General features: G+C 45.4%; 3 protein-coding genes and 1 pseudogene across 10 annotated transcripts; 2 read left to right on the top strand and 2 right to left on the bottom strand.

The window, feature by feature from the left end:
- Nucleotides 1-20,060: 20,060 nt before the first annotated feature.
- On the top strand, nucleotides 20,061-64,515 carry DNMT3B (DNA methyltransferase 3 beta). Of its 5 annotated transcripts, XM_055299840.1 has the most exons (23): nucleotides 20,061-20,206; nucleotides 37,578-37,740; nucleotides 38,689-38,750; nucleotides 41,168-41,275; nucleotides 42,418-42,543; nucleotides 43,215-43,424; nucleotides 44,176-44,334; nucleotides 46,855-46,962; nucleotides 47,851-47,995; nucleotides 48,590-48,649; nucleotides 49,753-49,878; nucleotides 49,997-50,041; nucleotides 52,034-52,113; nucleotides 52,404-52,516; nucleotides 53,135-53,318; nucleotides 53,930-54,014; nucleotides 55,027-55,172; nucleotides 55,938-56,028; nucleotides 56,371-56,519; nucleotides 57,657-57,742; nucleotides 60,359-60,428; nucleotides 61,158-61,276; nucleotides 62,907-64,515. In XM_055299840.1, the coding sequence occupies exons 2-23, from the start codon at nucleotides 37,584-37,586 to the stop codon at nucleotides 63,046-63,048; spliced, it is 2,571 nt and encodes an 856-aa protein (XP_055155815.1). In that variant the 5' UTR covers nucleotides 20,061-20,206; nucleotides 37,578-37,583; the 3' UTR covers nucleotides 63,049-64,515. The 5 variants fall into 5 exon arrangements, with proteins under 5 accessions (XP_055155815.1, XP_055155793.1, XP_055155799.1 ...); XM_055299818.1 differs by lacking the exon at nucleotides 48,590-48,649; XM_055299824.1 differs by lacking the exons at nucleotides 42,418-42,543; nucleotides 48,590-48,649.
- A 6,604-nt stretch (nucleotides 64,516-71,119) lies between these two features.
- Nucleotides 71,120-104,907, top strand: MAPRE1 (microtubule associated protein RP/EB family member 1). 4 transcript variants are annotated; one of them, XM_055346371.1, is made up of 7 exons: nucleotides 71,120-71,195; nucleotides 75,730-75,853; nucleotides 88,475-88,620; nucleotides 91,408-91,615; nucleotides 95,239-95,360; nucleotides 101,241-101,393; nucleotides 103,168-104,907. In XM_055346371.1, exons 2-7 carry the CDS (start codon nucleotides 75,733-75,735, stop codon nucleotides 103,222-103,224), a joined length of 807 nt encoding a protein of 268 aa, XP_055202346.1. In that variant the 5' UTR covers nucleotides 71,120-71,195; nucleotides 75,730-75,732; the 3' UTR covers nucleotides 103,225-104,907. The 4 variants fall into 4 exon arrangements, with proteins under 4 accessions (XP_055202346.1, XP_055202336.1, XP_055202355.1 ...); XM_055346361.1 differs by lacking the exon at nucleotides 71,120-71,195 and adding an exon at nucleotides 71,522-71,649; XM_055346380.1 differs by lacking the exon at nucleotides 71,120-71,195 and adding an exon at nucleotides 71,681-71,743.
- LOC129523449 (NEDD8-like) lies at nucleotides 85,011-85,619 on the bottom strand. The gene has a single exon (XM_055346404.1). It carries the CDS (start codon nucleotides 85,523-85,525, stop codon nucleotides 85,280-85,282), a length of 246 nt encoding a protein of 81 aa, XP_055202379.1. The 5' UTR covers nucleotides 85,526-85,619; the 3' UTR covers nucleotides 85,011-85,279.
- Nucleotides 88,168-88,369, bottom strand: LOC129493524 (copper transport protein ATOX1-like; annotated as a pseudogene).
- Nucleotides 104,908-113,650: the final 8,743 nt, after the last annotated feature.

The following is a 113,650-nucleotide window of genomic DNA, read 5'->3' as shown; positions in this document are numbered from 1 at the left end:
ATGGCTGCTTAACTGAGAAGGTAGCCTGACACGCAGGGGGTCCTCAGCCAACCGCCGGCCGCCAGGAACACAGTATGAGGCCCTCAGCACACTTACTGCACACCTACTATGCCAGCCCTGGGGATACAGAAGTGAACATCGCAGGCCAGACGTCCCTAGGAGAGCTTACATTCAGAGCAGAGCAGGAAGGACGCAAACTTGGGCTTGCATTAGCATCTTCTTGGAGATCTTGCTGTCACTCAGATTGCTGGGCCCCACCCCCAGAGTATCTGATCTAGAAGGGTCTAGGGTAGAGCCTGAGAATTTGCATTTTCAACGAGTTCTTAGGGACCACACTCTGAGAACCTCTGACCCAAAGAAGTGTGAGGACTGGGATAGTCAGGGAGGGTGGTGCTCAGATCCATGCAGGGAGATTATCAGGACAGTGATGACCACTTTAACCTGAAACACCCCTGTATTGTCTTTTCCAAGGACCTCTCACAGCCCCCGGGGTAACCATTACCCTGATCCCCACTGAACAGATGAGAAAACAGAGGTACTCCATGGAATCTAGGACATGACCCCCCCCCCCAGCCCGAAAGCTTCACCTACCCCCGCACTTAGCCTTGAGGGTGGGGAGGGGGTGCCTAGAAACCTGGGGTGGGGGATTGTGGAAAGGATTGGTTGGCTTTTCCCTACCAGGCTTTCTTCTCTACCCCTCATTAAAGATCCCTCTGGGGGCAGCTGGGTGCCTCAGTGGTTGAGCATCTGCCTTCAGCTCAGGTCGTGATCCCTGAGTTCTAGAATCCAGTCCCCCATCAGGCTCCCCACAGGGAACCTGCTTCTCTGTCTGCCTAGGTCTCTGCCTCACTCATGAATAAATAAATAAAAATTAAAAAAAAATCCCTCTGGAAGGGTATGAACAAAATGTCTTCTACCTAGAGGCCAAACGCCTCTCCTTTGGTGATTATTTCATTCATGTACTCATTCAACAGATAATATCAAGTGTCTACTGGGGAGTGGATACCATAATAGGTGCTGGGACGGCCACAGGACAACTGGATGCAGTGCCTGGCATCCAGGGGGGAAAGTCAAGTTTAGTAAAGATAGCAGACACACGCATGTGAAATTCACATGCGAGTAAAATTATTAACTGATGTCAAGAAGTACAAAGTGCGGGACACCTGGGTGGTTCAGCGGTTGAGCATCGGCCTTCGGCTCAGGTCAGGGTCCCAGGTCCTGGGAGTCCCTCATTGGGCTCCCCAAGGGGAGACTGTTTCTCTGCCTCTCTCTCTGTGTCTCATGAATAAATAAATAAATATCTTAAAAAAAGAAGAAGAAGAAGAAGAGGTACAAAGTACTTGGAAAATGTATGCAGGGCACTTCGCCAAGTCCAGGGTACCTGGAAGAGAGTAAGTCTTCTGACAGTGACTGAACTCAGACCCCCTGATTCACCATCCAGGAGATTTTTTATTTAAAAAATGTATTTTTAAAGAATTTGGGACAACTGGGTGGCTCAGTGGTTTAGCGCCTGCCTTTGGCCCAGGGCATGATTCCAGAGTCCCTGGATGGAGTCCCACGTCAGACTCTCTGCATGGAATCTGCTTCTCCCACTGTGTCTCTGCCTCTCTCTCTTTCTCTCTCTCTCTCTGTCTCTCATGAATAAATAAATAAAATCTAAAAAAAAGTGTGTTTCTTTAAATTATTTTTAACACTAAAAAAAAAAATCCTAGAGGAAACCACTGGATTTCCTTAATCTCTGCTCCTACAGTGCCTGGTGCTGAAGCACACAATAAATATTTGCGGAAGTGAGTTAGTCCATGTGACAGAAGAGAGAGAAAGAGAAAGAAATTCACTGGAAGCTGCTGTCCAACACTGTAGTAACACAGTAGCTGTCTTGCCTTCTAGTTTTCTTCCAAGTCACAGGTCTTTGGGGGTTGTGTGATTTGTTTTGTTTTTACATATTCAGAACTTCCTCCTTCCCCACCCTGTTTAATCTCTGATAATCAAAGTGTGGTCCTTGAAGGAATCTGGGAATTTGTTAGAAATGCAGATTTGTAGCTCCCTCCCACCCACCCTGACCTGCTGATTCAGGATCTACATTTTAACAGTCTCCAGGTGACTCCTGGGCACTTTCAGGTTTAAAGTATAAATAAAAACAAGCATTTTTAGATGCTTACCATGTGCCAGACTTTATTTGAAGCATCTGAATAGACAATATAGATAATAATACTTTGCACTGTCTATTGTCGCTCATATTATTTCTATTTTAATTTTTTTATTTTTTTTATTTTAATGTTTATCACATTGTGTTATTGCTGTCATTTGCACATCTGTCTCCCTCACTAATAATGTTGTCTTGGGCAAATTACTAAGCTTTTTGTGCCTCCATTTCTTTTTTCATTTGTAAAAATGGAGACAATAATAGAACCTACTTGAAAGGATGAAATGAGACAATGCTCATAAAATACACAGCAACTAGCTCATGGTAAGTGCTCAGTAAATGCTTGTTATTATTATGCCAATTTTTCAATCTTATGTTGAGAATATGGCAATAAGCATCCCAGTACACATTTTTCCCCCACATCTGATTATTTCTTTATGGGAAATTCCTAGAAGGGTCAAGGAATGTCATGTTCAGACTAACTGGGTTCTAAATAGCAAGAATGGCCAACCTTCCTAGGTAGGGACCATGATTGATCACTCTGAGAACAACCAGAAATTAGCATTTCACCCTGCCCTGAATAGGGATCTGGTGGCAGGTTCATTTCCCATGATGACGCTCTTGAAAGCATCTCCCATCTCTTTCCTTTTTTTTTTTTTTTTAAGATTCCATCTATTTATTCATGAGAGACACAGAGAGAGGAAGAAACATAGGTAGAGGGAGAAGCAGGCTCCACTCACGGAGCCCGATGTGGGACCGATCCTGGAACTCCAGGATCACGCCCTGAGCCTGAGCCGAGAAGGCAGACGCTTAACCGCGGAGCCACCCAGGCGTCCCTCCCCCTCTCCTTCCAACCTAGCTCTTCTAAACCTTGAGGACAATCCCAAGTCCTCTAAAGGAAACCTCAAAATCTCAGACAATGCCATTCTTGGCTTCAATTATAAATGCTATGTAAACATGATCATAAGACGCTGTCTACTATTCTACTGGCGAGAATATAATGCTCATAACTAATCCCCATGGTTGCCTATTTAGGTCTTTACAGTTTTTCAGTTTTTATTAAGAACTTGTCAGTTAACGAAAACAATAGGTAAAAAACGGTCTTTCCAATGTTCTCCTTCACAGTCCATTCTAGGATGAAGGGGGGGGGGTGATTATTGTTAATGTGATAACTTTGCCGCAGGAAATGCAGACCTGAGGCCAGGCCGCCTTTCTAGAGAACCCCCCGCCCCCAGCAGCTCCCATTTCAGCCTTAATGAGGGACCTTGCTCCCTTCATTCACTTTAAAATGTCCCTGCTGAGGGCAAAGGAGGCGCCCCTCCCCCCACCCCTGCAAGTGAAAGGAGCTCATTAAGAAGTCCTTTCTCAGGCATGAGGATTCCCGCTGGGAATTTCACCTTGGGGCCAGGTTCTTCCTCAGAGAAAGGTTGACCCTTCTGCTCTGAAATACCAAAAAACATTTTTTTAAGTTAAATTTTTAATTTTGAAGTAATTGTAGGTTCATGTGCAGTTGTAAGAAATAATATAGAGAGATCCCCTGATGTACAGATCTCATCTTGCAAAATGAGATGCTGATATTGATGAGATACTGATATTGATACAAGATGCAGAACGTTTCCATCATCCCAAGTATCTAATGTGTTGCCCAAAGGCATTATAACAGAAGGGATAGATTCTAGATCCTCCTTCTACCAAATACTGGAGGAAAAAATACTACAGACATTTTCCTGTTTCTGTTTATTAAGATCCTCATCATATCTTCAATACTAGCTCCTTTATTATAAAATCACATCGCCAAATGCAAAGTTACAGTTGGCCTACACTTTTCAAAACACCTATGTCATAAAAGTCATCAACAAAGGAAGGCTGGGGAATTGTTCCAGATTAAAAGAAACTAAAACAGACAAGATAACTAAATGCAATGTGTGGTCTTGGATGGAGGTAAACAATTGCCATAAAATATGTTGTTGGCACAACAACGTGAATGTGTTTAACACTACTGAACTGTATGCTTAGAAATGGTTAAGACGGTAAATTTTATGTTATGTGAGTTCTTTTAACCACAATTTTTAAAAAGGATATTATTGGGACAGGGTTTTTTTTTTTAAGATTTTATTTATTTATTTGGAAGAAAGAGTGAATGAGTGAAAGAGAGAGAGAGCATGAGTAGGTAGGAGCAGAGGGAGAGAGAGAAGCAGATTCCCTTGCCAAGCAGGAAGCCCCACTTGGAGCTCCATCCTAGGACCCTGGGATCACAACCTTGAGCTGAAGGCAGTTGCTCAACTGACTGAGCCACCCAGGAGCCCTATTATGGGGACAATTGATGAAATTTGAACATGAGTGTAAACTAAATAATAATATTGTATCGATGTTCAATTTCCTGAATTTGATAGTTGTACTTTTGCTTATGTACGAGAATGTCTTTGTTCTTCAGAATTACATGCTGAAAGTATTTAAGGTAAAAGGGGATGAAATCATTCTAGAAAAAAAAATGAAGAGGAGGTAAATAGCACAAACATGGCAAAGGTTAACAATTATTAACTCAGGGTAGAGTATATGGCTATTCTTGAAACTCTTTCGTAAACTTGAGTTTATTTACAGAATAAAGTGGTGAAAAGAAGTTAAATGATCTTTGTTCCCATCCCGTAACCAGGGAAATAAATTTCTATTTTAATATATCTTTGAGTACTGACTCTAGGAGAGGTGCTGAGCATTTACATGCATTTTCTTCCTTAATCCTCTCAGTAATTCCACCAGGAGGTCTTAACTCTTATCCTTGTTTTTTTGTGGGAGCAGGGGGATGGGTTTGAAAGAGGAACGGTGCTATCCAAGGTCTCACACTGGTTAGGGGCAAAACTGAGATTGGAACTTCCCAAATGTGCTCTCAGGATCATTCTAGAATGGCCTACACATCTTTCTCTGTGTTATTATTTTCCTCCAAACCATGGACTCCTGTATACACTTTTACACTATTTAGCATCTTGCTTTTTCACATACACAGTTATCTGTGTATACATGTATCTTATGAATGGTGTTGTTAGGTCTTAAAATGGAATTGTTCATTGGCACCTTTCATGTGGGTAGGAGTTGCCAAATTGCCCAAGATTTGAAGTCAACCCTGTAGATATATTTGTCCATTCATGCAACATGTCTTTATTGAGCATCATGCTGGGTGCTGGGACAGAGCAGTGAACCAGACAAAAACTCCCCTGTTGGGAGGCTGTTACTGGCTGAAGAAATGAGCCACTTAAAGTAGGAGGATTAAAAAAAAAAAAAGATAAATCAGAACTAGGTAGGGTGCAAACTCACCAACATATGGAGCAGTGGGGAGATTATTGATTTTCAAATAGGCTCTAAGCTTGCTGGAAGCCATGAGGAGTCAATTCCTCTTTTAGTTTTCTACCCTTGTATCTGCACATTAATGTAAACATCTCTCTGTTGCACTCCTAGGACAATTCCAGTTTTCTGATTTTTGTATGGGAGGTGGTGAAAAGAACTGGCTTCCTTGTTCAAAATCTTCCTTAATCTCAAGATTTTTCTTTGACAAAAATTCTAGAAGTGGAATTCCTAGGGGTAAAATCCTTGGCCTAAGCTCCAACAGACTTTTAAACTGCTCCCTCTGAAATTTGTTTTTTAAATGGCCCTTTGGGCAATTCCTAGTTTTGAGGGTGGGGGTGATAATGCCTCCACCTTTGGGGATTCTCACCCCTTATTTCAAATTCAAGGTAGGAATCTCTTTGGCTGAGAAAATGAGGCCTAGGATCTCTATTGTCTGTTTTGTTTTTCTCCTCAGGACAATTATAAAATGAATGCCTGGTCCAGCCCAGTTTTAGGACTGCAATGCAAATTGCCCCAAGGCGCTGAGAAGCGACCTGGGTGTAACCTGGGAGGGGCTGCCAGGGGAACTTTCTCTTCTAGACCACTTTACTTATCTGAAAGATGGAAAAATCCATTCGGTCATTTGGACAGCAGATATTTATTGACCACATTCTATATATGCCAGGCACCGTGCTAGGTGCTGGGGCCATAGACATGAACCAAGACAGATTACTGCTCCGCCCCCGTGCAGGTCGAAATCTGATGAGACACACTGGATTTGTAGAGTCGAGAAAGGACATTGTGAAGCTAGGAAGGAGGGGGAGGTGGTGAGCAGGTTCAGTGCTGGTGAACCGTCTGGTGGGGGTAAGCCAACTGTGGGCAGACGTGAAAGATGAATGGAAGTTAGGTGGACTAAGTCGTCCACCTCTGACTGGCCATGGGCATCAACGTAACAATCAAGGGGAAGCCTTGGGATCTTGGGCTTGTCACCCTGCCTTCTCCCACGATTCCCCTGGTCAGCATGACTCAGGAATCACTTTCCAAAGCCTAGCCTGAGGACCGGGTTATCTGCAGGCTGTGTATAAGGACTTCCTGAAGCTTGGAAGGAGAGGGTCTGCCCAGAGGAGATAAGGACAGGTCTGGACAGGTCTGTTTATCCCAAAACAAAAGAGGAGGCAGAGTCCAGATCCAGAGCAAATCCAGGAAGTAGAATCCTTCTTTCCCAGTCCCTAGCAGCAGTTACTATTACTGTATCAGACACTGTATGAAGCACTTTCCACGTGGCTTTTGTATAACCTTCAGGAAGCTTCTGAAGCAGGTACTAGAAGGGCCAGGGAACCTTGGGGCAGGTCACTCAGGTGTCAGAAGCCGGTGCCCTAAGCCACAGGGCCTCTGTACTCTCAGCCAAGCAGCACCCTATAACATGTGTTTCCTGTACCATTTAACTTTTCACAATAACACGATGAGGAAAACACTGGGAGCCTTTTTTGGGGGGAGGAATCCAAGCTTTAGAAAAGATCATAGCTAGAGGTAAGTCCCAAGCCCATGTTCCCTGACTCACCAAACAAATATTATTCAGCACCTACCGTGAGGTAGGCCCTTTTGCAGGTGCACAGTGAACAAAATACAGCAGCAGTCAAAACACATAGATGAGCTGTCCCTCATGGAGCTTACATTCTAGTTAGATAGGCAGGCAGGAATAAGTAAGTCAATACACAGAAGATTGAGGTGATGGTAAGGAGAGATGGAGAGCGCTAGAGGAAGAAAGTGGAGACTTGCTCTTTAATACTCAGGCAACAGAAGGCATCTTTAATAAAGTATCATCTGAGCAAAGACCTGAAGGAAGTAAAGAAATGAGCCATGAAAAATATCTGGGAGAAAGAATTCCAGGTAGACGGGAAATTAACTACAGAGGACCTGGGGTCAGAGTATGCTTGGCATGTTCAAGGAAAAGCAGAGGTCACTGTGGTGAGAGCTGAAGAAGGTAGAAGGTGGGATTGGGTCATGGGGGCCCTTGTGGACCATAGGAAAGACTTTGGCTTTTGCCCTGAGTGAGATGGGGAGTCATGGGAGGGCTTTGAACAAAGGCCAGTCTGCTCTGGAAGAGGCAGGTGTGGGCAAAGGTGGAAGCTGGGAGTCCAGTAAGTGGGGTTGGTGCAAGATTCCAGTGAAGGAAAGATGGTATCTTGTACCAGGGTAATGAATGGAATGGAATGGTGGTGAGGGTCAGATTTGGGATCAGAGTTGAAGGAAAAACTATCAGCTGTGCTGATAGAAAACTGTGTGGAAGCATGAAGGAAGGAAGTAAAAAATGACACTAAGGTTGTTGGCCCCATATTCCACCCCGTACCCTCTTCCTCATTTGAGAATGTGGGAAGCCAGTGCCCAAACTGGGAAAAATATCTGGACAGGGTCACTCAGTGGTTGATGGAAGAATGAGATTGGGCTGCTGACCTTCTTCCCTTTACCATCCTAGCTCTCTTGGGAGTCAAAACTAAATGTCCAAAAATAAAGGAAGGCCCAACGATAGTTTATGGTTTGTCTAAAAGTGAGAGAAAGAGAGTAAGTCAGGGTTTCAAGGGAACAGATATTTATTGGGCATCTATTGTGGGGATAAATGTGGTCCCTGCATTCAGGTAGCTCAGAGCCAAAATACATGTGTCCCAGGGAATGAAAAGTTAATTGCTTATTGGAACTCAAAGGAGGAATAGAACTTACCTGGCCAGGAAGAAATAAATTCCCTTAGGCATTGGAGAGGAGGTGAGTTTTTTTTTTTTCTCCCATTTTAAAGGTCTAGGGGCACTTAGGTGGCTAAGTGGTTGAATGTCTGCCTTTGGCTCAGGTCATGATTCTGGGATCTAGTCCCATACCGGAGCTCCCCTATGGGGAGCCTGCTTTTCCCTCTGCCTATGTCCCTGCCTCTCTCTGTGTGTCTCTCATGAATAAATATAGTATGTTTTTTTTTAATTTTATTTATTTATGATAGTCACAGAGAGAGAGAGAGAGGCAGAGACACAGGCAGAGGGAGAAGCAGGCTCCATGCACTGGGAGCCCGACGTGGGATTCGATCCCGGGTCTCCAGGATCGCGCCCTGGGCCAAAGGCAGGCGCCAAACCGCTGCGCCACCCAGGGATCCCTCTCATGAATAAATAAATAAAATTCTTTTTTTAAAAAAAATTCTTTTTTTAAAGATTTTATTTAATAAATACAATCTTTAAAAAAAAGAATTAAAAAAATATAAAGGTCTAGAATAGGCAGTCAATGGTGGAAAAAATTAGAACACCAGTTTTCTCTGTAGGAGTTGGGGCAGAGATTACCTGGAAGAGACAAAAGAATGTTCCAGGGTGAGGATGATTTCCTATATCTTTTTTTTTTTGATTTCCTATATCTTGATAGGGGTTTGGGTTACACAAGCACACACATATGTATATGTGCATATGAATGTTCAGCAAATGTACCCTTAAGATACAAATCTTTTATGTAAATTTTACCTTGAAGATAAAAAGTATAAACAAATATTAAATTCTAGTTAATGATATGCATGTTGAAATGTTTGGAGGGAAGTATACTGATGTCTGCAGTTTACCTTGAAAGCTTCAGAAGATAAGATGGATAGATGGACAGATGCACAAAATGTTAACAGCAAAATCTGGGTGGTAAGGGTAAGAGGGTTCCCCATAAATTCTTTCAACTTGGCTGAATGTTAGGATATTTTCCACAATATGGACGCCTGGATAGCTCCATTGAGTGTCTGCCTTTGGCTCAGGGTGTGGTCCCGGGGTCCTGGAATCGAGTCCCGCATCAGGCTTTCCACAGGGAGCCTTCTTCTCCCTCTTCCTGTGTCTCTGCCTCTCTCTGTGTGTCTCTCATGGATTAAAAAAAGAAAAAAAAAGAATAGTAAACTGTAAAAACTAGAAATGTATTACATGTGAGGAGGAATGTAGGACACGTGGGTGGTTCAGTTGGGTGATCATCACAAAAATATGGAGGAGGGGGACCTGGCTGGCTCAGTCAGAAGAGCATGCAACTCTTGTTCTCAGGGTCAAGTTCAAGCCTCATATTGGGTATAGCGATTCCTTAAATAAAATCTTAAAAATAAATAAATAAATAAATAAAATCTTTAAAAAAAAAAGGAGGGATATTCTCTCAAGAATTATGCATGCTGGGGATCCCTGGGTGGCTCAGTGGTTTGGCGCCTGCCTTTGGCCCAGGATGCAATCCTGGAGTCCTGGGATCGAGTCCCGAGTCGGGCTCCCAGCATGGAGCCTGCTTCTTCCTCTGCCTGTGTCTCTGCCTCTCTCTCTGTGTTTCTCGTGAATAAATAAATAAAATCTTAAAAAATAAAAAAAATAAAAATTATGTCCAGGGTGTCTGTCTGGCTCAGTTGGTTAAGCCTATGACTTTTGATTTTCATTTTTTAAATTTTTTTTATTTTTTAATTTAATTTAATTTAATTTTTTGACTCTTGATTTTCAGCTCAGATTATGATCTCAGGGTCGTGAGATAGAGCCTGCATCCAGCTTCCTGCTCAGAGGGGCATCTGTATCTCTGTATCTCCCTCTCCCCTGCCCCTTCCTGTGTCCCTGTGTACATGCACGTGCACACACACACACACACACTCATCTTTCTCTCTCTCTCTCAAATAAATATATCATTAAAAAATTATCTCTCTAAGCAATTCAGGGGAAGCAAATTAGGAGTAATAGTATTATGAATAATAATGATAATAAATAACTTGAGCATTTATTCCCTTAATGTCTGGAGAAATTAGGATAAAACATTATCTATAGATACAGAAACTATTCCAGAATGAAGGGAAGGCTTTTTTTTTTTTGTCTTCTATCAGCTACCATTGTGCTAGACACTATGCAAAATGCTTTATTTACATTTCATCACCTTACTAACCTCTCTGCTGAAAAACCTTCAATGACTTCATTTCTTAAGGTCTTATGACCTGGGCCCTGCCTTCTGCACCAGATTCTTTCTCTCCACCTGCATGCTCCAGCCTCACAGGCTTCCCCCTCAGTTCCTTATGGTCCAGGACCTTAGCAAGTGCTATTCCACTTCCTAGAACACACTTCCCTCCACCCTGTAGCCTGTGTCCCCTTAGAGCTCTGTTGGACCATTACTTTCTCAGGGAAGATTTCTCAGGCCCCATGACCTAAAACACTTCCTCTTATTTACCCTGTCCTTGTCTCCTTAGCACTTAACATAACTGAAACCTCATAATTGCTCATGAAATCAATTTAATTAGTATCTGTTTCCCTACTCAGTTGTAAGCTCCAGGAGGGCAGACCAAGGACTGAGTCCTTTTTTTGCTGTCTGTCTTATCCCCAGTCCTTACCATAGCACCTGGAAGGTGGTTCAATAAATTCAATAGATATCCAGGCCTTACTCCACTAAGGCATCCTCTTCCGGGTCAGTAGCAAGGAAAGAACTGCTTCTTTTTTTTTTTTTAAGATTTTATTTATTTATTCACTAGAGACACATACAGAGAGAGGCACAAACACAGGCAGAGGGAGAAACAGGCTCCATGCAGGGAGCCCGACGTGGGACTAGATCCTGGGTCTCCAGGATCACGCCCTGGGCTGAAGGTGACGCTAAACTGCTGAGCCACCCGGGCTGCCAAGAACTGCTTCTGTAGGGGATGGAGAGAAGCACAGGACCAGGAGAAGGCTAGCCTACTTCCTATCCTAACTTCCATGTCCACCCCAGGGCATTTCTCTATTGTTCCCTACCCCAGGGAGAGAAAGGAGAAGAGGGAAGATGCCAGGAGCAAAGCCTCAGGATAGAGTTTTCCTGACTCAGAGGGTAGGGACATACTCACCTCCCCAGGCAAAGGAAAGTCAGTGGGACTGTGCAGTGACCAAAGGACTCTTAGGGAGATGTAGGATCCATAGAGGGCTTACCAGGGTCACCTCCTAGGAAACATGCTAAACCTTTTACAGGGTAGCAAAGTGGTTAAGACCATAGCTTAGAATTTAATCCTAGCTCTCAGCACACTTGCTGACAGTATGACTTCGAATAATTATTCTGCCTCTGTGAGCCTGTTTCCCCATGTGTAAAATGGAGATAACAGTCCTTTCTACTTCATAAGCTAACGCAAGAATCAGTGCGTAATATGTGTAAAACGCTCAGCAGAGTGTCTGGCACATGGTTATTCTCTCTCTTTTTTTTAACATGGTTATTCTCTTGATGGCTGCTACTAACATGTTTATTTAATAATAACTAATGAATAATACCTGGCCACACTCTGAGTACTTACTTGTCTAGGCAGGTATATTTAAAGCAGATCTTTCAATGGCCCCTTTTTAGGTTTAAAAAGGCATAAAAGAAATAAAAGGCATAAAAGAATTCCTTCTATGGGTGGACTAGGGTTGAGTGGTCTGGGTGTTCCTGTTGAAAATGAAAGGTGAGGAACCCACTTTGCAAATGAACGTGGCCTCCAATGACACTGAATGAAGAAAGAGTACTTTACAATAGGGTTCTTTCACATACACGAGCTCTGCGGATCCCTGCAGTCACTCCCGGAAGTAGGCATTACTATTATTATTATTCCAATCAGACTGGGAGTTGACTGAGGCTCAAACTCCTTAGCATAGCACACGCTGAATGGGGGTGGGGTGGGGGTTGAGCTGGGAGTCTAGTTGCTGCTCTGCCACCAACCTACAGTAATGGCTTTCAGGCAAACCTCCTTACCTTGCACAGCCTCAGTTTCCTTGACTGTAAAATGGGGCTCATCATCCTAGATGCTGCTTGTAAATCCAGAGGTGAACTGGGCTTGCCTTGGCAGCCAGGAGCCCAAGGGCCAGGGTTCTGTGATGCTGAGGGGCAGTGGGGTGCTCCTCTCCACACCCTCCAACAGCTGAGACAGCCAGGGAGGAAAGCAGCATGAATTCATTATTAATAAGAACATATATATATGTATATATATATATTTTAATAATAACGTATCTTTTAAAAAGTTCTTATTTCAGTAATCTCTTTGCCCAACATGGGACCTGAACTCATAACCCTGAGATCAAGAGTCGCAGGTTCTTTCAGCTGAGCCAGCCAGGCACCCAGTAACAATTTTTAAAAATTTAATAAGCACTTTTATAGTTGTCATGGTTCAAAATGCTCTAAATGTATTAACTCATGCGATTCTCACAACAATCCTATGAAGTAAGTACTCTTACTACCTCCATTTTATAGGTGATGAAATCGAGGCATAGATGAAATCACCTGGTCATAAAAATACCTACCACATACGAGGTACTTATTATGCAACAAGCACACAGGTTAGCACTTTGCACATTATTAAAACCTGTAGCTGCTCTGAGAGCTGAAAAAATGGTGGTGGAATTCAACACGAATGTTTAACCAAGACGTGGATAGAAGTCCATTGATGTGTTGATTGGCACAAAGGCATGAAGGATGTATATATTTATAGTTTTTTAATATTTATTTTTTAAAGAATTTATTTATTTATTCATGAGAGACAAAGAGAGAGAGAGGCAGAGACACAGACAGAGGGAGAAGCAGGTTCCATGCAGGGAGCCCAACGTGGGACTCGATCCCGGGACTCAGGGACCACGCTCTGAGCCAAAGGCAGATGCTCAACTGCCTAGTCACACAGGCATCCCTGTTTATGGGTTTTTCTTTCTTTCTTTCTTTTTTTTTAATTTGTTTTATTTTTTTTAAGGATTTTATTTATTTATTCATGAGAGACAGAGAGAGAGAGGCAGAGACACAGGCAGAGGGAGAAGCAGGCTCCATGCAGGGATCCCGATGTGGGACTGGATCCTGGGACTCCAGGATCACGCCCTGGGCCAAAGGCAGGTCTCAACGGCTGAGCCACCCAGGCATCCCTTTAGGTTTTATTTTTAAGTAATTTCTATACCCAGTGGGGGACTTGAATGTACAACTCTAAGATCAAGAGTTGCATGCTCTACTTACTGAGCCAGCCAGGAACCCCTTAATTTTTTTTTTAATTTTTAGTATTTTAATTAACTAGTTAACTAGTTAACTAGTAGGCACCATGCCTGGTGTAGAGCCCAATGCAGGGCTTGACCTCACCACCCTGAGATGAAGACCTGAGCTAAAATCAAAAGTCAGATGCTTAACCAACTGAACCTCCCAGGTGCCCCTAAAACTTTAAGTAGGCTCCATACCCAATGTGGGGCTCAAGTACATGCTCTGCCGACTGAGCCAGCCAGATGCCCCTGTGTGGTTTATTTTTTTAATATTAATTTTGGGGGGGCTTTTTAAATTTGATATTATCCCTTGTTTATAGAAGAGTTGTAAGACTAGTAGGAGGAACTCATGAATGAATGTCTTTTTTTTAAATTTATTTATTTATTTATTTACAATAGTCATACAGAGAGAGAGAGAGGCAGAGACACAGGCAGAGGGAGAAGCAGGCTCCATGCACCGGGAGCCCGACGTGGGATTCGATCCCGGGTCTCCAGGATCGCGCCCTGGGCCAAAGGCAGGCGCCAAACCGCTGCGCCACCCAGGGATCCCCAATGAATGTCTTTTTAACCAGATTTTCTTTTTATTTACATTTTGCGGGCAGTCTGGGTGGCTCAGCGGTTTAGTACTGCCTTCAGCCCACGGCGTGATCCTGAAGACCTGGGATCGAGTCCCATGTCGGGCTCCCTGCATGGAGCCTGCTTCTCCCTCTGCCTGTGTCTTTGCCCCCCTCTCTCTCTCTCTCTCTGTCTGTCTATTATGAATAAATAAATAAAATCTTTAAAAATTTTTTAAAAAAATATTTACATTTTGCTCCATTTGTTTTACACTCTTCTTTTTTAAAATTTTATTTATTCATGAGAGACACAGAGAGAGAGGCGGAGACACAGGCAGAGGGAGAAGCAGGCTCCATTCAGGGAGCCTAATGTGAGACTTGAACCCAGGACTCCGGAATCATGTCCTGAGCCAAAGGCAGATGCTCAACCTCTGAGCCTTCCAGGCATCTCTGCTTTACATTCCCCATCTCATTTAAGTACACTTATTATTGTTTTGGAATCATTTAAGGGCAAATTGGTGGGTGTTTGAGTGGCTCAGTGATTCAGCATCTGCCTTTGGCTTAGGTCATGATCCTGGGGTCCTGGAATCAAGTCCTACATCAGGCTCCCCCATAGGGAGCCTGCTTCTTCCTCTGCTAGTGTCTCTGCCTCTCTCTGTGTGTCGCTCATGAATAAATAAAAACTAAAAAAAACAAATAACCCTTTAAAAAAAAAAGGGCAAATTGGTGACAGTGTGCCCCTTTACCTCTAAATACTTTAGTGTTTATTTCATAAGAGCAAGGACATTCCCTTATCTATGTTTTTTTTTTCAGATGACGAAACAAATGACCTTTAATCACAGAATTTTTGTTGTCTCTTTAATAAACATTGATTATCATCATGAGTAGAATGATCTGTTATAATTTTTTATTTTTACTTATTATTTTTTAATTTTAATTTTTTAATTTTTAATTTTTATTTTTAAAGATTTTTATTTTTTTATTCATGAGAGACAGAGAGAGGCAGAGACATAGGCAGGGGGAAAAGCAGGTTCCTCACAGGGAACCCAATGTGAGACTTGATCCCTGGACTCAGGATCACATCCTGAGCCCAAGGCGGATGCTCAACCACTGAGCCACCTAAGTGTCCCTATTATTTACTTTTAAAGATTTTATTTTGTTGTTGTTGCTGTTATTACTATCTAAGGCTTTATTTTATTTTTTAAGGCTTTATTTTATTTTATTTTTAATTTTTATTTATTTATGATAGTCACAGAGAGAGAGAGAGAGAGAGAGAGAGAGAGAGAGACAGAGAGAGAGAGAGGCAGAGACAGAGGCAGAAGGAGAAGCAGGCTCCATGTACTGGGAGCCCGATGTGGGATTCGATCCCGGGTCTCCAGGATTGCGCCCTGGGCCAAAGGCAGGCGCCAAACCGCTGCGCCACCCAGGGATCCCTTATTTTTTTTAAAGATTTTATTTTATTTATTCATGAGAGACACAGAGTGAGAGAGAGAGGCAGAGACACAGGCAGAGGAGAAGCAGGCTCCATGCAGGGAGCCCGACGTGGGACTCGATCCGAGGTCTCCAGGATCACGCCCTGGGCTGCAGGCAGCACTAAACTGCTGCGCCACCGGGGCTGCCCAAGGCTTTATTTTAAAATAATCTCTATACTCAATGTTTGCCTTGAACTCACAATCCGGAGATCAATAGTCCCACACTCTACTGACTGAGCTAGCTAGGCGCCCCTGTTACAATAAATTTTTAAACAAACACTGTTGCACTTCTGTGCAACCATGGGAAGACTTGAAATCAATCTAGAAACATAGGTTCTCTTTCTAACCTTCCATGTTCTCCACTGCCTTTGTGTGTTTGTGTGTTTAGTAACAGCTATATGGTTTTTCATTTATTTTTTATTTTTATCAAGTAAGCTCTATACCCACCAACATGGGGCTTGAACTCAAGACCTGCAGATCAAGAGTTGTACTATTGACTGAGCTAGACAGGTGCCTGGGCTATATGGTTTTTTAGACATCAAAAAGCAAAATCTTGGGGAGTACAGGGGGGAAAAGCCAAAATCTTTCATAAAAATATTTATTTGGGGGCTGGAGCCTTGTCTGCCCATCTGGGTAATCCAACACCAGTGTTTCCATGGTTCATTCATTGTTCCCAGTGGCAATGAAGTATTCTCTCTGTCTGGTTGAGGAAACTGAGGCTTAGAGACACTAGGTGATTTATCTGATTTACTCAATCTTGGAGGGGGTATTCAAACTTCAGTGTCAGATGAAAAGTCCCTTTCTAGGACATGGGGTCCTTTTCTCTGAGAATGAGTACTGGAGGAGGGAATGAGGTACGGAAGATGTAGATGGCATGCTCTACCACCCAGACAGTGAGAGGAACATTGGACAGAGTCAGGGGACCTAGGTACCAGCCCAGACCACAGTGTGACTCCACATTCATGTGACTAAGGCAGCACCTGCTGAGCTCCTCTCCAAATCCACATTGTGTAAACTTTTCTCATTTAGGTAAATGCACCACCCTTCACCCAGGTGCTCAGGCTAAAATTCTAGGGGCCATCCTTGATGCCATCCCTTCCTTTACCCCTAGAGCCATTGGCACCACAAGGCCCAATCTCCACAATGTATTCCATATTCAGTCACTTTCTTCCTCTCCTGCTCCCACCATGGTCCAGGCTACCATCCTCAATTTTCCAGATCAGATCCTGCCTCCCTGTTTGGATCTGTTTTAACATCTGAGTCAAATCATGGCTTAAATGGTGACATCCGAAATCCCTGCCATGGCTTACTAGGTCCTATAAGACCTAGCCCCCTATTATTTATTTCTCCCCTCCTCAGTTGCTCTGCTCTGGCCACACTAGTGTCGTGGCTGTCCCTACTACATGCCATCCACAAGCTGAATCCTGACCGAGGTCTTTGCCTGGCTGCATCAATCCTGTCTCCATTTTATCTTCTTCCCTGATTGATCCACACCTGATATTCTTTTTTTTTTTAAAGATTTTTATTTATTTATTCATGAGAGAGGGAAGCAGAGACACAGGCAGAGGGAGGAAGCAGGCTCCCTATAGGGAGCCCGATGTGGGACTCGATTCTAGGATTCTAGGATCCTGGGATCACTCCCTGAGCCAAAGGCAGATGTTTCATCCACTAGGCCACCTAGGCGTCCCCACCCGTTATTCTCTTATTTGCTTATTTGACATCACACCATTTTTCTTTCACCCATTCTCCTGGCATTCACCCTCCTTGCCAAATGATAGGACTCAAGAACACTTGTTCATTTTTTTTTAATTTTTATTTATGATAGTCACAGAGAGAGAGAGAGAGAGAGAGAGAGAGAGAGAGAGAGAGAGAGAGGCAGAGACACAGGCAGAGGGAGAAGCAGGCTCCATGCACCAGGAGCCCGACGTGGGATTCGATCCCGGGTCTCCAGGATCACGCCCTGGGCCAAAGGCAGGCGCCAAACCGCTGCGCCACCCAGGGATCCCAAGAACACTTGTTCATTGAGACCCTCTCCTTTTTCTTCCTGAAGTTCAGTGGTCTGTTGTCCCCAGAAACATCTGCCATGTCCAAGGAAACCCAACCTTTTGGCATCTGAACTAGGCCTTCCGGGCATTCCCAGTGATACAGACATCTTTTGCCACGTGGCAGGTCTTGGCTTATGGATCAGAAAACAGGCCCAGCAGCTTACATATTTCTTTCCCCTAAAGGCATATCTCAGATTACGGGGACAAGCCACAGGCCCTCTTGAGAGATCCCCTTCTTCCTACATGGACTGACAGGGACCTAATTTTGGATATTTGTGGCAGAGGCCAAGAAGTTTGCACTGCTCATTCACAGAAGGCTCTCCCTTCTCACTTTCATATTTCCTTAACTTCCATCCAGGTTCCTAGGTAGTGCAAGTTCCAATAGGTTTAGAAATGTTTGCAGTGGGGTTTAGAAATGTTTGCAGTGGTCAGTTGAGTGTCAGCCTCCTGCTCAGGTCATGATTCAGGGGTCTTCAGATCAAGCCCTGCCTCAGGCTCCTTGGTCCATGGGGAGCCTGTTTCTCCCTCTCCCTTCCCCTGCTTCTGCTCTTTCTCTCTCTCACTCTCTCTCAAATAAACAATAATCTTAAAAAAATGTTTGCAACTTCCAGAGAATTTGCCATTTAGTTATTTGCAAATACCTGGTAGGAGATGAAGGGAGAAAGCTATTATTCTGAGTGCTGGAGCCCTGGAGGCAGGAAATCTGTGTTCATTCATTCATTCATTCATTCATTCAGCAAACTTGTATTGAACTCCTATGGGCACTGAAAATACAGCTTGGAACAAGATAGATGTGGTTTCTGCCATTATGGAATATAGTTTATAGTGTATGTGTAACAAGAAAGAAAAAAAACAAGAAAAATAAAGATGTAAACAAGGAAATATCCCAAATAATTTGAAATAGCTCTGCATAGGTTGTTGGTGTGGCTTAGTTGGTTAAGCATTTGCCTTTGGCTCAGGTCATGATCTTGGGGTCCTGGGATGGAGCCCTATATCTGGCTGAGTCTGCTTCTCCCTCTCCCTTTGCCTCTCCTCCAGCCTCATGCTCACTCCCTCTCTCAAATAAAGAAATAAAATCTTTTTTTTTCCTTAAGATTCTATTTACTTATTCATGAGAGACACACAGAGAGAGGCAGAGACACAGGCAGAGGGAGAAGCAGGCTCCATGCAGGGAGCCTGATGCGGGACCCCGTCCTGGGACTCCAGGAGATCAAGCCCTGGGCTGAAGGCAGGCGCTAAACCGCTGAGCCACCCGGGCTGCCCCAAGAATAAAATCTTTTAAAAAATGAGATAGCTCTGCAGGCTACGAAGGGAATGACATCAGGAGGGATGGAGGGGGGAGACTATTAGGTGGGGTGGCCAGGAAAAGCACCTCCAGACAGTGACGTTTTGGGAGAGAACAGAAGGATGAGAGACTGGCCAAGCAGAGTTCTCTGGACGAGGAATGTCAAGGAACATGCTGGATGGGTTTCAGGAACAGCAGAGGGGAGAAGATGGAGTGAAGCGGGGGAGGGAGGAGGATGGGAAATGCCTAGAAGGGTAGACGGGAGCCGAGCCAGCTCCTATAGGGCCTTGTGGGCCATCCCGCCCTCATTCATTTGTTCTTTCATTCATTCCCCCAGCAAGCGTTTGTCGGGCATCTCCTGTGTGCTGGGATACACCGAGGCCCTGCCCTCAGGCTCATGCGTGGAAGACACGCGATAAGCGGACAAAAGGACACGAATATATGTGCCAAGTAGGAGAAATATCAGGCAGCGCGGTTTCAAGTAGTTGAGCGCTGTTGGAGCGCAGAGGCCGCGACGCGAAGAGAGCCCCCGGGCTTGACCCGCTGCGGGACCTGCCGCCGGACCGCGAGCCCGGGCGGCCGAGAACCGCCGCCGCCGCCGCCGCCGCCCCCGCTCCGGGCCGCTCTCCCGGCCCCGCAAGATGGAGGACAAAGGCCCTGCAGGGTGGGGGGAAGGGCCGCTCCAAGGGTCCGCGGGCACCGAGTGGCTGGGCCGCCGCGCCCGGCGCGTGGCTCCGGTGGGGGCGCTTCCCTCTCGGCCGCGCACCCAGAATGTGCGTGCGGGGCCCGCGCGGCGGGGGCGGGGGCGGGGCGGGGCGGGGGCGGGAGGCCGCGGGCTCCCCCCGCGTGCGTGTGCGGAGCAGCCCCCGAGCAGCCCCCGGGGCCGGTTAGCCGCGGGCGCACCTCGGCGGGCGGCGGGGCGCGGGGGCGGCGCCCGCGGAGGAGCGGCGGGGAGGGGCGGGGAGGTCCGGAGCGATTTCAAATTTCCCTCGTCCCCACCCCCCGCCCCCCCGCGCCCGGGGCCCGCGCTGAGTGGCTGCGGCGGGGGCGCCCCCGGCTGGGGGCGGGGCGAGAGCGGGGCCGGGGCTACAAGGGGCCTCGGCGCCGCCCCCTCCCCACCCGCTCGCTGCCCAGGCCGGCCTGCGCTGCCCTCCGCGCGGCAGCCGCCCCCTCCCAGCCCGCGGCCGCCGCCCGCGTGGACGCCCCGAGCGCCCCCCGACGGACGCCACCGGCCCGCTGGCAGGCCGCAGAGCGGGCGGCCGCCGCGCCCGGCCGGCAGCGCGGGGGTTAAGGGGCCCAAGTAAACGTAGCGCGGCGATCGGCGCCGGAGATTCGCGAGCCGAGCGCCCCGCGCGGCCGCCCGCCGGCCCCCCGCCCGCCTGCAGCGGCCCGCGGCCCGACCGCGGAGCGGCGCCCGAGCCAGGCTGTCGGCAGGTGAGCGCCCCGCGGCCCCGGGGAGGCTCGTGCGTGCGGAGTCCGGGGCCTGGTGGGGGAGGGGGGCTGCCGGGGCTGCCGGCGCTGCCGCGGAGGGACCCTCTGCCTGGGACGTCAGGGGGCCGCGGCCCCCCTCCGGCCGGAGAGCGGCTCGCCTGGGGAGGAGCGGCGCCCGGACCCCGGGGCAGGGGGCAGGGGCAGGGAACAGGGGGCAGGGGCAGGGGCAGGGGCAGGGACGGCGGGCAGGGACGGCGGGCACGCGACCTGCGGGGGCACGAGTGGGAGGGAGACCCGCGGTGGCCCCAGCAGCCCGGGGAGAGGGGTGCGTCCCCAGGGAGGAAGACCGGGTGGCCTTCGCGGGGTCCGGGGTCCGGGGTCCGGGGTCCGGGGGAGGACGTGTCCCTCTTGGACGGAAGGGAAGCGGGAAGATGTTTGGCCCGATCGGAGGGGTGTCCTTACCTGGCCTCGCGCTCGGAGGGAGCCTCGGTCCAGGCGGGGGAAGGCGTTCAGCCGGGAAGGTGGTGTCCGTCCTTGGGACTTGGACCCGTGGGTTTCAAGCGAGGGACCATTTACCCCCCGTCTCGGGGCGAGAAGAGGACTGCCGGACGTGCGTGCGGGCGAGCGGGTGGGCCGGGGCGCCCCCAGAGCGGGGTCTCGGGGTCTCCCGTGGAGGAGGTGCCCCAGCGAGGCGCAGCGGGAGCGGCTGGCTTCTCCGGTGCACACCTGGCCCGGGCGGAGCCGGTCGAGGTGGCGCCGCCCTGTCGCGGTCACGCTGCCTGCCCTGGGGGCTCACTTTCCATTCCCCCCCTCTTCCGGGATGAAGCTGGTCCCACTTTCCAAACTCCACAAACTGAGGTCTCGACCTGTAGCGCCACCTCCCAGAAGCACCGCTTCCTTGCCCCTGTGATTGCTGGAGGGTAGATGCTGAGTCCCGCTTGGCAGGACTAAAAGTTGGGAGCCGGGACAGACTCCGGGGCGGACTTAGCGAGTTCGCGGCAAGGAGCGGCTCGTGGGCTCCGGCTTTTCCTGCTGGGTTCACTCACCTGTGGCAGAGCCGGGCGGCCGTCTGCGCCCAGCCCCACGCCCGTGCTTCTACCTCTAGCTTGCCTTTCCCCCCTTATCCCCTGGCCTGAGAGACAGGGCCCTTGTGCTTCCCTGTGAGCCTCCCCCCCCCCCCAAGCTGAGAGGGTGCGTGAAATAGAGAATTAAGGACAGAGGATGAATTTTGAACTGCATCCTGATTTCTGGGTTTTGTGGGTTTGGACTGTGGTAGGTTTCCCGGAGAGGGATATCTATCTCTCCACCTGAGGGATCGGGACACTGAGCCTACCTCTGCTCTCCGCCCCAGCACCTGCTGTGGCTTCTTGAGCCCCCACCATTGGGGTGCCAAGGCTGCCATAATTTTTCCAGGGTGGAAACGTTGGTAACTATTTTATAGGGCTGGTATACAGTATAATCACTCAATAAAGTCGGCCACTGTTGGCATCCTTGGGAGGTAAGGTGGCTGCCCTGTTCCGAGCACCCACAGGTCTTTGCATGTATTTCAATCTGTCCCAGCAAGTCCATTTCTCTCTATGCCTTAAGTTATTACATCTGTGAAATAGGAATGATTTACTAAGAACCCCAGTTGTATAAAAATGCAATCAGTATTATGCGTGATTTAACCTCTAATGTTCCATGTTCCTTAGATGTGTGATGGGTATAAAAAGGCCCCTACCAGACTAGGTTTGGGTAAGGGCTTGATAAGATCATGCCTGGCATAGCAGGTGATGAATGTTGACCTCTGTATTAGTTTACCAATAGCCCCTCTGTTTAGGATAGCCTTTTTTTTTAATTTTTTAAAAATTTTTTTTTATTTATTTATGATAGTCACACAGTGAGAGAGAGAGGCAGAGACACAGGCAGAGGGAGAAGCAGGTTCCATGCACCGGGAGCCTGACGTGGGATTCGATCCCGGGTCTCCAGGATCGCACCCTGGGCCAAAGGCAAGCGCCAAACCGCTGCGCCACCCAGGGATCCCTAGGATAGCCATTAATGAGAACTGGGGATGAAGGGAGGGACTGCTGCTGCCCTGCCTATCCTGCCTTCCTCCTAGGTACTCTATTCCTCTCAGTATGAACGCATTTCCAAATTATTGTCCTCGACTTGGGAGTTGGCAGGAAGGGGAGTGCCTTTGTCCCATTTTGAAAGGATCCAGGGTTATTATTTTATGGGATGGGGCCGTTTTTACCTCCCACACCCCCAGAAGCTTGATGTCTACCTTGGAGGCATGCTTGCAGAGCGAGGTGAGGTCATTACCTTTCTTTGTTGGGGTGGAGGGGGCTCAGACAAAGGCATTGGGGCTGGCTGCATCCTGTTCCTTAAAGCCAGTCATGCCCCCCCCCAAAAAGCTAGGAGGGGAGGAGAGTATCTGAGAGCTGCAGGGGGTGAAAGGGAGGAGCAAGGGAGGTGGGTTTGGGGGAAGCTACTTCCCTTCCAGTCCTTCCTCCAGCCACGTGGGACTTGCAATCCAGTGATGCCTGTCACCCTTCATTTGCAGCCCAGGGACCTGCTTCCTATTTGGGGTTTGAGCAAGTTCTCCTTCCTGGAAAACTTACCTTAGGACTTCTTTGTCTCAGACCAGATCTCATGCCAGCTCTCCTGCCTTCAGGCTCAGAAACCTTTTCCAATTTCATCAGAGCTGGTCCTTATTAAATCTCTTAACTCCTCTTGGGTCCTATATACCATGACAAGTAATCCTATCCTCCAGCCCTTAATAGGTTCAGGGTCACAGCTCTGGAAAAATCCTTGTGTTAGTGAGATTGTTTTATTTTTTATTTTATTTTTTAAAATATTTTATTTATTTATTTATTCATGAGCGACACAGAGAGAGAGAGAGAGAGAGGCAGAGACACAGGCAGAGGGAGAAGCAGGCTCCATGCAGGGAGCCCGAGACAGGAGACTCGATCTTGGGTCTCCAGGATAATGCCCTGGTCTGCCGGGGGGGGGGGGGGGGGCGCCAAACCACTGCGCCACCAGGGCTGTCCAGTGAGGTTTTAAATCATGAATTGAGGTTGATTTCTAAGTTTCTTGGTGGACCAGAGAAGTACTGAATTGCTCATTTCATTTGGAGACCATCCTTTTCTTTGTAAAGTGATGTTCAGATTTGTCTCTCTCCTTGTGGGGGATGATATCTTTTTTAGTTGATGGGACTGAGGTGCTGGGCAAGTTCAGTTGCTTCTGTACCTTGGTGGGTAGGGCTTTTCAGAACACTGGGCATCTGCCACCATCCTAGGACAGTTCTTCCCTCCAGAGGGGAAGAAGAACCCTTCTGCAGGGGTTCTGTGGCTGTGGCTGCTGGAAGTGGCCTGGTGAATCCAGAGGGATCCTGAATGTGGATCACGTTTCCTGGAGATCCTCGTCCCTTCCCATCTGTGAAGTGGGCAAAAGTCCACGCCTACCCAGTGTAGTTGTCATCAGGACTAAATGGAATCCAGATCCTTTTAGTATGGTTGTTCATTCACAAAATAAATAGGTGGGGGCCCTAAAGTTGACTCTTTAACAATGCAGGGTTTAGGGGCATTGATCTACCCCCCACACTTGAAAATCCAGTTTAACAGAACTCCCCCAAAACTTAGTAGTCCACTGTCTCCAAATGAAATGAGTAGCCAGAAACCTTACAGATAACAGGGATGCCTGGGTGACTCAGTTGCTGAGCTTTTGCCTTTGGCCAGGGTGTGATCCCAGGGTCCTGGGATCTAGTCTGACATCACGCTCCCTGCAGGGAGCGTGCTTCTCCCTCTCCTGCCTCTGCCACTCTCTGTGTCTCTCATGAATAAATAAAATATTAAAAAAAGGAAACCTTACAGATAATATAAACAGCCTATGAACATTGTGCATGTTATATGTATTCTAGGATTTATTCTAAGAATAATACCTAACCTTTTTATAATAATACCAATTTATATTATTTTATAATAATACCAATTTATAATAATACCAAATTTTCTTTTGGTATTTCTAGGCTATATAGAACATCTGAGTTTTTTCAAATTGTTGCAAGTCTCCAAAATATTCAATATATTTGTTAAAAAATCAACATCTAGAGGCAGCCCAGGTGGCTCAGCAGTTTAGCACCGCCTTCAGCCCGAGGCCTGATCCTGGAGACCAGGGATCGAGTCCCATGTCAGGCTCCCTGCATGGAGCCTGCTTCTCCCTCTGCCTGTGTCTCTGCCTCTTTCTTTCACTGTGTGTCTCATGAATAAATAAATAAAATCTTTAAGAAAAAAATCAACATCTAAGACACCTGTAGTTAAAATCCCTATTGTTTAGGGTCAACTGGATTGTAAAGAACCTGTTATCCACTGGGTTATATTACCGTCTGAGGCAAAAAAGGGGCTTGGAATCAAGCCTGGATTTACATACTTAATTCACTCCATTTATAAATCACTGGCGTGATCCTCAGTTGCCCCATTTGTACAATAGGCCAATGATGATTGGCCAATTGCAGGGGGTGTTTATGCAGTAGAGTTGGTATAGATTAAAAAATTAAGTAAATGTTGCATGTTATGGGGGCCCCTGCCTAGCTCAATTGGAAGAGCAGGAACTTTTTTTTTTCTTTTTTCAGATCTTATTTATTCATGAGAATACACAGAGGAGAGAGAGGCAGAGACACAGGCAGAGGGAGAAACAGGCTCCATGCAGGGAGCCCGACCTGGGACTCCATCCCAGGTTTCCAGGATCAGGCTCCAGGCTGAAGGCAGGCGTTAAACCGCTGAGCCACCCGGGCTGCCTTGGAGCATGGGACTCTTGATCTCAGGTTGAGTTCAAACCCCATGTTAGGTGTAGAGATTATTTAAAAGACACACACATTAAAAACAAATTTTGCATGTTATAAACTAAACACTCAAATATTGGCAAGTGGTTATTTACTTCCTGAACAAAACACAATCCCAGTTACCATTCCTGAGTTTTTTCCAGGGAATAAGCAAAGAATGAGGATGGCCATTTATTTTTGTGTAGGGAATTGAAATATTTCAAAAATGTCATTCAAAAAAAATTTTTTTTTCAAAGAAATGTTTGATGTAAGTCCAAATCAAATTTACCATCTTCAGATGCCAAGAAGAAACTAGTTATCACCTGCAATTTCACTGTCCCAAGGTAATGTTTTGCTTTCAGTTTGGGGCCTCCATTTCTATGTAGACAGGAGGAGGAGGCCTTTCTAAGAAAAGGGACCGGAACCCAAGGGGAGTAGTGTGGCAAGGAAAGGTGACTCAGTTGGTGAAGTCCTTAGAGAGCATTGTGGTCACCCCTGGGCCTGGCTTCTCAAGCAGCTGTAGAGCAGTGGGAAGAGATCCTCTGGAATCTGCCACCATTGACTTCTGTTATTTTTTTACCAGCTTGCCTGATCAAAGTTGTCTCTCACTTCCCCTTGAAGAGATTTTCATTCATTAAAACCTTACCATCTATGGCTCTGCCTTAGTGCAAACCCCTGCTTGACCTCTACTTTCTCTTTCTCTTAAGCTGTAGTTTGGGGGCAGCCCTGGTGGCTCAGCGGGTTTAGCGCCACCTCCAGCCCAGGGCGTGATCCCGGAGACCTGGGATCGAGTCCCACATCAGGCTCCCTGCATGGAGCCTGCTTCTCCCTCTACCTGTGTCTCTGCCTCTCTCTCTGTGTGTGTCTCTATGAATAAATAAATAAAATGTTTAAAAAAAAAAGCTTTAGTTTGGTCTCAGGGATCAAACTCAAAAATTTTCAGAAAATCATCTTATTTATTTTTTAAAAGATTTTATTTTATTTTTTTTAATTATTTATTTATGATAGTCCTACAGAGAGAGAGAGAGAGAGAGAGAGAGAGAGAGAGAGAGAGAGAGAGAGAGAGGCAGAGACATAGGCAGAGGGAGAAGCAGGCTCCATGCACCGGGAGCCCGATGTGGGATTTGATCCCGGGTCTCCAGGATCGCGTCCTGGGCCAAAGGCAGACGCCAAACCGCTGTGCCACCCAGGGATCCCTAAAAGATTTTATTAATTTGAGCAAGAGCACAAGTGGGGAGAAGGGCAGAGAGAAGGAGAAAAGCATACTCTTGAGTATAGAGCCTGATGCAGAGGTTGATCCCATGACCCTGAGATCATGACCTGCAGTCAGACACTTAGTGACTGAGCCACACAAGCACCCCAAAAATTGTCTTTTTTTAAAAATTGTCTTTGTAGTCTTGGAAATGTATGGGAGACAATGGTAGCCACTGTAAGACTGGAGGAGATTAGAAATGGATTTCCACAATTGAGAATTGATGGGTTAGAGAGTCATCTGTGGGTCAAGGTTTTTTTTTTAATAAAGATTTTTAAAATTAATTTATTCATGAGAAATAGAGAGGCAGAGAAACAGGCAGAGGGAGAAGCAGGCTCCATTCAGGGAGCCCGATGTGGGTGGGACTCTCTGTGTCTCTCATGAATAAATAAATTAAATTAAATTTAAAAAAAAAGAACTCTGGGATCACAGGATCACATCCTGAGCCAAAGGCAGACGCTCAACTGCTGAGCCACCCAGGTGTCCCTTGTTGGTTTTGAAGAGTTCTTGTCCCAGAAATTCTATGTGCAATTGTGTCCTCTTCTTGGTTTTTTTTTGATACATCTACGTGAGGATATTTTTGTTTAGTGCTCAAACCAATATTTCTGAGGGTTTTTTTTTTACTGTTTTCATTTTAAATAGTTTTGAACATGATCTTCATGATTGAGAAGAAGCATCAAAACTCTGGGTATTGGGCAGCCCCAGTGGTGCAGCGGTTTAGCACCGCCTGCAGCCCGGGGTGTGATCCTGAAGATCCGGGATCGAGTCCCACATTGGGCTCTTTACATGGAGCCTGCTTCTCCCTCTGCCTGTGTCTCTACCTCTGTGTGTGTGTTTCTCAGGAATAAATAAATAAATAAATCTAAAAAAAAAAACCCAAAAACTTTGGGTATTGAACTGGAACATTTCTTTGTGGAATAGTGACTCTTACTTTGAGCCTCGCTAAAGCTGAAGGATGTTCTCTACCTTTGGGTCTGTCTTATTCCCTAGAGCAGGGGGATCTTCCAGTGCCCTGCCTGGGAGGTAGAGGCCTGGCTGCAGGGAAAGGGTACTGGAGAGTTTGCAGGGTCAGGCAGGTATCCTCCTCTAGCCAGACTGCAACACAGGAGTGGTGGCCTCTAGAAGAGACTAACCTGTTCTTTCCTGTCTACTCTGTAGCCCCACCTTCTGAGGTTGAGTCTCTTTCGAAGCAGCATTTGTTTGCTGTTGCAAGTGGACCTGCTTGGGCCACAGCTGGGGCTGAAACCCAGGCCTCCAGCTCCTTTAAAGGGATGATGCCCTTTTGTTTGGCTATTTTTCCTGCCAGCACAGTACTGGCTGCTGGCATCCTGGCTCCACGAATGAGTGCTGTATAGCTTGACTAAGGCATTGGTCTGCCTGGGTTCTATAGCTGTGGCTCTACAACCTGGAGGAGACCTTGAAGGGGTGCGTGGCAGAAGGAAGCCTACTTACCTGGGCTGTGATAAGAAATGGAGTTAGGGATGCCTGGGTGGCTCAGCGGTTTAGCACCTGCCTTCAGCCCAGGGCGTGATCCTGGAGTCCCGGGATGGATCAAGTCCCATGTCGGCTGCCTGCATGGAGCCTGCTTCTCCCTCTGCTTATGTCTCTGCCTCTCTTTCTCTGTGTGTGTCTCACAAATAAATAAAATCTTAAAAAAAAAAGAAGAGTTAACCAGGCTAGATGCCTGAAAGGGCAGGTGCTGTGGCAGGGTTTTTCTGGGTCCTGGGTTATGTGGGAGACAGTGTACAACAACTGGATGATAGGGTTCAGAAAATTCTGAACAAATGTGCACAGTAACATGGCAAAATATTGTCCTATTGAACTCTTGGCAAAAGGGTCTCTATAGTGGAAGAGCAATTTTAGGTTTTGGGATGAACTAACCTTGCCGTTGTCTTTCACCTAGCTTTTTCTCTATCACCCTCCTAAACCAGCTGGCAGCTCCATGAGCACAGGCTGTCTGGCCTTTGTCTGCCCGGGATTCTCTGTGCTGAGCATGGCTCCTAAAGAAAGCATAGCGGGAACTCCTTTCTGATGCATGGGTAAGAGTGGCCTTTGCCAGTGTCCTGATGTGCCCTAGGATGTTATATGTTAAGCTATAAGCAGAGTACAGAGTAGTTGCTCAGTATTAGATAGGATTGTTGCCATTATCTAAGGCCATGCATCTAAGCAAGGAGTAGAATGTGGATTGAAATGCTGTTATATTTCTTGGAGACATTTTTTCCCACCTGACTTGGACCCACAGAAGTGGCAGGATGTATAGACCTGTTGGGTTAAGACACTCTAGAGGATCTGTTTGTGCCGACTACTTTGTCTGCAGACTTGCTTCATCATCCTGTTGAGATGGGCAGACTCCAACCCATACCAGGTAATTATAGCTAGTTTTTAAAAAAGTGGTTTATGGGAGATAGTATCTCTTTTAAAAAGCTAATTTCAGGGTGCAATTTCTTTATTTTTATAGATAACACCTAGTTACAATTTATTTCTTGACATTAGAACTTTTAAGATCTGCGGTCTGCAACTTCCAAAATATACAATAGTTCAGTCACCATGTTGTACATTACCTCCTTAGGATTTACCTATCTTATAACCAGGAGTTTGTACCTTTTGACCATTTTTACCCATTTATCCTACTTGCTATTTAAGTGATCTGTACACCCAACGTAGGGCTCACTCAACCCTGAGATCAAGAGTCACATGTTCTTCTGCCTAAGCCAGCCAGGTGCTCCATAAAATTTGTCTTTTTGTTTTACGATTTTATTTGAGAACAAGAGAGCACCAGCCAGTGGAGAGGCAGAAGGAGAAGCAGATTCCCAGCCCAGCAGCCCTCCCAGTAGGGAGCCTGATACAGGTTTCTGTCCCATGACCCTGGAATCATGACCTGAAGCAAAGGCAGACATCCAGCCAACTTAGCCACCCAGGCACTCTCCATTTTTTTCTATTAAAAAATAAGTTTAAAAAAGGAGTTTCTGATTATGGTGGAGGTAACCTGTAAATCCTCTCATCTTGAATCAAATATAAATGCTATCTAAATTTATTTATTTATTTACTTATTTATTTTAAAAAGATTTTATTTATTTATTCATGAGAAATAGAGAGAGGCAGACACAGGCAAAGGGAGAAACAGGCTCCATGTAGGGAGCCCAACGTGGGACTCAAACCCGGGTCTCCAGGATCAGGCCCTGGGCTGAAGGTGGCACTAAACCGCTGGGCCACTGGGCTGCCCTCTAAATTTATTTGAATGCAGAGTTAACTCCCTAGGAAAATCTGGAGGCTAGAAGAGGGAACCAGAAATGAGAAAAGGTGTGAACTAAGGGATGTTCAAGACCTTTAAGAAGAAAATTGATGAAACTTTAAAGTAAGGTTGGAAGGCTTGCCCTAGGATAGATGAACACTTATTCTAGAACAATGATGATTAAAAGTGGTGCTAAGGGATAAATACTAAAAGGAAAAGAGTACCCAGAAGCATTTTACATATATAGGAGAATTTTATAAAACAAGTGGAGTTTGGACATAGTCTTCATTAAGTGTTTGGCTTTCCTTACAGGGAGAAAATGAGATCCGTACCTCTAACCATATACAAGTATCTATTTACAAAATATTTTATTTTTAAATTTTTTTTCTAAAGATTTTTATTTATTTCACGAGAGACAAAAAGAGGCAGAGACCTAGGCAGAGGGAGAAGCAGGCTCCATGCTGACAGAGAGTGGGGGGAGTGGCAGAGAGAGGGAAAAGTAGGCTCCCTATCCAGCAGGGATCCTGGGGTCATGACCTCAGCCAAAGGTAGACCCCTAACCAACTGACCCTACCCAGGTGCCCCCATTTTTTTTTTAAGATTTTGAGGGCGGCCCAGCTGGCTCAGTGGTTTAGCGTCACCTTCGGCCCAGGGCCTGATCCTGGAGATCCGGGATTGAGCCCCACGTCAGGCTCCCTGCATGGATCTTGCTTCTCCCTCTGCCTGTGTGTCTGTGCTTTCTGTCTTTAATTAATAAACAAATAAAATTTAAAAAAAAAAGATTTTGAGGGCAGCCGGGTGGCTCAGTGCTTTAGATCCTGGAGACTGGGGATCGAGTCCCAAGTCGGGCTCCCTGCATGGATCCTGCTTCTCCCTCTGCCTGTGTCTCTGCACTCTCTCTCTCTCTGTGTGTGTGTGTGTGTTTCATGAATAAATAAATAAAATCTTAAAAATAAAAAAAGATTTTGAGACAGAGAGAGAGCAAGCAGAGGGAGGGGCACAGAGAGGAAGAAGAAGAGGGAGATGGAGATGGATAAGAAGAAGCAGACTCCCTGCTAAGCAGGGAGCCTGACAAAGGACTCAACCCCAGGACCCTGGGATCCAAAGGCAGGTGCTTCACCCAGGCGCCTCTGCAAGTAACTTTAGGTTGACAAAACTTGAATGGCTATTTTTTTTTAGAAGATTTTATTTATCTATTCATAGAGATGCAGAAAGAGTAGCAGAGACCCAGGCAGAGAGAGAAGCAGGCTCCATGCAGAGAGCCTGATGTGGGACTCCATCCAGGGTCTCCAGGATCACGCCCTGGGTTGCAGGTGGCACTAAACCGCTGCGCCACCGGGGCTGTCCTTGAATGGCTATTTTCAAAGGAGGAAATGCTTCTTGAACAGCATCTGACTGTAAACGTAGATGGGCTTGTCATAGTTGACTCACAAGCTATGCTCCTGAGAGAACTGACTTTACAGTTTGAAAGAACTGCTGGAGAAACCTGGCTTAATGCCTATTTTAACATATTAACAACTGAGATTGTGTTATTGTACAGACTTTCACTTGAGACAGCTTCATCTCCCTAGTCCATACCGCATTCACCGCCTCTCAACCAGGATCCTGAAGTATGGCTGCATGGGATTTAGCCAGTTTCTTTTGCTGGTCATTTGTTTGCATCTTTTGCCATGATAAGCAGGATAGCAGTGATCATCCTTGCACGTAGGTGTTAAGAGCTTTACCAACTGGGGTCGATTCCTAGCCCTAGAATCCTATGTAACACGATATGGACACTTGGCATTTTCAATCATACTGTAGGTTTGCCATCTTAAAGGATGAATCTGTCTCCACTGCTTCTCTATGTAGAGAGTTGAGGTTTAAGGCACTGGCTGTAAAAAATAAATAAATAAAAAAATAAAAAAAGGCACTGGCTGTAACAACAGGAATCCCCTGCCATGAGGGGCAGCACCAAGACTGTGGCTAAACAGAAAATGGTCTCTCTTCCCTTACCCTCTAGGGGAGAGGGCAGAGGGCTGTTCGACTCCAGCTTTGCTAAGGGACACTGGCCACAGGAGTAAGTATGGCAGCTATTATTATTATTATTATTATTTTATTATTTTATTTATCCATTCATAGAGACACAGAGAGAGAGAGGCAGAGACACAGGCAGAGGGAGAAGCAGGCTCCATGCAGAGCCCGACTTGGGACTCGATCCACAGTCCCCAGGATCACGCCCCGGGCTGCAGGCGGCGCTAAACCACTGCTCCACCGGGGCTGCCCCTTCTGTTTGTTTTAAAGATTTTATTTATTCATGAGAGGAACACACCCAGAGAGGCACAGACACAGGCAGAGGGAGAAGCAGTCTTCCCACAAGGAGCCCGATGCAGGACTCTATCCTGGATCCTGGATACTGGCCTCACACCCTGAGCCAAAGGTAGATGCTCAACCTCTGAGCCACCCAGTCGTCCAGAATCCTCAGCTCCTTGTTCTGCCCCACCCATCATTGTCTGAGTTACCAGTGTCTTCCTCTGCACACCCTTCCAAGAGTTACCCAAATAACTATAGGGGAAGCAGGCTCAGTGCTTGCATTTGTTTATAGGGCAAAAAGCTTTACTCTAAACTTCAGTTTAAATTCCCATGCCTTTGCAGATCTTTCTGTAAATTCCTGGTTTTTCTTTTATTATTTTTTAAGATTTTATTTTTCAGGAGTCTACACCCAAAGTGGGTCTCAGACTCACAACCCTGAGATCAAGAGTCTCACGCTCCACTAACAGAGGCAGCCAGGCGCCCCAGCCTTTTCTTTTTCTATGAATTATCTATAAAGGGTACAATTCCAATACACTAGGAATGTCTAGGTGTTTATTAGTATTTTACTAATAGGAACAATGGTGTATGGAACAAGTTCCTATAGCCATTTTCTTGCACTTACCCAGCTTGGATCAATTGTTTTGAAAATTCTGATCGATATCACAGAACCCAGTTATTCACTGAACAAGGACAGTGGTGCAGGTAGCCATGGCCTAGGGCCACTGAGCAATCCCCCACACACTTTCTGAATCACTTCCCTTTGTGAGGCAGAACTGAGAAGTCTGGCGAGATGGCACATGAAAATGTGGACGCTCCAGGTTCTTAGGGTTTTGTTCTGTACTTTGGGATCCCTAGCACCAACCACCCAGGGAATGAGGTAGGGTCCTTAATTCACAAATGCTATGACTTGGGTTTGAGGAAGACATGGAGAGCTTTTTCTTTTTTTTTTTTTTTCTTTAAGATTTTATTTATTTATTCATGAGAGACTCACAGAGGCAGAGACACAGGCAGAGGGAGAAGCAGGCTCCATGCAGAGAGCCGGATGTGGGTTCCATCCGGGGTCTCCAGGATCACGCCCTGGGCTGAAGGCGGTCCTCAACCGCTGAGCCACCCTGGCTGCCCATGGAGGGATTTTTCATTTCAGTTTTCCTGTGAATCTGGTTGTCTCTGGAATTTAACAAGGATTCCTAAAGATGGGCAAAAGGCCCTGAACTCTGGGACCTGGTGCTCTGCCACCAGCCAGGTAGGCAGCCTCTTTCCAGCCCCCTAACCTTTGTACTTACTGTTTCTGCTATCTGGATACCACCCCTTCTCTTTGCTCATCTGGGTGAGGTGTCCCTCCCCAGCCTTCAGTTTTATAACTGCACTTAGCATATTAGTTTGAAAATGCCTTTAAGATCTGGCTCATGGATTAGGCCTAAATGTACACCACTTAGTTACTGTGCAGGCCTGGACAAGGGATCTGCCCATCGGCTTCCTCTGAGCTTCAGTTTACTCATCTACAAAATGGGGGATCCTAAGAGTAAGCTCTCTTTTGGATGAGATACATAGTAATTACTCCATCTCAACTATTTTCAAATTTTGGACAATAGAACGGCTAAGAAAGTCTTGAGCATAAATTGAACACCATTAAAAAATAAATTTATTATAAAAAAAAGAAAGAAAGACTTGAGCAGTTGAAATGGGGAGGGTTCAGTAGTCTAGATTTCCCTTCCACAAGCTGAAGAAGGGCTTTATTAAGAAGGGGAGGTGGGAAGATCTTTCAATCTCCTTTTGTACTGTACCAAATCTCTAAGGCCTGGGGGGATTCAGGGAAGGTCAGGGATGCCCATGTGCCTTCCACCCACTTCCATCATGTCCTCTATCCCCTTTCTGTATTGTGCATTTAATTAACACAATTACTATTTACAAGGAGCTGTGAAATAGCTCTGCTGCTGGTGCCAGCCTGGAGGAAATGAATGACATCACTTCTCAGCTTTAAAGCTGTGTTTGGGTGAGGAGGGCAAGTTCCTGTGCCTCCTCCCTGAGTCTAATTGGGGGTGCCACCCATCCTTCTGTCTGCCACATTGCATTTGGACACGTCTGACCTGGTTCAGTTGGGACACAGGCACCCTGCACTAATGAGGCAAAGCCTCACAGGGAGAAACTTGTGGCTGAGCCCATCCCACACTGCTGCCTGCCCCTAAATCACATGCTGGACCCCAGCCTCTGGGAAAGGGTCATAGTTCACCTCACATCACAAGGTTAGACCATCACCTCTTGTGAAGGTAAACACTCAGCTGGTGGATCATATCCCTGAGCCATAAAGTTCCTATAGCTCCTGGAATGGGTTATGCATTGTTCTTAACTAGAATCCTCTGGCTGCCTGTCTCAGGCATGGCAGTTAAGGCACGTGCCCTGGATTGCCTAGGCATGAGTCTTGGCACTGCCACCTTGTTGGGTGACTTAATTAACTCATCTGAGTGGGTTGAAAACTGGTTGATAAAAGGACCTGCCTCAGGATCGGGTGGGGGTTAAGAGTGGTTTGTGCTGCCTTTAGCTTAAGGGAGGGACTCAGGAACAGTTAAAACAGTGGAGTGGCAAAGCAACTGCTCTGGAAAAATCCGTCAATAAGGTGCCACCTCTTTCAGGGGAGGTAACCCAGCTAAGTATCTTCCAGTGCTGGAATGATCACAGGCAGTGGTGGGAAGTGAGGCGAGGGTGATTTGTTCCTACTGTTACACACCAATTTCAGGAGCTCATTTCCTCCTGTTGTCAACGGTGTGTAGTTAAGTTAGTGTGTTCTTACTTTTCCTGGACTTGAACAACTTTAATAAGCTATACTGGTCCAGTGTGTATTATGTTCCTTAACCTATTTGTACTTCCGTTTGTCCATGTAAAATAGGGATCATATGTGCTACATACAAAGATTAAATGAATTAACACAGGTAAGGCACAGAGGACTGTTGCATATATAGTAGTAAGCATTGAAAAATAATGTATCATTAGGTGAGAGGATTTGTGTACCTATGTGAGGAGGGCCAGTTTCTTTTTGGAGCAGAAGTGTTTTTGAGAGAAAGAAGCCTTCCTGATTTGAACTAGGTGCTTTTGAGTGACGGGGAGGTATATGGTATGGATGGGGAGGGCTTCCAGGCTGAGGGGGGTGGCAACAGCAGCCATGTCTGGAGGCTGGCTTTATTTATTCACACTGTGTGTAAAGTGTGATCAAGGTAGAATGTGGTCTGGTCCAGGGGAGAGGAACTGCACTGGGTATCTTAAAGTGGGCTCAGGTTCTGTACGCTGGTCTGTGTTGTGGCAGTAAGGCAGCAAGGGAAGTTAATGTCAACACAAACCCAGGGTGATGAGAGAGTTATGTCAACACAAACCATACTACAGAGAATGAACTGTGTATGAAATCCCATAAATTGAATTAGGCAATTAGAAGGGGGGTTTTTAGCTGCCCAGGTAGCCCAGGACGCTTAGATTTCCTTGCCTGAACCTTCCTCCAGTGTCCATGCCTCTAGTTCCTAGAGTTAGGAGATTTTCCCGAGCGTTTCCTTCTGGCTTTGAGAAGGTGCTCTGCTCACGTATCTGTCTGGTAGACGGGTGGCCAGGTTGGCACTGCTGAGGCCTTGGGAGAAGGCCTGGGGTAGTTAATCAGTGTTCACTTGGGCCTGTCTAGGAGGAGGGCTCCTGACTGACGAAGTTACAGGCTCTCTGAGCGAATCCTGGGCCCTACATGATGAGTGGGAAATATGATCATTTCAGCCTCTGGCCTGTTTACTACTAGCTCCTGGCTAGAAGCCCTGGACTTTCTCTCCCAAGCTTCTATGGTGGATATGTAGTGTCTCTCACCCTGGACCCAGTCTCCCACCCTGTTAGTTCACCCAGGTTACTTAATTCACTTATTTGGCCTAAGCCAGACACTGGGAATTAATTATTACTTTGAATCACACTCCAGCAGTTATCCTGGGATTTTGGGCTGCTTGTCCTCCCAGAAACTGGCCATTGGTTAGCCAGCCTGTTCTTCCGGGTCAGGGCTTGGCAGTGAGAGGGGCTGAGAAACAGCAAATTGGTTAGGTCAGGTATTCCTCTTTTCCCTGGAGCTGGTGAGGTGTGTGATCACACAGACCAGCAAGTGTGAACCTGCACACCTGGGCCATATGGGGATAGATGGCACACTATGCTATGGATCAGTATGCATTTAGAACCAGAACAGTGCTGCTTTAGCTTGCATATTATAATCCCCCAGGGATCTTTTGCAAATGTTGGTCTTGATTGAGTAGGCCTATGGACATGTGTGAGATTTTGTAGCTCTTACCAGGTCCCAGGTGATTTGCAAAGATGCTGGTCCCGGGACCTTATGGGGAATGTAGCAGAGGTTTAGCTGTCCCACTCACAGGCCTGGGGGATGGACGGGTGGAAAGGATGGAGTTGGGACCCCAGGTGACCTCATATATCCACCTGGGGGCGCTGCCTTAAATTCAGACTGAGCCTCACATCGCCCCCTGGTGGACATGATGCCACATCACCACGGGAGTTGGCTTCTAGAAGGTACCCCGGGAGGCTAGTGTGGGTCATCTGGTAAGGAGTGGTGAGTTCCCAGAATGGGGTGGAGGGGCTGGGAGTGCTCAGTGGTGATAGGCAACCCTTTGCTCTGAAAGTCTTCCCAAGAGAGGGTTCAGAACCACCAGGGTGTGGCACCACGTAGTTCTGGAGCAGTTTGGGGCACTCTAAGGAATGCGAGTCTGGTGGGCCTCTCCTTGTACCTAGGTTCTATTTTTGCCGTGGCCTCTTACATGTCATTTTTTGACCCTGGAGACTCAAGGCTGTGTCAGTTTTCTTTTTCTATAGAATGAGCCCATAGATCACATTAGGAGGAATAAGGGAGAGAAAGGTGCAGGTTCTTGCAGCCAACATATATTGCAGGCCAGGTCAAAATCCCACAGCCCAAGAGCCCATCAGTGAACACCCAACCTGAGCTGTTCTTAGCTGACTAGCCTGGTGATAATGCAGTTAGCAGGAGTGGAAGCAGTGGGGACACTAAGGCCCAGAGGTGGGCGAGGCTGGAGCAGATTGGGAGCATGCCCCTTGGTAGCTGCCCTGGTCCCTTTCCTGTGCTCCTACATCCTTTCCCTCCTTGGGAACTTGGGACTCTGAGCCCCAGCTGGTGAGAGAGGAGGGGTGTGAGTGACAGGCCAACAGACCAATGGGCCCCTGAGGTTGGGGTGGGGCGGGGCTTGTGCTGCCATGGAGAGGAGAGAAGCTGTTCTGTGGGGGAGGAGGGGGCGGTGGGAAGAGGACCTGGAGATTGAGGGAAGGGAGAGAGCAAACAAAGGGGTCAGGAGGGAAAATAATGCACTGGCTTCCTGAGGCCCTGCAGAGGCTGGGCAGGGAGAGGGGGCCAGGGGCAGAGGGGACCAAGGCTGTCGGGAGGCAGGCAGGGGCAGGCAGGGGCAGGCGGTCCTAAATGGCATTGTTTGAAGTGGCCGGCTAATTGCACAGAACAGCCTAAGCCTCAGACCACAGCCCAACCCCCTCCTCTGTCCTGGGTGCTGGTATCTGAGCCTTCAGGCTGCCTGGCCACATGGAACCAAGCCCTGAGCCTCCGAGTTTGGTGAGGGGGGGGGGTGGGCTCTGTGGGGCAGCCTGGAGGGCGTTCCTGGGGCAGGAGGATCCCCCGGGGCAGGAGGATCCCCCGGAGAATCTGTCAAGGGACCTCTTTGGGCCTGAGGACATAGAGCTATTGGCGGGAGGATTGGGCTGTGCCGCCCCCTTATGCCCCTGCTTCCCGGCTACCCTACCCATTCTGGCCCTCCTGCAGGAAACAATGAAGGGAGACACCAGACAGCTCAACAGAGAGGAGGACGCCAGCGGGAGGGAAGACTCCATCATCACTAACGGGGTCTGCAGCGACCAGTCTTCTGACTCCAAGGATGCGCCCTCACCCCCCATCCTGGAGGCCATCAGCACCCCGGAGATCAGAGGTGGCCGGGCCAGTGGGGAGGCGGGGTGGGGCAGACTCTGCAGACAGCAGCTGGGACTTGAGCCTCCCAGCAGGCTCAAGGCAGGTTGTGGGGAGAGGGGTCTGGTCTCTGACAGGCTCCGCCACACCTCCCAGGGAAGGGAAATGGATGTAGGCAGAGCCCAGCCCCCTTCTCATCCCTGTCCATGGGCCCTGGCCCCCCGACTGCCCACAGAACCTCCACTGGGACTCTTAAGGAGGTAGCCCCAAGGTGATGACCCTAGTCAGACTCCGCCATGATGGGGGTGGTTGCAGCATAGGCTGGGGTCTTTGGCGCTTCTGAGGTGGGACCCCATTTCCCTTACAGCTGGGTTTGTGATTATGTGGGAAGAAGATACTCCACTGGGGAGGGTGGGGGGCATGTTTCCATTCCCATCCTTCCTTTCCCTCCTCTCCCCTGGACAGTTCTGAATCACATCACCTGGGGGACTGCCCACTGAGATTTTTCTTACCCAGCTATTTTGGAAACCCCTGTATTGTCTCCTCCTGTTGTTGAAATCCCCTGGAGCTGTGCTGTCCAATAGAACTTTCAGCAAGGGCGAAAATGTTGTGTTTTCTGCATTGTTTGCTATCATAGCCACTAAGCACATGTGAGAAATTGAAATGTGGCTGATATGGCTGTCACTGGATTGTTCATTAATTGTAGTTTGGTAGCCACAATTCTGGAAGGAATTGTCTAATGATGTGCCTTTTAGCCCTGTCCCTGTGCCTTACGAATACATTGACAGGACCATAGATCCTGAGGGGCTAGGAGTTAACCCCTGAGGATGCCAGTGGGTTTAGAGAGATCCCAGCCCACAGCCTCGAAAGGAGACTCTAGGGGACAGCAGGTCAGCAAGGGAAGGCACACTGCTATCCAGCCTGGAGACTGCCCCTTCCTCAAAACATTAACTTTGGTTCTTTTCTCCAGGCCGCAGATCAAGCTCACGATTGTCCAAGAGGGAGGTCTCCAGTCTGCTAAGTTATACTCAGGTATGTGCTCTACTGCCCCCTTTTCAGGGTTCCAGGGAAATTCACTTGAACTTTATTATTATTATTATTATTATTTCCCTTGAACTTTAAATGGGGAACTTGAGGCTCATCTAAACTGGTACCCAATAAATAATTGTTGAAAGATGAATTTGAACGGTAAGCACATAGGGCTCTGAACAAATTCATGTATGATGGCATTTTCTGTTACAGGCCAAGTCTTTCAAATCATAAATACTCATTTTATTAAATTATGAAGTTTTTTACTCAATGCTTCCCAGCATATATATTTTTTAAGATTTTATCTATTTATTCATGAGAGATACAGAGAGAGAGAGAGGCAGAGACACAGGCAGAGGGAGAAGCAGGCTCCGTGTAGGGAGCCCGATGTGGGACTCAATCCCGGGTCTCCAGGATCCCGCTCTGGGCCGAAGGCAGGCGCTAAACTGCTGGGCCATCCAGGGATCCCCCAGCATATTTTTTGAAATTCTCTTTTTCTCAGTGGGTGATCAGTTATACTAATGAATTTCTAATGTACTAAACTGTCCTTTTTATTCCTAGAATGAGCCCAACTTGGTTGTGGTATGTTTCAAATTTGATTTACTTTAAGCATCTATTGATGAATAAAATGGGTATATGATTTTATTTCTTGTAATATATTACTAATATATTTGTGTTCGGTTTTGGTACCATGGTTACGTGGCCTCTTTTCAATATGGAAAATACTTGCCTGGTTTGTTTTAGGGGATTTTAAACCATCTTTGCAATATCTTTTCCTGCATGTGTTAAGGTTTCTACTTGGTCAGTAGAAACCTTTTTTTTTTTTTTCCAAGTTAAAGGTTTCCATGATTTTGTTTTTTTATTCCTGACATCATTTATGCCCACTGTGTCCTTTTTTTTTTTTAAGATTTTATTTATTCATGAGAGACGGGGAAAGAGAGAGAGAGACACATACACAGGGAGAGGGAGAAGCAGACTCCTAGGGAACCCGATGTGGGACTCGACCTTGGATTCCAGCATCACGCCCGGAACTGAAGGCAGATGCTTAACCACTGAGCCACCCAGGCATCCCCCACTGTATCCTTATTAATCAGAGTAGAGCTTTTTCAGTTTCTTTTCAAAATTTTTTTTTTCAGATTTTATTTATTTATTCATAGAGACACACACAGAGAGAGAGAGAGAGGCAGAGACACAGGCAGAGGGAGAAGCAGGCTCCACACAGGGAGCCCGACATGGGACTGGATCCTGGGTCTCATCACATCCCGGATCACATCCCAGGCTGCAGGTGGCAGCGAACCACTGTGCCACGGGGGCTGCCCATGGTTACTTTTTTCAAAGAACCAGTGTTAGGCACCAGTTACAGACAAATGAAAACTCACATCCACATAGCTTCTGTTCTGCTGGAGAGCAAGCAGTGGGCACCCAGATGATGAGAGAAAAAGCTGTGTGGCTATTTGAGACCATGTGTTGAGGACAGCTCTTTAAGTTCTGGTGGACCATTACCAGTAATGGGAATGGAAACTCCTTTCTGAACATTTCCCTCTGAGCTTGGCCTTGTTCAAGGCATGCATTAGTCTATTCTCATTATCACCCTGTTGTGCTACAAGGAAAGTACTGTTATGGTTTTAAATAGAAGCGTGGACTCCCTCAAGGCCACAAGATTGGCAAGGGAAAAATCCAAGTTTATTAACAGTACAGCTGGGCCACAGGCTGCTCACCACTGCTAGTTTTTATCCCCAGCTTTTTGGATTTTGCTGTGTGGCCTAGGATATGCACTAGGGTTTCTTCATGACTTGACACAGAATTGATGCAATTTCTTCCTGGTCATCATATCAAGAAGCATCTCCCTTGAGCCTTACTTAGATTTCTCCCAGACACTTAATTGGCCAAATTGACCAGCTCTCCCTGCTGTGCATAGCCAAACCCATCTGATGTGGTGTAGATACAGGAGTCTTTTTTTTCAGTTTGAAGTTTATTTACTCATGAGAGACACAGAGAGACAGAGACATAGGCAGATGGAGAAGTAGGCTCCATGAGGGGAGCCCAATGTGGGACTCAATCCCAGGACCCGAAGATCACACCCTGAGCCTAAGGCTAATTGCTCAACCACTGAGCCACCCAGGCGTCCCTGGATACAGGTGTCTGGACAATGCATATTGCACCCAGACCATATTGTAGAATTTTTGATTCCACTTGGGTTTTATTTTTCAATCGTGTCTTGAATCTGTGTTCCTCATGGTAAGCTGCTGTAAAGTAGTTTTGGAACAAAATGTGGTGGTTGAAAAAATATTTTCAGGTCACTTGGGCCAATGTGAATGATTGTTTTCAATATGATTGACTCTACATTCATTTTTTTTTTTACTTCATTCTTGATCTTTTAATGACATTCTTTTAACATTCATATTGCTTCATTTGTAAAGGATCTGACGGGTGATGGAGATGGTGACGGGGAAGATGGGGATGGCTCTGACACCCCAGTGATGCCCAAACTCTTCCGTGAAACCAGGACTCGGTCTGAAAGCCCAGCAGTAAGTCCCCCATCCCTGGGATAGGGCATTTCCAAGCATTCGTAGGCCTGCATGGAAAAATCTCTTTTGGAGCATCCTTTCTCCTTGGAACTTTGGAGAGTGAGGTTACCAAAACATTTTGAAAGTGGAAAATGACATCAAAGTTCATGAACTACCATTATGAAGGCTTTCTTTCACAAGGCAGGGTTTCAGCTCTTTTTTGGGCACCCCTGTCTTTTAAGTGCCCAAGAGCGATCATTTTAGGTGAATGATTCCATTGTCAATCACCTTTGGGAGTTGGTTCTTCTGTAAGTAGATTCTGTGACTTAACAGAGAAGGAAATGAAAAGGCAGTCTTTGCTAGTGGTTACCCCGTCTATGAGCAGCCAGACACTTGACCAGTGCTGGTCTAGTTTTATAATCTCACCTAGCATTATATGATCTATAGGTGCCCTTTTTACAGATTAGTGAAGATTCCAGGATTAAACAGGAAGTCTTCTAAAATCTTTTTTTTTTCCTAAGATTGAATTATTTTAGGTGCTAGTAAGCTAATAGGGGCAGAGGGAGAGAGAATCCTGAAGCAAATTCCCAGTTGAGCACGGAGCCCTACCTACCTGGGGATTGATCCCAGGACCCTGAGGTCATGACCTGAGCAGAAAAATCAAGTCAGCCGCTCAACCGATTGAGCCACCCAGATGCCCCATAAACAGTAATTCTTGTGTGCAGGAGTTGAATACAGATGCACAACTCCCAAGTTCATGTAATTTTGAGAAAGGAGCATAAGGGCTTCTCCTCTATCTTAATAATCCAGTACCTTCCAGAAGAAGGCAACACACTAATGCTTTTGGGGGAAAAATGTTTGGTTTGGGCTAACTTGGATTTTAGTTTTCCCTTCAATCTGCAGGTGCCAGCTGCCACTGACAGGTAGCATGGGATCTGCTGCCGACTGTTGGCAGCCCTGCTGACACCCTACCTCTTTCTCCCATTACCTGGGGAGATTCTGGGGGGAGCCATTGCTGATCCAGAGCTCTTCCCTAGCTTAACCACCTCATTCACTTCTGTTGATGGGAGGTGATCTCTCAAGTCTACTTCTCTTGGCCCTTGGTCTGAAACCCTATGCCTCTTGTCACCAAAGGCCATGTGCTTATCCTCTCTTGCTTCCAGGTCCGAACCCGAAATAACACCAGTGCCTCCAGCCGGGAGAGGCACAGGCTCTCCCTACGTGCCACCCGAGGCCGGCAGGGCCGCAATCACGTGGATGAGTCCCCCGTGGAGTTATCAGCTACCAGGGTTGGTTCCTCAGATAACCCCCAGTCTCTTAAGTGGAAGATCTACCTCTCTCTCACTGTGCCACCAAGAGTAGCTGGTGTATAACCTCCATCCGATCTTCACTCTTATCACCTTTTTAGGATCTTGCCTTTCCTTTCTTTCCTGGGTGCCTGGTAAGCCTCTCTTAAGTCTGATGACCTCTCTCCTGGCCTGATCCTGGATGGAATTCGGGTGGGAATCGGCAAATTCCTTGCTGACTGGGTTCCTGCTCCTCGGGAATGAGCTGGAAACTACCAACTACTCAACTGTTTTGTCTCCCTGGTATCTTCTTTGAACTGTCTTGAGGCAACCCCAGTGGTTACTGCAATTCTCCACTCCTGTGGCAAGTCTGGGAACACAGTAAGCATATAAGGAAACCAGCGGCCTTCTCTGAGCTCGGAGCTTCTTGGCATCCCTCATCGTTATTCTGCCTTTGTCCCTGATTCTGTCTCTGTTCTGATGAAAGTTGCTTTTTCCCACCACTTGAGGGATACTCTTCGTTCCTGGAAAACCATCCTTGCTGGTCTCCTTTCTATTCAACTTAACATCGCTACTGTTTCTGCTTGCCTGGGAAGCAACTAGGGGGGTTCCACTAGTCTCTGGTCACCTAGGTGGTTTGCTGTGGCTTACGTTCTGTGTCCTTCTGTTCACAGTCCCTGAGGCGGCGTACAGTATCCTTGGCAGGCACACCGTGGCCATCCCCAGGCAGCCCCTACCTCACCATTGACCTCACAGATGACGACGTGGTGCCCCAGAGCAGCAGCACTCCCTACACCCGCCTAGCCCAGGACAGCCAGCAGGAGGGCTTGGAGTCCCCGCAGGTGGATGCAGAGGGTAGAGATGCTGACAGCGTGGAGTATCAGGTACCACTGTAGGAACAGCTACATAATAAGGAAGAAGTGGGTATTCCTCCTTTTGGGGGAGGGTCACTATTATAAAAGATTGTGTTCATCATATGTTACATACAGTTGTAGACTAGTTATTTTTATTAGGAACTAGAGTTGCTTCACTTATGTCTATAATCCACTGTATTACATAATCCATATTGTGTATTGTTCATGATTAGCCAATTGGGTGTGCTTGCTTTACTCCAGCTTTCCTGCATATGTATGTATAATGTATGTATGTATGTACGTATGTAAGTATGTATCACCTAGAAATCTTCCTACTTACTGTAGTTCTATGTTAACAACTTGTTTTTTCATGGGCATCTCCTATATTATGGCAAGCTTTTTGTGTTCAAATGTCCAAAATTTCTTTTTTGCTTTTAAATGGTTTTGGAATGTCCTGTTTGGCCTGTGGTGGGAGTACCCAGGTGATTGTCATTATGTTATTTGATCTTATTTCCTGTGAGTTTTTTGTTTATATTGTTCACTCTCAGATACTAAGTTAAATGTTACAAGTGAAATGTTACAAATCCCATAAAATCCCATATTTCTATCAAAAAAACCAAACTGATCCCTTATATTCAAGGTGTCCTTACTCATGGTTTTTATCATGTTAAAGTAATGCCCCAAGTTTAACCCTGAGGCATTGGGGTATGGAGGATTTTTTTTCTTGCTTGGTTCAGGCCATCGATCTCATTGGGATTCCTTCATGTGGTTTTTCTTCCAGGATGGGAAGGAGTTTGGAATAGGGGACCTCGTATGGGGAAAGATCAAGGGCTTCTCCTGGTGGCCTGCCATGGTCGTGTCATGGAAGGCTACCTCCAAGCGCCAGGCCATGTCTGGCATGCGGTGGGTCCAGTGGTTTGGTGATGGCAAGTTCTCTGAGGTGAGTCCAGGGCAAGACACATGAGTCTCATGGGGCACAGACCCACAGTGTTTTGTACCCTTCCTTTTACACTTCACTCTTTAAGATGAACAGCCTGTGTCTGCTTTCTCTAGATGTTTGAGGCTGTTTGAATCCTATCTATAGAGGACAAAAATTTGTTAACTGGCTTAAACTGATACATAGTCTCAGGCCCAGATATCAATCTATCCTTATAGGAGACAAAGGGCTGGAAAGTTCTCTGAAGCCACTTGTGGCCACTTGTGCTCTGTTGGTTTTTCCTTCTCTGGGGCAGAGTCCCCAGAAGGAATTCCTGAGCAGTCAGGAACAGTCATGAGGACTCAAAAAAAAAAACAAAAAAAACAAAAAAAAACAAAAAACAAACAAACAAACAGACTCAAAGGTCCTCCTTGGAGACAGATAGGATGGTATCTGCCTCTGAGAGATGTGGGGAGGGGGTCATGCCTGGTGGGCCTATGGCCACTTGGTGATAGTTAAGAAAAAAAAAAGTGGGATCCTTGGGTGGCGCAGCGGTTTGGCGCCTGCCTTTGGCCCAGGGCGCGATCCTGGAGACCCGGGATCGAATCCCACATCGGGCTCCCGGTGCATGGAGCCTGCTTCTCCCTCTGCCTGTGTCTCTGCCTCTCTCTCTCTCTCTGTGACTATCATAAATAAATTAAAAAAAAAAAAAAAGAAAAAGAAAAAAAAAAGTTCAGTGGAGTACTGATTTCAAAGTCTGTTGATTATTTGTATTAACCTTTCTATTTATTAAGATGTATTTATGCGGGGGCAGGCCAGAGGAAGAGAGAGCCTACGCAGATTTTGTGCAGAAAGCCTGACACAGGGCTCAATCTCATGACCCTGAGATAACCTGAGCCAAAACAGTGTCAGATGAGTAACCAATTAGGCTACCCAGGTTTTACAACCTTTTCTTTTGATATTAACCATTTTGATTTCTTTCTTGAGTGTATGGAGTAGGAGTTCTGTTTGTTGGGCATGAATCTGGCGGTTTGATTCTTACACCCTGTCCAAGGAACATTCTGAGATATCAGCTTGTGCTAAGAACATATGCAGGCAATACTTTGCCTGTGATGGTTTCTTTTCGAAATGCTAGTCCAACCTTCCACAGGCCCTGAGGTTTGACGAAGAACAGCAGCAAGATGGTTTGGGATATAGGCCTACCCAGTACATCTGTGGGATTTGGCCTTTAAATCAAGGTTCATTCTTTTCCATGATTTGAGCTTCCTCAGTGTCATTTGCTGTAAACATGCTGAAATTCCCAAAGGGTGAGTGAGATAAATGGAAGGAACTTGGAGTCAGCATGGTAGGTGAATCAGATGGATATACTCTTCTTTTTGGCCAGCAGAGGGAGTAGGATGAAAAATGTCCTGGGCCTTTGCTCTCTCTGCAGCATCTAACTGCAGGGATGTAGGCCCTGAGTTCTGTGAAATGAAGGAACATGAATTGTTTGTAATTGCTTTGGCCCAGTGAGACCTAAAATGAACTGGGTCTGATGAAGTGTGTGGCTGTTACCGTAAGAGGATGGGATTGCATTGCAGGTCCTGGTGCTTGGCTACAACACTGCATTAGAGCAGTTTAGTGCTGGGAATGGAACTTGCATTTCAGTGTACAACCATGCTGATCCCCAGTTTCTTATAAACGGTGGCAACAGCCCCTTGAGGTGCAAAACACCTTGGCATGAGAATAAGCATGCAGTGTTGAGAAGACATCATATGTCTTTTCAGAGTTAATCAGCACCCTCCAACACTAGTTTCATCTACTGGCAGGCTGATTTGTTAATATATGGCCAAGGGACATGGGGCCTGAGACTTGTGGAAGATGGGTACTGAGCTCCAATGGAAGGCACATACCAACAAATCCTAATAACTAAAAATTGATTACTCTGGGCCAAGCATTATTCTCTAAACATATTCATTAAATCAATTCTGTTAATGGCACCTGGGTGTCTCAGTGATTGAGTGTTGAGTGTCTGCCTTTGGCTCAGATCATGATCCTGGAATCCTGGGAGCAAGTTCTGCATCAGGCTCCTCCAGGAAGCCTGCTTCTTCCTCTATGTCTCTGCCTTTCTCTGTGTATTTCTCGTGAATAAATAAATAAAATCTTAAAAAAAATAATTCTGTTCATAGAAGGTTAAATCACAGTCCTACTCATGAGGGAGGAAAGAACATGTGCAAAAGCATCCATGTCAGGGCGTCTACTCTGAATTTTAAGACGGGCCCATACCAGGGACCATGTGGGTCATTTGTACTTTTAGAAAATAACACAAATACAGGGTGTAGTTGATTGCATCTTTTTGGAGTATTCTATTTTCTCACATATGGACTATCATATTCACCATACGTCTGGTATAAGGTTTGTCAGGTGGGGCACTATTTCTGTTTTCTACTTATTCTTCCTATCTTTTTAGTCTGTGAACTTGAACTCCAGGAATAAACCTGGGAGAGACCCTAGGTGTTCAGACACCAGCTGTAAATGGATGCTGATGATGGCTGTCTCTTTTAGGTGTCTGCAGATAAGCTGGTGGCCCTGGGGCTGTTCAGCCAGCACTTTAACCTGGCAACCTTCAATAAGCTGGTGTCTTACAGGAAAGCCATGTACCATGCATTGGAGGTAACACTGTAGTAGGTGGGGAGGGCTTTGCCACAAGAACAGAATTGGAGCAGAAGCCAGCTCAGGCTACAGTGTGGGCAATGATAGCACAGGGGAGCTTCCAGGGAGGAAGTGTATGCAAACATGACAAGAACCCATGGACTAGGAAATGAAAGGAAGGTGTTTGAGACTTTCCTGGAGGAATTTCCATGTCTACTGAAAGGGAAGAGGAGCATTGGAAGGCAGGAGTCAATATATTCAGATTTGTAAATGAGCTTCTTCAGAGCCTCATAGTCTTTTCCTTTTCGAGTGGTGTGATTTGAGGTCGAGTGGAGAGGGCAGAGGCCAACTGCCTCCTCATTGTCTGGGGTTCCATCAGGCTCCATCACTCCCTCTACGTTGATTTGGAGATGAAATGATCCGTGGCCTTGTTGCGGTATTTATGAGCCATCCTTGGTGTTCAGTTAGACTCGTGAAACTTCCTGGTCCTCTGTAATCATGCCCCCCCCCCGGGCCTGCCCCACTATCATTGGGTAAATAAAACCAGAAATCTGAAGCTTCTCTTGGCAGTGATGGTGGCTTTGGTGCTGGCTGATGGTTTCTCCAAATCTAAAAGTGACAGAGCTAATGCTGATCCTCTGCCCTTTGAGAGGGGGCTGAGCCCTCAAGTCCCTACAGGAAAGAGATTTGGTATCTCCGTGGGGAGATGTAATTCCCCCTCCATGGCTGCCTGCCTATGTCTCTAGACTCAGGCCCCTCCTCCTGTCACATACCAGAGCTCAGGACAGCTGCTGGGCTCTGAAAGGGACCAGTGTAAGGAAGAATGCAGGCCCCAGCTGCGGGAAGCCCTAGGTGTGGTCTGGCAAGCACCCGTCCCTCCTATTCATCATAGCCTGTCTATCTCCACAGAAAGCCAGGGTACGGGCTGGCAAAACCTTCCCCAGCAACCCTGGAGACTCGTTGGAGGACCAGCTGAAGCCCATGTTAGAGTGGGCCCACGGGGGTTTTAAGCCCACTGGGATCGAGGGCCTCAAGCCCAACAACAAGCAACCAGGTGGGACTGGGACCCTGGGCAGCAACCACAGTCCACTGCTGGTGGGGGGACCTCTTGGTAGATGCAGCTGGCCCCTGCTGATGCCCACCCTACCCCAGCATTCCAGCAATCTGTCAGCTCTGGAGCTCTTCCACCCACTGAACCCTCAAGGATGCTGGAAAAGCAAACAGCCCAGCCTTTTCCAGGTCCCCCGGTCACTTTTCCTGCTAAAGGTCAAGTACATGTCATTGGGATTCAATCTGTTGTGAAAACTTAAGTAAACACAAGGCCCAGATGGAATCTTGACTAGTGCCCCACCCCACCCCCCTTTTTAAAGGAAAAGGTAATTAAGCTATGCTCACTGGAGAAAACCTGGAAAGTATTAGACCCTTTCCAAACCCCAGAAACCATTTCCATTGGGAAGGAGGCATCATCCATTCTAATGGGTTTTACCAGGACTATATTTTCTCTATTATAAAGAGAAGTGTAGTTTCTTCACATTGTCCCTGTGGAAATCCCAGGTGCCTGAAATCCAGGATTTGTCTTAACGATTCACACATTTAACATAGTATTTTTCTGTTTTTGTTTTGTTTCCCTCCTTCACCCACAAATAAGTGGTTAATAAGTCGAAGGTGCGTCGTACAGGCAGTGGGAACTTAGAATCAAGGAAATACGGTATTCCCTTCCCATATTTTGACTCTGCACTATTTTCTCTGCACTTTTCTTTCGATTTCTTGCATAGACAGTGGTCACTGGGAAAGAATCCAATCTGTTAAAAAGTGAACTTGAGCCCTCACCCACCCCTTCACTCCCAACCCTCACAATGACCTCTCAAGTTAACATTGCTGGTGTGCACATCCTTCCAGTATTTTCTCTACACTAGTTGGATTCTTGCTTTCCCTTTCTCAATTCTAATACCGTATGCGCTGTCAAATGTAATATGTCACTAAGGGGTCCTTATGATTTCTAATGTTTGTAATTTTCTTTAACCATGTTTCTATGACATTTACAGAATGGTTAAAAATATAGTGGGAAGTTATAGAAATAGATAAACAGTGATCACGTAATGTTTTAACTTTTTTTCTGGTAACATTAAAAAGTACTGAAAAATAGGTGAAATTAGTATAAGTTATATATTTAACTTCATCCAATATTTCCATCCTTTTAGCATTTCTAACAGCCTGTATGCAAATTATGAGATTTTTACATTTTCTCTTTATTTATTTATTTATTTTTATTTTTATTTTTTTTTTACATTTTCTCTTTAGAGGAGTTTTCAGAATCTGTCTTTCGACATGTCTTAGGATGTCTAAATTTTGATGCTAAATTTTCATTAGAAATATTGGATATCTATTTTTATAGATGTCCCAAGTTCCAAATGAGCCAGTGGATTGGCTCCATTTGCAGTTTTTGAGTTTAGATCTAGGTTAAATGTAAAATGCAGTCATCTGGTTACACAAGTCACATTTCAAGTGCTCAGTCACAACACATGGCTCTCAGCTTGCGTGCTGGGCATCATAGACCAAGCTTATTCTAATTTTCCTTGTGCTGAGTCTATGACGATGTATTCTTTTGCACCCATCACTGTTTAAAACCCCTAGTGTGGGATTGTGAAATCAGTCACCATCAGAGTTGTCCCCAAAGAGGCTGTAGGACAACGAGTGTGGACTTATGTTAGGGTACAGGTGCAGCTGGCCCCTGGTCATGGCCTTGTCCTCTCCTAGGCTCCTGTTTTCCCCGTACCCCTTCCCCCGCTGCCATCTCCTTACCTTCCACAGAGAACAAGACTCGAAGACGCACAGCTGACGACTCAACTGCCTCAGACTATTGCCCCCCACCCAAGCGCCTGAAGACAAATTGCTATAATAACGGCAAAGACCGAGGAGAGGAAGACCAGAGTCGAGGTGATCATTGGGGCAATGAGGAGGCTGGAGGAATGATGCCACCAGCTATCGGGCAGGGTGTGTGGCATTCCTGACGAGTATGTCTAACCCCCTGTCACACCTTCTCTTTTCTCAACAGAACAAATGGTTTTGGATGTTAGCAACAACAAGAGTAACCTGGAAGGTAACATGGTCTCCCTTGTATTTGGTCTCTGCTGCTTATATATATTTTTTAAGATTTTTATTTTATTTATTCATGAAAGACATGGTGGGGGGGTCAGACACAGGCAGAGGGAGAAGCAGGCTCCCCAATGCGGGTCCCGAGACTCCAGGATCACGCCCTGGGCCAAAGGCAGGCGCTAAACTGCTGAGCCACCCAGGGATCCCTCTGCTACTTATTTGAGGGTTGCTCAAACTTTGCCTTGGCCTGCTTGACTGCCCCGTGGGAGTTTAACCCACAGCTCTGTGCCATGGCCTTGGGCTAGGCTGTGGATATCTTAGTTGTTACATTTAGTAGAATGGGTTGTCTGGTTTTCACTGAGGCTGATCCTTCCCCTGTGAATGAGCAAGTGGGGTTGGGGAGGCTTGGCCCCAGAATACCCCAAACCTGAAACCACGATCTGTTACAACCTGAGCCTTCCTCAGACAAGAAGTGGAACAGGCTTTGAGGTGCAAGGTAGACACACTTCACCACTGTTACTCTGTTAAGTGAACCCTGGTATGTTTGTACTGGGTGGGAATTAGCCACTGGAATGGAGATTCTGCCCGGAACGTGTATCATGGAATTCAGAATGTGTAAGGACAGATGGACTCTCCCTTGCTTCCTCAGCCTGATGTCCTTTAGTTAACAAATATTTATCAAGAGGTTATCTCAGTGCTGGGTAGGAAAACAGCATAGCTCCTAGCACAGGGAACTCTGGAGAAAGCTCATGTTTAGAGAAGTCCTTGTTGGACCTGAAAACCTTGACCCATATCCTCCCATTCCCCAAGACTCCTCCATCTCTTTTCCCTGGCTTGGGAGAATTGGTCTCAGACATTTTTAAAAATTAGTTAATTTTTAAAGATTTTACTTATTTAAAACAGTGAGAGAGAGCATGCCAGAATGTGGGCAAAGGGAGAGGGAGAAGCAGATTCTCTGCTGAGCAGGGAGCCTCAGATGGGTGCTCGATCCCAGTGAGGTCCTTGGAATCACAGCCTGAGCCACAGGCAGACACCCAACTGACCAAGCCACTCAGGTGCCCCTTAGGTATTTTTTTAAAAAAGATTTTGTTTATTTATTCATGAGAGACAGAGAGAGGGGCAGAGACACAGGCAGAGGGAGAAGCAGGCTCCGTGCAGGGAGCCCGATGTGGAACTCCATCCCAGGTCTCCAGGATCAGGCTCTGGGCTGAAGGTGGGCGCTAAAGTGCTGAGCCATCCGGGCTGCCCCCCTTAGGCATTTTTAAAATAAGATTTATTGATGTGTTTTGGAGAGAGCCAGAGAGGGGAAGCGAGGGTCCCAGTGAGAGAGCAAGAGGGAGAGTGAATCTCCAGCAGACTCTGCTGAGAGCAGAGCCCAACAAAGGCCTCTATTCCACAACCCGGAGATCACATGACCTGAGCCAAAACCAAGAGTTGAGCTTAACCTACTGCCACCCAGGGACCTGGATCTCAGGTTTCTCAATGGCCCTACCCACATGATCAGTGCTGTGGCTCAGTCCTGACCTGCTAGTGTGAGGTCGAGACAATATCCTAATAGGAAGGGACCTGTGTTCTCAAATTGCATTCAACTGCTATGAGTAAGGTTGGTGCAGGCAACTCTTAATCACGAGGACACCAGCAAATTGGCATCACCAGAAATTTTCCACGTCTATCTCAAAGATTTTCATACCAGGTCCTCTGGAGCTTATCCCTGGGCTAGGTGGCACTTGCTCAGTGTCCTGCCCCGTGTCTTCCTAGTTGGCCATGCCTTCTTATTAGACAGTGCGTTTGCATATCTTGCGAGACCTCCTGCCCTGGGCTCTCTTTTGGCCTTTCTATCTATCTGAATGAAGCATTGCTGAAAGGAACAAAGTGTGAGGAATCCTTGTTATTTTGCCAGCTTACAATAACTATTCAAAAGCAGTTAGACTCAAAAGTTTCAGCCCTAGTGTTGTGGTCATAATTGTTGCAAGCTGTATCCCTATCTTTCTTACAGATAGCTGTTTGTCCTGTGGTAGGAAAAACCCCGTGTCCTTCCACCCTCTCTTTGAGGGTGGCCTCTGCCAGACATGCCGGGTAAGTGGTAATCCCGCCCTGGGCTTTCCTGCCCTTTCCCTGTACTCCTCTGTACTTTTCCCCAGAAAAAGGCACCCATGTGTATGTCATTTGTCCGTGCCCGGGCAGGCTCAAGTGGAGTGCTGAGGCTCGGGAGCTGGACTGGGGAGGCCATCCTACAGTGGGAAGCAGAGCCCAGCTGGGGGCCCTGGAAAGTGTCAGTGGCTGCATCCTTGGGCCATAGCCAGTGAGGTGCTGGTCCCTGCAGGTCCCTGTCTCTGATTTCACGGGTGTTTCTCTTGGGCTGCCAGGACCGGTTCCTCGAGCTGTTCTACATGTATGATGATGATGGTTATCAGTCCTATTGCACCGTGTGCTGTGAAGGTCGTGAGCTGCTCCTCTGCAGCAACACTAGCTGCTGCCGGTGAGCATGGGTGTGGGCCCCATGGGCCAGATCTGCTGCCGAGAGGGATCCCAGGCATGGAGCTGGGTCCAAGCCAGTATTCCCCAGGGCTGAGGTCCTCGAGTACTTTTTTTTAAAAATATTTTATTTATTCATTCATGAGAGACAGAGAGAGAGAGAGAAGCAGAGACACAGGCAGAGGGAGAAGCAGGCTCCATGCAGGGAGCCCAACGTGGGACTCGATCCAGGTCTCCAGGATCAGGCCCCAGGCTGCAGGCGGCGCTAAACCGCTGCGCCACCTGGGCTGCCCGGTCCTCGAGTACTTAAAGTGGAACTGGGATGTAGGGATGGACTTAAAAAACTTAGATCCCTGAGGGCAGGGAAGGACCCCTAGAGATGGTCAGATTCTGGGGATGCTTTGGGAAACTTGTCTGTGCCACAGCATGGGCTGAGGGCCCTTTGGTATCCAAGCAAAAGATTAGTGTCCCCCAGATCCCGACACAGGGCCTTTCCAGCCCATGGTGAGGAGCAACTGGGACCTGAAGGTTTGTCAACAGTCTGTTGACATCTCTGTCATTGGTGGTGGTGGCAGGGGAGCTGCTTGACTGAGGTGACCCTCTTTCTTGCTCCCGAGCACAGGTGCTTCTGTGTGGAGTGCCTGGAGGTCCTGGTGGGCACGGGCACGGCAGCAGATGCCAAGCTGCAGGAGCCCTGGAGCTGCTACATGTGCCTCCCGCAGCGCTGTCATGGTGTCCTGCGGCGCCGGAAGGACTGGAACGTGCGCTTGCAGGCCTTCTTCACCAGCGACGTGGGGCTCGAATACGTAAGCCACAGGCTTCTTTCTCCCAGCACCACCTACCCCCAGAACTTCCGGGGTCTGGAGCATGCTGGATGTGTTGGAAAGAGTTAATGGAAAAGATCCATTTTACAAATGAGCATCTGAGAGCCTCAGACCACATCCTCTGTATGGTGTCAGGCGTCTCCAGTATTCTTCCTCCCCTTTGTGGCCTCTCATTATATTGGATTTTCAAGGGCCTTTTTGAGACAATGGTTATAGAACTAAACTAAGCCTTAGCCTTAGGGGAACCGAAGAGGAAAAGGAAGCCTGTGGCTTATTCTTAAATCTTGGTGGGAGTGGATTTTCCTGAGCTCCTGCCTGCAGTTGGTGGAGGGAGGCTCCAGGTCATTCCTGAGTAGGGTATTGTGTTTTTGTGTGTGTGTGCGCGCATCTGTATCAAAGTTGCATCTGTGTTCACGTCTAAGGGTAGAATGGCCATTCTGTGCCGGAGCTCTCCAGGGGATCCTAGCTAGGAAGTTGCAGAGCACAGGGTTTGTGACCCTCAGGAAGATCAGCCCACCCCACCTCCCCTCCTCCAGGGGTTGAATCTACCCCCTGCACCTTGACCTCCGTGACCTCCTTCTTTAACCTGGCAGGAAGCCCCCAAGTTATACCCTGCGATTCCCGCAGCCCGAAGGCGGCCCATTCGAGTCTTATCCCTGTTTGATGGAATTGCAACAGGTGAGTTTGGAGTTCACCTAGGGATGCTCGCTCACCTGCTCCAGGTGTCCTGTCATCAAAGCCAGGAAAGACCCCTGGGATGACCTCTTGGTCACTTGTTCTGAGAACACCACTGCCTCCTTGTTTCTTTCCTGAATCCTCTCCACCATTTCACCTACCTGGCCCTCTTTTGGGGCTTTTTAAAAGACAGGTATATTTTAGCTGTGTTATACTTTTTATTAGGTGCAAGTATCTTAGGAAATGATTTTCCTGTTCTATAAGCCTAGATCCATTGGAGCTGAATTAGGCAGCTCTAATCTGGTTTCCTCCCATTTCCCTCAGGTCCCCAGGTAGTGAATAAGCATAGTCAACATGCATGCTGCCTCTGGGGGATTTGTCTGATATAACTCATTTACCCCTCAAAACTACTCTGTAATGTATCGTTAGGAACATCTCTATATTACCAGAGCAGGAAGCAGTAGAATGAGGTGCTCTGCACTTCGCAGCATTTGTACTTAATGTGTATACTTTGGTGTCTCAATTCCTAAATCCCTGACAGCCTTAATGGCTCCTCCATGTCATTACTGATAGCTTGTTTTCCCCCACTCTGTTGGGTCTTAAAGACCTACTTGTGTTGGTGCAGATCACACATAGTAGGACTGAGCCTTGTCCATGCCACCAGGCTTTGAGGTTGTTTTCTAAACATGTTTTTGGTGAAGATTCCTGTCTGTGTGTCTGTGTTTGACTGTGCTGGGTGGTAGGTGCTGGGGCCTTGGCTCTGTGCCTGTCCGTTTTACTAGATCCTGGTAGTCAGTTTTACTGGTTATCCGTATATTTTCTTGATGAAACTCTGCAATCCTGGGGCCTAGTGTACTCAGCAAATGATTTCTGTGCTATCTGCATGGGTTCCCTTGAGGATGACCATGTCCTTGGTGGGTCTGCTTTGAGCTCTGGAGATGGCTTAGAATCAATGGAAGTAGGGTGCCCAGGGAGGACAATCCTGATGCACTTTCTGTCCCCTGACCCCCTATAGGGTACTTGGTCCTCAAAGAATTGGGCATCAAAGTGGAGAAATACGTTGCTTCGGAAGTGTGTGAAGAATCCATCGCGGTTGGAACTGTGAAGCATGAGGGCAACATCAAATATGTGAATGACGTCAGGAATATCACGAAGAGAAATGTGAGGCAGCCTGCACTCCCGCTCACTCTTCCCTCATGCATGCCCTCACCCCACCCCCACACATCCCCATAGCCATGTGGTCCCCTTCCCCATGCCCAGGGCTGTGGTAGAAGAGCAACCTGGGTTTCATCCAGCTGTAGTGCCACAATCCACAATTAGGTAAATTATTCAGAATGATTTAGATCTTTTAGAATCTGGAGCATTGGGTTGTCTTGGGTCAGCAGTGGAATTGGGGAGACTTGAGTGACCAATTTAGATTTTATAAGAGCATCTTCTTCGAGCCTGCTTCTCCCTCTGCCTGTGTCTCTGCATCTCTCTCTCTCTCTCTCTCTCTCTCTCTCTCTCTCATGAATAAATAAAATCTTTAAAAAAAAAAACAAACTTTTTTTTTCTCCTTTAAAGTAGGCTTCACACCCAACCTGGGGCACGTACTCACCATCTTGAGGCTGAGTTTTATATTCCACCACCTGAGCTCTAGAAGTGGGTTTTCTTTTTCTTAAAAAAATTTTATTTATTCATGAAGGACACCAAGAGGCAGAGACGTAGGCAGAGGAAGGAGCAGATTTTCTGCAGGGACCCTGCTATGGGACTCCATCCTAGGGCTTTCAGATCATTCCCTGAGCTTAAAGCAGGAATTCAACCACTAAGCTAAGCAGGTGTCCCGAAGTGGGTTTTCTTGATAGGTATCTGTGACCTAGGCTGTATTCCTTTATTGTCACCCCACTAAGAGTGCCTTCCCTAAGAGTGATTGTTTTTCTCTCACAGATTGAAGAATGGGGCCCCTTTGACTTGGTGATTGGTGGAAGCCCATGCAATGATCTCTCAAATGTGAACCCTGCCAGGAAAGGCCTGTATGGTGAGCATCCCTTCTTTCTGGTGGCCCTAAGAGCTCCTATGTCACCTGAGTCCAGAGGAGACCTGATCTGAGAAGGAACTATTTGTTTCTGACAATGTTACCTGATGGTTCTACCCTTGTCCGTTTTAAATTCTGTCCCCAGAGATATTAATAAATTCTGCACTGCTGATGCCTATGTCCTTGGTCAATCCAGAGGACTACAAGAAGGACTATAGGATGTCAGCTTAGTAGAGTGTCAGCTGTAGTCAGGTGATCACTGGGAACCCATTGGTCTCAATACGGAGGGGTGGACTGAATGAAGGGTCTTAACTTGTCTCTGCCAATCTTCTTTTGTGTGCTCAGAGGGTACAGGCCGGCTCTTCTTTGAGTTCTACCACCTGCTGAATTACACACGCCCCAAGGAGGGTGATGACCGGCCCTTTTTCTGGATGTTTGAGAATGTGGTAGCCATGAAGGTGGGCGACAAGAGGGACATCTCTCGCTTCCTGGAGGTGAGGGGACCTAGGGTCCTGTTTGTAATGGATGGGAAGGCCCTGTTGGCACTGGGGCATGATTGGGTGTTTCATCCTTTGGGTGTGATTTCTGAGGTCTTAATGGAGGTTACGGCTAAACTCCAAACACATGCAGTCATGTGGGTTGATTGTTTTTATTTTATTTTATTTTATTTTATTAATTTATTGATTGATTGATTGATTGATTGTTTCTAGTGTATGGAAAATATTTGATATCTAACCTCACCCTGAACCCACTGAAGTCAGATGATGAAATCCTCATCTACTTTTGGGGCTTTAGGAGATTTGTCCAAACTTTTACTCTAGGGAGGTTTTTTTTTTTTTTTTTTTTTTTTTTTTTTTCCACATTCCTGTGATGAGAACCTCTGCTTAGGGGCTGCAGTCGATTCATTATGAAGCATTATCATCAAGCTTTATAGTAAATACTTTTTCTACATTTCACTCATTTTCTTCGAAACTTAAATACCTAAGTTCTGCTAGAGAGGTTATGGAACAGGCTGTGTGAACCTGGCAGATGGCTGTCAGAAGCCACATTTTGTCAACACTACATTTCTGCAGCCAGAATTCCCAACTTGACAGATTTCAATTCTGAATTGCTTTTTACTACCTGTATATATCACATTGTAATTATCTGTCAGGTCTGAGGATATATCTTCTCTCAGAACCTGCAGGTCCAATCTTATCTCTAACACACCATTAATATCAGGGTACTAGCGGTGTCTTATAGCCAGATTCCTTTTTTTTTAAAAAGGATTTTATTTATTCATGACAGACACACAGAGAGAGAGAGAGAGAGAGAGAGAGAGAGGCAGAGACACAGGCAGAAGGAGAAGCAGGCTTCATGCAGGGAGTCTGACCTGGGACTTGATCCTGGGTCTACCAGGATCATACCCCAGGCCAAAGGCGACGGCCAAACCTCTGGGCCATCGGGGCTGCCCTATAGCCAGATTCCTGATGAGGATTGGTCTGGTCTGTCTTCTTACTGGCAGAAACCTTACCTCTTCTATTGCCAGGGGGTCGCTCTGTCACCTATATACCCAGGTCAAGCCCCACTGTTACTGGCTTCCGTGTGAATTTTGATGTGTGCTCCCAGCAGGTGTCCTTCTTTCTCTGCAGTGTAACCCGGTGATGATCGATGCCATCAAAGTGTCTGCTGCTCACAGGGCCCGCTACTTCTGGGGCAACCTGCCGGGAATGAACAGGTAACAAGGGGCACAACGTGGGACAAGTAATAGCCAAGTATAATGATGTGAGCCCTAACTGAACTCTTGTGGGCCTCTTGTGACTCAGAGGCCCACTGGCTTTTCTGGGAAATGGCCCCACCAGGGATTCAGACCAATTCCTGGTGTCATGGTTGAAGCCTTTTGAGAAGTACAGCACCAACCTGATGGTCAGAGTCCAGCATTCCTTATTCTTCTCTGACTTGTTCCCGTTCTGCCCATGGGCCAGGTTCTCAAAAGTGCTTCTAGCATCTTCTCCCCTCTGTTCACACTTTGCTAAATTTTAGAACAGAGTATACAGAGTACTGATGCTTCTGTACTCCACCTCTTTTCCCTACTGCTGTCCATTGGGAAATACAAGTGATTTTTAGATGAAGTAATCCCTGGCCGAGGCCTGTGGTGATGACCAGTCCAGTAACAGCTGAGATACCCTTCCCCCATTGGATTTTCTTTAGCCAAGAACTTTTCCCACCTTTTTTCTTTCCATGTTCAAAGCCACAAAGTAAGTGGCTTAGCAAAGGATTCATTGTCTCCTCCATGTGGTTTCTGGGGGATACAAACTGCTAATTAAGATACAGAATATGATGGTAATGTGACATTCTAGACTTACAAATGAGTTAAACTTAAAAAAAATTCCTCCTTTAGAAGGAAGTGCTGGAAGCATAATAACTTTCAGGCATTTAGCAAAGTGTGAACAGAGGGGAGAAGATGCTAGAATATCTTAAAGCATTTCTTTTGGGTGTGTTGCAGTTTTATTTGGCTAATCAGCCAGCGAAATGGAAAATGTCTATGTCTGAATGAAGTGGACTCTTAACTCAACACTTGAGCACTCACACTGTGCCAGGCATTGCTGTCCATGTTGCCAGTTTAGTGGGGAACAATTAGATGTTAGCCTTGGCTCTCTCATGGAGTTGACATGCTAATGGGGGATGGGCAGAGAAGACCCTAAATTATTTCATAATCATGGCTGGAGGTTTGGGGCATTGGAGGAATTGATGGAGAGGCTTCTCATTCCTTAAATAAAGGAAATGAGTTGCTCAGTTATTTGAGGGAGGAATGAACCTTCCAGGCAGAAGGAATAGGGGAAATGGTGATGTGAACAGTGAATTGGAAGACCCAGCTCAGAGAACAGCGTTCCAGGGACTACAATGGCTAGGAGGGTAAGACAGGACTCAGAAGTATGGGCCAAGTTGTACTGCACATGTGGGTCATCGCATGGGAACTCCTGAGCCATTGTAAGGGGTGAGGGTTGTATCTCAGGTTCATGGTCTTTGCTCACAGAAAGATAGACAAGGGCAAGATGAGGGCAGCAATGAGGAGGCCCGGGAGGGTGCCTATTCAGAGTGCCCCAGGAGGCACCATTCATACATATTCAACACAATACAAGTGTGGCTCTGGGGGTTTGGCTGCTTAGGAGTTCTACTGAATCAGATGGTAGGTAATGTGAGGGTGGGACTAACAGGATTTGCTGATGCCTTGGATGTAGGGTATCAGATGAACGGAGGAGTATTCAGAACCTTCAGAGTTCTCTGCCTGAATTGTGAGAATAACTGGGTGGCTACAACTTGGCCCTGCAGGGTTCTAGGATGGTTGACCCCATCATCACCTGATCTGAAATCCTGTCGTTAGATCAGATATCTGGGTTGTGTAGATCTCAGTCCTGCAATTATCACCGGGTAGGGCTCCACTGTGTCTCCCAGCTCCCTTGGGTTCATGGAAGATTCAAGATTGGGGATAGGCAGGCATTGGAAGCCCAGAAGGTGAGGTCACGGAAATCCTTGACAGAATCTAGGGGAATGTTTTGTGTGATTCAGTGGCCTCTCTTGTAGGTCATCACATTCATTCTTCAATCTGATTTCCTTTTACCCTTGGTGTTAAACAGGAGTTGCTGTGGTGTTCATCAACTCTGTGCATTCAGACCTTTTGATGGTTTTCTGCTCTGGAATGCTTAACCACTTGGTTCCTTGAGTTCTAGCCCTTTCCCTTCTCAGGCATCTGTCTGCCTCTGCGTTTGCAGGTTTCAATGGTGAAAGTTATAAGGGTAATTGTAGTATTGTCAACCATCTCCTGTCCTTCTTGCCTGTACCTCCTGAAACCCTCTGGAGGCCACATCCCCACGTCCCCAGCTGTAAGCCACCGAATCATGGGTTTGATGTGCTAGTTGCAGCAGATAAATCCACAAAGACCTAATTAATCCAAGCTCTTGAGGCCAAGAGAGGTGGCCTGACTTGCTCAAGGTCACTCAGTCAGTGAGTGGTGGGGTTGGACTAAAGGGGTCTCCTGACTCCTGTCAGTGTGCTTTTTCCCCTTCATTCTGATCTCTCAGTAGGAGAGCTCTTACTAAAATTAAAATTTGGGAAGGGAGAGCATTCACTCCAGGACTTTGGGCTTGCCCCTTTAAGGGGCAAGTCTGTCTTTGTCTTTGGCACATAGTATGATGTTCCTGCGAGGCTCACTTTTTTTTTTAATCAGGTAATTGTAACAAGTTCACTGCCAGAGCACATTTTGCAGTCTTCGGCCCTCATTCCCACGTTGGGAAGTGCCTAGCCGAGGCCCCTTTATAGTTGGTAGAAAGTAATGGGTTTTGGATGTTCCCAGGCCCGTGATAGCATCAAAGAATGATAAACTCGAGCTGCAGGACTGCCTGGAGTTCAATAGGACAGCAAAGGTAAGACGTGCTAACAAATGGTCTCTGGAAATGCACTTGGTGACCTCCAAGCGAGGACTTGACCTTGGTGTCCAGTTTTTTCTGCCCCTTCCCTGCCACATGACTCCCTGGTGTTGGCCCTCTTTCCCCACTTTATTATTCTGTCCCATCTTAGAGCAGAGCAGGAGAGGTTCTTGATACACAAATACTCACTGTGAGAAAAGGTGACTAGTTTTTCCAATTGTGAATGCAAACTCTGTAGACACAGATAATTTCAGCTCATCTTCCAGTAACAAAGGAGTAATTTTACTTGTGCCACAAAAATTGTCATAGATAATTAAGACTTCCGTGACCTTAATGTTTACTTCAGGCTAGGTTTCATTCATTCACAACCCCAGTGGGCCATCCTCAAAATCCGGGTGGGTTTTTACTTTTGCTTAATCCTGCTTGATCAGTAACTCTGGTGTTTTCTTGGCCCCTCCACGTGATCTTATTCATGGTCACTTTTTTTATCTGTTGTTCTCTGTGAGGCTGGTCCTTCCTGTTCATTAACTTCTTGGTGTTTGTGGGAAGCACAAAATGTTCTCGCCATCCAGTTCTCCTATTCTCATTCCCTCTGTGAGCCCAACCCTGCCTCCCCCTCTTCCCCACCTGCCCTCCCTTCTCTATCCTCCCTAGGTGCTTATGAGCTTTGACTTGACCCAGACCCTTCATCCTGTGCTCACTCCATGATGTCGTTTTGTTCTCCAGTTAAAGAAAGTACAGACAATAACCACCAAGTCGAACTCGATCAGACAGGGGAAAAACCAACTTTTCCCTGTTGTCATGAATGGCAAAGAAGATGTTTTGTGGTGCACTGAGCTAGAAAGGTGAGCAGGGCTGCACGTGAAGAGGGAAATCACGCAGGCAGAGAGAAAGGGGAAGGACGTGTGGTTAAAGGCAGGCAGTACAAGTGGGCAGCTGCCTGCCTCAATTCTGTGTGGTCTTAAATGACCAATGTTAGCAGAGCTGGGAGTAATGCCTTTTCAGAGTCAGTGCTCATTTTCCTGATATAAATGATAGAAGGGTGGTGGCAGTGAGGAATCTGAAACGTGAGGTCGTTGGACCCACTGCACCATCTCCCCGTTTCTGCTCTGCTGCCCTTGCATTGACGTGCCCCAGCATACTGGGCCTCCAGGGCATATGAGGAACCAGCAAAAGACCATCCTACTGACTTTGCCATTGGTCTTTCTCAGAAGATTCCCTCCAAGCCAATTCCCTCCAATCCCAGCCAAGTTGCGGGTCCAAAGCTGGTTCCTACTTAGCCACAGTCTGTCTTCTTCTATTTATTTGGCTAAGTTGGTAGTTTAACTGTTTTGTTTCAAAGAACCAGCTCTTGGATTTTAAGGTTCCTTTTCTGGTTTCATTTTTTATTTTACATTTTTCTTGTTTATTTTGTTCTCATTAAAAATTAAGGCAGGGCTATGAATATTCCTCTTTACATTTTTGGCTGCATCTCAATGGATTTGATAAGAGCATTTTCATTCCAGATATTTCAGTCCCTACAACTGGTTTTATTTCTCTGATTTGACAGTACTTTTCTTAGTCTAAACGGAAGTTCTGATTCATAGAAACTGGCAGGAAACCTTGCCTGTTCATCTTGTGGATTATTCTGTATTTTGAAACCTAAGCCTAATATGCTGGGCTGGCCCTGTGACACTAGGTGGGTGCAGATGGCTGTCAATATATATAGGCAAAACAAGACACTGGCCTATGGTGTTACATCTTTGGCATGTTTCTTAATACTCATTTTTAGTCATTGGCCTATTGGTGTGCTTTTTAGTATTAGATTACAAACCCAGGAAAGCCTGAGGTTTAGTGTATCTGTAGCCTCTTACCAGGCCTGGTGAAATCCCATGGAGGAAGCTCTTGGTATATTTGGTTGCCATCTGCGATTAAGTCCAGCTTGGCCCTTGATCTAACAACTGGCTTTTAAGATTGATAGAAAATGCAGGCTACATCAGTGTACTTAGAGTTAATTATCTGAGCATCTAATGATCCATTTCTGCAAATGTCCTTATTTCTTATTTAGAAAATTGCCTAACTTTTCTCCTCTTGTGGTTTGAAAGCAGATACATGTCTGTTTGCTTGCTGTCTGGGTTTCTTGGCCTTCATTTCATTCGTTCATTCACTCACTCACATGGCAATATCCACTGAGCTCTAGCTATGTGCCAGGAGCACAGTGCTAGTGCTTGGGGATGCACAAAACAGGCATCCTCATAGAGGAACAATGCCCTCTTGACTGTCACTTGTGTTCTGAAGAACCTGTTCATCTGACCTCTGGGGGTCAAGAGAGGGCTCATGTGAAGGCCCGGTTGGCATGATGGAAAGGATGGGACAAAGGTCAGAAAGAGCAGTGCCATGCTGTTTATCTGAGGATCTCCCAGAGGCCCTAAGTATGCTGGAAGGGGCACTTCTGACTCCCTGTCTTTTTTATTCTGGTGCCCTCCAACCCACCAGGATCTTCGGCTTTCCTGTACACTACACGGATGTGTCCAACATGGGCCGTGGTGCCCGCCAGAAGCTGCTTGGGAGGTCCTGGAGTGTGCCTGTCATCCGACACCTCTTCGCCCCCCTGAAGGACTACTTTGCCTGTGAATAACCCCCCAGGCACCCAGAGCCCAGTAGCACTGGGGTATGTGGGGCAGAGCCAGGACCCAATAGGTACAGCCCAAACTCTGCCCTTCCTCTGCTCAGCATTGTGGGGTCACGCCTGATAACTTTGGCGGGCAGTGCCGCGTGACCCCCCTCCTGGCAGGGGCAGCCTGAGGTGCCACCTCCTTGTGCACAATTCAGACCCGGCTGCTAGGAGCGGCCAAACACGGTGCTCATTTTGTCTAATCCGAAAACTTTTAAAACTTGAAGTAGGTAGTAAGATGGCTTTTTTTTTTTCCCTCCTGGGTTTACGGCTCAGAGAAACAATGGCTAAGATACCAAAACCACAGTGCCGACAGCTCTCCAATACTCAGGTTAATGCTGAAAAATCATCTAAGACAGTTACTGCAAGACTTTTTAAAAAAAAAAATGCAGCTCCTCTTTTCCAGGAGCATGCAGTGGTAGACATGTAGCTAAGGGACATTTTAAGAGCCCTGGGTGTTTTTTTCCTCTCAGGCTAGCAGAAGAGGAAAGGATGCCTATGTCTTGAATTTTTATCTAGCAAGCACATTCCTCTGGCCTCAGCATAAAGGGCTGGGACCCACTACCTGGGTCCAGGTAGAGTATTTTCCATAACGATGATGATTTCAGCAGGGATGACCTCATCATCACATTCAGGGCTATTCCCACCCCCACCCCACCCCACCACAAACCCAAGGGGGCAGACACCTTTAGCTAAATCCCCTCCCAGTGACTGCAGTAGAACCCTCTGGGGAACTCAGGACCTCAGGACTGGGTGGGCTGGGTTATCTGCTGCCTTGTGTTATGCAGGTGTGGCTTCTCTCAGTCTCCCTCTTCCCCATGTGAAGGGAGCAAAGGAGGAAGCTAAGGGAAGATACCCTCCTCTGCCCCCAAAACGGACCCTACAGACTACTCTGCAGGCACAAGTACCCAGCTGAGAAGTAGGACACCCCAAATCCTCAGCCTTTTCCTAAACTGAGCAGCAGTGACAGCTGGGGCAAAGCACATTCCCCACACTTGCCCCTCATCTCAGAGACTGCAGGGGAAAACTGCAATAACAGCTCGATTCTCCCTCCAGTGATTTTAAAGTCCTTTTGTATCCCATGAGAGAAGTTTTTAGGGGGAGCGGGAGGTCGGGAAAGCTGCATTTCAGAAATGCTGTCGTAATGGTTTTTAACAACTTTTATTCTTCTTACTGGTGCTATTTTGTAGAATCAGGATCAACGTTGACAGGTTTTGTGGGGATTGTTTTATACACTTTTTTTTTAAATCACAGACTTCTATTTTTATGTTTTAACATTTTCATAAAAAAAATTTTTTTTTAACTGGAGCCACGTAACAAGTATGGGGAAAATTGTGCCTTGTTTCAACAGTTTTGCTAATTCTTAGGCTGAAAGATGACAGATGCCTAGAGTTTACCTTATGTTGAATTAAAATCAGTATTTCTCTAACAGCATGGTGTCCCTTTCTTTCTTTCTGGGTCAGTTGGGTGGGGCGTGGGAGGGCCTGGGAGTTGGAGGTATTGGTTCCTGCAGCAAGCATTTCGCCAGGAGTACCTGGGTGACCCCATGGAGCTTATGGTCTAGATCACTAGCCCTCAAACTCCAGTGTACCAGCCTCCACTGTGAGGCTCATTAAAGCAGAGCTTTCTGGGCTCCACCCTGTTTCTGATTTCGTTGTCTGGAGTAGAGTCCAAGAATTCTATGCTGCTGGTCCAGGGACTGGGCTAGTGAATGAGTTTCTAAGCCTTGGATCTCAAATCAAGGGACTGGAGCCTTTGAGTTCACTTAAGGCTTGAGGTCTGAAACAGCCACCTGACAGCTCTTGGGGAGTTGATCAAGATGGCTGACTCCAGAATGCCAGGGCTGCTTCTCCCAGCTCTCCACACCTTTGGATTCCCTTGCACCTGGTTCCACTGCCCCCAGTTGTCCTGTCTCAATTAAGTTGGGACTGGTTGGGAGTGACCCCATGATTCTTTTTTTTTTTTTTAAATATTTTATTTATTTATTCATGACAGACACACACACAGAGAGAGAGGCAAAGACATAGGCAGAGGGAGAAGCAGGCTCCATGCAGGGAGTGGGACGTGGGACTCGATCCCCAGTCTCCAGGATCACGCCCTGGGCCAAAGGCGTGGCCCCATGATTCTAATCTAGCTCCCTGTGGCCACAGCTCTTTGGGTGGGGCATATACCTATTGCTGTGCAGTTAACTTGCACCAGCTAGGCAGGTGCCCAATCCCCCTGCCCCAACCCATCCTGCCATAGCCCTGTCGCTAGGTCTAGCATTTGGTCAGGGACAAGGAGGCAATGAAGATGTCCATGCCTCTCCAGAGGTTCATACTGGTCAGCTGATGCAGACAGAGGGAAAAGGTTGTGGGAAAAAGTATGCACATGTGATGGGTTGCTTGGAGTTAAAATAGATATAGCAACTACATGTGCCTCAGTTCTTTCAAATTGTTAAGAAAGGCTCTAACACTGGCCACCTCCATGACAATAGTTGTGTGCCTTATTAGATACTGGAGTGGAGGATGAGAAACTCTTCGCGTTCCAGTCGCCATGGTGAGACCGTTGGCAATTAGCAAGTGGGTTGGCACTCCTATGAGGTGTTTGGGCCCCAGGGACCTCAACTGTCCTTTTAAGCCATCTTGGATACAGTGGCTCACCAAATACCAGGACAAGATGAAGCAAAATAAACAGCCCTGGCCTCGAAACCCCAAGAGAGGAGGTGGACTATCTCTCCAGGTGAGGGGATCTTGGGTGTCCCAGTCTGTGAGGCAGGCCCAGGGTTGACTTTGGAGGGGCTGTCAGGGCAGCTCTTTGTTTTTGCAAGATGGGAGTTAATGTTTGGATGGATCTACATGATCCCAGGTACAATGCAATAGGGAGGACGTGAATCCTCCCTATTCTAATCTTGTGGATGAGGTTAGGTAGGCCTTTTCTGAAGCAGTCTTCTAGTAGCCTGGGGCTGTAGTCGGGGAGATTTGCATCTCTAACAGGTAATGACTGCAGGTCCTGCCTGTTTCCTAGGGCTGCTGTGAAGGTTCAGGGCATGAAGTGGGTAAAGAGCTTTGCCTGGTGCATGGCATGCCATAAACCCTCATGTCTTATATGGCATTGTGCTAACAAAAGCCATTAGTCAATGCTGTGTTAATGCTTGGGTGCTGGTAGTGGTGGTGGCATCCAATGTTTATTCATGTTTAACATCTTGAAGGGCAGCACAATAATCTCTCAGGTGTCTCCCTGTAGCTGGGCTGATGCCAACTGTAGCAACAACAGCATCTGATGAGTTCATCATCGCACCCTATGTCATGTTGGGGTCTCCTTGGTCCTTGTTAGGGAGACTGGGTGGGTGTGGCTTTGGCATTTGCCATCCCCAGAGGCCTGTAGAAGGCATCTTGCGGGACTGGTCCACAGCTGTTTGGCGGGCGGGAGTGGGGGGCAGGGTGGGTTGGGCAGTCAGTGTTAGGTGGACAGGGTCTCCTACCCTACCTTTGTCCCTCTAGTTTTCCAGCTAATTTTTTTTTTTAAGATTTTATTTATTCATGAGAGACACAGAAGCAGAGACCCAGGCAGAGGGAGAAGCAGGCTCCATGCAGGGAGCCCAATGCAGGACTTGATCCCAGGATCCTGGGATCACGCCCTGAGCCAAAGGGAGACGCTCAACCGCTGAGCCACCAGGCGTCCCAGCCAATTGCTTCTTGAATGATCCTGTGTTCAAGGCCTGTACCTGGTCCTTGATGACTCTTTGCACCCCTGCTGGAGGTCTGCCCACTAACTTGTGACCTTGGGGGTGCTCCATATCCACTCGGTGCCTCAGTGGATGCCAAGTGTGAAATGAGGATGATAGTATCAACCTCCTAAGGCTGACCTGTGGATCAAATGATTCAAGGCATGTGAAGTATGTGGAAAAGTGCTTGTAGGTAGCAAGTCTTGAGTAAATGGTAGCTGCTCTTACTGGTGGAGAAGCTTCCTAGCAACCCCGTAGTGAAGCCCTGATTACCATGATTCCTAGGAAGGGAACTAAGATTCCTAGAGGTCCCATAACTTATCCAAGGCCACCCAGTCAGTGGTAAAGGAGCTGTAAGTCTGAATCTGTTCTGTGAATCCGAAGTAGTCTGCTATTTCTTCTTGGTCCCAGCTGCACCTATTTATTTTGGTGTGTATGTTTGTGTGTGTGTGTTCTACTGGATTTTTTGTTCTGCTAGAGCTTGAAATTATCTGCTGCCCTTTGCAGCCTGGAGTACAATTTGCCTACCTTCCTTGCTCTCCCTAATTACCTTCTTCCAGCCTACCCCCCATCTCCTTCCTTCCTTTCTGCCTTTTCTCCTTTTTTCTCCTTTCTGACATTTTTTAGTGTAAAATTTCAGATTTACCAAAAAATTGCAAGGATAGTACAAAGAATTCCTAAATACCTATCACCCAAATTCCTCAAATGCTAACATTTTGCCACATGTATTTTGTCATCTTTTTTTTTTTTTTTTTCTGAATCATTTGATGATAGGTTACGGAGATGATGTCTCTTTTGCCTTTAAATCCTTCAGTGTGGGATCCCTGGGTGACTCAGGGGTTTGGTGCCTGCTTTCTGCCCTGATCGCCCGGGCCTGCTTCTCCCTCTGCCTGTGTCTCCGCCTCTCTCCCTGTGTCTCTTATGAATAAATAAATAAAATCAATCCTTCAGTGTGTATTTCCTAAAAACCAAAGCATTCTTTTACATGACTACAGTACATGTATCACAACAGGGAATGAACATTCATTTACTTCTTACCTAATCTGGAGACTATAAGTTTTTTTTTTAATATTTTATTTATTTATTCATGAGAGACACAGAGAGAATGGCAGAGACACAGGCAAGGGAGAAGTAGGCTCCATGCAGGGACCCGATGTGGGACTTGATCCAGGGACTCCAGGATCATGGCTGGAGCCAAAGGCTGACACTCAACCACCGAGTCACCCAGACGTCCCTGTAGACCGTAGTTAGATTTTGCCAGTTCAAGATGTCCTTATTGAGGAAGAGAAATAAAGATCTATGTTTTCTAGTCTAGTTTCCATTCCAGAACCACACATTGCACTTGGTTATATTTAATTTTAATTATTATTTTTAATTTTTTTATATTTAATTTTTAAAACTTAATTGCGAGGGGCACCTGGGTGGCTCAGTGGTTGAGCATCTGCCTTTGGCTCAGGTTGTGATCCCCGGGGTCCTGGGATCAAGTCCCACATTAGGTTCTTCATGGGGTACCTGCTTCTCCCTCTGCGTATGTCTCTGCCTCTCTCTTTGTGTCCCTTATGGATAAAAAAATATAATCTTAAAAAAAAATAAAGTCTTCACAGCTATTTCTCCTGCTGGGTAGAAACTTACTACTCTCCGGCCTCTTGCAGTCAAGGCCTTTTGCTAGATAACTTTGGCTAGCCCCCTCCTGAAGGAGGAAAGTAGACTCTAAGCAGATAACATGCCCCTTTCCCATCTCTTTGGGAGCAGATCCTGGGAGGGAAATGAGTTTTATTTTGGAGGCTCTTACTCAGAAAACTTAGGTGACACCCTATATTTCCAGAATCAGGTCCAAACTCTAGTCTGGCACTTGAGACTCTTCTTGGCTTGGCTTTCTTTATTTGTCTCATCCCCCCACACTAAGGCCCCCCGCCCCCCAACCAAAATGGCCTTTAGGTAGTGCTGTCAACTAACTGACATTATTGAAATATTGACATAATTGAAAGAGATTCAGAAACCACTAATATTTATTGAGCACCTGCTATGTGCTAGGAGTGGTCTAAGAACTTTATATACATCTCATGTGATTCTAACTCCTAGCAGGGTCAAGATTTGAACCCAGACTTCCTGGCTTTGTTACTAATGAAATTCACCTAGCCTGTTGAAAATTTCATGTCCTCCTATATAAAATGGGGGTAGTTTATGTTGCCACAAAGCACTGGTGAATATTTTTACTCAGTTACCCATGCTTCCTATCAATTCCCTCTGATGCTGATACTACTATTATTGCTGTAACCATTAGGCTATTGGGTTCTTTGCTGTATCCTCTTGTTTGCCCTTTCCTACTCTAAACAGAGTTAGTTGTTGGGTTAACATTTCACCTTTTAGGGCAGGTTTCTTTCTTTCTTTCTTTCTTTCTTTCTTTCTTTCTTTCTTCCTTCCTTCCTTCCTTCCTTCCTTCCTTCCTTTCTTTTTTGATTTTATATATTTATTCATGAGAGACAGAGAGGCAGAGACATAGCAGGCTCCATGCAGGGAGCCCAATGTGGGACTTGATCCCGAGACTCCAGGATCATGCCCTGAGCCAAAGGCAGATGCTCAACCGCTGAGCCACCCAGGCATCCCAGGCAAGTTTCATCTTTGGGAAGCCTCTCACACTGCTCAGGGTTCTTTATGATGTACTCTTAGAGCACTACATTGGAGACAAGTAGCATTCTGGTGGTTAAAATATTGAAATGCCACCAGACTGATTGATAAACAACTCCTGCCCCAGCTCCCCGTGGACTTTGACAACCAATTGGGTAAGACTTCCATCTGGAAGGAGGCCTCCAGGACCCTATTTCATTCAATGTAGGTGCTGTCACCCCTGCCACACATTGCTCCTGCCTAGCACTAAATCTGATTCATAACTTTCTTTTTAATATTTTATTTATTTATGAGAGACACATAGAGAGAGGCAGAGACACAAGTAGGCTCCATGCAGGGAGCCCGATGTGGGACTCCATCCCCAGACTCTGGGATCCCGTCCTGAGCTGAAGGCAGACGCTCAACCACTGAGCCACCCAGGGATCCCAGTCTGATTCATAATTAAACAGTAATTGGAGCCATCGGTTTTGTCCTCTGCCTCCCCTGCCAGACTGGAAACTTTTGTTTATTTTTATTTACTTTTTAAAGAAGATTTTATTTATTTTGTAGAGAGAAAGAGAGGGAGCACAAGCAGGGAGAGCAGCAAGAGGGAGAGGGAGAAGCAGGCTCTCTACTGAGCGGGGAGCCAGATTCGCGTCTCCTTCCCAGGACTCTGGGATCATGACCCGAGCTGAAGGCAGTTGCTTAGCCGACTGAGCAACCCAGGTGCTCTTATTTATTTTTAACTGATTATTTTTTAGGATTTTTACTTTTAAGTAATCCCCTATACTCAACATGGGGCTTGAACTTAATAACCCTGAGATCAACAGTTGCAGGCCCTATCAATAAGCCACCCAGGGATCCCCCTATACTGGAAATTTTAAAAGCTGAGAGGCTCTGGGCGCCTGGCTGGCTCAGAGGGTACAGCATGCGACTTTGATGTCGGCTGGGGAGACCCATGTTGGGCGTTGTAGAGCTTACTTAGGACACACACGCACAAGCTAGAGGCTATGTCTGATTCTTGCTCACTATCAAATCCCTAGATTCTGATTGACCAGGGGAAATAAATCTTTGTGGAACACATGAATAAATGATATGTAGATAAAGACCCCGCTCAAGACCTTGGTCGGCTGTGATGCTGGGCAAGTCAGTTGACCTCTCTGAGCCTCAGCTTCCTTTTCTGAAAAGTGGGTGTAACCATTCTTTCAGCAAGCCGGGCAGTGGGACACAGGACTGAGAAGATCCTCGCTTCTGCGGGACTTAAGGCCGACAATAAAGCCATAGACATAAACAAGATGACTTCACAGGTACTAAGAGGAAAATAAACAGATGACGAGGTCATTACAGCGTGGTCACAGAATGTGCCTCTAAGGTGACTTTTAAGTCTTTCCTCAGAGCGCCTATCAAGTATCTTTATTATCCAATAAACCCATTTTTGTAGAAGTTCATTGTACAGCCCATTTTTCTGGCTCCTGGGGTGGAGATTTTGCAGCTGGACCCCGCCCTGTAGGAGGAGTCACACCCGGCCTGGGGCGGGATCTCGTTGGCTTCCGCAGGCCACGTGGTTGGGCTCCTCAGCCGTCGATCATTGGCCGGGCCCCGCCCCCGGCGCGCGGCGAGTCCCTCTCTATAAAAGGAGCCGGCGCGGAATGACGAGCCCGTACGTCGGCGCGTAACGGGAGGGGGGGTGCGTGTGAGGTCATCGCGCGGGCGGGCGGGCGGGGTTGGGCGGTTTGAACGAGACGAAGACGGAGTCGAAGCCGGGCACAGGCAGTGGACGCGGTCCCGCCGAGAGCCGGTAAGCCTGCCAGCGGGCACGGGGCGGCGGCCGGGGGACGGCCGGGTGGGCCTCGGGCCGGGCAGGCGCCGGCGGGCCTCGCGGGCCGTGCCCGGGCCGCTTCCCACGGCCGTGCAGATCGGGCCGGGTGGGGGAAGGGCGGGGCCGTGACCCGGCGCGCGCGGGCTGGGGGCGCGCGCTCAGTCCTGCCGGGGGCGGGGCTTGGGGCCGGAAGTGGGGGCTGCCCCTGGGCGGAGTGGGGCTTCAGGGCCGCGGCCTAGGTGCGGGGCTCGGACAGCGGTGGCTGGAGGTTCCGGGTTGGTCGGGCGCGGGTGGTGGGTGTGTGTGGTTGAAGTGAGTGCTGCGGAGAGCTCTGGGGATCCCCACTGTAGGAGGCGGTGTCGCCGGATGGTCAAGAGTTTGTGGTTTTGAATTCAGGCCTGTGTTCCATTCCATGCTGTGCGACCTTGGGCAGGTGCTTGAACCTCTCGGCCTCTGTTTTCTTCATCTGTAGAACGGGGACAGTGATATGACTGCAGGAAGCTCTTATCACAGCACGTGGCAAGAAAGTAAGCCGGCTCAGTGGACTGCTTCCTTTCTTCGCTGGGTATTCGTTGAGCGCATAAATGCTGGGCGCTGTGCTGAGCAAAGGCCTGCTCTCCATGCATCTGCATTGTGGTGAGGAGACAGATAGGAACTAAGGCAATGAATACATGGGCAAGATAATTTCGTATAATTACTATGAAGACAATATAACAGGGTGATATGAGCAGTGCTTTTCCCATCCCTGCTTCCAGCTCCCCTGAGGTGCTTCAGGGCAGAGTTTGGTCTCTCCCCCATTTTAAGGATGAGGATCCTGAGGCCCTTTGAAGGGAAGGTACACCAGGCCTGGCATTCACTTCCCTGTTGGGGCGCTGTAAGATAATAATAGCAGCCCTTTGCTAATTGGGCACTTGCTCTGTGCCAGGCACTGTGTTAAGTGCTTGATGTGGCATTGTATCATTTAATACTACACTATCTCTAGGAGATCCTATCCTCATTTTACAAATGAGGCACTGAGACTCTGAGAAGTTATGTGATTTGCTTCATGCTGTTCAGCATTTGGCTGAAGCCACATCTGTGATCTGAGTCCAGGCTTTTTTTTTTTTTTTTGAAGAATTTATTTATTCATTCATTCATTCATTCATTCATTCATTCATTCATTCATTCGAGACACAGAGGCAGAGACACAGGCAGAGGGAGAAGCAGGCTCCATGCAGGCAGTGCGACATGAGACTCAATCCCAGGACTCCAGGATTACACCCTGGGCTGAAGGTGGCGCTAAACCGCTGAGCACCCAGGCTGCCTCTGAGTCTGTATTATGCTGCCTTTCTTGAGAGCTAGTGTGTTTCATACCAATGTGCCTTTGGTGGTGGTGTGTCAAAGTGCTTAGCACAGTTTCTTGCACATAGAGAGGCTTCAGACATGATGTGCTTTTCACTGAAGTGTTTTCACTTAGATTCTCATTTAATCCTCACCACCGCCTTGTGTGGAGTATATTGTTCACCTTTTACAGGTGAGCTATTTATGATCCAGAAAGGTGAGGTGTTTACTCAGGGTCACATGGCTTTTTTTTTTGGTGGTATCTCCCTCCCTATTTTTCCATAGGTATCAGTATGGTGCCTAGAAAGTAATAGGGTGCCTCTCAGCCAGCATTCAATCAGAGTGGGTTTGAGAACATGCTAGGAGAACTGCTGAAGGAGGAGAGATACCTGGGAAGGTAGGTAAGGGAGCTTTTTTAAAGGCAATTGAAACCTGGATCACAGAGCCTTTTATGCACACAAATGTGTGCTTGTATAGTTGGCATGGGTCTTCCATTGAGGTCAAGCAATGGAATCTTTATGGAGGAGCAGTAAGCTGTAGCTTGCTGTAGCTTTGAGAACTAGACTGTTTTGACTGCCTGGAAGAGCCAGTTAATTGGTTGAGTCAGTGGATGTTTATTGCATATCCACAGGGTGTCTAACCCCATGTCTTCAGTGGCTGCAGAGTTTGTGGAGCACAAGGGACCAGGTATTAATGTACTGCTAATGAAAGAGTTTTAAATTATATGATGATGAAAGGCCATTAACATTTTCTGAGCTGGGGTGTGGTCAGGAGACACACGTGGCTTAACCAGCTGCTTACATTTTATGGTAGCATGACCCATACAATACCCAGTGTATGTACGAATGTCACCAAAATAGATTACAAGAGCTGAGTCTGGAGCGTGTTTTTTGTTTGGATATGTCTCTCCTTGGTACCTGATAATAGTGTTTTTTTTTTTTTTTTGTTTTTTGTTTTTTTTTTTGGTAATAGTGTTTTATACGCAATATGCATTTCCTTTATTCATTGAGGGGTTTTAAGCAAGGGAGACTTGATCTGATTTGTGATTCAGAAAATTCTTGTGGTTGCTGTGTAAGGATAGTTTGAAGCAGCGAGATTAATTTGAAGGCTGCTGCAGTGGGTCCAGATGATAGTGGTAGCAGGTCTTGGGCACTGTTTTTGGTACTGGAGATAGAAGGATGAATGGTACTAGGTCCCTCCCTGCCCTGGATCATGTTTGTTTAATACCTGTTATGTGTCAGATACCACACCAGGTATTTCATATGCCTTATCTCACTTAAACCTCACCTAATAATTTTTAATAGGTAGCATTAACTCATAAGATGACTGAGGTATACTCAAGTAACTTGCCCAGGGTCATACAGTGAAAGAGTGACAGCCTCACACTCAAACCGGGTTGTCTTGGCTTGAAATCCTCAGCTTTTTTCATAGAGCAAATTGCCTCCTGGCGCAAAACTGGTCTGGGAATGATTCAGAAATGAGAGATAATGACAATCCAGTGTGATAATGCCTATCTAGAGGTTTGAATGAAGTGCTGTGGGAACAATTAATTTCCCAGTGGAGTCAGGAACTAAATTGTGTTGGCTTCTTGTATGAAATGGTTTTATCATCTGAGTTTAAAAATGTAAGTGTTGATGGTTTGCTTTTCTGAAAAACGCTTATATAGATATAGTTTTTCTGTCTTTGATAGTGTCCTGCCAACTGGAAAACAAATAGCTTTTACCCACTATATGCAAGGCACTGTGCCACGTGCTTTGGGGGGGATGGGTGAATGTCAGATGTGAGGGCATAGACCTGATAAGTTATTTATCTTGCCAGCCCTCAGTCATCCCACTTATAAAAAGATTGGTTGGGTAGATCTGTCTCTTCCAGCCAGCCCTCACATTTCTGTATGACTCATGAGGCTTGCAGGAGACGGGTGTGGGAAGACCAATTCATGTACTAGACACTAGGTGGATGGAAGGAAGTGCCACAAGAGTGCCATCTCATGATGGTTCCAAATCCTAACATGATCTGGTGGCTTCTTTTCCCACTTCTGTTCCTGCTCTCCTCTTGCTTATTGGGCTTACAACTACCTTTCACATCTTCATGTGGCTGCTTCCTTCTGATTGTTAAGGTCAGATGTCAACCCAAACTTTACCACATTCCCCACCGCCCCATTTCCTAAATGGTTGATATGAAATGATATTTGTTTGTTTATTTGACCCATGTCAGCCTTCCATTACTAGAACATGAGCTACCTATGGACAGGCAACTTGTCTCTTTTGCTTAACCATTTCCTTGGCCCTAGAACAGTGCTTGATAAACATTTATTGACTGAATGAGGATGATGATGGCATCCACAATTAATAGCATTTTAAGCTACTGTGTTTCTCTGTGTTTTGAATTTGCAAGCCTAGCAGAACAGCGAGGGGCAGCATTTTCTAATGGCAGGGAAAGAAAGTGGCTGGCGAGGCTGAGCAGGTTTGGATGCCAGTCCCAGGGCTTCTAGGTTGAGCTTTTCTTTCCTCACCTGTAAAATGAGGAGAATGAGGTGAACCTTGTGGGGAGTTGTCAGGGTAAATGACAAGTGTCTGTAAAGCTCCTCGGATGTCTTCCTGTTCCCAGGTGGTTCAGGAGACCATTATTAGTACCAAGGACCCTTCACTGTAAGGTCATTTCCCACCATGTTCGTACTTAGATTTTTGAAAGCTTGTTTACTATTTTGATTTTAAAAGTGGAGATATAGTCTTTAAAAAAAAAGTTGGAAAATAGTGGGAACTATAAAGAGGAATTAATAAAAGCCCACCATCTGAAAGAAATTCTTGTGAACATTTTGACATGTCAACGGATAAGTTTTCTGAACAGAGAACATGTTTGTGTGTTGGCCTCCTTCATAGAGCATTGAGTCATCTCTTTACATAGTGTCTCTGATACCTTAAAATTTAATACTGAAATTTAATACTAATCATATTAGAATGGGGCTAAATTTTAGGCTGGCAGGGGTTGGGCCATTCAGTTAGGGTCATGCTTATGTGTGGCAATCCAGGCTCATGACTGGAATCCTAGTGATTTGGCCTCTTGGGGGTAGAAAGTAATCGCTTAAAAATTGAGCCGACTACAGGTTTGTTCTGGGTTACTGACTCCAGGAAATGTTTCCTCTCCCTTGCATGCCTAATAATGTGAGCCCTTCTCTTTTCCTCACATGCTGTAGAAGATGGCAGTGAACGTATACTCAACGTCCGTCACCAGTGATAACCTAAGTCGACATGATATGCTGGCCTGGATCAATGAGTCTCTGCAGCTGAATCTGACAAAGATTGAACAGTTGTGCTCAGGTAAGAGAAATCTACTAGATCATTTTTCCAGGAAAGCCTGTAGGTCTTTCAGGAATGCACAGGCCTGTATCTGACTGCAGAGGCCACTGGATCAGGTTCTGTGTCAGGGCTGCCTCATTTCCTTCTTTCAGCCTCGCACCAGTTCCTCTTCTGGAAGGAACTATGCTAAGAGAGTGTGCTTCTGGCCCACGTACCACCATCTTTAAATTCTGAGGCCTGCCGCTTAGCCCAGTTTCTCCATCTGCACTCTTGTGCATCCAGATTTTTCTTTTTTTTAAAGATTTTATTTATTTATTCATGAGAGACACGCAGAGGGAGAAAGCAGGCTCCATGCAGGGAGCCTGATGTGGGACTCGATCCCGGGACTCCAGAATCACGCCCTGGGCTGAAGGCAGGCGCTAAACTGCTGAGCCACCCAGGGATCTGGAGTGCATTCAGATTTGAAATGTTTTATTTGAGGATGACAGTTGTAACTATTCTAGACTTATTTATTTATTTATTTATTTATTTATTTATTTATTTATTTATTTATTTATTTATTTTCTGTTCTAGTTTTATATTAGTTTTATCAGTGGCATGTTTTATTCCCAAGTAGGACAAGACCAAAGTCAGGCAAATGCCATTTCAGCCACAATTTTATTGAACTGTTTTTTTTTTTTTTTTAAAGATTTTATTTATTCATGAGAGACACACAGAGAGAGGCAGAGACACAGGCAGAGGGAGAAGCAGGCTCCACACAGGGAGCCTGATGTGGGACTCGATCCTGGGTCTCCAGGATCATGCCCTGGGCTGAAGGCGGCACCCAAACCGCTGAGCCACTGGGGCTGCCCTGAACTCTTTGTTTAATAAGAATTTAAAGAGAGGTAATGACTTAAAACAAAAACAAACTTCTTTTTTCTGTGTATACGAACTGACATTTAAAAAGTTAGGAAGAAGAAAATAAGAATTGTTGGTAGTTCTAGTATTCAGAGAAAGCTGCTGTTGGGATATTTTCTTTCACTTTTCTGTGCACATATATATTTCTGTATATCCCAGCTTTTTTCACTTAACTGTATTGTGAATATTCTCTAGTGTCATTCACTATCATAAAAAAAACTTATTTTTAATGGCTATGTGCTATTTCTGTGGATATGGTGGAGTTGTTTATTAATCTTCCTGATTTGGGGACATTTATGTGGTTTCTAATTTTTCCATAGTGATTTCTAGAATAGAAACGGAGTTACTAGGTCAAGGAGTATGAATTTTAGGTTCTTGATAATTATTTTTCATAAAGATATTACTGGTTTCTGTTTCCTCTAAAGACTTCTTGTCTCACCTTTTGTGGGTTCTGCTGGCTGTCCTAACATGCATGATAAGGATTGTGTTGGGATTACCAAAACTGGGTCTACCACAGATAGAGGTGGGGTCAAGAATATTCCAGAAGGATGAGATATGTATCCTGCTGCTACTTCAATTCTTCTCTTGTCTGTGGGAGAGAATTAGAATTGTTCCTGGGTGTAACAATAATGGTCATTTAATTGAACACTTAGGTGCCAGGGTCATGTAAATACTTTTCCAATATGGCTTCATGCAATTCTTACTATATACCTACATGAGGTAGAGATGTTTATTAACCCTAGCTTACAGATGAGGAAACGGGCTTAGAGAAATTGAGTAACAAGTTCCGGGCTATACAACCAAGAACAGAATTGAGACTTGAACCTTTGTACAGATCAGCAGCTGATGTTCTTCAGTTCCCATGCCTTCCTCGCTCTCCAGGTTATTCCTTTACTGGTGCCATTTGGATTTATTTATTTACTAATGATTTTATTTATTTATTTTGAAAGATTTATTTGAGAGAGAGAGTGGGGATGAGCAAGGGGGGAGGGACAGAGGGAGAGGAGGGGAGAGAAAAAGAGAAAGAGAGAAAGGGGGGCCAGACAATGAAACTTCATCCCAGGACCCTGGGATCATGACTGGAGCCAAAGGCAGACACTTAACTGAGCTACCCAGGTGCCCCTATGATTTTATTTTGTCTTATTTTATTTATTTATTTTTAAAGATTTATTTATTTATTCATGAGAGACACAGAAAGAGAGAGGCAGAGACAGGCAGAGGGAGAAGCAGACTCCACACGGGGAGCCCGATGTGGGATTCAATCCCAGTACCCTGGGATCATGCCCTGAGCCAAAGGCAGATGCTCAACTGCTCAACCAGGCGCCACTATTTTATTTATTTTATTATTTATTTATTTATTTAAGATAGGGCGAGTAAGAGAGAGACAACATCAGCTTGGGGGAGTGGGCAGAGGGAGAAACAGTCTCTCTACTGAGCACGGAGCCTGATGCAGGGCTCAATCCCAGGACCATGGGATCATGACCTGAACTGAAGGCAGACAGCTAACTGAGCCACCCAGGCCCCCATACTTCCTTTTTTTTTTTTTTTTTTTTACTTCCTTATTTTATAGCTGGGTCCTAGTCTTGCTCTTTGTTTCATTTGGTCATCTTGTTACATCCCCTGTGAGGTTTAATCTCCACTTGCAAATGGTCATGGGGAGGCTCCATGCGAAATTGTATAGTGAAACTATGGTGCCCATGTGTCATGCTAGTTTCTCATTAGTTTAATTGTAGCAGGGCACAGGTTACTTGTAGGCACAGGTTGTTAGCCTTAGATTTGTGCTGCCTTCCCCCAGTTTGTTTCCGCAGTCCCATCACTACATCCCCATTTGTTTGTGGCTCTTAAAGCACTTGTTTGCCCTGTGATTTGTGACTAATACGGGGATGAGGTCATCCCACTTTTCATTGGAGCTAGCTTTTTCACTAGTTTTCTCCCTAAAATTTACCTCTTCCATAAATATACTCTGAAATATATTTTACTTAATTGCAAAATTAGACTATTTTTTTAAGATTTATTTATTTTTAGAGAGAAAGGGAAAGAGCTTGTTGGGGGTAGGTGGGGGAGGGGCAGAGGAGAGGGAGAGAGAGAAAGACAATCTCCAGTAGACTCCCCACCAGGCTTCATCTCTTGAGATCATGACCGGAGCTAAAATCAAGCATTGGGTGCTGACTGAGCCATCTAGGTTCCCCTAAATCTCTTCAAGTGTAGATAAGTGGTAATGTGTATGATCTGGCTCCAGATTTAGCTTAGACAGGGAGCTGTTGTGGATAGTCAGGACTGGGCATGGAGAGGCTTCAGTCTGCTCTGAGCCATGTGATTTTAGATGAGTCCTTTAATGTTCTAGTTTCTCTTCTGTAAACTGGGGTAGTAGGACTAAGCCTACCTGTTAAAAAAAAAAAAAAAAAAAAAAAAAAAGCTCTCAGATACTGATTCTGTGCCAGACCCTGGAAATGAGTATAGATCTCTCAGGGGAGTGTGCAAATGCTCATTTTACAGATGGGGAGACTGCTTGTGGGACACAGCTTATGCATTACAGAGCCTGGTTTTGAATCCAGATCTTTCTGACAACAGAACCTTACACTTTTTCTGCTGCATACATACTCTTTTTTTCTCATGTCATATCTTTTTTTAAATTTTTTATTTAAAGATTTTTATTTATTTATTCATGAGAGAGACAGAGAGAGAGAGAGAGAGGCAGAGACATAGGCAGAGGGAGAAGCAGGCTCCATGCAGGGAGCCCGATGTGGGACTTGATCCTGGGTCTCCAGGATCTGGCCCTGGGCTGATGGCGGTGCTAAACTGCTGAGCCACCCGGGCTGCCCATGTCATATCTTTTTAAAAGAAGCATTTGGAAGAGAGTTAAACAGATGTAAATTATATACAATTAAATACAATGATACTGTCTCATTAAAAATCCCTGTGAAGAATTTCAGCCTTGCAAGCTGCCTGCCATTTTTCTTATCTTGGATAAAGTGCTTTTCTCCTGCAGGACACTTAACTGTGATTTGTAAGCAAACTTTTATTCATTCATAGCTAGTTTTCCTCTGAGAGTTGTATGTGACTTCTCTCCAAGTATGTAGATGGTTGTGTTATGTCTCACATTGATGTTTAGAAAACTAGGTCTCCATTTTCTGTATGAGACCAAACAGGATGAGCTGCAGACACTATGTCCCTGGAGAAGGCCTGCTGCCAGGGGATTGGAGTCCTAGAGAAGGTGAGGTTCCTCAGATTCTTGCATTTTCTGAGGCCTAAGCAGCATCCCAGTAGCCTTTAAGACTGGTGCCTGGTTCCTCCCGGTCTTACCTCTGATGAGCAGAGGATCAAGCTGACTAGAATTTTCTATGATACATGAGTCTTGAAGGATAGGAATAGGTTTTTCACTTGTAAGAGTGAAGCTCTGAGGTCCTACACTATTAATGTGCTGGTTGACTATGAGATGGCTGAGTTTTGTAAGCATTGTGAATCTTCCCAGTCCCGCCCAGGTCTGCACTCCCCAAAAGTAAAACAAGCCTTTGCTTGGCTTTTGTGAGGTAAGGTGAGGATAACTTTCAGTGACAAGTTGGCAGTTTGTTTCAAGATTCATTTCCATTCCATAGTCTCCCTGTTTTTGAGAGCTAGTCATCGAGTATTTTGGAACGGTAGTCTGAAGGAAAAAACCCTCTCATTTGGATGAGAGATTGCTTGTATCAGAAAAGGGATGTGGTTGCTTTTTGTTGACGAGTCTCTATTCCCTCATTTCCATTTCATATTCAGGCCCTCTGTGTGTTTCCAAGGGCCCAGCACGGTACTTTGAACCTGTAGAGTGGCCCTCACTGTGTTTCTCAGCTCTCCCTTCTCTTCTTGTCTTCTCCCCTCCAGCCTGGCCTTCATAGTTCCTGTGCTGCACAGAATAAGAGAGGTGTGTAGTGTGCAGACACTTCCCTGGCAAATGCTAGATTTCCTCTTTCCTTAGCTTGTTGTAGGAGCCCTTGAGTCAGTCTTGCTTGTGCTGTTCTGAGTGTGGCCACATCGCTAGCCAGGCCTCCTCTGCTTCATTTTCTCCTCAGGTTGTTACCTCCCTTTTCCAGATACTCCATTTTGGGCCATGATTCCACCATTCTTTCAGTGTTGCAGGCTTCCAAAGAGACTAATTCACCAAGCTCTATATGTCTTCTGATGGGTGTTTTGGATCTAGCCCTTTCTCCGTTTGCTCACTGCTGGCACAGCAGTTGCCTCACTAGGCACGGGTTCCCCTGTCCCCACTCTCTGGCACCACAGTAGTATGCAGCCTTTCTTTTTTTTTTAAATGTTTTTTTTTTTTTTTTAATTTTTATTTATGATAGTCACACACGCGCACACACACACACACACAGAGAGAGAGAGAGAGAGAGAGAGAGAGAGAGGCAGAGACACAGGCAGAGGGAGAAGCAGGCTCCATGCACCAGGAGCCCAACGTGGGATTCGATCCAGGGTCTCCAGGATCGCGCCCTGGGCCAAAGGCAGGCACTAAACTGCTGCACCACCCAGGGATCCCAGTATGCAGCCTTTCTTAGAGACCATTTTTATTGAGTTACTCTTCTCAAAGAAGGATCTCTTCCAACTTTACCTGACTCTTAAAGCACCTCCTTGGTTTTTCTTTGCCTTAGTTAAAACAAAACAAAAGACAAGGAACTTTTTTTCTAATTATAAGTTATTAGGATTTACAAAGCATATTAAGAAAACCATAATCTGCTCTAATATCACAGTTTTGTGGGAGTTGTTATCTTTTAGATGTATTTTGTCCCCTAATTATTAGCTTTATTTATTGAGCATTTATCGTAGGCCAGTTGCTTTCCAAAGTGCTTTACATATATAACCTGGAAGGTAAGGACTGTCATTTCCATTTTATAGATGGAGAAACTGAGGCATAGGGAGGTTAAACAACTTGCCCAAGGTCATTTCTTTCAGCTGTACTTTGAGTAGTTAGCTATAATTGTTAGATATAATTGACATATACTGTATATACAATTCTTATTTTTGAATATATTGAAATAACTGAAGGTCTGAAAATGGTTTAAAATTCAAAAGGAACAAAAAGATAAACAGTGAAAAATTTCCTCCTTAACCCTGTCAGCCAGCCACCCAGTTTCCTGCTCCAGAGAGAGTGTATGTATAAGCAAAAACATCCATCCATATTTTGTGTTCTCTTTTCCCCTTTTTTACACAGATAGTAGCATTTTTAATATGCCAGTGGGTGTTTCATATCAGTGTATCAGATGCCACTTTCCTTTCTTTTTTTAGGCTATGTAGATTCTAATTTCCTTGGAGAGCAGTCCCCTATGTGGACATTTGATGTCTTTCCAGTTTGTTGCTTTTATAGATTGTTACGTTAAGTAACAAGCACATGTATGTGCCTGGCAGTTTTGTTTCTTTTTTAAAAAATTTTATTCATGAGAGAGAGAGAGAGGGGCAGAGGCAGAGACATAGGCAGAGGGAGAGGCAGGCCTCTTGGGAATCCCAATGAGAGACTCAGTCCTGGGACCCCGGGATCACACCTTGAGCCGAGGGCAAACTCAAGCATTGAGCCACCCAGGCATCCCTGTTTCCTGCTTTTAAAAAATTGGAATGGGGGCACCTAGGTGGCTCAGTGGTTGAGCATCTGCCTTTAGCTCAGGTCATGATCTTGAGATCCGGGGATCAAGTCCCGTGTTGGGCTCCCTGCAGGAAGTCTGCTTCTGTCTCTGCCTCTCTGTCTCTCATGAATAAAAAAATCTTAAAAAAAAATAAGAGTAGGGATTATTTTTCCCATGTTAAAACATCTTGAGGCTGATTTTAATTTATTTTTTGAAAGAGAGAGAGAGCATGAGTAGGGGGAGTGGTAGGGGGAGTAGCAGATTCCCTGCTGAGCAGGGAACTGGGTGTGGGACTCAATCCCAGGACTCTGGGATCACTACCTGAGCAGAAGGCAGGCGCCCAGTCAACTGAGCCACTCAGGCAATCCTTGAGGCTGATTTTTAATGACTGCATTAGTGATTCCTCATAGCTCTCTATTTCCAAATTTTATTCATCTTTTAAGATGACTCAAGCCTCACCTATTCCCTAAAGTCTGAACATGCTCACATTTAATAGTCAATGTGTTTCCTGTGTGTTGTGTTAGAACTTCGGGAGCTCTATACCTGGAGTCTTCTGATGGGGAAGTATCTCTTATGTGTAGAATGTTGGCTACAGCTTTCATCTAATTCTCAGGGGTCTCTCGGCCTGAAAGAGTTGAGTGCCAGGGCACTTGGGGTATTGTAAGCTTTTGGAGCAGGGGTTGCATTATGCCCTTGCAGCCCAGAATTTGGTAAGGCGGGGCCACAGCAGTCAGTGAGGCTTGGTAGGTGATCAGTAACATACAACTGGTCCTGCCCTGCATCTGTCTGCATCCTCAGGCCACGGATTATGTGGGCCTATTCTGCCACAGATCATTGGGTCAGCAGCCATCTGAGAGGAACCCTGCTTGTGTTGTCAGCCTTTGTTATTAAGGCCTTTTTAACCTATTCTGTAACTAGATGGGACATTTATAGGAGTTTTCAGCCCTTTTGTGAAAAGCAGCTGATAGATTTTTTTCATTTCTTTTTTTCTTTTAAGGATTTTATTTGAGATCGTGTGTGTGTGTGTGTGTGTGTGTGTGTGAGAGAGAGAGAGAGAGAGAGAGAGAGAGAGGGAGAGAGAACATGAGAGAGAAAGCACACACGCACGTGGAGGGGAGAGGGAGAAGCCGACTCCTTGCTGAGCAGGGAGCCTGATGTGTGGGATTCAATTCCAGACCCTGATATCATGACCTGAGCTGAAGGTAGATGCTTAACTGACTGAGCCACCCAGGTGCCCCAGATTTTTTTCTTTTCAACATTTGCTTTTTTTTTGTGAGTGTTCTGATTTTTTTTTTAAAGATTTTATTTATTTATTCATGAGAGACACAGAGAGAGAGAGAGGAGCAGAGACATAGGCAGGAGGAGGAGAAGCAGGCTCCATTCAGGGAGCCTGATGTGGGACTCTCTCTGTGTCTCTCATGAATAAATAAATAAAATTAAATTGAAAAAAAAAAAAAAAAAAAAAAGAACTCCGGGATCACAGGATCACGTCCTGAGCCAAAGGCAGATGCTCAACTGCTGAGCCACCCAGGTGTCCCTTTTCTGTGTTCTGATTTTTTTTTTTTAAAGATTTTATTTATTTATTCATGAGAGATGCAGTGAGAGAGAGAGAGGCAGAGACACAGTCAGAGGCAGAAGCAGGCCCCTTGCAGGGAGCCTGATGTTGGACTTGATCCCAGGTCCCCAGGATCAGGTCCTGGGCTAAAGGCAGCACTAAACCGCTGAGCCACCAGGGCTGCCCTGTGTTCTGATTATAAAAATAATATTTATTGAGGTGCCTGGCTGGCTTAGTCAGTGGAGCATATGACTCTTGATCTCAGAGTTGTGAATTCAAGCCCCATGTTGGGTGTAGAGTTTACTTAAAAATAAAATATAAAGTTAAAAAATAAAATAATATTTACTGTAGTACGTGATTGAATATTTAAAAAATAGAACGCATTTAGTACCACCACCCAGAATTGGCCGTTACTGAGTCATTTTTAATCTACAAAACAGTAATTTCATACGGTTTAGCCTGATACATGGTGTTTTTTTCTAGTTATCTGTGCTATATACATAGTAAAATGGCTATTTTTATATTTATATGAAGATATTTAATTAATTTTTTAAAACTATGACAGATGTCCATTTCTTTTCTTTTTTTTTTTTTTTTAAGATTTTATTTATTTATTCATGCGAGAAAGAGAGAGGCAGAGACATAGGCAGAGGGAGAAGCAGGTTCCATGTAGGGAGCCTGATGCGGGGCTTGATTCCGGGACTCTGGGATCACACCCTGAGCCAAAGGCAGACACTCAACCGCTGAGCCACCCAGGTGTCCCAAGAACTGTGGTGATTTTTAAAGCAAGCTTTTTTCTGAGAAGCAGATGACTGCTGTTTTTAAGTGGCTTTGATTGACTTTTGCTGGAATTCAATGGATGGCTTGAGAATAGTGTGTATTTAGTAAACGCACATTATTTTGCTGTTCCAGAAAAACATCCTTCATGTGTAAAGCAGTGCTGTGGGTATAGATGCCTAATAGATTATCTTCTGTGTATGCACGTACACATGTTTTGAATTGATTTGTACACATCAGGATCCAAACAAGAGCTATACATTACAATTGATAAATTATGACTTTAAAATCTCTTTTAAAATATAACAGGGGGGATGCCTGGGTGGTTCAGCAGTTGAGTGTCTGTCTTTTTTTTTTTTTTTTTTTGAGGTTAGGAAATATTTTATTGACAACTAGGGACATGGCCGTAAGAGAGGGAAGCACACAGGACTGCAAACTAAAACCCAATAGCCAGCAAGGGCCCTTTGGGCCAGGAACACTGCATCCTAGGGTCCTCACCGTCTCCCACCAAACAAGACTGGGCATCCAGGAGAGGGGGCAGTGGCTCTGGTATCCCACAGAGTGAGAGGATATATGGTGCCTCATTATGAGCGACAGGGTAAGGAGGTAAAATGGAGGTAGGGCCCATCACTGCCTAAGACCACCTCCTCCTCTCAGATCCAACACCAGGTGGAGGACTGAACCACCTAGGATCTTGTAATCAGCTGCTGTCTTCTCATCATTCATCTGTTTTCCACTGTAGAGGAGCCGCTGCTGCTGTGGGGGGATTCCCTCTTTCTCCTCCACACGCTCCTTGATTCGCTCCACCTTGTCTGTGGGTTCAATGTCAATCTCAATCTCCTTTCCGGTCAGCGTCTTCACTTTAATTAGCATCTTCTTCCCAGTTTGGAGCTGCACACAGATAATTTGCTGCTTCCACCGCTGCGGTTGCTGCTGCCGCTCCCCAGCAATCCGCCTGTGGAAGTCACTTCTCGAGTGTCTGTCTTTGGCTCAGTGTGTGATCCTGGGGTTCTGGAATTGAGTTCTGCATCGAGTTCCCTGTGAGGAGCCTGCTTCTCCCTCTGCCTGTGTCTCTGCCCCTCCCCACCGCCCCCATGGCTGTCATGGATAAATAAATAAAATGTTTAAAAACAAAAAACAGGCTCCATGCAGGGAGCCTGACATGGGACTTGATCCTGGGACCTCAGGATCACGCCCCAGACCAAAGTTAGACACTCAACTGCTGAGCCACCCAGGTGTCCCACAAACTACCCTTTAAAAAGATATTTTATGTATTAGAGAATGAGTTGGGGGATGGGGAGAGGGAGAAGCAGACTCCCCGCTGAGCAGGGAGCCCTGATGCAGGGTTCAATCCCTATTAGTTTGTTAGAGAAACTGGGTCATTGTCCTCTAGAATTTAGGAAGCTATTAGTGTCCCTGTATGTATGTATGTATGTATGTATGTATGTATTTATTTATTTATTTTAAAGGTTTTATTTATTCATGAGAGACATGGAGAGAGAGGCAGAGAGACAGGCGGAGGGAGAAGCAGGCTCCACGCAGGGAGCCTGATGTGGGACTCGATCCCAGGACCCCGGGAAAATGCCCTGAGCCAAAGGCAGATGCTCAACCGCTGAGCCACTTAGGCATCCCAGTGTCCCTATTTTAAAAATATAAATATTGCTAATTCAGTGCCTGGTACCTAGAATTTTTTCAGTATATTTTTGTTGGGTGAGGAAGTAAATCAGGCACCTCAAAAACCAGGCTTCTACTTTCTGATGCTTCTTTCTACTCAGAATGTTTTTGATCATTGAAGTGCTTCTGCTCTTTGCATCTTTCCAAAAATAATGATAATGGCACTGTTTATGCTAGAACTGGCAGGGAGCCAGATTGGTTTGATTTAAATTAAATTGAATATGCATATGATGGCAGTCTCAATTCTGCAGAACACCTTTTGCTTAGTCACTGGATTTCTTGCCTCCTTCCCTGGCTGTTTCCTTTGGCACATTAGCCCTGCAAGGGCAGTAAGTGCAGTGAAGCCTGCCCTGTATTAGGAGACTGTAGTTCAGTAGGCATTAGAGAAATAACATTCATGGAAATTTTAAACACCAAGAAAATATTTCTTAGGAACGAAGATGGGGAAAAAATGGGCTAGTGCGGGGAGGGAATGGAATTGGAAAGCAAATGAGATGAGATATATGTGATAATTTTCTATAGTTGCCTTTAAAATAAAATGGAGGAACACAAAAATTTCTTCTGTTTAACTTTGTTTATAAACTGATAGGTTAAGTTTATTTAGACGTGTAAAACCTCAGGGAGACAGACATCTTAGAAAAACATTTATTTAACCTCGGTCAGAGGATAGATCTTTGAAATACTTGGGAAATCCCTACTGCCAGTGGGCAAGAGGATGTGTCCTTGCAAAAAATTAGATGAAGTCACTTGTTTCCCTTTTTTCTCTTCTAGGGGTTTTTCTTCATAGTGATTTTATTATCATGCTAGTTTCTTACAAAGTTTTAAAATTTCCTAGAAACATTTCTTCTCTCCTCATCACAGGCTTCCAAATTGGAGGTATGTTAGACTTAGGTGAAACCAGTCTTGTTATAGATTTTGAGAAATGATTTTGACATTAAGTGGTAATGAAGCTTTGGGTTTTATAGGTCCACATTATTATTATTTTTAATTTGTTGTTGTTTTAAGTAAACTCTGCCCCCAACATGGGGCTGAAGCTCATGAGACAAAGATCAAGAGTCGCATGCTTGGGAGGCCTGGGTGGCTCAGCGGTTGAGCATTTGCCTTTGGCTTAGGTCATGATCCCGTGGTACCGGGATAGAGTCCCGAATCAAGCTCCTCGTGGGGAGCCTGCTTCTCCCTCTGCCTATGTTTTTGTGCATCTCTCTCTCTCTCTCTCTCTTTCTCTGTCTCTCATGAATAAAACAATAAAATCTTTAAAAAAAAAAAAAAAAAGAATCCCATGCTCTACTGATTGAACCAGCCAGGTGTCCCAGTATAGGTCCACTTTACAACATTTTATATTCTCTGTGGGTTAAGTAGGTTTGGGTAGAAGTTCATCCTGCTTTATTTATTTTAAAGATATTTATTTACTTTGGAGAGAGAGTGCAGGGCTGGGGAGAAGCAGGGAGAAGGATAGAAAGAATCTCAAGCCAACTCTGTGCTGAGTGTGGAGCCTGACTGAGGTTGGCTCTGTCTCATGACCCTCAGATCATGACCTGAGCTGAAATCATGAGTGAGATGCTCAGAGCCACTCAGGCACCCCAGTTCATCCTGCTTTTTAAATAATTGTATGTATGTATGTATGTATGTATGTATTTATGTATTTATTTATTTATTATTTCCAGCACAAGTGGCTCAACTTTATTACAGGGAAGCAAGGGAGGAGCAGGGCAAGTGAGGGTCTCTGTTAGGAACTGCCATCCTGAGCAGGACTGCCAGGCCCCAGGTCTGTCTGGAAGGCAGGAGAGGATCAGCGTCCTGCTTCCTTTGGTCCATCATGGGCCCAGGGGTCCAGGCCCTCACTACTTGGGGCCAAGGTAGGAAACGGCCTTTCCTGTTTTCTCCAGGGTTTCCAGCAGAATGTCCATGCTGTGCTCAGAGTTGATGCAGACCTTCTTGTTGGACAGGTCAATGTCAAACCCAACTCTTCCCAGCTTGTTGAGCACCCGACTGACTGCGTTAGAGCATCCTTCACATGTCCACAGAGAACGTGTGCTTTGGCATGACTGTGGATGGCTGGTGGTGGTGGTAGTGGCGACAGCGGCGACACTTCTAATAATAGTTTTTAATGTCCTAAGTGTGTGTATTATTCTTCTCTTGTTCATTCAGGGGCTGCCTATTGTCAGTTTATGGACATGCTATTCCCTGGCTCCATTGCCTTGAAGAAAGTGAAATTCCAGGCTAAACTAGAGCATGAATACATCCAGAACTTCAAAATACTACAAGCAGGTTTTAAGAGAATGGGTGTTGACAAAGTAAGTAAATTTTATTCTTTCCTTTGGTTGTTGCTTAATTAGTAACTGTTACTAAGGATGTAGATGCTGGCTTATAATTTTGGATATTTTCTACCCCCTGCCTCGCCAAGTTATATCATTATCTTTTCTCCAGGTAAAATAGAATTTACTGGGAGCAGCATTTCCCTGTACCCTCCTACCCCCAGTTCCCTTGCTGTCTTCTTCCTTTATTTTGAAGTTACTAGTATCTGGAGGAATTAGCCTGTAAATCTATACTCACAATTTTTCTTTTAAAAATAATGTTTAATGTTTATTAATTTGAGATCCAATCCTTCTTATCTCTGGATTTACTTCTGTAAAGCATACCATGTGGTAGAATAAGTAGTTCTAATAGAGAAGATTCTAAATACTTGATTTTTATAGTAGGGTTCAAGGAAGATCCCTTATGTGTGCTGGCAAATTCCCTTTTGCCACTAAAGGTATTTGAAAATACCAGAAACATAGTCTACCAAGCTTCATTAGGACAAATATTATCTTTGTTTTAGTAAATAATGTATTATGCAAAATTAAGTACTTCCCCACCCTATTAGAATGGTTTCTTTTTTTTTTTTTTAAAGATTTTATTTATTTATTAAGAGTGAGAAGCGTATGAAAGGGAGGAGGAGCAGAGAATCTCAAGCCAATTCCTTGCCGAGTGTAAGAGCATGATGTGGGGTCAATCTCATGACCCTGAGATCATGACCTGAGTCAGAATCAAGAGTTGGATGCTTAGCTGATTGAACCAGCCAGGTGCCAAAATAGTTTATTCTTTTTTAGATTTTATTTATTTGAGAGAAAGCACGAGCGCAGGGGTTGGGGGAGAAGGAGAAGCAGGCTCCTGGCTGAGCAGAGAGCTCGATGCAGGGCTGAATCCTAGGACCCTGGGATTATGACTTGAGCCAAAAGCAAGACACTTAACTGAGTAAACCACCTGGGTGCCCCCAAAATGGTTTATTCTTTTAAGCCATTTTTTGGGGAAAACGTTTTTTAGTAAAGCTTGTAATCACCCCTAAATTATCTTGCTGGTGTATCTGGTCTGTATTTACTTTGAAATCAGTCTTTTATTTTAGTCTCTGTATAATATATGAAATATGCTTTTGTATTGAACGAATATCATTTAGGCACCATAGTTTAAACTAGATATAGTTTATGTGCAGTACTTTTTCTTTTTATAGAATTGTATTTTATTTTAAGAACAAGGAAAATTTATAAAGGATACAAGAGCGAATAGTGTGGTGATCCTTTATGTACCGCAAGGATTATCAAAGCATGACCAGTTTTTTTCCATTTCCCTTAACCTTATCTGTTGTACTCCCAGATTATTGAGAAGTGAGTTCCAGATAACATTTTGTTAATAAGCATTTCAATATCTTACAAAATAATTTCTTAAAATTGTATTTATTTGCTCCAAGGGGTTGGGTAGTTCAGAATATTACATATATTCTTTTTTTTTAAAGCATTCATGACTATATTTTCTTTCTTTTTTTAAGATTTTATTTATTTATTCATGAAAGACACACAGAGAGAGACACAGGCAGAGACACAGGCAGAGGCAGAAGCAGGCTCATGCAGGGAGCCCGATGTGGGACTCGATCCCGGGTCTCCAGGATCATACCTTGGGCTGCAGGCGGCGCTAAACTGCTGTGCCACCAGGGCTGCCCCACATACATTCTTTTTTATAAAAATACCATTGCAGTTAGAATCCTAGAAGAGTTAAAGATAGTTAAATTCTGGTGAACAGTCCAATAATTTGAGGTAATACCTGATAACAGGTATCCTTGTGCAATAAAAAAGTTGACAGGGTTGTATTTTAATGGGATTGGAAGTACTTGAAAAACATACCATTTTGGGGGATCCCTGGGTGGCGCAGCGGTTTGGTGTCTGCCTTTGGCCCAGGGCGTGATCCCGGAGACCCGGGATCGAGTCCCACATCGGGCTCCCGGTGCATGGAGCCTGCTTCTCCATCTGCCTGTGTCTCTGCCTCTCTCTCTTTCTCTCTCTGTGACTATCATAAATAAATAAATAAAAAATTAAAAAAAATTAAAAAAAAACATACTATTTTGTAGAAATCTGTTCTGGGACAGGCTTATGTATCTTGACCTGTTTTTTTTTTTTTTAAGATTATTTATTCATGAGAGACAGAGAGAGGCAGAGACACAGGCAGAGGGAGAAGCAGGCTACATGCAAGGAGGCCGATATGGGACTCAATTCTGGGACTCTAGGATCATGCCCTGAGTCAGAAGGCAGACGCTCAACCACTGAGCCACCCAGGCGTCCCTTGACCTATTTTTAAGACAGAATCCCCCCCCCCCTTTTTTTTTTCTGGATGAATTTTTTTCCCCAGCTTTATTGGAATGTGATTGACAAGACAGATACCTGGGATTGGTTTGTGCTTTGGGCTTCATTCTTTGTGACAGGCACTATGGCAGTGTAGGTTGCATGTGAGATTTCCTCTTTAAAGTGGAATGACATGTCCTACCATGTGTTTGGATGTGTGTATGTGACTAATATATGATACTTGTTCTTTTGCATTTCTGATTCCTTTTGATGGACTGGGAGGGGCGTTGACAGGTCTAAGTACTGTGTGGAAAGCAAATGAATGAAACTTGCTCTATAAACTTTCAGGGGCTTACTTAGCACTAAGTTCTTGCTTCTAAAATTTTTTTTTCTCCTTTTGGCAGAGCTTTATACTGATTTGATGCATGGACACATATGATGCTTGCCACAACCTCTTGCTTTGGGCTAAATAGTCTTGATATTTTTCTGCAGATAATTCCTGTGGACAAATTAGTAAAAGGAAAGTTTCAGGACAATTTTGAATTTGTTCAGTGGTTCAAGAAGTTTTTTGATGCAAACTATGATGGAAAAGACTATGACCCTGTAGCTGCCAGACAAGGTCAAGAAACTGCAGTGGCTCCCTCCCTTGTTGCTCCAGCTCTGAACAAACCGAAGAAACCTCTCAGCTCTAGCAGTGCAGGTAAAACAACAAAACAAAAACACCATTTCCAAATAATAGTATTCTGAGTATTCATTCAGTCATTTGTGCATTCAGCCTTTATCTGGAGGTTTTTTGAGCAGCCATAGGCTTAGGGAGATGAAGGAGCACAATCCCAGCCATGTGGCAGGAGCATGGATTGTGGCATCAGGCAGACCTGTGTTTGTTCTTAGGTCTTTGTAGCCCTGTGTAAGTACTTCATCTCTTCTCCAGTTTCTTCCTCTGTAAAATGGGAATTTCAGTACTTTCCCCAGAGGGGGGGTTCTTGAGGCCTGAATGAATTACTTATGTAATTTAATTTTGCCAGTACTCTTTAGTTGTATGGGATAGAAATTCCTCAGCTTGCAAAAGAGAGCTTTAGTTTGAACGCAAAGACTTTTTACAGGGCCCTGAGATGGGAAGTTACAACCAGACCTGAACCCCCAGGAACTGAAGGAGCTTTCTAGGTCTCTTAGGGACTATGCTTGGCCCTCTGCATCATCATCCTGTCTGCAGACCAGCTTCTTGTGCTTACTATGGCTTCTCTGCCCTCCCTAGAATTTGAGATGCTTAGAAGTGGCTTTGGCTTGCTGTGATGCCAGCAGAATCTGGGAGGCAGTTTTAGAGACCGTCTCCAAAAGGGTTTGGCTTCGGGATACCTGGGTGGCTCAGCGGTTTAGTGCCTGCCTTCAGCCCAGGGCATGATCCTGGAGATCTGGGATCGAGTCCCATATTGGGCTCCCTGCATGGAGCCTGTTTCTCCCTCTGCCTGTGTCTCTGCCTCTCTCTCTCTCTATCTCTGAGGTATAAATAAATAAAATCTTAAAAAAAAAAAAAGGGGTTTTGGCCTCGTACATTTCCCAAAACCTCTTTGCAGTTGTGTGTTCATAGAACGTATGTATACTTAGGGGCAGGGCAGATGTTCTGCAGATGTTAACTCCTCCTTTTAATTTTCTTTTTTTTTTTTTTTAAGATTTTATTTATTTATTCATGAGAGACACACACAGAGAGACAGGCAGCGACACAGGCAGAGGGAGAAACAGGCTCCACGCAGGGAGCCTGATGTGGGACTTGATCCTGGGTCTCTAGGATCACGCCCTAGGCTGTAGGCACTAAACCGCTGAGCCACCAGGGCTGCCCTGCATAGTTTTTAATTTTCATAACTTTATTGAGATGTGGCTCCTTCCCAAGCCAAGGAGTTGAGGTATGATTCACTTGCTGTATAATTCATTCATTTAAAATGTACAGTTGATTCTTTTTAATATATTCACAGATATGTTCAACTATCACCACAACCAAATTAATTTTTAAATTAAAAAAAAATTTTTTAAAGATTTTCTTTATTCAGAGAGAGAGAGAGAGGCAGAGACACAGGCAGAGAGAGAGGCAGGCTCCATGCAGAGAGCCCGACATGGGACTCGATCGTGGGTCTCCAGGATCATGCCCTGGGCTGAAGGCGGCGCTAAACTCCTGAGCCACCCGGGCTGCCCTAAATTTTTAAATTTTTAAAAGATTTTATTTATTTATTCCCGAGAGACTCAGGCAGAAACATAGGCAGAAGGAGAAGCAGGCTCCCTGCAGGGAGCTTGATGCAGGACTTGATCCCAGGATCCTGAGATCACACCCCGAGCCAAAGGCAGATGCTTAACCACTGAACCACCCAGGCACCTCACCATGACCAATTTTAGAATGTTTTTATTAGTTCCTAAAAGAAACTTTGTATGTGCCCCAAAGTGGTCACTTCCCATTTTCCCTCAGCTCTCCCTGACCCCCAACACTGGGCAACCACTAATCCACTTTATTTGGGGATTTACCTATTCTGAACATTTCACACAAATGAAATCATAGAATATGTGGTCTTTGTATCTGGCTTCTTTTATTTAGCGTAATTTTTTTTTTTTTTAAGATTTTATTTATTTATTCATGAGAGACACAGAGAGAGGCAAAGACACAGGCAGAGGGAGAAGCAGGCTCTATGCAGGGAGCCCAACATGGGACTCGATCCTGGGTCTCCAGGATCGGGCCCGGGGCTAAAGGTGGCGCTAAACCGCTGAGCCACCCGGGCTGCCCTAGCGTAATATTTTTAAGGTTCATCCATGTTGTAGTACATGTCAGTACTTCATTTTTTTTAATGGCTAAATAATACTCCATTGTACAGCTATACCATGTTTTATTTTTTTATTTTAATTTTTAATGGGGGGGGGTGGGGACAGAGGGAGAGAAAGAGGGAAAGAATCTTAAGCAGCCTCCATGCCCAGTGCAGAGCCTGATGTGGGGATTGATCTCACAACTCTGAGATCATGACCTGAACTGAAATTAAGAGCTGGACACTTAACTGGCTGAGCCACCCAGGCATCCCTATATTGTATTTATTCATCAGTTGATGATGATCATTTGGGTTGTTTCCCCTCCTGAGCTGTTATGAATAATGCTACTTGGAACATTCCTATACAAGTGTTTGTGTGGGCCTATGTTTTCATTTCTCTTGGGCATAAATCCAAAGGGTATATGCTGTAGAGCACAATTCTTGGGTTGTATATGGTTCCTCTCTTTAACCTTTTGCAGAACCACCGGACTGTTTTCTAAAGTGGCTGCACCGTTACACATTCCCATCAGCAGCATGTATGAGAGTTCTGATTTCACCAATTATTGAGTGCTTAGCTTCTTAGAATGGGGATCTGTGTAGATAACCCTATGTATTTCATATTTCAGATGCTGGTAACAGGCAAGTGGAGACTTGCACTAAGCATTTGGTTTTGGGGATGAACGTATACTAGAGATCATCCAGGAGAAATGCCTGTACTTGGGGGTGAAAGGCCTTATGGTTATTGAACTGTTTGGGGTGTCAGAAAGATCAGATATTTCTAAACTTGGCATAATATATGGCTTTACAAAATAATTGCTAAATGATTAAAATCATGAACGATAAATTTACCTCAAGATAGCCCATTCTTAATTATTCTTGATTGTTTTAACTTTACTCCTTTTTCCTTAACTTTGTCAGCTTTTGGCTCTGCTCACAGAGAAGTCTGTAAGTCCTAGTCAGGGCGCTGCTTTCCTCTCCTAACCCTCCTAAACACCTTCTAAAAGGTGAGCAATATGCGGGTTTTGAGGTAATTAGTGGTAAGAGCAGTCTCTACCACTCTTCTCTTCCCAAGCCAAGGAGTTTGAGGTTCTAAGATGGGGGGCATCTTACTTTCCAGATGGGAAACCTTGGGTACCTGGCAGCATCTGGGACCGTGAGCTCGCTCCTAGCATGAAGTTTGCCTTTGCTTCACGAAGTTGCCCTGTTTGTGGATTTGGTTGGAGCTAGGTTAAGATAGTCTTCGCCAGAATGACTGCGTCTCTTTCAGATGGTAGTCTTCTTTACCCCAGCGGAAAAAAGACCTCACAGAGGGAGTCCTTTCCAGCACAAAAGATGGTGGCTAAAATTGGTACTTAACTCTGCTGCCAGGTTAAAAACCACTTTGGGCAAACATGGGAATGTGTCTTGCATGCTGGGCTCTCTACAGGAGGTCTCTTCACTGCATAGCTGTGGAGGGCAGTTGGTCACAGCCTCCTCTTGTCTGGTGGGTTTTTTTTTTTGTCTTGAAATTTCTCCTCTTAAAGCTCTGCTCCTCTCTCAGCTCCACAGAGGCCCATTGCAACACACAGAACTACTGCAACCCCTAAGGCTGGCCCAGGTGTGGTGCGAAAGAATCCTGGTGTGGGCAACGGGGATGATGAAGCAGCTGAATTGATGCAGCAGGTAGGCACCTCCTCTAAGATCAAAGACTGAAGTTTCTTCAGGAGAAAGAATGCTTGGCAACACTGTTGCAGGGAAGGCCTGCTGTCTTTTTGTAGGAAGGCTGCCTTGTCCCTCTGCTGAAGCGGTCCTCATTATGTGTGAGCACTTGGAGTGCTGTGTGGGGAGTGGGAATGTGGAAGTGCAGGTGGAAGAGAGGGATCAGGTGTTTCTAAGATCTATTAGTGTGACAGAAACCAACGTCTTTGGAAACCCACCCATAGTAGAACCCTGTTGAAGGTCTCTGAAACACTGTCAGGGTTCTGTGGGATTCAGAGAGTGTCTCTTGACGTTTGTCTCTGACAAAAGATAAAGAAAAGTTCCTTTCTAAATAGTAAGGAAAAAAGAAGATTCCATAGTTTCTGTACTGAAATTGTGGGTCATTGGAGATGCAAGTTAGAGTGGAACTGGCATGGAAAGCCTGTTACTGATCTTCTGTTCTTACTAGTTCAGTCATTTGAAACATACTCTTTAGAATTAGTTAAATATCCTGATGGTACACATCAGAGGTTTCTATGGATCCGAACAAAATTTAGACTTTATTTTTTTCTTAAAGATTTTATTTATTTGACAGAGCACAAGCAGAGAAGTGGCAGGCAGAGGGAGAAGCAGGCTGTCTGCATAGCATGGTGCCTGATGTGGGGCTTAATCCCAGGACGCTGGGATCATGACCTGGGCTGAAGGTAGACACACAACTGACTGAGCCACCCAGGCACCCAAAATTTAGACATTTTTGCACCAGTCCTTATAGTTTTGTTCTTTTGCTTTTAGGTGATTCTCTTGATTAATAACAGGTTTTTTTTTTTTTTTTTTTTTTTTTTTTAAGATTTTATTCATGAGAGACACAGAGAGAGGCAGAGACACAGGCAGAGGGAGAAGCAGGCTCCATGAAGGGAGCCTGATGTGGGACTCAATCCCGGGTCTCCAGGATCATGCCCTGGCTTAAGGTGGCCCTAAACCACTAAACAGCCTGGGCTGCCCCTAATTCCAGTCCTTTTTTTTTTTTTTTTTTTTTAAGATTTTATTTATTTCTTCATGAGAGACACAGAGCACGAGAGAGAGAGGCAGAGACACAGGCAGAGGGAGAAGCAGGCTCCATGCCGGGAGCCAGACATGGGACTTGATCCCAGATCTCCAGGGTCACAACCTGGGCTGAAGGCGGCACTAAACCTCTGAGCTACCTGGACTGCCCCTAATTCCAGTTTTATTTTATTATTTTATTTTATTTTTTTAAAGATTTTATTTATTTATTCATGATAGTCACACACACAGAGAGAGAGAGGCAGAGACACAGGCAGAGGGAGAAGCAGGCTCCACGCAGGGAGTCCGACATGGGATTCGATCCCGGGTCTCCAGGATCACGCCCTGGGCCAAAGGCAGGCGCCAAACCGCTGCACCACCCAGGGATCCCTAATTCCAGTTTTAAAATCGGGGGATGCTCTATGATTTCTGTGTGTTTGGGTTTGAATCCTTTCATTTTCTTGAAAGCCAAGTCCTAAAACCTGGGGGCAGAGGCCTCACTTGAACCTGGAACCTCTCATAACAACCCAAGCCCTACTCCTCAGAGATCAGGAAATAAGAGCCTTGCCAGAGATCACGTTTTTTTGTTTTTGTTTTTCCCAATTTTTGATTTGTGTGTGCCCTGTGCTTCTAGGTGCCATGGGGACGTCAGGTGACTGGGTCATCATCCCTAGTAGTGTGACTGCCTTGCGTACCCTCTTAGAACTGTCACTGTGAAGTACAGAAGTCCTGGAGAATAAGGAGACTTCCCTGCTAACTGTTGGTTTCTAGGCAAGGATGTACACAGGAAGCAGTCTCAGGGAAAAACAGTGTTGCCAATGCCAGGGCTGGGTGGCTAGCCCAGGGTTGATATTGGAATCTCTGGGAAAAGATGTGGCAGGTTCTGTGGGACTGCTGTTCTTGGCACAGGTAGTGTCCTGTGTGATGGGGCACAGGCTTTGGGTTGTATAGATTTGGGGACTTTCCTACCTCTGCCACTTCTACTTGGGGCAGGTCAGTTAACCTCTCTAAACTTGCTGTGTTGTGTGAAGTTGAGCAGATTATATGAGCTAGTGTTATTTGGGTCCCTGGAGTGGTGTCTAGGATAAATGGTGAAAATAGCAATGGATAAAAGACAGTTGTGATTATTATAGTTCTTGTCCGTGGTCTTTTTATTTATTTATTTTTTTTTAATTTTTATTTATTTATTTATTTATGATAGTCACAGAGAGAGAGAGAGAGAGGCGCAGAGACATAGGCAGAGGGAGAAGCAGGCTCCATGCACCGGGAGCCCGACGTGGGATTCGATCCTGGGTTTCCAGGATCGCGCCCTGGGCCAAAGGCAGGCGCCAAACCGCTGCGCCACCCAGGGATCCCTTGTCCGTGGTCTTAATAGAGCAAAATAGATTCTGAAGTGTCTTTTTAAAAGCTCACAGGTGTCAGATTGTCTTGACAAATGTTAATTTGTCTGACATTTTTAGAGTGGTTTGCCATATAGCTTTAGTGAGTACTTCAATTTCACTTTTGCATTAGTCTGTGAGGTCTCACAGATAGTGACAGTGTGCTGGGGGAGGTTAAATGACCTGCTCTGAGAGTTGAGTCAGCTGCCCCCGTTCTGCTCTCTGGAGTACTTGGGCTTGTGCAGGGTTTCCATTTTGTTTTCTCTTTAATATGAAGGATTTTTTAGGTCCTCTCCAGGTTGCCAGAATTCTTACCTGTAACACCCTGTTACTAACTTCCTTGGCTCATTTACCTGATCTGTCTGGCCCCTTGGAAGTATTTGAATTTGTGGCCCTTAGCAAAGGTGTGGCGGTCTAGGGAACATGACTGCAATGTGGGAAATAGAGCCAGACAGGCTTCTTGGGGCAAGAGGACAGCAGTGTATTCTCACAGATTACCTACTGGTATCCATTTCCTTAGGAGATCTGCAACAATTCTGCATTCCTAAGACATCCTGGAGAAGTTTACTTTTAGTTGATTTGAGTCCAGAGCAGTTCAAAAGAGAACGTAAACCAGAGATGTGAGGCACATACATAATTTAAATTTTTTTAGTAGGGATGTTAAAACAGTGAAAAGAAACACATGAAATTTCTTCTAATAACCCATTACGTGTATCCAAAGTGTTACCATTTTAACATGTAATCAATACAAATAATCATCAATGAGATATTTTAACGTTTGAAGACCGTACTAGGTCGTTGAAATCCTGTGTGTATTTAATATTTACTGCCTGTCTCAATTGCATTGGCCACTTTTCAAGTACTCAAATAGCCATTTGTATGGGCCAGTGCAGGTCCAAAGCATTCTTCTTGGGTTTCCTAAGTTATAGCTACTACTTTACTGCAAGAGAAGTTTAAGAGTGACATTGATTACTAGCCACAGAGTTTTAATAACCTCAAAGGGTAAACAAGCGGGGAGTGAAAGCCAGTGACTTCTTAGTGTGTACTAATTATTTCGTGTGGATACCTACTTAATGAGTTATGTCATGGAAGAATGCTGCTTTGGCCTCACAGGGAGGCCCAAAAGGCTGGGTTCTGGTGCCCTTGATGATGTGTAGGTCCAAGAAAGTTTGACTGGGTTTGTGAGGGAGGCACTAGTGAGCCATGGGTGATGGACTCCAAGATGTAGCATACCTTTTGAAGCTCTTTTGACTTCCTTTCCCTCCTGAGTCACTAATGTGATTAGAAGGCCTCTTCCCTAGCTCTTGGATCTTAGAACTGAAGATTTAAGGCAACTTCCTACTGCTGGGGTCAGTCAGCTCTTGTCCATCCCCCCCTCCCCCTTTTTAACATTATTTAATTTTATTTTTTTAAAAGATTTTATTTATTCATAGAAACACACACACACACACAGAGAGAGACAGACAGACAGACGGAGAAGCAGGCTCCATACAGGAAGCCTGACTTGGGACTCAATCCTGGGTCTCCAGGATCACACCCCAGGCTGCAGGCGGTGCTAAACTGCTGTGCCACGGGGGCTGCCCCCCCTTCCCCTTTTTTTAAAGAGTTACTTGTTTTAGTGAGAGAGAGAATGTGAGCTGCTAAGTGTGGAACCTCACTGGGGGTGACTCGATCTCACGTCCCTGAGACCATGACCTGAGCTGAAATCAAAAGTCAAACACTTAATTGAACCACCCAGGTGCCCCAGGTTTTACCTTTCCATCCCCTCGTCCACTTTGGGGCCGAGAGTTTAAAGAAGCAACAGCAGCAGTAAAATCAGGTTTGGGGAGAAGGAGAGGCAGTAGATGATTTAGCTTTGCTGGCTACTAGGTGATGCTAGTATTTCATTGAAATTCTCAGTTATTTTTAAAAGTGATTTCTGTGGGGGATGCTTGGGTGGTTCAGTGGTTGAGCGTCTGCCTTTGGCTCAGGTTGTGATCCCGGGATCGAGTCCTGCATCAGGCTCCCCATAGGGAACCTGGTTCTCCCTCTGCCTATGTCTCTGCCTCTGTCTCCCGTAAATAAAATCTTAAAAAAAAAAAAAAAGTGATTTCTGTGGTTGATAAAGGAATAATTGAAAGACTGTTTTCATCAGGCCTTTGATGATGAACATTGAAATTAAGTAATTGACAGAATGGTCCTTGTGGTTCTGGACACCTTTTCTCATTTCTGGATGCTTCTCGACTACAACTTATGAAGGGGGAGTTTTCCACCTTGGGACAGGACTTGATCCCTTTGGGTATATCTGGCTTCTTTGTGAGGCCGTGGGGGAACTAAAGAAGCTATTTGCTTCAGTTTTTGCCTTTAGTTCAGACGGCTGGACTTACATGTCTGTGGTGCCTCTCAGGCACTCAGAATTCCCTGCTGCCTGAATTGTTCTCAGTAGCTGCACTTTTGATTTCCTTGCTTGGCCTTGCCTGTGGCCCCAGCCTGTATGTTCCATGAGTATTTTATGCTGCGTGGTATGCCATGTAATTTGCATTTGTAATTGAGAGTTAAATCAAATTCACATGTCATAGAGTTGAATGTCTTGGAATGAAGATGTGCACTATGCTTAAAATGGCCATGAGAAGTCTTAGGACATTTATTAATCTTGGCTAGATAGAGACCCGGCCTAAGCACTGAGATTTATTTCCTTGTTGGCCTTTTGTGAGAATTAGAGCCCCTCTGCAGGATGCCTGGAGAATCCTGCAGCACATGTGGTTAGCTGGCGAAATGCTTGCTGGAGCTAGCAGTGGAACGTGCTGTGCTGGGTCTGCTCCCTGATTCTGTGTCTTCTCTCCCTTTTGAAACTCTCTTGGGAGAGAGACAGGTGCCAGGACTCTTTCCTCTCCTTTTGAATAATGAATTGCTCCTCCCATCCCTAGCATATGGTAGCCTCTGGAGAATCATTGAGTTCTCCATGCCTGGGCCACTGTCACTTCTAGCTGTTTTTGACTAGCGTAGTCATTTTTAGTCAGTAGTCTTCTTCTGCCTTGCCATTTCTGCCCTGCTTCTCTGGACCAGACCCTTTTTTTTTCCATTGACCTCCACGTGTAGAAAGACCTGGATTTCACTGACCAGTGCCCTGGTGAGAACTCAGTTGATGCTTGTCAGCCACTTTGCTGGGCAGGTTATGGATTCTGCTTCTGTATTTGTCTCAGGATCCCAGAGTTTTCTTTCCTTGATCTATTCTTAGTTCCTCATGATTTCTGGTGTAACCTGCCTCTTCCTGGGAGATGTTATAGTCAAGGTGGCCACGTTATTTATCTGGAGCGAAAGAAGACTGGTATTAAACTAAAGTGGGTTTTGGTCCATGTTAGTGAGTGTGATGGAAGACCATGTCTCCTTTCAGCTTAGCAGTTTGTCTGATATGTTGTTGGTACATGAATGCTTAGTATCTTATCCTTTTTAATGTCTTATGCAGGTCAATGTATTGAAACTTACCGTCGAAGACTTGGAGAAAGAGAGAGATTTCTACTTTGGAAAGCTAAGAAACATTGAATTGATTTGCCAGGAGAACGAAGGAGAAAACAACCCTGTATTGCAGAGGATCGTGGACATTCTCTATGCCACAGATGTATGTGTTGACACGAGGATATTTTCTTGCCATTTTGCCATCTAAGACAAAGTAAATTTTATCTGGTTGGTTTCAGCGCTCAGTGCTGGTGCTCCTCATGTTCTAGGATAGCATTCATCAAAAGACTTTGACTTCTGAAAGTCAGCCAGAAGGCACCTCTGCTCAGCCTCAGCCTCTGCCTTGAGGCCTGTGAGCCTTCGAGGCAGGAATAGGACAAGGAGGTGGCTGGCTTGCACTGCTTCTGTGGTTTATGGCCACTGATAAGTGATGAGTGCCACCAAATGCTCTTAACCCCACCATCCCCCTCCACCCCTGCAACTTGGACTCTTGCAACTCTCCCATTTTGTCAGGGCCCCAGGCATGATATGGCCCCTTTCGGATGTACCCTGCCCATGGCTGTATCTCTGTTCCTCCTCCTCAGGAGTGTGCCTGGTTCCTATTTCTTCATAGTACTTTATGGTCAAGTTTCTTGGGATCCATGTATGTTATTACACAGCAGAATCTGGTGATACTAATCATGACATGCTAGCTGATTAGGGAAGACTAATTTTTTTCCTACATTTAGGATTTGGTATCTTTCTATGTCCAATATTTAATGGCTTTACTTATTTATAAATCTGCATACCTAATAAGGTCTGTACCATCAAGTTGCAGTGTATGTCTGTTTTATAGTGTGTATAGCAGTATACAAATACAAGGTAATATTAATATTGGCATTAACACTGTTCTCTAAATCTACCAAGTAAATTTCAGGGGATGAAGACAGATGACTGAAAAGATGATACTTTGTTCCATAAATTCTTATTCTGGGCTTGCTCTATGCTAGCTTCAGTGAAAACAAAGATGACGAAGATGCAGAGGCCCTTGGTCTAGTCTGAGTATTATCTTAATGGAGTCTTAAGTAAATTCAGCTGTGGAGATTTAGTTAAAAATAAGATGGTGATTGAAGGAGAAGTCTGATTTTTATGGTGATATAGCCATTATTATGCAAGAATGCCCTGGAGTGAGCATTAGTGGGAACCTCAAATCTCCTGTTTTTCCATGCCACTAATGTTGGGTCAGTCTTGGAGGTTACTATAGGTATTGTGAGTGTTTTAGGTAAACCCACAACACCCACAGTGGCATGCATGGTCCTGAAGTGCTGTCAAAGAAATGCATAAAGGAAAAGTTGGCTGCATAGACAGCTTATTGAGAAGAGATGATATGGTACTGAACTTTCATGGTGACATCAGGGCTTTTTGAGGGTACGTTTTCTTTTTTTAAACAGACTTACTGAGATAGAATTGACATAATGGACTGTACACATTTAAGTACAATATGATATGTGATATCATCACCATAATGAAGACATAATTAAGAAATCAACTTGTGCTCAGTTTTTTTTTTTAATATTTTATTTATTTATTCATAGAGACAGAGAGAGAGAGAGAGAGAGGCAGAGACACAGGCAGAGGGAGAAGCAGGCATCATACAGAGAGCCTGACATGGGACTCGATCCCAGGTCTCCAGGATCATGCCCTGGGCTGCAGGTGGCGCTAAACTGCACCACCGGGGCTGCCCTTGTGCTCAGTTTTTGACTGTTGTGAGATGTGTTTCCACTGTCTAATAAAGTAGTGGTCATGTGGCCTTGTACTATTAAACGATAAGGGTGTGGTAGAGATAGGAAGAGTCACTGACTTGAAGAGACTGTTAATATGAGACAAGTGACATCACAGTAACTGATCTTTCATTTGGTGCTGAGTAATAGCTTTCCCCTCTCGTTTTCCCATTTTAGGAAGGCTTTGTGATACCTGATGAAGGGGGCCCACAGGAGGAACAAGAAGAGTATTAACAGCCTGGACCAGCAAAGCAACATCCGAATTCTTCACTCCAAATCATGTGCTTAACTGTAAAATATCCCCTTTTATTATTCTTAGAGGACTCACTGGTTTCTTTTCATGAGCAAACAGTACCTCTTCTTAAAGTGCACTTTGCAGAAGTTTCACCCCTTTTCCAATGAGTTTGAGTTAGGAGCTTTTACCCTGTAGCAGAGCAGTATTAACATCTAGTTGGGTCACCTGGGGAACAGAGAGGCTGACCATGGGGCTCACTGTGTGGATGCTGGTAACACTCACTGCTGGAGAAGGTGCTTTTATGTCATACACTGAGGTGGAGTCCTCAGTAGAGAAATGTAAAGACTGATTTGAATTTTAAGCTAATGTGAAATCTTGGCAGAGAACGTTTTAATAAATAAATGCCTTAAGAGTATTTAAAATATGCTTCCATATTTCAAAATATAAAATGTACCATGACAGGAGATTTTACATGTTTGACAAAGTGTCTGGGAAGGAAGGGCCAGACCTCTGGACCTTTGGAATCTGCTGTTCACAGGCCTTGCAGGGCTGCTTGAATCCTCAAAGACCTAGACCTTGGCTCAAAAGGGAAGTTTAAAAAGTTGCTCTGTAAAGCCATTTGGTGTCCTTGACCAATCGTATCCCTCCTCTAAGAAGCAAGAGGCATTGTTGCCTGGATGAATAGAGGGCACATTTCAGCCCTGAGATGTTGAAGAGCTTGAATTTTATTGAACATTTCTCTGACGATTTTTCCAGTTATCCCTGAAATTTCTATGTATTGTGTTTTTGGGAAATGAGGTGTGTCCAGTTTCTAAATCTAACAACTACTTTTGGGGACTTGCCCACATCTCTGGGATTTGAATGGAGGTCATGTCCCATTTTACTGTCTTTTAAGTTTACATTGAACATGTTTCTCTTCTCTGCTCCCTGTGCCCACTGGGGACTCCTCTTTGGCTCCTTAAAGTTTGCTGCTTAGAGTGTAAGTTCAGCAGGCAGGTGGTCACGCTGCAAGTCTTTCTGGACCTTTGGCAAAGGGAGTGACCAGTGAAGGCCATCGCTACCTTAGGATCTGCAAGGCTGGGTGTTCTCGGTACCTGCTGTCCACCACCCTCCACTGTTATCGGAATACTTTGCCAGTGCACTAATCTCTTTGGAGATAAAATTCGTTAGCGTGTTACTAAATGTTAATTTTCTTTTGCAGAAGATACAGTACCGTGTCTGAATTAATTATTAATATTTAAAATATTTCATTCCTTAACTCTTCCTCATTGCTTTGCCCCTAGCCTATTCAGTTCCTTTGTTTGGCAGAATTCTGCAAAATGTGTGTCACCCACTACTGAGATTGTTCAGCCCCTGATGTATTTGTATTGATTTGTTCCTGGTGGTAGCTTGTCCTAAAATGTGTGTAGAAAGCAGATATTTTATGATAAAATTGTTGTGTAGTGCATGCTCTGTGTGGAATTCAGAGGAAAACCCAGATTCAGTGATTAACAATGCCAAAAAATGCAAGTAACTAGCCATTGTTCAAATAACAGTGGTGCTATTTCTCTTTTGTGGCCTTTTAGACTTTTGTTGCCCTAAAATACCATTTTATTGGGAACCCATTTTCCACCTGGTCTTTCTTGACAGGGTTTTTTTCTACTTTAAACAGTTTCTAAATAAAATTCTGTATTTCAAGAGTGTCATGTCTTCTGAAATTTGTCTTGCCCTGGGTATATTCTTTTAGGTTCAAATGGTAAGGTACTGATTCTTCTCTCTTAAATTCAGACTGATCTTTTCAGTCTTTCACTGTTTTTTTTTTTAATGTACTTATTTCTAAGCCCATTCCTTTTTTTCTCTGTTCTTCATATTTCATTTCTCAGCCTCCTGCTGTTAGACATTCTCATGTTACTGTGAGAGGTCTTTGAGAAGTCTAAGGCTTGGCCCTGCTGCCTTGAAGCCTTTTCAGGTGGCTTCCTCCTGAGAACTACAGCAGGACAGTGCTTGCTGGATACCATGGGGATATAGTCCCCCCCGCCCCCCCGAAAGTATGTTTCAAAGGCAGTTAATAGTCTGACACTATGAAATAACCTGAAATTACCATCTTCCCCTCCCTTTTAAAATTCTATGCCGTAAGAAAAGAGTTCAAAAGGAGACTTGCTGCCATTTTCAGTATGAAAAGAAGTTAAATGGGTAGGAATTGGTTTTCTATATAATTTTTAGGGTTCTTATTACAATTATGGATACTCTGTAAACCCAACTAGATTTTTGCCTAGGGTTAAATCCACAAAACTTCCTCTAGAAATTAATGGTACTATACCTTCCGTGAAGTGTTGTGCACCTTCAGAAGGAATTTGACACCCTTTGTGTTGGTGATCTACAGAGGATACACCTCCAGGTGTGCTTGGAGTTGGTGAAGATACCATGGGGTAATGTCACCTGAAAAATTACCTTGGAAGGAGTGAAGCTGATCCTGTGTGTACTTCTAAGTCTATTGACCTTGTTCTTTAGGCTGAGCCCTATAAAGTCTTGATAAGACTAGTTCAGGGTAGGTCACTGGTGCACTTAACTTGAGGAAGCTGCTTGGTTTGCTTGGCAAGTTCTCTGTTGCTTGAGGAGTGGTAAACATGGGTCTTCTGGCTGGATTGGGATTTATGGTTCAGTCAGGCTGGTGTTCCTCAAGCTATTGGGCTTTAGAATCACCTGGGGAACTTGACTGACATAATCTGTTTCTAAAGTCCATCTCTAGAAATTGAGTCAGGGGATTGAAAATCTGCATTTTACTTTGTAGCTCAGGTGACCTGAGCTTAATGTAACCCTCATACTTGTACTTTGGCCTTAACATACATGCCTGCATGTTCAAGTCTAATTCTGATGGGGAAACATCAGATTTGAGTTCTTGCAGGTCCATCCTAACTTTGACTTCCAAGCTATGTGATCTCTCTTGTTCTGAGCTGCCAAATGGGGATGATGCTGCCTGAAGTGCCTCCCTCACTGGGTACTTGTGATCAGAGTGAGCTGATAGAAAAAGCAGCCACAATGTTAGGAAGCCGAGCATAAGTTCTTCAGATCCAGCAGACATTCTCTAGAATTTCTAGATCAGAAGAGTTTAGAACAGAGTTTTTGTATGGACCTCTGGCAAAGGGAGTGACCAGTGAAGGCCATCACTACCGTAGGATCTGCAAGGCTGGGTGTTCTCCGTGCCTGCTGTCCACCATGCAGGAGGGTATGCATAAGATAGGCTTCCGGTACTTTGTAAAATAAGTAACAAGTTCTTTTATTGTTTCTTTTTCAGCTTGGTGGTGGTATTGAGTCTAGCTCTTTGAGGTTTTCAGACTATGATTTTCATCCAGTTTCCTGAGGGAAATTGAAGTATAAATGCACATTTCACCATTTTCTTTGAAATGAAAATTCAGTGATTCAGTAACTCAAATTCATTGATTTAAAAACTTGTATTTTCTTCAAGGTGTACTCTCTAGAAAATAATATGGTGTTGGGCAGGAAGCAGCTTTGTTATAACAGAGTGACTCTATAGAGTTTTTCTTTAAGTAGTATTTTACAAGGTTTGATATGAGGAGCTCCTTTTGTGATGTTTACCACAGTTCACCACAGTACACAAACACAGCCTAGTCTTTAAGCCTGATGAACCTAATGAGATTAGTGCAGGTGATCCAAATCTGGCTGATGTCAACAGAGAGTGGAACTTGAAGTAATCACTCTGAACCACAGTGACCCTGAGCCTGTGGTCAGTATTGATGTAAAATTTAGGATGATGTCATACTTTTGACATACTTTCACACAGTGCAGATTAGCCATCAAAGCCTAGAACTTTGTAGATGGTATCGAGAGAGAGATTTAGAACTGCATAGTGATCTGTCAGCAGCTTGCAGGTCTGTCAGATGTCTTACCTTAAAAATTTTTTTAAATTCCCCCCTTATGCTGATTTATTGGAGTTATTTTCCTTAGTCTACAGGCATTGTTGGTAAGTAAGGGTAGGCTGCGTGCATGCAGGAGGAAGAGGAAGAGGAATTTATTTACTGAGGTCTTCAACTTTCAGTTCTGGTTGTAGAATGAGATTTGGGAAGTGCGATTTAGCCCATCTGGGTAAGTCTTAACAGAGCTGGCTTTATGGTTCTAGCTTCCAGAGGGGGCAGAGATGAGGTTCTAAGATTCAGTCTTAATGCATGACTCATTGCAGTGTAGACTCTTAAGTCCAGGGTCAAGCATACAAGTGGGTAGACTGAATGTATGAAGGGGGTGTGTGGCTAGAGTCCTTCTCTGACCTTTACCAAAATGAATGAAGGAGTTAGTGCTGTGGTCAGGAGGCCAGGGACCAGGAGTCGAGACCACCGTCCTCCATGCCCTGTGTTCTGGGTTTGCAGAGTAGTTTTTCATTGGCTCATTGGGGAGTGGAGCAGGGATGGTTTCCCCAAGATCTCTTCTGGACCAGAGAGAGTTACTTAGGTCTGTGAAAAGCTGATATACTGGATCTGAAAAGAATGTAGGAATGCCTCTTTCTGGCAAATATTGTCCCTGGGGCCAGTTTTCATCAGGACAGGGATAGCTTTGATTCAGGGAGAAGCACAGTGTTTCTCAGCATCAGCGACATACATTTTGCATGTGAAAGTTTGAAAAAATTCTCAATAATGATGAAATTGTAAAGTGTACAACTTCTGTGCTCAAAGAGAATTTTTTTTTATAAATTAATTTTTATTGGTGTTCAATTTACCAACATACAGAATAACACCCAGTGCTCATCCCGTCAAGTGTCCCCCTCCGTGCCCGTCACCCATTCACCCCCACCTCCCGCCCTCCTCCCCTTCCACCACCCCTAGTTCATTTCCCAGAGTTAGGAGTCTTTATGTTCTGTGTCCCTTTCTGATATCTCCCACACATTTCTTCTCCCTTCCCTTATATTCCCCTTCACTATTATTCATATTCCCCAAATGAATGAGAACATACACTGTTTGTCCTTCTCCGATTGACTTCACTCAGCATAATACCCTCCAGTTCCATCCACTTTGAAGCAAATGGTGGGTATTTGTCGTTTCTAATGGCTGAGTAATATTCCATTGTATACATAAACCACATCTTCTTTATCCATTCATCTTTCGATGGGCACCGAGGCTCCTTCCACAGTTTGGCTATTGTGGACATGGCTGCTAGAAACATCGGGGTGCAGGTGCCCCGGCGTTTCATTGCATCTGAATTCAAAGAGAATTTTTGACTCTAGAGGTGCCAGGGTGGCTGAGTTGGTTAAGCATCCAACCTCTGACTTCAGCTCAGGTCTTTTTCTTTTTTTTAAGAGAGGGAGAGAGAGAACTATGGGGGAGGGGGTGGAGGGAGAGGGAGAAAATCCCAAGCAGGCTCCATGCCCACTGTGGAGCCCATTGTGGAGCCCAACATGGGGCTCCATCTCACAACCCTGAGATCATGACCTGAACCAAAACCAAGAGTTGGACCTAACTGACTGAGTCACCCAGGTGCCCCTCAGCTCAGGTATTGATCTCAGGGTTGCCTACTTAAAAAATTTTGACTCTTGGGCAGCCCGGGTGGCTCAGCAGTTTAGCGCTACCTTCAGCCCAGGGCCTGATCCTGGAGACCTGGGATCGAGTCCCACATTGGGCTCCCTGCATGGAGCCTGCTTCTCCCTCTGCCTGTGTCTCTGCCTCTCTGTCTCTCTCTGTCTCTCATGAATAAATAAAATCTTGAAAAAAATTTTTTTTGACTCTCAAAGAAGGAGCTTTGACAGAAGACCAAGTGGTTCAACCTGTGTCTGGCTGCAAGCTGCAAGGAGAGCTTTGGTAATAGAGTAGTCCCCCTTTACCTGCAGATGATACATTTCCAGGGCCCACAGTGGATGCCTCAAACAGTGGCTCGTACCGATCCCTAGATATACTACGTTTTTTCCTATACAGACATACTTACAATAAAATAATTTGTAATTAGGCATAGTAAGAAATTAGCAACAACTGAAAACAGAATAATTGGAACAGTATAAATCCTAAAAGTTAAATGAATGTGGTCTCTCAGTATCTTAATGTACATATTCCTCCTCCTCTTGATGTGATGATGAAATGCCTACGTGTGGACGTGAAGTCAGATGAATGATGTGGGCACTGTGACCTAGTGTTAGGCTCCTGTTGACCTTCTGCACATACATCAGGAGGTGGAGCATCTGCTTCTGGGCCGCAGAGATTGCAGAGTGAATCCCGGAGAAGGGGGCCTGCTGTAGCCATGTAGACAAGACTCAACACGCCGCACTGGGATCATCTGTGGCTTACCCTATTGGGGCTTGAGTGACCTGTGGGTTCCTTTTTGCCCTTGCTTGCTTGCCAGTAGTTTTATCATGTTCCTATTATTCATAGTTCTCATAGTGGGGCCCCATTGATAGATTTTGAAGTAGTTCCAGTGATTTTAAGGTCTGTCATACTTTATGGTTATTTGGATTTTAGCATTCTAAAGGTTTATAATCCAATACTGCCTTTTTGGGGGCATTTTGCGTTTTTCTACAAAATGATGTGAGTTAAACATGTAATTATATATATAGACTGCTGTTTTTAGCTTAAAATTTAAATCCTGCATGGTTGAATGAACTATTTGTGTTTTTTACAGGTAGCTGTGGACTATCCTAGCTTCCTCTATGTGCACCTCCCTCCCTATTAATTTTAAAGGCTGAGAGAAGAAATGATTCAATATTGAATGAAATAAAAATTTTTTAAAATTTCCTCAGGATTTCTAATTCTGTGATTTAATATTTCCCCCCTAGTTTTGTTTTGTTTTTTAGATTTTATTTATTTATGAGAATACACAGAGAGGAGAGAGTCAGAGACACAGGCAGAGGGAGAAGCAGGCTCCATCCAGGGAGCTCGATGTGGGACTCCATCCCGGAGCCCCGGGATCACTCCCTGGGCTGAAGGTGGCGCTAAACCGCCGAGCCACCCGGGTTGTATTTTTGTTTCGAGGGAGGAGGTGGGTAAGTAGTAACTGACCACATTGAGAATCTGTCTTTTTTCTTGAAACATGGTATTCTGAAGTCTTTGGCATTTGAACCTGCTTTCTCTTAGTGTGGTATGGATAGGAAGAGCATTGTTTTATTTATTTTTAAACTCTTTTTAAAGATTTATTTATTTTAGGGATACCTGGGTGCTCTGTGGCTGGTTGACCATCTGCCTTCGGCTCAGGGCGTGATCCTGGGATCCGGGATCAAGTCCCCCCTAGGCTGTCTTGTGGGCAGCCTCTCTGCCTATGTCTCTCTGTCTGTCTGTCTCTCATGAATAAATACATCTTTAAAAAAAAAAGATTTATTTATTTTAGAGTGTGAGAGGGTGGAGAGGAGTCAGAAGGAGAGAACTCTAAGCTGACCCCTTGCTAAGATCGCCTCGGGACTCACCACAGGGCTCAATGGGGGCTTTGATCTCAAGACCCATGAGATCATGACCAGAGCTGAATCAAAGAGTTGGATGCTTAACTGAGCCACCCAGGCACCCCAGGAAGAGCATTGTTTGCAATGTCACATGAGTGGGAGGAGTAGTTGACCTCAACTGAAAGTATGATCTTGATACTAATCTTTAGGGTCCTCTCCAGTTCGAGCATTCACTGACTTCCCTCTTTTTAATTCATGTTTGAAAAGGAAAAGCCTCTCTTGGCTGTCAATTTGCATCTGAAAATTGTTGACAAATTATATAAAGCTGAGAAGGATACAAGTTGTGGTTTTTCTTTATTGAGGAATAATTGACACATATAATTAGAAGTTTTAATGTTTTAAAACCCACAATGGTAGAACTAGAGAGGACACTGTTGACCTTGCTGCTGAGTGGAATGGAGGTGCCATCCCTGGAGCAGTTTTCTTGATCTGTCATTGCAGCCCTGGCTCCTTCTGGCAGCATCCCTGGCATCTCTTGCTGTTAGGGACCAGAAACTCCTTAGGATTGACAGGGCATTGCTGAACTAGTCTCAGGTAGGAGGACTTGAGCTTTTTTCCATGTATTTGTACAGAGGTTGGTCTAAGATTTTACTTCTTTAATTTTTTATTTTTTTATTTTTTTTATTTTTTTTAGATTTTATTAGAGCACGCATGAGCTTGTGCAAGCATGAGCAGAGTGGGGAGGGGCAGAGGGAGAGGGAGGACCAGACTCCCTGCTGAGTGGGGAGCTCCACTTGGGGGCTGGATCCCAGGGTCCTGGGATCATGACCTGAGCCGAAGGCAGATGCTTCACTGAATGAGTCACCCAGGCACACCCCTAGGATATTTTACTTCGGAACATCTCTCCCACTTCTGTTTTTAGTTTTTTGGGTTTGTTTTGTTTTGTCTTGGTTGAGTAGGTGGTCATATTTTCACTTTTTTTAGGTGGGAGTTTTCTGAATCTTCTTTACCAAAAGAGTGGATTGCATCTTAATATTTCCCTCTTTTTCTCATGTTTCTTCCCAGGGAAGGAGAAATATATTTATTATGACAGAATTTAGCATTTTTTAGGCCCATATCGGAAAACTGACAAGTATAGGAACTGCTATATGTAGAAATGGTAACATTGGTTTGGAAAATGAAAGCCAAAAAATGAGTGGGAAACAGATGAGGGGTCATTAGCCTTGTTTTCTTTTTCTAGTAAATCCTTCTAGTATTAATACCTAGTTTAAAAAATACCTAGTTTAATAAAACTGATTTTAAAGATCTGCACCTTTTATGACATTTCATTGAACCACTTTTAATGTTGTGGCAAAAGTGTGTCTCCATTACTGATGAAATGGGAGCAGACTTTTTTGTATGTTGTCTTTGTGGTACAGATCTGGGGAGAATGTCTTGTTTGGTGGTAACATTTTAGTAACCTCTAGGTCACGAAATATGATTTAGTTTGGGTATCTTTATTTTTTTTTCCTTTTTATTTATTTTTTTTCCACAAGTACAGTGCACACCGATAAAAAAGATGTACGTCGTATGTATCCGTGATAATAGCCATGGCAAAGGCAGTCTGAGGCATATTAACAACAGACTTATCTATGGAGCAGCGCCTTATGTAAGATGCATTTTCCTCTAGAGCCAAGTAGCAAAGAATCCACCTACACAAGCAGATAAGTGGCCCCTGGGCCCACATGCAGCCCAGCGCCAGGTAGTTTGGGTATCTTTAAAGCTGGAATCTATATTCCTGGTTGAAATCTTCCTAAGAGATTTACCTTTGACCAGGTCAGCCTGTTGTGTTGTGCCATAGACCAAGATGAACAGTGCTGCATCTAGTCCAGGCCTTTCTGAAGTTAGATTGAAGGACCCCCATCCACAATATTCTTAGAGCCTTTCTCTTTTCACAGAATTGGAGTTTACATGGAGGACAGGGTAGAGAGCTGCTGTGCCTTCCTATTTCCCAACTGTGGGGGCCAGTTGGCCTTTTGGTTTTTTTGTTGGTGCTGACACCCTTTTTTGGTTTTGGTGAATCCTGCTTTTTCATAAAGCTCCCTGGCATTTTCTACAGTTTGTGTGAGAGATGGTCACTGTGCTATATATGTCTTATGGGCCATTTTGTACTCATACTTGTCCTGGCTGTGTGTGCTGTAGCTCCTGTCATCGCTGTAAGTTCAACTTTGTCAATAAAGAGAATGTCTCAAATTGGATGAAAGATGGCTGTGTGGTATGGTTTGTGGGATGGATTCCGATGTTCTGTTTTGTGTTCTGCACATGGAATTATCTCATTTTCCTCATTCTAAACTTGGCCAACTGACTAGTCAGGTGGAAGCCCTTGGAGTTCCACAATGACTTCATAGAGGAGCAAATTTGGACTCAGGGACACCTGCCAAGATGTCTCAGTTGAGATGGAAGTCGAAAACCAATATATTTCTGTCAAAAATAGCCAGCAAGGTTACTTGGGAAGAACAACTTGGGTCAGGGTGAGTGAGGGTTTTGGGTTAAAGTTGTCTCCCCAAGATTGGACATGTGGGTCCTGAGATATGTTTGTCTGTAACCAAAGGCTGAACAAGAGGGCATCTAGTAACTGTTTCCAGGACAGCTGGAATGCGTTTGGTCTTAAGTCATCTGCCCATGATTTCTTACAAACTAATTCCTCAAACCAGTGACTCTCTTCCCATCCCTAGCATGCTCCCCTAGTGGCTGTCCCATCCCCCTTCGCCTGTTTCCAGGTTTGTGTCCTGCCCCACCCCTCCACTTCCCCCAGAACCAGTAAATGTGAGGGAGTAGTAAAGGCCAATGGGGATGATGTCTCCCGATCTTAACCTGTTCTCTAATGCTAAATAGAAATTTAATTTTTTTCTAAGATTTTATTTATTCATGAGCGAGCACGAGCAGGGGGGAACGGCAGAGGGAGAAGCAGACTCCCCACCAGACGGAGCCCGATGTGAGACACGATCCCAACACCCTGAGATCATGGTCTTAGCTGAAGGCAGACAGTTAACCATCTGAGCCACCCAGGTGCCCCTAGAAATTTAATTCTACATCTCAGT

Source organism: Nyctereutes procyonoides, unplaced genomic scaffold (assembly GCF_905146905.1).
Source record: "Nyctereutes procyonoides isolate TBG_1078 unplaced genomic scaffold, NYPRO_anot_genome, whole genome shotgun sequence".
Classification (NCBI taxonomy): Eukaryota; Metazoa; Chordata; class Mammalia; order Carnivora; family Canidae; genus Nyctereutes; species Nyctereutes procyonoides.
This window is presented reverse-complemented; position numbering and strand designations above follow the sequence as displayed.

Bases quoted from the DNA above. Each gene is read 5' to 3' on its own strand.
- DNMT3B (XM_055299840.1), top strand. From the start codon at position 37,584: ATGAAGGGAGACACCAGACAGCTCAACAGAGAGGAGGACGCCAGCGGG. The intron at 38,751-41,167 runs GTATGTGCTCTA...TCATTTGTAAAG, and splicing joins GTCTGCTAAGTTATACTCAG to GATCTGACGGGTGATGGAGA. The intron at 55,173-55,937 runs GTGAGGCAGCCT...TTTCTCTCACAG, and splicing joins GGAATATCACGAAGAGAAAT to ATTGAAGAATGGGGCCCCTT.
- MAPRE1 (XM_055346361.1), top strand. From the start codon at position 71,629: ATGCTGTGCGACCTTGGGCAG. The intron at 71,650-75,729 runs GTGCTTGAACCT...CACATGCTGTAG, and splicing joins TGCTGTGCGACCTTGGGCAG to AAGATGGCAGTGAACGTATA. The intron at 91,616-95,238 runs GTAAAACAACAA...CTCCTCTCTCAG, and splicing joins TCTCAGCTCTAGCAGTGCAG to CTCCACAGAGGCCCATTGCA.
- LOC129523449 (XM_055346404.1), bottom strand. From the start codon at position 85,525: ATGCTAATTAAAGTGAAGACGCTGACCGGAAAGGAGATTGAGATTGAC.